Source organism: Hylobates moloch, unplaced genomic scaffold (genome assembly GCF_009828535.3).
Source record: "Hylobates moloch isolate HMO894 unplaced genomic scaffold, HMol_V3 SCAFFOLD_22, whole genome shotgun sequence".
In the NCBI taxonomy this organism is placed as follows: domain Eukaryota; kingdom Metazoa; phylum Chordata; class Mammalia; order Primates; family Hylobatidae; genus Hylobates; species Hylobates moloch.
This window is the reverse complement of record NW_026652297.1, coordinates 44,791,946-44,936,124: the sequence shown is the minus strand read 5'-3', so window position 1 is coordinate 44,936,124 and position 144,179 is coordinate 44,791,946.

The following is a 144,179-nucleotide window of genomic DNA, read 5'->3' as shown; positions in this document are numbered from 1 at the left end:
AGTCCCAGCACTTTGGGAGGCCGAGGCAGGCAGATCACCTGAGGTCAGGAGTTCGAGACTAGCCTGACCAACATGGAGAAAACCCATCTCTACTAAAAATACAAAATTAGCCAGCTGTGGTGGCTCATGCCTGTAATCCCAGGTACTCTGGAGGCTGAGACAGGAAAATTGCTTGAACCTAGGAGGTGGAGGTTGTGGTGAGCCGCGATTGCACCATTGCACTCCAGCCTGGGCAACAGGAGCAAAACTCTGTCCCTACCAAAAAAAATATTATTGCCTTTTAGATAAGAATATTGACAGCCAAACTTCTTTGCCAGAGACGTCTAGATGTTCACCAAACCTGGTTTTCTCTTCCTTCTGGGTCATATCCTGATGACATTTCCCAGCCTCCCTTGCCCTGTCCTGCGTGGTCCGTGTCTGGACTCAGAGACATGGAATGTGCTTGGAAGTGACACACACCACTCCCAAGCCCCACCCATAAATCCCTCTGGTGTGATATACTCCATGTTCTTCCCCACACTCTCCTGTTGGCAACCACAGTAAGAGAGCTGAGCTAGAAGATGATTCCTGAATGATTGGCGGGAAGCTGCCTGCTGGTCAGATACATACTTTTGGGTGTTGGATAAGTGAGAAATAACCTACAACTGGATTAAGCCATGAAGACTTTGGAATGCATGTATTGTATCAGTGGCTAACATTATCTGCATATGTTTAACTGAGTTGACAAGCCATTTTATGAAGTGGTCAAGTACATGGGCTTTGGTGTCAGACAGATCTGGATGTGAATCTCTGCTCTGTCAACTGTGGCCACATAAACTTGGGCATGTTGCTGAATCTCTCTGAGTCTAGGTTACCTCATCTATGAAACCAGGATGGATACGCCCACCTTGCACCTCCTTATGAGACAGTAGTGAGATCACATTTTTCAGTTGTTGGCACAAGCTGGCACACAGCAGGTGCTCGTGTTCCTCATTCCAGTACCAGTTTATTCAATTCAAGATGCAGGTGCAGTCCTGGCTCAAGCAGAATTTTTCCAAGATTAGGAACCCAGCGGTTGGGAACCAGCACATGAAATTACAGAGCTGAGTTATATAGATGTCCATCTACTCTAGGCTTTTCTAATGCAAATATTACAAACCAGAGGCTTGTAAGCTGAATTCAGCCCTTGGCTATGTCTTGTTTGGTGTATGTAAAGTGTTAAAGGTTTTTAAATTACTTAATATTTGAAATCACAGTGAAAATAAAATTTCTAGCTTTTCCCTTCCTTCCTTCCTTCCTTCCTTCCTTCCTTCCTTCCTTCCTTTCTTCCTTCCTTTCTTTCTCTTTTCTTTCTTTCTTTCTCTTTCTTTCTTTCTTTCTTTCTTTCTTTCTTTCTTTCTTTCTTTCTTTCTTTCTTTCTTTCTTTCTTTCTTTCAAGAGGGGGTCTTGCTCTGACACCAAGGCTGATCTTGAACTCCTGGGCTCAAGGGACCCACCTGCCTTGGCCTCCCAAAGTGCTGGGATTACAGGTGTGAGCCACTGCAGCCAGCCTCTAGCTTTGCTTAAGTAATTGAATCCTCTGACACAGTTGGCCCACATTCTCACCTTGGTAATAATGGAGTGGAGCTGAGTATCAACGGCCTGCTTTGGATGGGATCTGCAGTCTCTGGTTACTGCAATTTCCAGAGTACCCACATCTGCTATTATCCCCTATCTGGCTCCTGGAGGTATCTGAGTTTGCAAACCTGGATCTCTAGTCTGATGGCCAGGATAGGAAAGCCCCATATAATCTTACAAGGTGCCAGGTACTGTTCTAAGCATTTTGTCTATAATTTGATTTGATCTTTACAACAAACTTATGTAAATGGTACTCTTATCATTCCTATTTTTTTAGAAGAGGAAATAGATGTACGAGAAAATCAGGCAACTTGCCCAAGGTCATGCAATCAGAAGATGGGGTTCAAATCCACGAAGTCCAGCTCCAGCATGGTGCTCTAAAATGGCTGTGCCGCCCCACCTTTCATGTTAACCAGCCCATTTTTGGTGCTATACACATCGTGTGTGTGTGCAATACCCCCTTCTACCATGTTCTCTTGGCAGGTAGCTTGCAGGAGTTTATTGCTTAAGTGCAGGAAAACCTAGCTGGCAGTTCATTTTAGAAATTAATTCTTGAGGAAGTAGTGCAGGGGACCTCAGTGACTTAGTAGATGGAGGTTAATTACCCATGGCTTTCGTAAGGTAGAGAAAGTGCCAAATGAAATAGAGAGAAAGCCAGATTCAGACAAAAGGAAATCTCTGCCAAACGCCTCCTTTCTCCAGCTCCAGAGGAGAAAATAAACAGGATTGCAAGAAATATCCAGATTCCTGTATTTTACAATAATAAGGCGATTTCTGACCTAATTTATTTGTGGATCCCTCATTTCTTATTATATCACTAGCTAAGACCTCAACAATGAGAAAAAAAATATCAAATGTCCAAAGGCAGCCTTATTTGGGATAGTAAATATCCTAAAACCCTGTGAGGCAGATGATGTTAATAATATCACTATTTAGCTACTGGAAACCCTGAAGTATCAGAGGGTTAAATGACTCCTTTAGGCTCATAATCATCCAGATATCCTGGCTCTTACCCAATGTCCTAGCATCGTCACTCCCAGATTTTAATAATAATGCTTGCATTATGATGCTGCGGGGTTGTTTTCAAAGCTGAAAAACATTTTTATTTGATTTTTAATCTCACAACAACTTTATGGCATAGGTAAAGCCAACTTATCACATTTTTAAATGATAAAACCTGAGTCTAAGAGAGATAACTAAACTTGCCCCTGGTCACAAAGCAGAAAATAATAGAGAAATAAATCCAGATCCTCTGATTTCAACTGCAGTAAGTATTCTACTACATTAACTTGCTATGTACCATTTTCTTCCTAGAGTCAAGAATTCTGGAGCTGTTTCAGAGAGCTGCACACAAAGGTTTACCAGCAAATATCCTGGAGTTCAGTAAAAGAGCCTAGCTTCTAGATCGGTAGTCCTTTTCCTATTTTTAATTTTAGATTCGAGGGCCACATGTGCAGGTTTCTTACAAGGGTATATTGCACCCATGCTGAGCTTTGGGTTTCTGTTGATCCTGTCACCCAAACAGTGGGAATAATACCTGACATGGGCCAGGCACGGTGGCTCACTCTTATAACCCCAGCACTTTGGGAAGCCAAGGCGGGCAGATCACTTGAGGTCAGGAGTTCAAGACCAATCTGGCCAACCAGGTGAAACCCCATCTCTACTAAAAATACAAAAAATTAGCCGAGTGTGGTGGCATGCACCTGTAGTCCCAGCTACTCAGCAGGCTGAGGCAGGAGAATCACTGGAACTCCTGAGGTGGAGGTTGCAGTAAGCCAAGATTGCACCACCGCACTCCAGCCTGGGAGACAAAGTGAGACTCTGTCTCAAAAAACAAGAAACCAACCAACAAACAAAAAAACCTAATAGGTAGTTTTTCAACCCTTCTCCTTCTCCCACCTTCCTCTCCCTTGGAGTCCCCAGTGTCTATCATTTCCATTTTTATGTCCACGTGTACCCAATGTTTAGCTCCTACTTACAAGTGAGAAAATACAGTATTAGGTTTTCTGTTTCTGCATTAATTCACTTAGGATAATGGCCTCCAGCTGCATCCATGTTGCTGCAAAGGACATCATTTTGGGTTTTTTTATGCCTGCATAGTATTCCATGATGTATAAGTACCACTTTTTTTTAAATCCAATTTGCCATTGATGAGCACATAGATTGATTCTATGTCTTTGCTATTGTGAATAGCACTGCAATAAACATTCGTGTGCATGTGTCTTTGATAGAACAATTTATTTTCCTTTGGGTATACAGCCAGCAAGAGAATTGCTGGGTCAAATGGTAGTTCTATTTTTCGTTCTTTGAGAAATATCCAAAATGTGTCCACAGTGGCTAAACTAATTTACATTCCCACCAACAGTGTATAAACGTTTCCGTTTCTCTGCGACCTAGCCAAAATTTATTAATTTTTGATGTTTTAATGATGGCCATTTGACTGGTATGAGATGGTGTCTCACTGTGGTTTTGATTCACATTTCTCTGCTGATTAGTGAGGTTCAGTATTTTTTCATATGTTTGTTGGCCGCTTGTCTGCCTTCTTTTGAGAAATGTCTGTTCACATTCTTTTCTAGGTGGGTAGTCTGAAAAGGCACAAGATTGAGGAACCTGGAAATGAGAAGCAAGAAGAAGTGTTATCAAAAGCTAGAGAAGCCAATAAACAGAGTTTCAGACTTGAGCCATTGAAACAGAAAGAAGTCAGGAAAATTATATATACTGCCAGTATAAGGCAAGCAGAATTGGAGAAAGGTACTATCAGTTATGATTGTATCAGCTGCTTGTGGACAGGAACCCAATCACAGTGACTCATTCACATGTGGGTTTATTTTGCTTATGTAACTGTAATCTGGAAATTAACAGGCCATGGCTAGTACTGTGGCCATTCAATGCCTTAAGGCTCACAGACTCCTTCTTGGCTCTCTGCTCCATCCTTAGTTTGTTGCTTTCATTTGAGGCTGAAAATGTGGGTGCTGTGTCCACTGTCCAAGAAAAAAAGGGAATAAAGAGCTAAAGAAACAGAGAGGCAAACCATCTGGGATGGTCCCCTTTTTAAAGAACATTTCTAGAAATCTTCCTTTTGCAATGCTTGGTTGCATCTCACTGGCCTGAATTATGTTGTATGACCACTCCTGGTTAAAAGGGATTCAGATAAACTGAGGTTTCTTTGGTTTTGAGATCATTACATAGCAATTCTGAACAGAATTCAGCTCTATAACTGCATCAGTTAGCATCCTAATGGGAAAGAGACAGCACATCCAAATTAAAATATTAAGATGATAAATGGGCCACAGACAATGGTGTAGCTAGGTGTAGGGCGTCTCCGAAGATGCATACAGTTACCTGGGACCAGTAACAGGCTATCAGTTAGGCCAGAAGGGATGAAGAGAGAATGAGCTATCCCAACCAGGAAAGGCAGAAGTAGGCAGAGAATGCCACTTTGAAAGGAGTAGTGACCTTTGATCAAAGGACACAATCAACCCAAGGCAACCTAGAAAGCGAAAAGGTACTAATAGACTGCACTCACTTTCCACCCTCCCTCTTATATCTGCCAAAGCTCCCTATTGGCCAAACAGAAGCCCAGGGCAAATGAACCTTGTGATGTCATCCCTATGAGTCAGTACCTTGAGGATGACAGCAAACTCACAGGAAGTGGATTCAGAATCAAACAGACAAATCCTGTCCAGGACTCAAATTTTTTAACAGCCTTTCTTCCCCAATTTGTTCTTATCCACCTGTGTTCCCTCTGTTTGGAACATTACGATATTCCTACCCACTACCCTTCTCTCACCTAAGCCCGTCTCTTCCTTCAGCCTAAGAATCACATCCATGTAGAGGCCATATGTTCTCAAGGTACCCTCCTGGGAGGAACTGACCACTGTGTAATTTACCTAATTAATGGGCATTTTACATCAGGCTGTATGCACCTTCACAATCTTTTTTATTCCAGCAATGCCCAATGCAAATATAGCACAGAGATCTATTAGACATTCAATAAGTATTTGTTTGTATTTATCATTGCAAAATAGAAATTGCTCAATTGCCCACAGTTTGTGGTGCATGGAGTATATGCATTGACAGCTGAGTTGTCCTGTAGAATATTTCATTTCAGCCTGAAGGATTATCTCTGCTTAATCCTGAAAATTGATCTGTGAGAGACTCACGCAGCAGATCTGGTTTCTCTGCCCTGGGCAATGTTGGGGAGACTCGGACAAATTCAAGACTTCTTGCGCAGCCCCAGGCTCTTGTAATGAATTTGAGCTCTTCTACCTTTTGCATGGGTAATGCAGAAGGGCAGGGGGCAACACTTGCAATTATTTCTCGATGCACAGGCAGCAGAAATGGCTTTGATGAGTGTGTGTGCGTACATGCACGTGTGTGTGTGTGTCTATTTGTGCACACAGATGGACATGAGAAGGAGACGTTAGAGATTGTGGCTTGGCCAAATAATCCCACCCATCTCTTGCCCTGAGGATACATGTGAATGATTCGAGGAGGCCCTTTGTGGTTTTGTTTTGTTTGTTTTGTTTGTTTTGTTTTGTTTGAGATGGGGTCTCATTCTGTTGCCCAGGCTGGAGTGCAGTGGCATGATCTTGGCTCACTGAAACCTCCCCCTCCCGGCCTCAAGTGATCCTCCCACCTCAGCCTCCTGAGTAGGTGGGATCACAGACATGCACCACCATGTCTAGCTAATTTATTTGTATCTGGTAGAGATGGGGTTTTACCATGTTGCCCAGGCTAGTGTCAAACTCCTGAGCTCAAGCAATCTGCCTGCCTTGGCCTCCCGAAGTGCTGGGATTATAGGCATGAGCCAGCACACCTGACCATGGAGGCCCTTTGTTAACATGAGTTCATGGTAGCCAGAGCCCAAAGTCAGCCAACTTATCCCTCATTTTGTCCAAAGATGACTAGAATTTCTGTCTTGCTCTCTGAAAACAACAAAGGAATTTTCCAGTTGTATGTTAGGTGGGTTACAGTTGTAGCTGCTTTACTAACAAACTGCTCATCCTTCCCCCAAGTAGCTACAGGGACCCTGAAATGTACTCTTTGTACATTTCTTTTATGCTCTACAAAGATGTATAATTATACACTGTGATTAGACAACTTAATCATACAATATTGATTAAGCAGCTAGGCAGAACATGTTTATTTCCAATCTGTGCTGCATCTTCATCATGTAATATAGTCAACAACTGACAGGTGTTGAGTAAATAAAGATGTAACACATTGTCGTGATACTTGAAGGAAGCGTTAGTACTTCATACCCTCTTATTCTTCATGTTAACCCTTATGGTATTATAGTCATCTTACCATAGTCCCTCCCCCAGTTCATGTGCACCCTTCCTGTATCACTGTTGATACTCTCAGAAGTGATCCCCTTACTGGGTATGCAATTGCCTCGAAACATACTATTTGATGTAATTAATAAATTATAATTTATCTTACCCTACTTATTTTAGTATACTTAATTATGTTTGAGAATAGCTGGACAAATTTTAGGATGTAATCTAGTATTATTAAAAACAAATGTACGAAACTATTAGGAGATCATATTTATCCCTTGTTCCTGAATCACTGGGGAAGATGTGATTCGTGCCTGCTCCATGCTATGCATTTGAAAAATGAAGCATGTGCATGTATGTGAGTGCACACAATAACATGAAGATAGAGTCTCTCCAATAATTCAACTTATACAGGCCCATATTTATCTCAGCATCCTATGTGTAGATTTCTATAGCACCCTGAAAGTTGAATTCTTAAATATTCATGTGTGTAGTAAACTGATACTGAAGTTTCGATCATTCACAGCTTACCATCTTGCCATCCCCTCCATCTGCCCAGCCACCTCCCACTCATCCTTCCAGGCCCCATCCAAGCATAGGCTCCACCCATACTGATGCTTCGCTTACTCAATTTGTCTTTGTGCTTTATCTATTTCACCCCAGGAAATCCCAATTTAACAGAGTTCACCTATTTTCTACCTGCCTATGATGGACCATTTATTATTTCATCATAGAATTTTATCTTTTGCTTTTTATGTGCATACATATTTTATCTCCCAACTAATAATAAAGGCTAACATTTACTGAGTACTTTCCTGTATCAATTCATTTAATCTTCCTAATAAGCGCTAAAAGTGTGTATTATTATTATTATTTCCATTTCATCAGATAAAGTAGTGGACACAAAGAAAGTGTAAGAAACTTTTCCTAGGTCACCTACAATTAGGTAAATTCACCCACTTTTTTTCTGCAGTCATGAAATATTTACTCGTAGCAATGTTGTTTTACGTGAGAGGTTCTGTATAATCAGTTATTCCTGGGCAGGGGCAGTAGCTTGTAGTTTTGCAGCTATAGCTATACCTCTGAAACTTCCCACAGTGCCAGGCATATAGTACCTGCCAGAGGCATGCTTGTGGGTTAACTGAGCTATTACATATTATATATGATTTTGAATTTACCAAAGAAGATTAAATTTAAGGTTAAGCTAAGGTACAATCTTACAGAATCTCATGGCCACTGAGATATGCTCTTTCTCCATGCATATGGTTGGATGGCCACAGAGCCCAGCTCACTTAGTAGAAGAAAGCCACCTCCTAGTACTCTGCTCCTCCAGGAGAAATTTGATTTTGGATTAAGAGTTCACTTTCAAACCAAACTGTACACATCCTGCTGCTTTATTTCATAATTGCATATTGACATGAATGCAGTGACAGTTAGGGTTCCTCTGGCCAACTGCATGCTACGAGAATCTTCTTCCTAGAATCTAACCCAACTGATCAAAGGTTATTGCAGCTCTGGAGTTCCTTACAGTCAAAAGATTTGTTTCCATCAAGATTTTTAGTAGAGGAAAAGGCATTATCTTCTAGATAGGGTTATATAAAGCAGCTCTCCAGCATTAAGAAACATAGCTTTGCCAATATTTCTGCTCATTGCAAAGAAATAGGTAAGGCACCAGTTCCAGAATATATGGCAAAGGGAATGGAGTTGAGTCTTGGCTCTAACACAGTTTAAAATCCCCAAATCCAAACTGTCTAAATAGGTACACATTGAATTTTTTGTTAAACAATTTATAGAACTGGATGGAGTCTAGTTATCAAAACTTCCCATTTTACTGTTAATTAAATAAACGTTTTTATAGACCTGTGTGACTTGTCCAAAGCATAAGACTACCTGGGTAGGTAGTGTCAGACTGGGTAGTAAAATAGAGGCCTTATAATTTTTTTTTTTTTTCTTTTTGAGATGGAGTCTTGCTCTGTCACCCAGGCTAGAGTGCAGTGGTGCAGTCTCAGCTCACTGCAACCTCTGCCTCCCAGGTTCAAGTGATTCTTCTGCCTCAGCTTCCCGAGTAGCTGGGACTATAGGTGCATGCCACCGCACTCAGATAATTTTTGTATTTTTTTGGTAGAGACGGGATTTCACCATATTGGCCAGGCTGGTCTTGAACTCCCAACCTCGTGATCTGCCTGCCTTGGCCTCCCAAAGTGCTGGGATTACAGCCGTGAGAGACCTTATAATTCTTATTCCAGAATTATTTTCTTAGTACTCTGATATTCTCAACTACTTATAGAATATGCCATCTCACAGACACTTCTCAAAAGAAGACATACAAGTGGCCAACAAACATGAATAAATGTTCAACATCACTAATCATCAGAAAAATGCAAATTAAAACCACAATTAAATGCCATCTCATACCAGCCAGAATGATCATTGTTAAAAAGTCAAAAAATAGGCTGGGCACAGTGGCTCATGCCTGTAATCCCAGCACTTTGGGAGGCCGAGGCGGGCGGATCACTAGGTCAGGAGATCGAGACCATCCTGGCTAACACGGTGAAACCCCGTATCTACTAAAAATACAAAAAATTAGCCAGGCGTGGTGGTGGGCGCCTGTAGTCCCAGCTACTCGGGAGGCTGAGGCAGGAGAATGGCGCGAACCCAGGAGGCGGAGCTTGCAGTGAGCCGAGATCGCGCCACTGCACTCCAACCTGGCCGACAGAGTGAGACTCCGTCTCAAAAACAATAATAATAAAAATAAAAAATAAAATAAAATAAAATATATTTCAATTTGAAAAATTCTGATACAAACAGAACTTCTTTGGAGCACAGCCAGTGAGGCATCCCTCTAATATAAACTATTTCTATTATTGTATAGCCTGAGGATTGGTTAATTACAGATTTAGCATCCTGCTTAGAAGCTATGGAAAACAAAATGAAACAACAACAAAACAAACAGAGTACTATTGGAATGTGGGACTGGCTTTGAAATCACATGGTAAAATTTAAGCAAGTGCCCACTGCCTGCAAAGGTCTGCACAGGACACTTACTTGCTTCTGCCTTTGTCTTGCCATGTCCTGGAGAGGTAGCTCCTGGACCATCCTGTATATGTGGAAACCCCAGAAGCCTCACACCCTTACCCAACATGTGAGTGTCTATGAATGGGCAACATAGAAATTTTATGGTTTCCACTAAGTTTCTGGGGGCTGTTCAGGGAAGCAAGTCCCATTTTTCTCTCTGCCAGCTAATACAGTTGTCTCCTCTTTCCCACAGTTTTATTTACCCAAGGTCAACCACAGACTGAAAATATTAAATGGAAAATTCCAGAAATCAACAATTCATAAGTTTTAAATTGTGCATTGCTCTGAGTAGGTGATAAAATCTTTCCCAGTCCTGCTCTGTCCCACCCAAGATATGAATCATCTCTTTGTCCAGCAAATCCACACTGTAGATGTCATCAGCCCATGAGTCAACTAGCAATTGTCTCAGTTATCAGCTCAATGGTCATGATATGGCAGTGCTTATCATGAACTATGATGTGCTTGTATTCCTGTCACCCTTATTTTATTTAATAATGCTATGTCACAGTTTCTAAGCCATTTGTCTCACTTCATCTCACCACAAAGGCATTGTATCTTCTCACGTCAGCACAAGAAGGGTGAGCATAGTGCAATCAGATGTCCTGAGACAGACACTCATGTAACTTTATTACAGTGTATTGTTATAATGTTCTATTTTTTTATTGTTGTTACTCTTACTATGCCTAATTTATAAATACACTTTATCATAGGTGTATTAGTCAGGCTTCCTTCTCCAGAGGGACAGAATCCATAGAAAACATATATTTGAAAGGGAATTTATTAAAGAGAATTGGCTCACATGACCATAAAGGTAAGATCCCACCACCAGATAGGTTTAAATGATTTCTGCAAGCTGGGGAATGATAGAAGCCAACTGCAGAGGGTCAAACAGCTGCTAAACAGAGGAGCTAGGAGTCACACCCGAGAGTATATGAACCTAAAGCCACTTCTAGTATCTACGGAATCTGACAGCAGAATAGGTGTTTAACGATCTTGAGACACTGTTTATTATTTCAGGGTTCATGATGTGATGAGCATCATGATGTTATGAACATGAAAAGCCCCACAAACCTAGTGAGCCAGTCCAAGTGTGGAACCCGAGAAGCAGGGAAGCTGGCAGAGCAGCCCCCAGCCTGAAGCCGAATGCCTGACAGCCCCACGGAGGCCGCTGGTGCAATCCCCAGAGTCCAAAGGCTGAAGAACCTAAGTCTGATGTCCGAGGTCAGAAGGAGAAAAGACATCCCGCTAGGGAGAAAAGAAAAAGACAAGAGGAGGTGCCAGACTCCGAAAAAACCAGTTCTCACGAGAACTGAGTGAGAACTCACTCGCTCCCGGGAGAGTGGCACCAAGCCATTCATGAAGCATCCGCCGCGAGGATCCAAACACTTCCTATCTGGCTCCATCTCCAACAATGGGGATCAAATGTTGGCACGAGACTTGATCGGGCCTAACAAACCATATCCAAATCACAGCAATAGATATGTATCTGTGGTAAAAAACGTAGTATATATAGGGCTCGATGTCATTCGCAGTTTTCGGTATCTACTGGGGGCCTTGGAAGTATCCCTTGTGGGTAAGGGGAAGCTGCTGTACTTGGCTGGAGCCAGACCCAGCCTATGGCTGGAAGATCAGAGCTCCATCAGCATAATTTCTAAAAAGAACAAGCTGTTACATAAGTATTTTCCCATGACTTGCAAAAACAAAACAAGAGAATAGAGGTCAAAATGTATTGCATTTCAGCCATGTGCATATGTACAATGTTTCTTAAACAACTAAACAAAGTGATTTAGATAAAAAGATCCTAAGAAAAAAAATTAGTGCAAGATGCCTGTGATGAGAAAGAGGGAGGAAGGTGGTGAGGTCTGTACTGAAAAATGTTAACTGGCTGGGTCAGATGTAGCTATGATTTCATGTGGGTCCAAACTCCTTTAGACTTTGAGGAAAGTGATAGAAGTCTCAGTTTTGCCATATCAGAGTTCCCTAATACAGTTTGCCCTGCAATTAAGCTAACATATTCACTCTGATTTGATTTCTTTTTTTCTTTTTCTTTTTTTTTTTTTTTTTGAGACAGAGTCTTGCTCTGTCATCCAGTCTGGAGTGCAGTGGCACAATCTTGGCTCACTGCACCCTCCACCTCCCAGGTTCAAACAATTCTCCTGCCTCAGCCTCTCGAATACCTGGGATTACAGGCATCCGCCACCACATCCAGCTAATTTTTTTTTTTTGAGACGAAGTGTCGATCTGTCGCCCAGGCTGGAGTGCAGTGGCGTTATCTCGGCTCACTGCAAGCTCCGCCTCCCGGGTTCACACTATTCTCCTGCCTCAGCCTCCTGAGTAGCTGGGACTACAGGCGCCCGCCACAACACCTGGCTAATTTTGTGTATTTTTTAGTAGAGAGGGGGTTTCACCATGTTAGCCAGGATGGTCTCAATCTCCCGACCTCGTGATCCACCCGCCTCGGCATCCCAAAGTGCTGGGATTACAGCGTGAGCCATTGTGCCCGGCCTAATTTTTGTATTTTAGTAGAGACAGGGTTTTGCCATGCTGGCCAGGCTGGTCTCAAACTCCTGACCTCAGGTGATCCACCAACCTTGGCCTCCCAAAGTGCCAGGATTACAGGCGCGAGCCACCGTGTCCAGCTGACTCTGATTTGATTTCTATTACATTTCTAAATTTGTTTGGAACCATTGGAGAAGGATATGATTAGCATTGCAGAAACAACCCATGACACTAGAAGTTAAGAAGAGACAGGAATTCAAGAAGGAGGAAGGCAGCAACAGGATCAAAGGTGTTGAGAAATCAACAGTAGTAAGCCCTCAGTACATGTTCACACACCAGACAGGAATCAGGCCAAGGTCATTAGACACATTTCCTCACCTAATTATCAGGGCAGTCCTCTGATGAAGGATTTGTTATATTCATTTTACATAGGTGGGAAATGAGGTTTAAAGTTAAGCAACTGCAAAGGGTCAAGCAGCTGGTAAACAGAGGAGCTAGGCATCCCACCCGAGAGCATCTGAGCTCAAAGCCACTTCTGAGCTCTACGGAATCTGACAACAAAATAGGTGCTTAATGACCTTGAGAGCACCGTTTATTATTTCAGGGTTCATGATGTTATAAAGCAGACTGCAACTGGTTAACTAGATAATGGGAGGTAAGGAGAGAGATAGCAGAGAGAGTTCAATTTTTAATGCAGTCTGGCATTGAAGGTCAGAAGAGGTGGAGTAGGAAAAACCGAGATGCAGGGATTTTATTTTTTTCTATTCAGATAAAAGAGATTTTGAAATTATTTCAGTGCTGTTAGGAGAGAGAATAGGATGGGAGAGGTGACCATACCTGAGATCTGGGGGATAATTGAGGGAGGGAGTCCCTGAGGAGGTAGTCCCTGAGGAGGTAGCAGAGAAAGGAGAACTATGCAAGTTGAGTCAGTTCCTTTCTCTTAGTTTCTTCTTTCTTGGTGAAGCAGGAAGTGAGGTTAACATCCAGGAATAAATTGAAGAGAGGAGGAGATGGAGATGATTGTATTCTGAGAGGAGACTACGAATCATGGACTAGTGTCCAACCAGACAGGACTAAAGAGAAATGACCCAAGCACCAGCTTGTTCAAACAGCCCAGCCTGTCAGTCCTCACTCTATAGTGATCACGTTTGGGAAGGAAAATCTGTGCTCATCACTGCTTTAACTATCATTTTCCTGACATTTTTCTTGGTAGACAGGCTTTGTCATTGTTGTGTTATTGCTTGCAGTTACTTGTTTTTTGAGTTTTGATGTTGTTTTTTTCCTTTAAAAAAAAAAAGGAATTTTTTTTTTCAAGGAATGCTGTTGTTTTTTTTTTTTAACTTTTATTTTAGGTGCAAAGGTACATGTGCAGGTTTATTATTTAAGTTAACTCATGTCATGGGGGCTTGTTGTACTGATTATTTCTTCACCCAGATACTAAGCCTAGTACCCAACAGTTATTTTTTCTGATCTTCCTCTTCTCACCCACCACCCTCAAGTAGGCCCCAGTGTTTTTCCCCTCTATGTGTCCATGTGTTCTCATCGTTTAGCTCCCGCTTGTAAGTGAACATGTGGTATTTGGTTTTCCGTTCCTAGGTTAGTTTGCTAAGGATGATGGTATCCAGCTCCATCCATGTTCCTGCAAAGAACTTGATCTCCCTCTTTTGTATGGCTGTGTAGTAAGGAATGCTGATTTTAATAGACATGGATCTCATTCTGTCTTATATTATCCAGCTGTGTCAACAGAAGACATTTACTGAGGTCTACCCTATGGGCCATGATTTCAATATAACCCATTCTGATTTCCTGATATACCGTGACCTTGGACAATGTCATACCAAAGCTTCTAACGAATCCTGTACACTCTTTAGATTTTCCCACAGTGTGCTCTCTTCATTAAGCATCAGGTATTTTTTTCCCCAAGTAAATAATCAAATGTAAATGAGTTTTTATAGTGCATCCATGGTTGTGGTACATGATGTAGAACATTTAAAAAGGGCACAATTTTTAAACTTAAGGAGCTTCTATTTCAAATGCCACTGCAAAACAACATGCAATAAATGACTAGAGAACAATGTAAAAGAGAAAGTGCTGTTTCTCCGGGTGGATGGTGATTAGTGTGGGCTGGCATGGCCTTCATGGAAAGGTAGGATGGAAGTGGTGTCTTTAAGGATAGTAGAACTGGACCAGCCAAGAGCAAGGGACAAGGTGCTTTGAATTGGAAAGACAGAATGTAAAGGCATAGAGAGGAGCTTAACTAGATCACATAGGAAGTTCCGTAAGGAATCTCTTCAAGGGGGTGTTTGTATTAAGGAAATATGGTAAACGAGTTTGATAGCACACAAAATCATAGAGTAAAAGCCACCTTCAAACCCACCTATAACATCTCTTATTTTACAGTTTGGAAGACTAAGTCTGAGAGGAAAATGATTTCCTGAGTTTTTTCAGCAGGAAGAACTGGGTTAAACATTCAGGTTTTTGTTTGTTTGTTTATTTGTTTAATTGCAAGTGTTATGGGACCAGGGGTGATCAGGCACAGAGAAAAGACTTTGTGAGGACACAGTGAGAAGATTGCTGTCTGCAAACCAAGGAGAGAGGTCTCCGGAGAAACCTGACCTGCTGACACCTTGAGCTGGGATTTCCAGCCTCCAGAACTGTAAGAAAGTAAATGTTGATGGTTTAAAAAAAGGCGGGTGGATCACCTGAGGTCAGGAGTTTGAAACCAGCCTGGCCAACATGGTAAAACCTTGTCTCTACTAAAAACACACAGACACAAAATTAGCCATGCATTGTGGCGGGCACCTGCAATCCCAGCTACTCGGGAGGCTGAGGCAGGACAATCACTTGAACCCGGGATGCAGTGGTTGCAGTGAGCAGAGATGCCACCACTGCACTCCAGCCTGGGCACCAGAGCGAGACTTTGTCTCAAAAAAAATAAAAATAAAAAAAAAGAAAGGGGGGTTATTGACTGAATGTTTGTGTCCCCTTAAAATCCCAAAATTTATTTGTTGAAGCTTCAACGTCTAATGTATGGTATTTGGAGGTGGGGTTTGGGGAGGAAATTACAGTTAGATGACATCATAAGGGTGAAGCCCAAGTCAAATAGGATTTGTGCCCTTGTAAGAAGGGTCACCAGAGAGTTTGCTCCTCCTGCCACCCCCACCAGCCCCACATGCACAGAGAAGAAGTCACATGAGTGCACAGAGAGATGGTGGCTGCCTACAAGTCGAAAGAAGAGGCCCCAGAATGAAAGCTATTTGGCCAGTACCTTGATCTTGGACTTTCTTCCCAGCCTCAAGAATTGTAAGAGAGAAATTTCTGTTGTTTAAGACACCTAATCTGTGGTATTTTGTTATGGTAGCCTAAGCAGACTAAGAAAGCAAGAGTTGATTGCCAAACCAGAGGCTTTCCTATATTCATTGCTGTCTCTTACAGGGCTGTTTGTAGGGAGGCGTAAGAGCACAGAAATTAAGCCTATGGGCCCTGTGATAGCCCCAGCTGCAAAACTGGTTTTGATCATTACAGTCATGTGACTTTGGACATATTGATTTTTTAAAAAAATCTCTCAGAGTCTCTGTTTCCTCATTTGTGTAATGTGGTTACTAATGAAATCCATTTAGAATGCTTTGCATGTGTATATTAAATAATACATGCAAAGTGCTTATCATAACACAGAGAACATACTAAGTATCTGATATGTTATCTATTGTTTTATTCATTTTCATTCATTTTTTTCATGAGAGACTGATATATTTGTTAAGATTATTTGAGACATATAAAGATAGATTAGATAGAGGGCTTACTGCTTAATAGGAGAGATAAGATTTACAGACAAAAATTTATAATAAAAGATAAAGAGTAGTCAGGGTTGTCAGTCAGGCATAGATAAAGTACTGAGGTCATTAGGAAAAAAGATAAATTTCTTTTGTGTGTATAATTGGAAATGGCTTTGAGGAAATGATGGATTATTTCAAAAATAAACATGTCAGAAAAAAAGCAACCAAATACTTGCTATCCTTCAGTCACTCTGGGAGGCTGTATATTTATGAAGTGATTCTTCAGTTAATAGTCAAATTACATTTGAGAGTGGGGCTTTGGGGAGGAAATTACAGTTAGATGACGTCATGAGGGTGAAGCCCAAGTCAGCTAGGATTAGTGCCCTTGTAAGAAGAGTCAACTGGGAGTGGTGGCTTACACCTGTAATCCTAACACTTTGGGAGGCCAAGGTGGGTGGATCCCCTGAGGTTCAGGGCTCAAGACCAGCCTGGCCAACATGGTGAAAACCCATCTCTACTAAAAACACAAAAAATCAGCTGGGCATGGTAGCAGTTGCCTGTAATTCCAGCTACTCAGGAGACTGAAGCAGGAGAATTGCTTGACCCCAGAAAGTGGAGGTTTCAGTGAGCTGAGATCGCACCACTGCACTTCAGCCTGGGCAACAGGGCAAGACTCTGTCTCAAAAAAAAAAAAAAAGAAAAAAAAGAAAGAGTCACCAGAGAGCTTGCTCCTCCCTGCCTTTGGGAACTGCCCCCACAGTCATTGACGCAGTCACTCAGGAGATCACCTTCCCAATTGCATTTTAGAAGGGTGTGGCAGATTCATGATGCCAAAGGGAGGAGAGAAGGCAGGAGGTGAAGGAGACGGCACAGGCAGAGGTAAAGAGTGGTGACTGAAACCACACGCCATGCTGGGAGACTTCCAAACAAGTCTAGAGGGTTGGCACTTAGGGATGAAGAAATCATCTTCTGGCGAGTCTAGCAGTCCTTCCTGACCTACCTAGCAGATACACTAAGTTAGAACTGATGCCAGTGGATTATTTAGGATATTGCTCAAGGAAAAATTGGGAAGGAGCATACAGAAAGATTGAAAGGACCCAAGAATGAGAATGGGTAGGTCCGTGAGAGCCCAGAGAACTGGGTTTTCACGTGGGTGATGAGACATCATGCTGAACAGAAGTGCGACTAGACATTCTTGCATTTTATTCTTTTTTTCAAAGGAAATGTTTTGATCATTACAAAATTAAATATGATCTTTGTTGTAGTGTTTTTTAATTGAAACTTTATCAGATTAAGGAAGTTTCTTTCTTTCTAATCTGGATTTAGTGATTTTTTTTAATCATGAATGGCTATGACATTTAATTTTTTGGCTTCAATTGAGTTACACTGTTCTTCTTTTTTAATATATTAATGTAAGAATTTATATAGATAGATTTTCTAATATCAAATCAATTGACATCATGACCAACTTGGTCTTGATGCATTTCTTTAAACATTGCTGGATCAGCTTTCCTAGTGTTTTGTTTAGGACATTTGAACCTGTATTCTTGAGTGAAATTGGCCTCTCACTTTCTCTCCTTTGGACTATCCTTCTCTGGTTTACATTATGACAGTAATAGCATCATAAAATAAGTTTGGGAGGATTACGTCCTTTCCTCTGAAAGAATTTTATAGGATTGGAATATATTCTTTAAAGATGGCATTTGACCACACTGGTTAGATACTGTGATGTTTTCTTGGTGGAAATTTTTTAAATTCAGGGTTCAATATATGTAGTGATTATAGAATCATTATTCCTTCTTGAGTCAATTTTTATTAGATTTTTAATTTTTTTTTTTTGAGACAGGGTCTTGCTGTGTCATTTAGCCTTGTATGCAGTGACACAATCACAGCTCACTGCAGCCTTGACCTCCCAGATTCAAGCAATCCTCCCACCTCAGCCTCCCATGTAGCTGAGACTACAGGAATTACCACATGTGGCTAACTTTTTAAAATTATTTATAGACATGGGGTCTCCCTATATTGCCCAGGCTGGTCTTGAACTCCTGGGCTCAAGCAAGCCTCCCACCTCAGCTTTCCAAAGGGCTGGAATTACAGGTATGAACCATGATGCTGGGCCTAGATTTTTTTCCTATGGATGTTTGCATTTTATTTATGTTCAAAATCATTTACTTAAATTATTATTTACAGTATGCTTACTTCCCTTTTAAATTTCTGATGTTTCTTCTAAATTTTTATAATTTCATCCTCCTTTATATTTCAAACATTCTTAATTTGTGCTTTATTTACTTGTTTTCTTAATCAATTTATCCAGGGTTTTTTTGTGTGTGTACATGTGTTTGTTTTTCAAATTTTGAAGACCCAACTTTTGTCTTTGTTTACATACTCTATTGTATCTGTTTTCTATTTCATTTATTTCTGTCTTCATCTTTATTACTTATTTTCATCTGATTTTAGTTGAGTTTATTCTGGGTTTCTTATACCCAAAAGATGCAATCATATGTTGAGAGAAATGGCAATTAAACTTATTAAATTTTCAGCGGGATGAGTGACATGCTCCCCTTACAACCACCCACCAAAAAATGCTAAGAACTATTCCAGAGAAATACATTTAGGGTATGTTTTTAGGATTTAGACTGACTGGAATTCAAATCTATGAAGTTTGGGGTACATTAAATAGTTTTGTTTCTCCATTTGTAAAGTAAGTCAAAACAATTATACCTCATAGGGTCTTGCGGCATTTACATGAAATAATCCATGTGCCTTGCTTAACACATAGTTGCCCTCACAATAGGACCTAGTATACAGTGACGATTTTTACTGGCATATGGATAAGATAATAAGGAATTATGTGATGACAGCCAACTGAGAGTAATCGACAATAAATGCTACAGTGTTGAAAAGTGGAGCACAATTGTTGGCTGGAATAGCCAAAGAAGTCTTCTGGAAGAATCTAAAATAAACTTAATGTTGGTAAAAGGGAGAACCACTGGGACAGGCAGACAAATGGGCATAGCATAAGACATAAGAAAAAAGAACAAATCACCTTGAGATGGGATCATGCTTTCAAATACCGTCCTTTGCATTACTTACATTATAAGTACATTTCATAATTTACTAATACACTGACATTCTCAAGTTTTTAATCTATCTTGTCTTTGTCTCCCCTACAAATTCATTTTGTAAAATAAATGAAGACAGAGCCTTCATCTTTTATTTCTTCTGTGATCCTCCATAGCATTTAGTATTCTACTCTATATACAATGAGCACTTAATCAATGCCTATTGCATGAATAAGTCCTCGCTTCTGGGAGTGTGACCTCTGTCTTACTTTCAGCACTTACTCTTCTCATAGTGAGGGTGATTGTAGAATACCTAGTGACTATCAGGTGAAAAGGCTACAAGAAAATTGTGGGGGATAGTTTGGAATCAGTCCACAGAGGAAATAATCAAAGGTTCTGAAGTTGATGGGTAATCCCTAGGAAATGTTTTCGATAAGACACCTCTTCAAAGTAAAAGAGACAGCCCACTTTTCTCATAGATGGTGGAATAGTACGTCAATCAAGCTATTCTAGACACTAAAGGGGCTTCTGGCTAGGATTTGTGTTTTCTTTCCACACATGGAGCCAGCTGGATAAACCTTACTTAACTATGAGAAAGAACAATTTAGTAAGGAATTGGAAATGTCACAGTATTTAGGAAATTATCTATTACAAAAGCCCAAATTACATATCATGTTAGTCTAATCTCGTGCTACTGTAAGGATGTGCCTGAGACTGGATAATTTATAACGGAAAGAGGTTTAATTGACTTACATTTCTGCCGGGTTGGGGAGGCCCCAGGAAACTTAGAATCATGGCAGAAGGGGAAGCAAACACATACTTCTTCACATGGCGGCAGGAAGGAGAAGAATGAGTGCCCAGTGAAGGGGGAAGCCCCTATAAAACCATCTGATCTTGTGAGAACTAACTCACTATCATGAAAAGAGGATGGGGGAAACCACCCCCATGATTCAATTATCTCCACCTGGTTTCTTCCACAACATGTGGGGATTATGGAAACTACAATTCAAGATGAGATCTGGGTGGGGACACAACCAAGACATATCACATATATAACTTAAATTGGATCAGTATTTAATGGATACCTAGTTGCCAGCTACCTTGTTGGTTATTGAAGAGACAATGATGAGTAAGAACGGTTTATATCCTTAAAGATCTTACACCAAAGAGAGAAGGAAACACATAGGTATGCATACCAGGATATAAAGTCAGGCTATGCCAAACACAAACATAGATAAACAGAGTGCTATAAAATTAGTGGATAGCGGAAATTAAATTTGAGTTGGAGTCAAGGAAGCTACCCCAGAAGAGGTAATACTGGAGATAATTCTTGAAGTACCAGTGGAATTTAAACATATGTGAGGCTAGGGAATTTTAAATACCTGGAAAGTGACATGCATCTGGAATGGAACACAGGCTGGCAGAATTGCAATTTAGGGTGGATGGGGAGACTGGTGGAGTCAACTGTTAGCTATATAACTCTGAAAAAGATTCAAGAGGTCAAGTGTCAGGACGGCTGAGTGGTCTAAGGCACCAGACTCAAGCTTAAGATTTGGGAGGTCATGAGAAGAACAGAGGAGGTTAGATATAAGAATTACCGTAATGCCATATATGGCAAAAGCTGACAACCAGTTGAATGCCACAGGTGGAAGCAATGAAAGAATCAATGATGAATGAGCTTTTTAGCTGAGGAAAAGCAGCAAATAGTGATGTCTACACCTGCAATAAAAAATCAGACACAAGAACCAATTTAGACAGGGTCGACATATTGAAGATGAGATGTGAGTTAAATGTGGCTATAGAGGCTGCATTAGGAAATACGGGTTGTGAAAATATGCGATACTGGAAAGGAAAAAGCCTTATTAGACTAGCACAAAGAAAGTTAGGATGGGTGAAAATTAGGTTACATTTTACATGGAAGGAAAGGAAATTTGACACAAAAAGCCTTAACTACAAGCTATCCCCCAACTACTCCCAAATCTATGTCGCTAAACAGACCCTTTTATTAGAATCATAGGCTGTATATTTATGTAAATTATCATCATCATTACTTGGTTATAGGGTAAGAATTTCAAACAACATTTTCAAAACAGATTCATGATTGACATTAGATTATTGTGAGTGTATAAAAATGCAACTGATTTCTGGGTGCTGACTTCTTATCCTGCTACTTTACTGAATTTATTAGTTCTAGCAATTTTTAGTGGTGTCTTTAGGGTTTTCTACTTATCAGATCATGTCACCAGTGAACAGAAATAATTTTACTTCTTTCTTTCCAATTTGGATGACTTTATTTCCCTGCTTCATAGTCTGGCCAGAACTTTCAGTACTATGTTGAATGGAAGTGGTGTGATCTTGGCTCACTGAAACTTCCGCCTCCTGGCTTCAAGCAATTCTCCTGCCTCAGCCTCCCAAACAGCTGGGACTACAGGTGCACGCCACCATGCTCAGATAATTTTTGTACTTTTAGTAGAGATGGGGTTTCACCATGTTGGCCAGGAAGGTCTCAATCTCTTGACCTCGTGATCCACCTGCCTCGGCCTCCCAAAGTGCTGGGATTACAGGCGTGAGCCACCGTGCCCAGACAAATCTTTTTTTTTGTTTGTTTTTTCCATTGAGACTTAGCTTCTCAGGAATAGGTAACTAAACTGGTCAGATAATAGGAATTAACGAAGCTGTTGGGACATAAGGATGATGTTACGGTAAGGCGTTTGAGAATATCGATGAGTTGTTTAGGTTTGTCAGGAAGGTGAGAGAGGCTAGGAATGGACAAAGGGTTTGGAGGTTTGAAGGGGCACATGCAGGGTGTGAGTGAAAATGACACGTAGGTGGAAGATACTGGTCGTAAACCAAAGATAAAATTCTAAGCTCCCCAGCCAACTGAATGGACCCCTCTTTTTGCAAAAGATTCCCAAAAGAAGCCTGAAAAATTAGTTCAGACCATGACAGGAATCAGGGGGTGAAAATACAGCATTATAGCCTCTTCCTTTTGGAGTTTAGACACAACTTACCAGCATTAACATTAAAACAGATATCTTAAAATAAACAAAACAGACTCTGTAGCAATAAGACACTGAGTTTCAACCTGACTCTGGTTTAGGATCACATGACAGGTGGTAGGCCCTGAAGAAAATCAAAGTATTTTACCCCAAAACATATTTCTTTGACATATTCTGAAATAGCCTTGCAAATTATCTCTTGTGGGGGAAATTTGCATTCTGTAAGAATCTCCTTCCTTCACCAAGTCTTTTCCAGAGAGTCTGACACATTTAAGTTCTGATAAGAGACATTCACTGTCTCTTCTCTTTGAAACTTGCTACCTGGAGGTTTCATCTACATGACAAGAACCCTGGCTTCCACAACCCCCTTGTCTAAATGCAAGCATTTTTTATACTGAATTCAATTCTTCAAGCAGAGCTTAACTCAACCAATTGCCAATCAGGAAATCTTGTAATCCACCTATGACCTGGAAACCCCCTGCCCACCTCCATCCTTCCCCCACCTACTTTTAGATGTCTGACCTTTCTGGGCCAAACCAATATATACCTAAAATATATTAATTGATGTGTTTGTCTGTAACTTCTGTCTCCCTAAAATGTATAAAACCAAACTGTAACCCAACCACCTTGGGCACATGTGCTCAGAACCTCCTAAGAGTGTGTCACTGGCCTTGCCAAGTGATCCCTAACCTTGGCAAAATAAACCTCTAAATTGATTGAGACATGTCTCAGATACATTTTTGGTTATATGGCTAAATTTTTTAATTTATCTGGTTTATCTCAGAAGAGCTGAAAAGATCTTAGTGATGGCTTGGCCTGAGCTCCTCGTTCTGTCACTGAAAAAGTTATGGCCTGAAGAGGTGACCTGACTCTCCAGCATCCTGCAGTTAAAATGAGGTCCACCTGAATACAGCCCAAGTCCCCAGTCACAGATGAAAAGCAAGTCTTCCACTGGGCTCTTCTCTCACCCAACTTTCTTCCAGTGGAGTTCCAGCTACTGTCACTCCTGCTCCCCCAGTTTTTGTTTGTTTGTTTGTTTGTTTTAAACCAACCTCAAAATTCTCAGTGACAAGGAAAGTGTCTAAACTAGAGCCCTGCACTGTTTGCTCTGCAGTTCAGTAAGTTTTGGCTTCAGATCATTTGGAAGTTTGTTTCTGAGACAAGATACAATGTAACTGCCTCCAGGCTCTTAGCTTGCCAGCAGGATGACTGTCTCTAGCTGACAGGACCCACTGCCCCCTGCTGTTTGGATTGCTAACCAGGTTGTCTGACAGCAGGGTACCTTCCAGTTTGATCAGGGACAGTGGGCTCTAGATCAACATTCATCATTCATGAGGCTTTCCACTCAGACTGGGAAAAATCTCATGGCCACGTTGGCTGTTGATTCAGCTGGGACTAGAAGAGAGGCAGAGATGACTCACCTGGGCGAAGGCTGCACAGGAGTCCTCTGGATTCAGTGTGGTTTCTGGAAAGACGTCTGTGTGGTGAGCGGAGAGACCTGCATTCTAGTCCTCCTCCACTGTCTACTCAGTGCATGTGAATAAAGTCATGTCACCTCGCTAAGCCTTGGTTTAGTCATCTACAAAGTAAAGTGTCAGCAGAAATAGTTTTGTAGGGTTTACTCCTGTTCAAAAATATGTAATCGCATGGAAAAAGACTGACATTTTTTATATGAGGACCTATGTGATAAAACATGAGTGAAATGGAGTGTCCTAGGAAATTCCTGTTAACTGCTGGTTATTGATCATACTGATTATTACGCAAAGTGTGTTAAGAATGAACCCATGACAGCCAATGCCAGAATTCCAGCTCTTGCAGAGGATCCAAGCACTATGCCCAGGAATAGGTTGGGTCTCTTCATGTAAAGCAGAGAGAGGCAGGGAGGCCTGAGGCAGGACAGTCAGCAAGCAAGCTAGATAGACCTCAATTCTGGGGAAGAAGCATCTGCTGATTGCTCTGTTTTTTATTGGTGATGAATTGCTTTGGGTCCACAGATGTTAATTGTAGCCAGAAAAAGACCAGAAAGCTGCAATAGCATGATATATTAGGAAAAACACATGATTGGGAATGGAGCATAACTGGAGTCAAATCCCATTCTGGAACTAACTATTCATCCTTTCTGAATCTAAATTCTGTCATTATAACTCAGGGATAATTATATTTTTGCACGGGTTTTATGAGGATTAGAGACAACGTATGCAAAACACTTGGCACATGGTAAACATTTGCTAAATGTTATGCAATTTTATCAACGAGGTGTGGGAAAGGGACAAAAATTTAAGCCCAAAGAGCAGCACAGGTACAATGTGATTTTGCCAAACTCAGAACTTCTAAGGATACTTCTAGATCCATGTGTGGTTTTGTAATGAGGTCCTTGACACAGCCATATGAGAGGGATAATTTCTCAGGAGCCCCGGGTGGCAGCCATAGGAAGATGCACAGTTATATGTCTCTGAGCTTCCATTTGGGGACTACAGAAAATCCGGGCTCCAAAATTTCTACAGAAGAGCCCTAAGAATGGCAATTTAGTAAGAAATGGGATCTAAGAAATTGCCATTGTGTGCATATAAATTTATGAATTATTAGAAAATATTAATTGTCCATATGAAGAAATAGAAGACATAGATTGAATGAGGGTTGGGAGACAAGGCCCTCTCCTCACTATAAACCACAAACAAAATTCTAAGACCCCCCCCCAACCACCTGAAAGAGCTTCTTCCTAAGCCAGGGCTCTTTTAAAATTTAACCTGAAGACTGTTTCAGGTCATGATGGGAAGTGGGGTTGGATATGATGCCTCATTATACCTCTCCAGGATTAATGCGAACACAGACTTTAGGTCTAATAGAAATATTTTACAACCTATTCTCCCTGAAGCCCTACTACCTGAAGGCTTCCTCTGCAAATAAGAACTTGAGTCTCCACAATCCTTTATCTTACCCTAGAATTTCTTTCATTTTTGTTTTTGTTTTTTTGAGAAGGAGTTTCGCTCTTATCCCCAAGGCTGGAGTGCAATGGCATGATCTCTGCTCACTGCAACCTCCACCTCCTGGGTTCAAGCAATTCTCCTGCCTCAGACTCCCAAGAGGCTGGGATTACAGGTGCCCACCACCATGCCTGGCTAATTTTTATATTTTTAGTAGAGATGGGGTTTCACCATGCTGGCTAGGGTAGTTTCAAACTTTAATCATGGAAAAGAAAAGCTATAGGCCAAATTCTAATAAGGGTAAATGCATGCATATCTATAAAGCTCAATTTTTGGCTTCAATCTCCCTCTACCCCATACATATGCACACACACAACATACACACACAAACAATACACACACACCCTCATTAGAAACAGGACAAAAAACTAGAAGGCAACGGTCTCCACTCATATATCATTTATTTAATAAGCATAAATATAGAAGAAATAAACTTAACTTCAAGCAAAGATGGGCTGAGAATAGATAGACGCCTCCCTAAGTACAGTTAACTGCAGTGACAGAAAGAATTATGTTAAATGTAATACCTAGGTTAAATTAATTAAATATTTACTAAGTGTTTTTATGGAGATTCAGAGCTAAAAGTTAGTGTTCTTAATTTTTTTTTTTTTTTTTTTTTTTTTTTTGGAGACAGTGTCTCGCTCTGTCACCCAGGCTGGAGTGCAGTGGCGCGATCTGGGCTCACTGCAAGCTCCGCCTCCCGGGTTCACGCCATTCTCCTGCCTTAGCCTCCAGAGTAGCTAGCTGGGACTACAGGCGCCCGCCACCATGCCCGGCTGATTTTTTTTTTTTTTTTTTGTATTTTTAGTAGAGACGGGGTTTCACTGTGTTAGCCAGGATGGTCTTGAGCTCCTGATTTCGTGATCCGCCCGCCTCGGCCTCCCAAAGTGCTGGGATTACAGGAGTGAGCCACTACTCCCGGCCAGTGTTCTTAATCTCAATGAGCTCTAGTCCAATATGCAGCTTAACTGTATGCATTCATCGTAGTTGTATGCCAATAACCTACTGCGGAGAATGGAAGGAGCAAAGGATGTGGTTAGATTATTCTATATACTTAATGGGTAAGTGTCCTTGAGCGAGTAAGACGGAGCTTTAAGCCTTGGTATCTTTATCTATAACAGAAAGGTAATAATACCTACTCACTAGATTGCAGTGAGGATCAAATGAGTTAAGGTAAGTAAAAGAGCTCTATAAACTTTAAGAAGCCCATACAAATGCTAATTGTTGCTATTTTCTTTCCCCTTAAGGGTACGCTTGGTCTTTCCTGATGAAGTTTTAAGAGAAAGGCAGAGTTGACCCTGGGCTTTCAAAAAACTGTTCTTTCAGGTACAAACTACGAATTATGATTTTGAACTTCAAAAAAAAAGGGATAACTTTCAAAAATACCCAGTTTTGAAACACTCTGTCTATTCTTCATTCATTCATCTCCCATTGTCATTCCATGCCATTTCCCAAACTTTAGTCCCTTCTTAACTCTTCCTTGTGACAATTTTCTTTCTGCTTTCCTTTTCCTTCCTTCTCAAGGCAAAACCTCAGAGAGAAGAATTGGCTGCTAGGGATCCTCTGCAGAGACCTTGAAGAACATGGCAATTATGAAACTTCAACAAGAAAAGATTTAAGCTGATCTTTTAAAAAAAAATATGGTCAGGAATTTCGTAGAAATGACTTTAATATAATAACTGCTTCTTTGACTTATGTTTTGTCTGGTGGTGAAAAGAAAAATATTTATAAAAGCATGCCTGTGTCCTAAAATTGGGGACACAAACTTAAATGACTGAAGGCACTTGAGGAGTGGAGGCAAGGATGGTGAAACCAGGCCCTGTACCAAGCAGGAAAGCGTGAACCTGCTAAAGAGAGTGACTGCTTCTCATTTCCAGTCAATTCATCTGAAATGGAGTTGCGAATCCATTTCAGCCACAGCGATTGATCTGGATTTTTTGTAAAATTCCCTGATTTTTACATATTGCCAATTAATTAATTAATTAAGAAGAAATGTAAATGTTCAGTCATGCTGTGTACTCAGGAAATACCTTTATAAGACATCATGGGCCTAAATTCTGGGCCAAAGGAGCTAGAGAAAAAGGATAGGAATTCATCAGATCCAACATCACTACTGGATATTTAAATAGTCCAGGCTGGACTATTTAATGCATTTTATTTAGCATTTTCCCCAGGTAGACAGCATGCACATTAAAGTTCAAAAAGCGCTGTGCTAGATGACATCAGAGGAGGCATGAACAAAGGTCTCCAGAATGAGACAAGATTGGACCAGATCATAAGTTTTCAAACATTTTGGTCTAAAGACCACTCTACAATTTAAAAAATTCTTGAGGACCCAGAGCCATTTGTTTATGTGTTTTATCCGTCTGATGTTTAACAATATAAGACATCTGGATGATCATATCTGCTTCAGCATTCAATCTGTTGTGTTATGTTCTTTTGGTTGACATATATGAAGAAAATGAGGCTGTACACAAATATATAGCTTGCAAAGGTAGGGGCATTTTAATACCCTTTTCATATAATTGTGGATATTCTCTCTCATTGTTCCAGAAAAATTCTGCAAGTGGTAGATAAACTCATGGAATCTCAAATTTAATGAGTCAACATTTGGAAGACTTGTAAAACTCTGTAAACCGATATTTTCCAAATGACAAATGCATGCTTTTACAAAATGTGGAACATGAGTCAAAGACCCACTCAAAGTAGACTACTACATTTCAGTCTGTATAAACTAATGGATTTTCACATAACAGGAAAAAATATTCAGTGCATATATTTTTTCTTGAGACCACCGTAGTACTTTGGCATGCAGCAGAAGTGCTTTGGTGTGCTTCCTATTTCCTCACATGAAATATTAAAAAGAAATGTACTTAAGGGTCAACATTCATTGAATTAATAATTTTTATTGTTTCATCCAGAACATTCTTAAGTGGAATGCACACTGGTGAGAAATGCAATGACTACTGGCATGGTTTGGGACCACTACCTTGATTCATGCTAGGCAGTACTTTCACTCACTATTGTTTTTGCACTTTCAGGGCAAATTTTAGCACAGTGGAAAAAGCAAGTAAGCTCTGAATATTATTACAAATGTTTTTTAATTTCTCAAAGGTCCTTAAAAGGATTTCGGGTACTCTAAAAGTCTTTAGGCCATACTTTGAGAACCACAGGAATAGAACACTGGAAGACAGTGGCTCCATAAAAGGCTAGGTGAAAGGAAGAGGCCCACAGGACTAATGGAGTTAGGCCAGTGAAAATAGAAGACGAAGCAAAGTGTGTTGAACCAATCTGCGTGGACCTGAGCTTATGCAATTCAGAAACTGCTGCTTGAGCTACTCTGTTCTGCTCCTAAGAACAGAGGCATGGACAGAGAGAACATCATCCTTTTAGTTTGTTTATTAAACACGTCTTGGTGAAGTAGTTTCAACTTCAGCTAGACTACATTTTGCTAAGTGAACTTGAAAATCTTGGCAGTTGATTCAAACTAAAAAATCAAAGAGAAAACACATGAATAAATTACTTTTGCCATTATGTCTAACTAAAGAATTGGTACTCTCCCTTTAAAAAAAAAAATAGAGACGATCTTTTTTTTTTTTTTTTTTGAGACAGAGTCTTTCTCTGTTCCCCGGGCTGGAGTGCAGTGGCGCGATCTCAGCTCACTGCAAGCTCTGCCTCCCGGGTTCACACCATTCTCCTGCCTCAGCCTCCCGAGTAGCTGGGACTACAGGCGACTGCCACCACGCCCGGCTAATTTTTTGCACTTTTTAGTAGAGACGGGGTTTCACCATGTTAGCCAGGATGGTCTCGATCTCCTGACCTCGTGATCCACCCACCTCGGCCTCCCAAAGTGCTGGGATTACAGGCTTGAGCCACAGCACCCTGCCGATCATTTTTTTTTTAAAGAAATTGCCATTTTAGTTCTACAATTCATATAAATACTATTTTTTCTGCGTGAGTTATGTCCTCCCTCCTGAAGACCCAAGTGGTTAGGGACCCTATTACTTATTTGTATGTTACATACTTTAGAGAAAATGCTCATAGCTTGGAAAATCTAATGGATTAGATGCGAGATGATGAGTGACCTTGACTTCTAAATGTATGACATGTATTTTCATGTATGGAGAAGTTTTACACTGTCAATCATAGGAAACACAAGTGTAGGAGGCTAGAACACAAACCTCAGTGTCTTGGCTTTTGTATACCTAAATTTCACCCAAATACCAACAAAATGAAATTACCCTTAAAGAGGCTACCTCTGGGACAGGTGTTACCCATAGAAGTTGGTCAGAACCTGCAAGGTCTTTTATGTACAGACTGTAGGACCAGATACAGATATAACAACCCTGGGATCCGAGGACCCTTAGGAATCTCAGGCGGCCGCCAACGTTACAGGAACCTTATGTAGCATCTATGGATCTCTCCACCTTCTCCAAAACTCTGGCACTCAAGCTCACATGGTTCCCTGACTTACCTGCAGGATTAGTCCTAGGCTGTCCGTTTGATAACTAGTTGGGAGGGTGTTTTCCTCAGAGACGTACAGTGAAGCTCCTTTTCATCCAGACAATGCTTTTACAGTTCACGCCTGGGGCCTCTCTCATTTTCTCTGAAATAGACTTTAAGAGATGCTTGGCTGCGTAACATCATTAGTGAAAATAACTCACAGGAGGACTTTTGAGGTAACATAGCTGAAAGTGCCATGGAGTCCTTTTCTTTTCTTTCTTTCCTTTTTTTTTTTTTTTTTTGAGATGGAGTTTTGCTCTTGTTCCCCAGGCTGCAGTAGAATGGCGCCATCTTGGCTCACTGCAACCTCCGCCCCCACCCCCCAGAAGGTTTCAAGCAATTCTCCTGCCTCAGCCTCCCGAGTAGCTGGGATTATAGGTGCCTGCCACCATGCCTGGCTAATTTTTTGTATTTTTAGTAGAGATGAGGTTTCACCATGTTGGCCAGGCTGGTCTCAAACTCCAGACCTCAGGTGATCCGCCTGCCTCAGCCTCCCAAAGTGCTCAGATTACAGGCATGAGCCACCGTGCTAGTCCCTGAGTCCTTTTCTAAATCCTGCTTTATGTGCTTTTTATCTCCTAACCTGACTTAGATGTTTTATTCCAATATTCAGAAGGACTTGAAAAATAATCTTTTTCAGATTATAAAATGAACGCTTATTTACTTTAGAAATTGTGTAAAATTATAAAAAATAAAGGAAATTAAAATGATCTATTTCTGTGAAGAACAAAATATTCAAAACTTGAAAATGGGCCAGAAATACAGGTGGCATATCTTTCCAGCATTATATGAGGGTGACAGCTCACTCAAGGATTCTCTAGAACCAGTATAAATATCATGTGAAACACAGGAGGATTTGTGAAACTGCATAATGGGTTCAAGCAATTCTCCTGCCTCAACCTCCCAAGTAGCTGGGACTACAGGTATGTGCCACTGCACCCAGCTAATTTTTATATTTTTAGTAGAGATGGGGTTTCACCATGTTGACCAGGCTGGTCTTGAACTCATGTCTTTAAATGATCTGCCCGCCTTGGCCTCCCAAAGTGCTGGGATTACAGACATGAGCCACTCTGCCTGGTCCATAATTTAAAATTTTATAATAGCCATATTCAAAATGTAAAAGGATACAAGTAAAACTAATTTTTATAAAATAATTTACTTAACCCAATATATCCCAAATGTTATCAATTTAACATGTAAGAGAAAGAAGAAATTAATAGTTATTTTATATCTTTTTGTTGAACCAGCTCTTTCAAATCTGAAATGTATTAGTTTCCTTTTTAGTTGACACTTCATAATTCATAATGTGTCCACATTTATGAGACACATTGATATTTTATACACGTATACAATGTGTAATGATCAAAGTAATTAGCATAACTATCACCTCAAATATTTATCATTTCTTTGCATTGTAAACAGTCAACATCCTCTCTTTTACCTTTTTTAAAACATACAATAAATTATCATCATTATTATTATTTTTGAGATGGAGTCTTGCTCTGTTGCCCAGGCTGGAGTGCAGTGGTGTGATCTCAGCTCACTGCAACCTCCGCCTCCTGGGTTCAAGCGATTCTCCTATCTCAGCTTCCCAAGTAACTGGGACAACAAGCGCCCACCACCACACCCAGCTAATTTTGTATTCTCTTAGTAGAGACAGGGTTTCGCCATGTTGGCCAGGCTGGTCTTGAACGCCTGACCTCAGGTAGTTTGCCCACCTCGGCCCCCCAAAGTGCTGGAATTATAGATGTGAGCCACCACGCCCAGCCAAAGCATACAATAAATTATTATTAACCACACTCACTCAGCTCTAGTGTTGCAGGACACTAGAACTTATACCTCCCTTCTTGCAGTAATTTTGTATCCCTTAACCAACTGTTTCCTATCCTCCTCTCTCCTACTCTTCACAGCCCCTAATGACTACAGTTCTACTCTCTACTTCTATGAGCGCAATTGTTTTTAGCTCCCACATATGAGTGAGAACATGTTGTATTTCTCTTTCTATGCCAGACTTACTTCACTTAACATAGTGAAATTTCCTCCAGGCTCATCCATATTGCTCTGAATGACAGGGTTTCATTCTTTTTAATGGCTGAATAGTATTCCATAGTATATATCTATATCTGTATCTATATATGACATTTTCTTTATCTGTTCATCTGTTGATGGATATATAGGTTGATTCCATATCTTGGCTATTGTGAATAGTGCTACAATTAACCAATAAAAATATAATGTGAAACACGAGAAAAGCACATAATTTTAAATTTCCTAATTGGCATATTAAAAACATAAAAAGAAACAAGTAAAACAAATTTTTATAATATAATTTCTGTAACCCAGTATATCCCAAATATTATCAATTTAATATGTAAGAGAGAGAATAAATCATTAATGAGATATTTTATATTCTCTAATTGTACTAAGTCTTTAAAATCCGGTATGTATTTTATACTTACAGCACATCTCAGCTTAGGCTAGTGCTACTTCAAACGTTCAAAAGCTACATATGACTAGTGGCTACCATGATGAAAAACATAAATCTAAGGGAAAGAACTTTGTTCCACTCACTGTTCACTATCGGCCTCAGACTAGTGAAGTAACAAGTTAATTTGTTGCTTTTTTTTCCCCGGTAGAGATACAAATAAGATCTGTCCAGTAGGAAAGAGAAACACCAGTAATCATTTTGGGTTCTACATTATTAGCTAATTTTGTATGCAGCTGAGCAATAATATCCTAGAATTCCTTTATTCAATTACCTATAAAGAATACCTAGCTCCTCAAACATTCTTTGAACCAGTCTTAATATACTACTGGTGCCCTCATTGCTTAATAATTGGAACAAAATCTTGGACATGTGTTTATTTTGTATTTTCATGAGTCATGGCTTTTACCTTGTTGAAAATTCCACTTCAGCATTTCCACTACCTGCAACCACTATTCACATGTCACCGTCTTCTATTGCCTCTCTATAGCCCAACCCACATACCCACATACATAGCTCTATCATCTCAATTTCTACCTATGTAAATATTGAAAACACTGAATTAAGTAAATGCTCACATTTATTTTTGCTACTTTGAAATTGAAGAATTTTATATATATTTCCAAAGTTTTTGATATCCATTACCTAATTGTCTGAAATGTTTTATCATAAACTTTCTTATTACCAGATAATAAAAGTGCTCGATTCCTTACTCTAGAAAACTCAACATAAGAATTGATAATATTGCTCTCTTTTTAAGAAATCTAGATTTATTTTATCTTTTTGCAGTGACTAAAATGTCCATAATAATAGCAGCAGTAAAAGGAGCTTTTTTCATTTTATGTCTGACTTAGAATATGACTAGAATTCTCACTGCCAGGTTAGATGTTCGCCATTGTTTTATGATTGTTTCCTGTCATATTAAGGATATATTTACTGACTCCTAGTTTACTAATTAAAAAAAAACTGGAATAAAACTCTGTCAAATGTATACTTTTTCTTTTAATTTACTAATATCATACATTATGTTCATAAGTCTTCTAATAATTATCCATATATTCTTAGATTAAACCTCACCTGACAAAGGGCATTATTCCTTTAATATACTTATAAGTTTATTAGCTCTTATTTAGCATCACTTTTTTTAATTAATTTATTTATTTTTATTATACTTTAAGTTCTAGGATACATGTGCAGAACGTGCAGGTTTGTTACATAGGTATATACAAACTATGGTGATTTTCTACACCCATCAACCCGTCATCTTCATTAGCTATTTCTCCTAATGCTATCCCTCCCCTATCGCCTCACCCCACAACAGGCCCTGGTGTGTGATGCTCCCCTCCCTGTGTCCATGTGTTCTCGTTGTTCAACTCCCACTTATGAGTGAGAACATGTGGTGTTTGGTTTTCTGTTCCTGCATTAGTTTGCTGAGAATGATGGTTTCCAGCTTCAACCATGTCCCTGCAAAGGACATGAACTCATTCTTTTTTATGGCTGCATAGTATTCCATGGTGTATATGTGCCACATTTTCTTTATCCAGTCTAACATTGGTGGGTGTTTAGGTTGCTTCCAAGTCTTTGCTATTGTGAACAGTGCTGCAATAAATATACGAGTGCATGTCTTTATAGTAGCATGATTTATAATCCTTTGGGTATATACCTAGTAATGGGATTGCTGGGTCAAATGGTATTTCTGGTTCTAGATCCTTGAGGAATCGCCACACTGTCTTCCACAATGGTAGAACTAATTTACACTCCCACCGATGGTGTCAAAGCTTTCCTATTTCTCCACATCCTCTCCAGCATCTGTTGTTTCCTGACTTTTTAATGATTGCCATTCTAACTGGCATTAGATGGTCTCTCATTGTGGTTTTAATTTGCATTTCTCTAACGACCAGTGAGCCTTACTTTTTTTTTTTAACATATTTGATATCTATATTGATAAGTCACTCTGGTCAAAATGTTTTATTTTTAAAACAATCTAATCAAATTTTAATATCAAAGTATACTCACTTAGTAAAATGAAATTTAAAGGTTTTTCAGTTCTTTTGAATCCTTTGAAACATGTAAATAGTACAGGGATAATTGGTTCCTTAAATCTTTGAAATAATTCCTGTGATGCCCAGGGACATCTTTCCTAGAGGTTATTCCTTCATAAACTTGTAAAACTTTCTTCACATTTTTGTTTTATTTTTTCTTCTTCTATTTGAGTCATTTAAAAAACTTTAAATATAGTTAATCATTATCAAGATCCCTAATTTTTGTACTGAGATTATATATGTTTATAAATATGTTTACATTTATAAAACGATGCATAACTGTATATATGGATATTTGTGTGTATGTGTGTAAATGTATATTATAGTTCTTCTATATTTGTACTTTCTTATTTTTCTTAAGTAAATTAGCCAAATATTTTTCACTTTTATTTGTTAGAGCATCTACTTTTGATTGGAATTGATCAGTTTTTAAATTTGCTTTGATTTCATCTTTTTAATTTGTTTTCCTTCTGAGGGCAGTAGGAAGCCGCTCAAGAATCTTAAGCAGAGGAGTGGCCTGAGGCTGTCTGTGCTGTGAAACATGCTCTGCCCACTGAGGGGCCTTGGGGTGGAGAAGAGAACATCATGGCCAGGCTGGGCTCCTGGTCCTGTGGCAGCCTCCAGGACCCAGCTGTTGGGCAAGAGCATCTCATGGCTGGATGGGGCAAAGCGGAGAGGAGAACTTAGCTATAGTATCATGTTCCTAATTGAAGGTCCAGGTGTGGGGAGCAGAATCCAAAAATATTACAGGATTTTGCCTGGTTAAGGCCAAGCTCCATAATCTAGAAGGAAGGTTTTAATCTGAGAGGCCCAATATAGCACTTCTATCAATAAGTGAGGTAGACATGTGATTTGTTGCAACGGGAGCCTAGCCAAGCTCTGGGATGAAGAAGCATAACCCCCCTCCTACAATAGGACTATTGGGATATTGGCAAGAGGGCTGAAGGTCACTTAGTTGGTGCAAGTGCAAATCCCAAAAACAACATTCACATGCACTGCAGCATGGAGGGCATCACTTGGAATTGTGTGGTGCTGTGTGCACCACTAATCCAGGAATCTAAATGGGAATTGTGTTGTGCTGTATGCACCACTAATCCAGGAATCTAAATGGGAATTGTGTTGTGCTGTGTGCACCACTAATCCAGGAATCTAAATAGGACTTGTGTATTGCTGTGTGCACTACTAATCCAGGAATCTAAATAGGACTTGTGTAGTGCTGTGTGCACCACTAATCCAGGAATCTAAATAGGACCTCAGTGCTATTAAGTAGCTGAGCTCAGAAGAGGGACCTAAGGTAGAAACCTAGACACTGAACTGGGACACTTGGGGAGGGTCCGGGGGAAGCTGCAGCATGAAATGTACACATGTATTGAAACGTCACTCTAGACCCCATACACATTTACAATTATTACATGTCTGAACTTTTTACAAACACCCTAAAATAAATTAATTAGTTTCAAAAATGGGAAAAAGAATGTTAGGAAGTCCTAGGCTCATCTCTGGAACATGGTCCTACAAAATCGAGACCAATTCCAGCTCTCAGCTGCAATGATAATGAGGTTTCTAATTGTGATCTAAGCCTCAGGATTAGTGCAGAAAACAGACTGGTGGCAAACATGAGTGAAAAGGCCGTGAATGATTGCAATTGAGAGAGAGAATAAGAGACCCCATGCACATGTAGGTCATGCTCCTATACTTCTGACAGTCACATGACTTCTTTACCACCCTCCTTGTTCTTTAGTTCTCTCCTTTCTTTTTGAATATCCCCACTTCCATTCATTCTTTTTGTTTGTCCATGCCTTCACCCAGCTCTTATCCCCAAGCCCTGTGGTCGCTTCTAAGTGCTAATGAAGTTGTCAAGCCCTGCTTCCCCTCCAGGTGAAAAAACTCCAAGTGGATGTGCCTTCTCCCTCAAGAGCAGGGCTGCCCAGAGACTCATTTCAAGACATTTATCTGCCACTGAACAATGGTGTCTGCTGCTGAGAAGAAATTAAAGCAACTGCTAAGTAGAGCAGCACAGCACATAACAGCCTCGTGGAACAGGAGAGGGTGTTTGATGGCGATGGCTGTGAAGCCAGGTCTGACAAGGTCCTCACCCATATTGCCTGCAATCCTTCAGCAGCTGGCTGTGCAGCTGCTGCGGAGTCTGGCACTCCCCATGCTGACGGATGCTGAAGAGCACATTCCGGTGTTGGGGGGAATCCAATGAGGCAGGAAACAGCTTGACCAGAACAAGCTCTCTCTGCATATCAAAGTGGGGCTGCTGAAAGAAAAATCTGGGAAGGGACAGTATTGAGGGCAGGGGGGTAGTTTAACCAAATTTGCTTCAGTGAGCTCAAAAACAGGATATGAATAGGATGTGACAACCCTTCCCATTATAACAGAACCCGTGTCAGGTAAGATAACCCTCATGAATTGGCTGAAAACCCCACAGCAGGGCAACTGACCTCATGGTCATTTGGCAGTCACAGAAGCTAAAAACTAGCTCCAATTAAATTTTAAAAGAAGGAAAAAAGCATTGTGACTAACAAACATCATTCTTTCTCTGAGGCAAAGGCTTGTATTTTCCCCTTCAACAACCTTGCAAGAAAGAATGACTGAGCTCCTGCTGCAGAGGATAAACTGTGAAGCTTCTAACCTCTTCTGCAGTGCTCTCTCTCTCGCCAGCCCCCCAGTGAGGGTTGACAAGCCCTTGAGGTTCTTGGACACAGACACCAAACTGTGGCATAGGAGAAAGGGCAGGAACCTGAGTCTGAATGTCAATTTCCTCACATAGTGCTAGGTAACTTTTGGTCAAAGCACTTAATCATCCTGAGATAATTTTGTTTGTTTTTTTGTGAGGGTTAATTGAGAACATTTATATAAATGCACCTAGCACAGTGCCTGAACTTTTAAAATTAGTCAGCAAGTGTGAATTCCTTTCATCTTCCCTGTTAAAAATCTCTATATTTCCAGAAATAACACAGCCCTTGGAGTATGGGACGGATTCAATACATGAATATGTAGCTTAGTATATTAGACTCCATGAGCAGTATTCTCTAGCAAACTATGACAAGTTCTGAATGTATTGTAGTTATTTATTCCACCAGGAAAGCAAGAATGTATATTCACTCAAGAATATTTCTTAACTATCTACTCTGCATATGTACCATGTAGGCCTTGGGGACATAGCAGTGAAAAAGATAAATATGGTCATTATCTGTGTCATTCAGGATGCTTTTGGTCACGCAACAGAATAATCAGCTCAAAGTGACTTAAATAATAAAAAGGGATAATTGTCTTACAATTAGAAAAGTCCAAGATAAAATAGGCTTCAGGAGTGGTTTGATTCATCTACTCACTGGGATCATGAGGGACTCTTTCTATCTCTGTTCTGCCTTCCACAGCATCTGCTAATCATAAGACTGGTTGCTGTCAAGGTTACATGCTTTCTCTTCCATATGCAGAAGGCTTCACCTGCTGGCAGGTCTCAGCCAATCTCTCTTTGTGTCTCACCATCTGTAATTGAGTAACATGCATCCCTGAATATACTGAGGCCAGGAGACAGGATCATGCTGATTAGTTTAGTCCTGAGACACATATACTACTCTAGAGCAGGGGTATAATCAGCTGAGGACAAAGCTCATGAGCTGAAGGCAAGGAACAGAGCTATCCAGTAAACCCAGGGTGGATAGGAAGAGAAGAGGGGATGATATTGAGAAGTTATAACCATGGTACTGTAGCCTCGTTTGTGTTCTTACAGATCTTCTGATTATTAAGTTTGACATCTTTGCAAAGTAGACTTTTGTAAAAACAAAAAATAAAAGTTTGTGCTGCTTTCCTGGGGAACATGTGTATCAAGAACAAATAATATTCCTTCACATCTAACGATAAGGTCACTTAATAAACCGGATAGCTAATCTATTTAATAAGTGGTGCTAGGTGCTAGGGAAACATACAGAAAAGTGTGAAATGAGAGCCACTATCATTAAGAAGTCGGCTGGGTACAGTGACCCACACCTGCAATCCTAGCAATTTGGAATGTCAATGCAGGAAGATCACTTGAGCCCATGAGTTCCAGATCAGCCTGGGAAACACTGGGAGACCCCCTTTCTACAAATAATAAAAATTTAGCTGGGCATGGTGATGCACAAGTATAGTCCCATCTACTGGGGAGGCTGAGGTGGGAGGATCGTTTGAGCCCAGGAGGTCAAGTCTGGAGTGAGCCATGCACAATAGCACTACTGCACTCCACCCTGGGTGACAGAGTGAAACCCTGTCTGTCAAAAGAAGAAGAAGAAGCCAAATGTGCAATACATAAAATATTTTATTCACTTGTAAAATGACAAATAGTAAAATGGTGTTGTGTGGTAAGTGACCAGTGAATGGCACAGACATTGATTTTTGTAGACTTGTGAGTTGCAAACTTCCCTAAGAATCATCTGGGGTCAGCTACTTTAAAATGCAGATTTTTAGACCAATGATTTTGATTCAGTGCCTTGAGATGGCACCCAGGAATATAATTAGGAAAAAAATTTTAAAAAACCAAAATTACGTAGTTATTGCATTGCAAAAGAGGAGTTGGGCTGAGCTGCTGTGGACAGAAGCCTTCAGGATTCTGCAAGGAGAACATAGCACCTGGTTTCTTTATTGTCATTGCAGCATGGCCATCAGTATAACAGCACCTCATCCAGTGTAGATAGCTGAAATGGAATTGAATGAATGAATTGATCGTGGCTCTTTTTCAGGTTGGGATAGAGTGAGGAGATACCAGAAGTAGGGAGTTGAGGTCATTGTAATAGTCTTTGCATGAGATGATGTGGAATTAGCCTAGAAAGCATGAAAAGAAAGGAAGAAATTTCTATCCCAAAGCCCTTCAACAAATCCCTTGGTTATTCAGCAGATAATTTATACTCCATGGGAAAGTTGGCAGAATGTTTCAAATTATTTAAAAGAAAGTGTGAGTGGATGAGAAAAAGAAACTTGAGCTCTCTTATTTAATGTTTTCACATTTTCTCTATTTTGATATAAAATAAAAAGGAAAGAGAATTAACTTGGGAGCAGGACACAAGAGTTCCAGCCTCAGCTTGCTTCTCAGGAGCTGTGTGACCTTGGGGAAATTCCCTTTCTTCTTTGGAGCAATTTTCCTATTGGCAAAATGAAGGGGTGTGATCATCTCCAACATCCCAACACCCTCTGTTGCTAAGATGGAATATCACTGTATGCACCTTGATGAAAACTGCATTGTAAATTTCATTTACTTATTAGACTGTTAAAACAAGTACGGCTGAAAACAAAATGCATATTGTACTCAATGTAAGGGTAATGATGTGCGTTCTCATTATCTACTCAAGCAATGTGACCATAGTTAAATTTATGATGAGAATAGCACATATATTGGGCTGAGCAAGTTGTACTAAATTAAAACTTACAGCTGCCCTTTATATTAATTTAAAGGCATTCCTCTGCCACCAGCCATGGAACTTTTATCAGCATATGAATGAGGTCCATTAGCATAACAAAAGTTGTATCACATAATGTCAAAATCCTGTGCTAGACATCTAACCTTGTACACACTGCACTGTATCTAAGGATAAATTCACGTTTATTGTCCCTGGCACTAGCCCAGATTCCCTTCTATCTGTAACTGAGTCTGAAAGGGCAGAGGAAAAGGCTAGGAAAACTTTTATTTTCTTCTTTCTTGAGGACCACAGACACCCATGGCTGGCATGGGTGTGTTGTCCCCCACTGAAGTTCATCCTAATATTTTTAAATTTCTAGACCAACTCATTGGTCCCTTGAAGGATTGTCCTCTTTCCAAACATTTTTTTTTTTTTTTTTGAGATGGAGTCTCGCTCTGTCGCCCAGGCTGGAGTGCAGTGGCGCAATCTCAGCTCACTGCAAGCTCCGCCTCCCAGGTTCACGCCGTTCTCCTGCCTCAGCCTCTGTGAGTAGCTGGGACTACAGGCGCCCGCCACCACACCCGGCTAATTTTTTTGTATTTTTAGTAGAGACGGGGTTTCACCGTGGTCTCGATCTCCTAACCTCGTGATCCGCCTGCCTCGGCCTCCCAAAGTGCTGGGATTACAAGCGTGAGTCACCGCGCCCGGCTCCAAACAAAAATTAACAAAGAATTTTATTACAGGCAAATTGCCAAATGTATTTTAGACATGATTCAGTATCTAGAAACTTAACACATACCCAAATTTTCAGGAATGTTATTATGTAAATAATAAAAGCTAACTTTTTGAGTCCATACAAGCTGGCAGAACCTGCATTACTAACACTACTAAAATTCTTTCTATTTCTTCTAATTAACCTGAAAGTTAGATGTCATCTCCTGTCTATAGATAAAGTTCAAGGAAGTTGTCACTTGTTGAAGGTCAGATATAACTAAGTATTCATAGCTGTACCCATTTGACTCCAAAGTGTGGAGTCCTAATTAGGGAAAGAAAGTCAGACTGGCAGGGACACAGAAAAGCAAAAAGAAGAAGCAGATCAGCTATATGTTTGCCTTTCTTCACGGTCCAGGACACATAGCCCTCTTGCACAAATAACTCACAATCTTCCTGCACCCAACTATCACCAAACACCTGCATGTTAGCTCACTGCCACCTTGTCATTACCGGTACTGCGCAAAGCCCTCTTCAGCATGCATCATAAACACTCTTCTATACAATCTCCTCTTCTCTTCTGCTGACCCTACCCATTGCCTACTCGCAACATTTTCTCACTTTCTTTAACAAATCTCCCTTTTTCTACCTATAACTGTCTTGTTAAATTCTTTTACCCCTGCACCAAGGGCCTAGAGAGTTGTTGCTCTCCTGTGACAAAAAGCACGTAATTATTCTACTCTGACCTGCTACTATAAAATAAAGTCTACAGTACTGTCCAATAATATATCATTCACCTGAATCATTCCTTATTGTAACTGACATAAGTAGCTTTTACTGCTTCCAAGTCGAGTGTATACTTTCTTTGTTTTTGCTTCGAATGGCTATAATTAGTGACATACATTTTTGGACTATAATTAAAGGTGTGATAGCCTGGAAAATTTCAAGACAAAGAGTTCTAGTTTTTCCAGGGTTTTTTTTAAATAATTAAATACTTTTGGATTTTTAATGTTTTTATAATACTGACTAAAACATTTAAGATTTATTAATAAAACATTTACATTTATTAATGCAAAACCTTTAAGTTATTTCTAATATTTATGTAATAAAAATAGTTCTATATAAAACTCTACAGTAGACTTGGCATTGGGACTAGACTGTTTTTTTTTCTAAGTGACTTGGGGTAAAATAAGTAGTTTAATAACTCAGCTGTGGACCTATATACAGGAAAAAGAAATGTGAAATGTACAGACCTGCAATACCTTCTCAATAATCTCAAAATCCTTAGGTATAAAAAAACCTAAAACTGAGCCAAGAATATTCCTCTCTTTGCAGAAGACATTTCAATAGATTTAGGATAAGTGTAACCACCAGATCCTTTTGGGGTGGTAATGAGATATGGACATATTGTGCTTCTAAAATCTACATTCAATACAGATGGCCAGTGTAAACAATAAGATACTGCAGAAATGATGGTTTGTTACTTCTGAAATGATGTCATAAGAAACTGCTGCTCTGCACCCCTCTTTCTCGGATTACTTGTGGGAAGCCAGTTGCCTTGTCGTGAGACACATAAGCCACTTGAGGGAGGGGTCCAAATGGCCTGGAACTGAGGCCTCTTGCTAACTGCCATGTGAGTGAACTACCTCGGAAGTAGCTCCTTCAGCCTAGTCAAGCCATCGATGACGGCATCCCCAGCTAACATATGGACTGCAACTTCATGAGAGACCTGGAGCCAGAGTCACTAGTTGAGCTGCTACCAAATTTTTGACCCAAAGAAACTGCATGAGAAAATAAACTTGTATTATTGTTTAAGCTGCTAAGTTTTGGATAAATTAAAAAGCACATCAGCTTTTTCAAGTTGCTGTAAATTACCTGATTCTAAGATTCAAAAACAGAAATGTGGATGAATACATAAATTAGATTTTTAAAAATTTTTATTTTAAGTTCTGGGGTGCATGTGCAGAATGTGCAGGTTTGTTACACAGGTAAGCAGTGCCATAGTGGTTTGCTGCACCTATCAACCCATCACCTAGGTATTAAGCGCAGCATGCATTAGCTATTTTTCCTGATGCTCTGCCCCACTGACCTCTCCTGACAGGACCCAGTGTGTGTTGTTCCCCTCCCTGTGTCCATGTGTTCTCCTTGTTCAGCTCCACTTATAAGTGAGAACATGTGGTATTTGGTTTTCTTTTCCTGAAAAAAAAAAAACACTATTATCAGAGCAAACAGACGACCTATAGAATGGGAGAAAATTTTTGCACTCCACCCATCTGGCAATTGTCTAATATCCAGAGTCTAAAAGGAACTTTAGCAAATTTACAAGAAAAAACAACAACCCCATCAAAAAGTGGGCAAAGGACACAAACAGACACTTCTCAAAAGAAGACATACATGCGGCTAACAAATATGACAAAAAGCTCAATGTCACTGATCGTCAGAGAAATGCAAATCAAAACCACAACGAGATACCATCTCATGCCAGTCTGAATGGCTATTACTAAAAAGTCAAGAAACAACAGATGCTGGTGAGGTTGTGGAGAAATAGGAACATTTTTACACTGTTGGTGGAAATGTAAATTAGTTCAACCATTGTGGAAGACAGTGTGGTGATTCCTCAAAGATTTAGAACGAGAAGTACCATTTGACCCAGCAATCCCTCTACTGAGTATATACCCAAAGGAATATAAATCATTCTATTATAAAGATACAAATTAAGATTTTTAAAGAGTAGAATACTTAGAATATGCTGTTTAGGAGGAAACTTTAACATTTTGCATAATACAGAATAACAAAATAATAACAGAATGACTGGATTTTACTAAACAGTGCACAGACTGGTAATGTGTGGAACCCCCAGGAACAGAACGGGCTTCACTGCTCCAGTGCCTCCTATTGACATAGCAGGATAGCTTTGGATGCCTCCAGTTCTTGACTTCCCTTGACTTATTTTTGCTGCAGTTTACTCATTTTCTGCAAATTAGGGATAAAATTAGGGATAATTAAATTATTCAGTCCAAATCAGGAAACACGCCATAATTGAAGGGTAGAAAATTTGCTTTATAATTCAAGCAAGCCTTCAGTGTTCTGATGAAGCCAAACCACTATTAGTGCTTTCCATTGTTCTGAATAACTACGCAAAACACTCATTTTTAGAAAAGAAAGCAAAAAAGTAAAGGAGAATAAACTTTATTGAATAAACTTCAGTCACATGTAATTTACTGTTTTCCATGCTATTAGTAAGTTCTGTTTTAATATAACATTGATAGCTTTTTCTTGTTTACAAGAAGCAGGCAAAAAATGTGAAGGCAAAAATATACGCTTCATTTTTAAAAACTAAAGAAAACTCAAAGTTTGTTGTGTCACAATATGACATAAAATGACAACTAAATATACTGTTTAAAAGTGCCATACCAAATTTAGTTATTCCAAGAACAAATAAAATGAATCATAATGCTGCCTCAAATCCTTTCAGAATAAGAAAGAATATTTGCATTTGTATAATTTTGCATAATGTCATGGATTTTTCATTTTTTTGGTATTTTTCTTAGTTATTCAGCAACTATAAAAACAAGTATTTGTCTTTTATGACCTCTTCTTAAAAGTTACACATTCGATGATGAAGAAAGAACATAACTAAGTGCATTGAGAAGGCCGGAGACTTCCTTCCACAAGTGGATTTCTGATGAAGAGTATTGATATGGCTTGTCTGTGTCCCGACCTTAATCTCATCTTGAACTGTAGCTCCCATAATTCTCACATGTGTGGGAGGAATCTGATGGAGGATAATTGAATCATGAAGGTGATTTCCACCATATTGTTCTCATTGTAGTGAATAAGTCTCATGAGATCCGATGGTTTTCTAAGGGGAAATCCCTTTCACTTGGCTCTCACTTCTCTCTTGCCTACCTCCATGTAAGATACGCCTTTCACCTTCCACCATGATTGTGAGGCCTCCTCAGCCACGTGGAACTGTGAGTCCATTAAACTTCTTTTTCTTTATACATTTCCCATTCTCTGGTATGTTTTTATCAGCAGCATGAAAACAGACTAATACAAGTATATGTCTAGGATTGAGGATACTTGGCTGATCACCTGCCTGAGCAGAGAGAGAGGATACGAAGCTCTTTCCTGTTTTCCTTTAAAACCTTCTCCCTTATCAACCAGTCTCAATGCCTGATATGCTGCATTTGGTAACTCATTTCTTTTGACCAAGAAGAATTATCTTTAAAGTGGATTAAGGCTGGTGCAGTGGCTCACACCTGTAATCCCAGCACTTTGGGAGGCCAAAGTGGGAGGATCACTTGAGGCCAGGAGTTTCAGACCAGCTTGGACAACATAGCAAGACCCTGTCTCTACAAAAAAAAAAAAAAAAAAAAAAATTTTAAAAGACAGCTGGGGCTGGGCGCAGTGGCTCACGTCTGTAATCCCAGCACTTTGGGAGGCTGAGGCGGGCAGATCGTGAGGTCAGGAGATCGAGACCATCCTGGCCAACATGGTGAAACCCTGACTTTACTAAAAATACAAAAATTAGCTGGGTGTGGTGGCAAGCGCCTGTAATCCCAGCTACTCAGGAGGCTGAGGCAGGAGAATTACTTGAATCCAGGAGGCAGAGGTTGCAGTGAGCCTAGATCATGTCACTGCATTCCAGCCTGGCGACAGAGCAAGACTCCGTCTCAGAAATAAAAATTAAAAAAAAAAAAATAAAAAGATAGTTGGGAATGGTGGTGTGTGCCTGCAGTCCTAGTTACTCAGGAGGAAGAGGCAGAAAAATCACTTAAACTCAGGAGATTGAGGCTTTAATGAGCCAAGATTGCACCCTTACACTTTAGCCTGGGTGATAGAAGGAGACTCTGTCTCTAAAACAAAACAAAACAAAAACCAAAAAAAATTAACACCTTAGTATTGATACATTTATCTCAGTCTTACTCTGCTCAATTGCTAGTTGAAAAGATATCATATTTGATGAGGAGGTGGACGCTGGTGAGGACACATTGTGGGACTCTAAGGCAGTTAAGGAAGCTCATTAGGGCATTTTGGTTTGCTAGGATGGATGCCCAGAAGCTACGAATGGTACTAAAAGGGAAATTGGACAGAAAGTGCTAAAGTGATTTCTCATCTCTGAAGCTGTTGGTGAGAAAAGAGAAAATATTAAAAAGGTGTGAAGAAACTCTCTGAACCCTGGAAACAATAGACTCTCACTCCGGTCCAGAAATCCAGTTGGTGATTGCCTCAGCCTTTTTTATATCCATTACACTGAATTGAATTACTCCTCATTTACACAGGCAAGACAAGAATAATGATTAACCATATTAGCTCTTTTTAAGTTTGTTTTGCTGGGATTTTTGATAACGAATCCAGACTGGACTTGGAAAAGCCTCTTGAAGCTAGAAGATCAAACCAGGGACTTGTCATGAGCCTGTGTCTGCAACACCTATCGGTTTGGGTAAATTATTCTCTTCTTAAGATCCCCCAAATATCCTGAGTTTCCTGAGTGTTAAGAATAAATTATTTAATAATACTTGTTAAAGCACAATAAAAATGGTTTATTCAGGACTATCATGATAGGTATAGGGACCACTGCAACATGGTCTTGCAGCTGGGGAGACAGATTGGGATCCACTCCCAGTAACACATGGGCAAGTGGGAATTTGTATTCAAAAAGCAGTGTGGGGGTCAATGGATGGAAAATTACTAAGTGGAAACATCAGTGATGGGGGGTTCTGACTAAATGGACCTAATGAATTCCTGCTAAAGACAGGCCAGAGTGATCAGGCATCACCTAGTGGGTGGTAAGAATGAGGAACCAGATCAGATATTGAGGATCATCTGATATCAAAGGTGGGGGTTCTGGCTAAACTGACTTAGCAGGGCCATTTCGATAAAACTGGATTTTACAAGAAAGTGCACAGATGGGCCTAGGAAGAGTTTCAGAAACCTCATTAAAGTTTAGCCAGCAAATAATCTTCATTAGTCCACTTTCTTGTTCAACATAAGCAGATTTTCTCACTTGGTCGCCTTTGGTTCATGTAGGACCCGCTGACTCATCTGCTGGGATTTGGTATTAGAGAATGTCTACTGGGTAGTGTGAGCCATCAGGATTTAACAAAGAGAGATTAATTTCTATGAAAATAAAATAAAAACAAAGATTAATAGTTGAAAAAAAAACTATAAATTCAGTTTCTGAGTCCTGAGGGCAGCCAGTCAAGAAGATTTCTAGATGCTGGGCTTGAAGCATCGTCAGCTGGAGTGAGAACAGACAGTGGCAAATGACAGATTTTCCTGGTTTCCAGTTTAAATGTCACAAAGGTTGTCAAAAGCTGTTGTGGTGATCTCTCTGAAGTTTATATCGTCATCTAGCTTCAGCTTGCAGGGCTTCAAGGAAAGGGAAGTTTTAATTTTAGTGATTCCAGGCCAGAATAGTGGGAGAAAACCGGGAGCATTAATTTGAAGAGTTGGAGCCAGATATTGCAGGAAACTAGAAAAATTTAAGATCTAGTCTCGATTGCAGGTAGATAATAAAACCTCAAAGAAAACAAAGAGGGCTAGTATCTAACACTGGGTACACTATAGTTTTGTTCTGAAAGATATTTTTTCTCTCTACAGTCACTCCCATTTCTAACTCAGATAATAAAGTCAGACTCATTTGTTTTCAAAATAAGTTTATCTCATTAATCTTGGCCTCCTCATTTACATAGGTGAGACAAGAATAGTGATTGGCCATATTGGCTCTTGTAAAGTTCGTTTGGCTGGGATTTTTTATCAGAAATCTAAAATTGGGCTTATAAAAGCCTCTTGAGGCTAGAAGATCGAACCAAGGATTTGCCATGAGGCTGTGTCTGTAACATCTATAGATTTGAGTCAATTATTCTCTTCTTAAGATCCCCAAAATATCCCAAGTTTCCTGAGCCTGCCAGGAAGTGACATTCCTTACTCACCCATCAGTCTGGGAACTCTCAGGCCAGTTTTTCCAAGAAGAGATTTATTGGCTGTCAACCTTTGTTTCTTAAAAATGTTTGATCATATCTGAAAATATGATATCCTAGTCGCATATATATATATATATCTCATAATATAACCAGTGTTTCCAATTTACTATTATAAGAAAAACAGATTCCTATTGAATTTATGCAAATAACTGCATTGCCATAAAAATAAGAATGCTAATGAATAGTTTCTAAATTCTGAAGGTATCTGGTAAGGAGAAAAAGTAAATGCTTCAAATTCTTTCATGAAAGTATACTGTACCAAATTGCTATAAGCAAATAGATAGCTTAAAAGGAAAGGAAATTCCTTAAATCAGGAAAACAAAACATTTGAAGAAACAGCAATGTTTCAAATAAAAAGTCATTTAAATAATTATCTTCATCATTTCATTCAATCCCATAATTAATTCTTGTTCTGCTTGAAGTTTTATGAAGCCATCAGTTTCTTCATTAGAGATCTGGAAATTCTTACCCAATCCAATGGTTAGAGGTATCAGAAATCTGACAAGAATACTTGTCAGAGTGTTTTCCAATTATATTCTTGAAGAAGAAGCATTTTGGACTGCAGCTAATTGCAAATGCTTTTAGAGAAAAATTAAAGTAAAACAATAATCTTCTATGAAAGAAAAAGACTTAAAATGTCCACGGTTAAAATCTGATGAGTTCATTATAATAATGATGCAACTGACAAAAAAAAGTGGCTATTTCTATGGTATACATCTTAACATAATAACCCAAATTATCACTAATATATATCTAGGAATCAAATACAATTTTGGAACACTGATATCAATAATACACCCATAAATATAGCTTTAAAAAGGTTTAGCACCACTTATTTGACAATGCTTTTTATATAATTTAATATAATAAATATGTTTAATTGTTTAATATCTCTCTTTTACAAGCTTAGAGACACATCATTTGATCTTCTCAGGGGCCTAATTGAAAAACCTCAAAGTTAATTCAAGGTTAAAAATACTTAATTTAGAATTAGATTTTGGGAAGTATGTCAAAAATGTCAAAAAATTTAAAACAATTAAATATGATCTTGGTTACCTAATTAATCAAAACGACAATAACAGATTTTAAAGGCAAATACAGAAGGGTTCACAGCTGTGAACAAAAATTTAGTTCTTTTAATGTTAAGAGTTTTAATGTTGAGAAGACTCAGTTTTCTTAAGTAATCAAACAGTTAATAGAAGACAACATTATGCACAAGAAGCTATCTTGATAAAACACAAAATCTTTGTTTCCGAGGCCAATTCCTTAAAACAAACAAACAAAAAAACCTCACATTCTTAGACCAATATTCCAAAATAACCTTGTTATCTTAACAGAGAAGATCAAATTTTACTTTTGCATCAATGTACTACAAAAACAATTCCTAATAAAATATTATAAATGAGTCTATCTGATCTCAATCAGCTTTACCCACAGAAGATAAGATTTTCACTCTTTTACAACCTCTTTTTTTATTTTTCTTTTGCAACTTACATGCATCAAGCAATTTAACAATTCATAATCATCTAGCAGATACAATACAAACCTATTTGACCAACAAACCCAGGTAAAAATGTATGTCTGTATTATATTTAATACTGTCAATTCTAAAGACATTCCTATTTTATTTTACCAACCATTTTAAAATTAGCTTTTATTTACCAAACATTACTCCGTATCACATGAACGTTAAAAAAAAATTGGTCAGTTTCTACGTTTCTGAGAATTTTATGAATACTTAATTTGCTTAAGTACTCACTTATCCCTAAATCAATTTGAGTATTTTCATTTGGTAATATAATTGTAGGTAGAAAAATATCACATCTACATAAGATACAAACATACATATATACATATACAGATAGAGGCAATGAAATCTTATGGCTTTTTATTTTAAAAATTTTAGTCATTGAGGCAGTAAACCACAATGATGTAAACTCACTGGTTCATCTTCACTTACATTTTTATCCAAACTGTGTTTCTGATGAAAATCGCACAGGTTGAAGTTACCTACTCAATAAGGGCTAAAGCTTTTTTATCAATATTTGTGAAGAAGCCTTTTAATATTTTTAATTTTCCCGTTTCCTTCTCTTTTTAGTTTTAGATGTTTATGAGAGGGACCCTGAGTCCCTTGAAAGCCCACAATGGAGAAAAGGAGGGCCTTAAGTTCAACGATCTGAGGGGCTGGAGTGGGTAAAGACATGATCTGGTAGGGGTAGATGGAGAGATGGAGGAGGTAGGGGCTTGAAGGCAGACATGCCAAAGGATTCAAGAGAACTGGAAGGCAAAATCATAACAAGGAGTAGACAGAGTTGGCAGAGCATGTCATCAGTAGAGGTTCAAAAGAAAGGCTTTGCATGACAGAGGTGTACCCATGGGAGAAGCAGGATCCAATAGAGAGAATAGAGGGAAATAGAGTGGCCTCATAGCCAGCTAGGAAGAAAGACTTCCAGCCCAGGGAATCAGGAAATAATCCCAACTCAGAACAAGGAGCCAGAAAAATGACCTTCCAGCCAGGGGAAAGCTTTCACATGAAGCCTGGCTTCAGAGCACATACTCGTACCTTAAGGATCAAATACACATACTCATACCTTAAGGATCAAAATCTGTCCTGACCAACTTCAAGGGCATTTGTCTGGAGCAATGGTTCAGGCACATGATTCACTAGTGAATCTCAAATCAATCAGGAGTGAGGACAAAGGCTTCAAAGGTACACATTTAGGGTCCTGAGTAAGAAGCCTGGGGGTCCAATAATGAATTTGATCTTAACCAAGTCACAGCACAGTAACTCTTAAAGAAAAAAATTATTCAGTGATACCTGTTAAAGCCCGGTAGGGAAGAATTTATTCATAGGTGTTGCCATATGTGTAGGAGCCACTGCAAGGAAGTCTTGCAATAGAGGAGAAACATCGGCTCAACTCCCAATACAGCATAAGCAAGTGGGAATTGATAGCCAAGGAGCAGTGCAGGAAGTCAGTGCATGGAAAATTACTAAGAGGAAACATGAGGGATAAGGGGGATTCTGGCTAAATGAACATAACAGGATTCTTGCTGAAGACAGAAGGTGAAGGATGAAGAACCTGATCAGATATCGAGGATGATCAGATATTAAGGATAAGGGGTTCTAGCTAAACTGACTTCGCAGGGTCATTTTGCTAAAACTAGCTTTTACCAGGAAGTTCACAGATGGGGCTAGGGGAAGTTTCGGAAAGTTGACTAAAGTTTAGCCAGGGAAAAAATCTCTTTCAGCTAGAATGCAGATTTCTAACTAACGCTGACAGATTATACCTGCAAACGTTGCTTTCTTTATTTAGCTAAAGCCACTCAATAACTTGTACTCTGGAACGATAATGGATCGCAATTTTACTTGTGCTTATAAAATTATTCACAAAATTCTTCCCCTTTTCTCTGTTTTGTTTGTTTTTTGCCCCTGACCTCTATTGCTTTCACTTTAAGATAATACTTTTTCTAGACTGTGGTAGTCAGAGCTCGGTTCTGTTCACTGATTCAGCAGTGAGTGAGTCTGTTTGTCTTAGTAATGATGGAAGAAAAAGGCAAGAAAAGAGATAGATGGCTAGAAGAAACAAAGGTTATCTAAAAGGGCATATTTCTATATAAGTTACAAACATTAACAGTGTCCTTTCAGATAACCTTTTCTCTAAATTTCTAAATATGAATTTGGATTGAATTGTCCCAGAAAATTCTTATTTGTTTTTGAGAAATATTATTCAGCTCCTCATCCTCCCACCTCTGCCCAAATATTTGGACACAGGATGTGTTGGGACTAGAGCTGGCAACATGGTGGGAGGCTAAGAAAGGGAAATAGCATCAGGGGAGTTGGTGGAGGAGCACAATAGGCAGGTTCCAGGGTATTTAGCACTAAGCTCTTATTTACAGTTGACTTTTGAAGAATGGAAAGGTTAGGAGCACTGATCTCCCATGCAGTCAAAAATCCATGCATATCTTTTTTCAAAAACGTAACTACTAATAACCTATGATTGACTGGAAGCCTTAACAATACCATAGTCGATTAACAGTTTTTTAAAAAATGTTGTACGTATTACATACTGTATTCTTACATTAAAGTAGGCTAGAGAAAAAATGTTATTAAGAAAAACATAAGGAAAAGAAAACATATTCACTATTCATGAAGTGGAAGTGGATCATCATAAAGGTCTTCATCCTCATCATCTTGAGTAGGCCGAGGAGGAGGAGGAAGAGGAGAAGTTGGTCTTGCTGTCTCAGGGGTGGCAGAGATGAAAGAGAATCTGCATATAAGTGGACCCATGTAATTAAAACCTGTGTTGTTTCAAGGTCAGCTGTTTAGTCACCATGTGCTATTACTAGGTCTTTAGTACAGTTGTGTCAAAAGCTAAAGGAATTTAAGGGGGTGGGCCCAGATTTCCATGCTTAGCATGAGCCATCAGGAGATAAAGGCCTCCCTGGCACTGCTCTTCTACAGAGGCCAGGGTGCCCGGCAGTATTTTCAAAGGAGCATGGTGATCTCAAAAGCACAGACCAATATGAAAATAGCATTAGAATATCTATCCTTCTGTCCTCTCCAAATATTGAGAGGAAGGAAATCCTGAAAGGTGAAGGCTAAATACTTTGTAAGAAAAGACTATGCAGCTAGTAGGTTTCTGGATTGTACACATACCCTTTAGATCACAGTCTAAAAATGTCCCTCTGAGGTATATTTGCAAAATGTCTAGACAAAATGGAAATGGCTAAAAAAGCAAGATCAATCTTTGTCCAACCAATGGAGAAAGAAACTGCAGCTGATAAATGTAGACCTAAAGAACTGTAAGGAAAATCTCAATCAATTTATAAACCTGGAGGTTGCATCTTCTCTGCTGGTTAAGAAGTTAATTCATACGTGCCCCTTTCATTTCATTATTCATGCAATACAAATTAAATGACTTAGCTATTTCAATAGAGATTAATTACATTAGGCACAAAGCACATTTCCAGTTCAGGCCATGGTTTCTACTTCATTTAATTCATTATCCCATGTGAAATCCAGTGGCATCCTGAAGATAAAAGCTAATTTCAATCACATATGTCTTTTTCAGCACTTTTTTCTCTTTCAGGCTTTTCTAAGAAAGTTGCTTGCTAGGACAAAAGGAAAAAATATGTAGTTTGACCAAAGGGATTTAATCCTAAAGGATTTTCTCTTATTTTTCTTTTTGTTTGAGTGTCCTCTGATTGGGATGAAACATGGAGGCATCACCAGGCCTCATTGAGAAAGGTGCTATTTCTGATCTACAGGAAATACCTAGAGGAGGAAGAGAGTGATGGTCTGAAGGGCCTGAATTAGGGCTGCCATGGATGTGGATGGAGGCCCACTGCTTCCAGCCACTTATGAGAGCAAGATGCTGATGTTAACCAGGCCTTTTAACCCTGTGCAGAGTTGTTTACCTTGGCATACTCCTTGCAGGGTATTTTTCACCTGGCAAGAAGCAAAGTCTCATGCACGTGTCTGTAGGCATATTTTCCACAGACTACTTCCAAAAGGTACCTCTTAGAAGATTAACTGCCAAGAACACTGAAACTTCTTTCTCTGCAGCTGTGAGCAGAAGTTGATGTCACAGAGGAGTAGCCTCCCATATAGAACTGGAACATTTATATATATCCAAATTCCTTATGAAAATGAAGTTAAAATGCCAGATGCATGGAATGCTCTTACTGAAAAGCAACTTGGAAATTGTTCTCCTGAGCTCCAGGTTTAAGACACACAAAGGATTCAGTATGGGGCGGGGGTAATAGGAAAAGCCTGTTCTGTGGGATTAAGCCTTGAGACATTTGTCAGGGACAGAGGAATACAGAGAATGGCATTCTGCAAACCCAGAGGACAGCAGCAGCAGAAGAACCCAGAGGAAGCCAAGATCATGGATACTTTATCTGTATTCAGCTTTGTCAAAAATAAATAGGCCAGGCGCGGAGGCTCACGCTTGTAATCCCAGCACTTTGGGCGGCTGAGGCGAGCGGATCACCTAGGTCAGGAGTTCAAGACCAGCCTGGCCAACATGGTGAAACCCACCTCTACTAAAAAGACAAAAATTAGCTGGACATGGTGGCGCCTGCCTGTAATCCCAGCTACTCGGGAACCCAGGAGGTGGAGATTGCAGTGAGCCGAGATCATGCCATTGCACTCCAGCCTGGACGACAAGAGCGAGACTCCATCTCCATAAAATAAATAAATAAATAAACAAACAAATAAATTAGGATAATTTATTATTTTGTCTCAAAAATTTTTTTTTGAGCCTTGCCATTTAGTCCAAAAAAATCCTTCACATATTTTCATTTCCCCATTTCTGATCAGAAACAAACAGAATTGAACTGGGGAAACAAAATGAATATAAAAGTATACTTTCATTTGCCTGTAATCCCAGCACTTTGGGAGGCCGAGGCGGGCAGATCACGAGGTCAGGAGATCAAGATCATCCTGGCTAACATGGTGAAACTCTGTCTCTACTAAAGAAAAAAAAAAAAATACAAACAAATTAGCTGGGCGTAGTGGCGGGTGCCTGTGGTCCCAGCTACTCGGGAGGCTGAGGCAGGAGAATGGCGTGAACCCAGGAGGCGGAGCTTGCAGTGAGCAGAGATCGCGCCACTGAACTCCAGCCTGGGCAACAGAGCGCTCAAAAAAAAAAAAAAAAAAAAAAGTATACTTTTATTTGGAAATAAAAGTATTAAGTTGATATTACTTGGAGAATTATAATAAATTTTCCTAAAAGTCTGTCTTTGCTATAGGGGCAGGAGTCTTTTTTCTTAACTCATTACCTGCTTTTCTACCAGTTTCTAAATTTTATACTATATATTCCTAAGGAAGGCTGCAAGAACAACCCCACTCCCCTTACTGCTTTGTTTATAAATCCAAAGACTTTTGGACAATTGGATGCCTGGTCTCGGGGCTTTGAATCCTCTCTGTAACTTCTGCCAAAACATCACAAGAGAAAGGAAAAGATAATAAGAAACCGTCTAAAGACAATCAAACCACCATTATCCCCTACTCTTTCTACACACGATAAACATTAGCTGTAGCTCAATTAAACGCTACAGTTCACAGATGTTCACAATAATGATTGCCCTGCAATAGCATTCTTCTCATTAAGGTGTTTTGGAACCCTGCATATGCCACCAACTCCTTCCCACCAGGGAACTGGGGAAGCGAGAAAAGCACAGGTACCAGGCATGCCTGGAATATGAAGCAGAAGACAGCTGCCCGCTCTTTCCAGAAAAGGTGCTTCAGCAGGATTTATCATCATGCTTTTTGCCAACACATCACCCCCTGCCCCCTCCTTGAGTCATTAACAGTAAAAATACAGGAGAAGTCAACAAAGGCACAGACCAAAAATGTGTCCCTGGAGCCTGGAGCCATCTGGAAGAAACACAAGATTTCCCTGCGCCTGGGTGCTGCTGAACAGGAGCCAGCTTGGCTTTCACATGGAATGTGCTTTTCTGTCTTGTTTCTTCAGGTGCCCCAGACACTTCAAGCTGTGTTTCCTTTGGGGAAATTAGTTGCATAACAGGGATGTGGAAGGTACTGGAGAGGAATTTGAAGCAGTTCATTTGTATATAAAGTGCCAGTAGCTAGTACCCCATTCCTTGAAAAGTGAAGGGATGGCGAGCTTAGTGAGTAAGGTGCTTAAATCTCAAGAGACCGGCTGTGTTCCACTTTCTCACCAATCAGAACTGAGCCTGCAGTGTACCCAGCCTGGGTCCTCCTGTCTCCTGGAGCTAGAGTGCGGCATTTGTAGGCAAAGTCATAACGCCACCTACGCGACACACACTGAGATTCTTTACACTATGGATGTGGCTGTAGTTACCATCTCACAATAGGTTTTTCCTTTAACCTGACTTTCATACTAATAAATAGCTCTGCCTCAGGAGACTTTGGCAAAAATGATCATCAGCCTCATTGTGAAAACAGCTTTTCTTTTACAGAAGTAACATGGCCAGGCGCAGTGGCACACACCTGTAATTCCAACACAGTGGGAGGATCTCTTGAGGCCAAGAGTGCAAGGCCAGCCTGGGCAGCATAGTAAGACCCCTGTCTCTATAAAAAAATTTTTTTCAGGTCAAAAGAATTAAAAAAAAAAACAAAGAAGTAACAAGGCCACTTCAAGACTAGGGATCTCAGCTCTAAAAATCCAGGGACTTCCTGGCTAGGCCTGATCTGTGTTGATGTTGACAGGGGTTAATTTCTTGGAATAAAATGATGTAGAGGCACAGAAGTGGGTCTGGAGCAGGAAAATTGAATCAGATGTTCTCAATCCACCTAATACCTGGTTTCTGATTAGCTCAGTCACCACCCTGTCTTCTGTGACTGATGGGTAAGATTCTCCTAAAGGAATCTTTTAAAAAATAATCTGACAAGAAGGGCTCAAGCTTCCTAATATCTCATCAGAGATTTGTTATTGTTACTAAGTGTAATGGGATGAAAACCTTCCAGATTCTATAAGACCACATTTGAAAATCCAGTATTGCAACTACATCCAGGAAAGAGAAAATGCCAGTGCTGAATTAATTTGTTGAAATTAGGGATTGCCCTGTCTTCAGACTATCAACCCAGGTATTTTTTTAAATGTTTAAGAACAAAAGGAATTTTCATGGCAGAAAAAATCTAAATCTGATTGGAACAGCTTTGCTTAACTTTTATCTAGGTGGTATAGTAGTGTTATTGTTCTAATAATTATCCCATTGCCTTGCAAATAACTGAGAGTTGGGACAGATAAAATAGTTGTAAGCATTGCTTTTAACTCTGTGTAGCATTTCCCACCCAGATTGGCTTTAGGCAAGTTCTGCTGTTAGTGCTTCTCTCTCAAAACTTCGTCCCGCTTGTCATGACGCCAGCACCCTCATCCCCAGGAAAACACACCAACATACACACTCAAGGCAGAGTCCCTTCTGGTATGGTTGATCCTTAAATATGTCTTCTTTCTTATTTTCTTTTCCCTCTCTCTCTTCTACATTCCAAACCATGTCTCTGACCCTGTCCCATTCCCTCTAGGACTTGCACAGGCACACCCATGGGGCTAAAGACCGTGAGAACAATCGCTGTGTGCTTTCTGCATATTCATCACAGAAGTAGAACTTGCCGCGTGCATAGGCTGAAGGGAAAGAGTGCTGTGGGATTGCATCTCTGTAGGCCTCCAGTCTCAGGGACTTTTTCAGAAGGTCTGAGAGGTCAAAACTATTTCTGGGTAAAATAAGCACTGAAAGTCCAAGATGAGCAGTGGATTTTAATATAATGGAGTAAAGAAAAAAGTGCATTTAAATTCTTTCACACTGCACTGTCATTAACCACTGGTAACTTACTTTTAAGAAACTATCATTTGTCACATTTTGAGGGTAGTATCAAAGAGGAATATTCTAAATTATCTGAAAATATTGCTAATATACTCCTCCTTTTTCTGACTACATGTCACTGTGAGGCTGGATTTTCTTCAATCAAAACAACATAACACAACAGATCGAATGCAGAAGCATATATAAGCATCCAGCTGTCTTCTATTAACATAGACATTAAAGAGATTTGTACACATGTAAGACAATGCCACTTTCTCAACATTTTTGAAAAAGTTATTCTTTCATTAAGACATGTTATTTATTTATGTTAACATGAATTTACTACTATGTTAAATAAGTAAACATATTTAAATTTTTTTTCAGCTTTAGTTTCTAATATGGTAAATATTGATGGATATAACCCATATCAACAAAACCTTTTTGGGGTTCTCAGTAACTTTAAAGAGTGTGGAGAAGTCCTAAAACCAAAACATTTGAGACCCACAATTCGAGAATATCTCTAGTCATTGCATCTTGACACCCAAAGCATTGGGCCTAAGGGTCACCCTTTCTGCTGTCCCAAGAGTTATCTCTGGTCTTACCTATTATTTTTGAGCAGTGCCTTGAGAAGAATTTCAGTCTGTTTGTAGGCCCCACTGCAGCTAATTCTGTACCTGAGACCTTCAGTCTTGGCTCTACAATTTCCTAAAATTGCATGAAAAAAAAAATCTGTGATTGTGTAATTGCACATTTTCTAGAGAGAATTTCCCTAGTTCTGTTAAGCCTCAAAGGACTTAGTAACCTATTCAGGTCAGAGACCACAGCTCTAACCAGAGAGCCCGGAGCTGGCCCTGCCCCTGCTTCCATGCCACACACTAAACATACCCCAGGCATTCCTTAGGGGTAATATTGAACTCTTGGTCATCTAGTTTCTGTCAAAATTCATCTGACGTATGGTTACATGGGTTTTGAAGAAGAGAGAAGAAAAAGCATATGAAATTTTATAAATAACATGAAAAGAACAATATAAGGCCGTTTTCACAAAAATAAAGACAAATGGAATATGAAAAAAGAAGGAAAAATATAACTTTTAAAGTCTAGGGAATTATGCTTTTCTCATCCTCAAAATTTTTTTTAAAACCTCTTTATGTTGCTTTTACTATTAAAAGTGATGGCATGAATACCGGCATGACATTGTGATTCTTCTTCTGAGCCTTCTGGAAGCTTAAAATAACATTTAATGCTCATATATAGTAGCCATATTAGCCTACATACATCAATTTCTCTCTTTCCCATATATAGTTTTCATTTTTTAAATGATCATTGTAATTTGTACACTTCCATTACAAGTCACCTTGGATTCTTTTTGAAACAAACTTTTCAGACAAATCTGATTGAATTAATTCTTCTTAATGTATTGATTCATATGAAGGTGGCAGGAGGGACACTTAGAGCCGGTGACTACTTTGCATTGTCACAGCTTGCCTTTGACAAGGGCACCTCCTCAGTCAAGTGTCCCAGCTGGGAGAGAGACTTTGGGAGGGCAACAGAAATGAGGGTCCAGTATGAGCCTGTTTGTTTCTTGTCTTTCCTGTATGAATCCTGTTCCATTGTAACACTGGAATGATAATAATCCTCAACGTCCTTGAAACTCTTGGAAAGTAAAATGCCTTGAAAGAATGCTCTTGTGTCTTTCATTTGAAGACCATTTATTAAGGGTACTGTCAGAGCTGGACTAAGTCCGTCCAATTCAGTTAGGGTCAGAAATCCTTGACCTCTAATGGGTGCTCCAGCTTTTGACCTGGCATGTGCCATCTGGCAAAGACCACCACGAATTCTGAAGGAAGCCTTGGGATAGAGCTTTCAACAGGATCCAGTCCTGCAATGGCAGCTCAGCTCCAGTTAAACTAAAAGCCTGGGCAGTTCCAGTTGCTGTTTTCAACACAGTTCTTCCTCTTTGTTTTGGGAAATAAAACAATAGTTATAAATATTTACATTTGAAACCAAAACATTTTGACAACAATTGCAGCTGCTAAATGATTTATGAAACTTGTGAAATCAAATCAAGAAAGATAGAAGACAAACATGCTGCTGCTAAGAAGGAAGGTTTCCCTGGCTTTAATTTAGTAGATGACGCAGGTTTCCTAGAGTGTAATTATACAGTAATGCTTCTTAAGGGAGTTTGGTTTAAAAATATGATACATTTAATTGCCATTTGATCATTAGCATTTCACTGTCATTAACCTTCAGCTGACAAATTACCTACCTAGGAGAGATATATTTCAATTTAAACTGTTGGAGGGGGTGGCATACTCCATGTGTCTGGGTCAAAAGCCAGATCGATGGATAAAAACTCAAATCTGGGACTCAAAGAAGGAAACATCTCAGTATGGCTTAAGTTTTCCAAAATATGCAAGTAATTTTCAAATAAATAAATATATGTGCTAATCTACAATAAAACACCTCTCCTTTCTGTTATAATTAACATTTTGATCAAAGTGTGCAAATAGCTGGGTAGTGTCTACTGGCCTTGTAAACTGAGAGTTACAAATTTAAACTTTCCTAGAGATTTTGTTCTTCACTGAGAAGCAAGCACATCTTGTGTACTATGGAATCAGAAGACCTGGATGTGAATCCCTCCTCTGACTCTTAGTAACGGAGTGGCTAGGGAAAGTGACTTCCTTTCTCTGAGTCTGTTTCATTACCTGCAACACAGAAAATAGGGATACCTGCTGCATGGTAATGCTGTTAAGTATTTAAGAGGTAATTCAAGGAAAGAAGCCATCAGCCTAATAGAAGCTGGATAAATAGTAGCTCTAATTGCTATCAGGGCAAGAGAGCTTTGAAATAATTGACTTGAACTCATATTTATTTAGAGTCCTGTAGACCCAGGGACTTCCACAGAGCTAAGTGGGTAAGTTAATTGGTGAGATAAATTTTTTTCCACATAACCTTTCTTCCTGCCATCTCTGGGGCCACAGACATATGCATGAATCTTCACATCCAGGTGGAAGGAAATCTAGCTGTGGGGTAGGGATAGATTAAAAGAAAAACTGCTCAAAAAAAGAGAAGGGAAGGACAAAGAGGGAAGAGAAAGAAACCCATGCTTCTCTGTCTAGCTCAGCAAGTACCCAAGGTATTCAAGAAGAGGAACAGAACTGAGCCTGAGCAGTATCTCAAGAGCAGGGGCAAGGAAGGGCAGTGATGCTCAGAGAAGAATTGGGCTGGGAGCAAGTCTAGCAGCGGCCCCCCCGGTGATCCACAGGCCCTGTGTGCCCTGCATCACGAGGGAGGGGACTGCCAGGGTGGGCAGGAGCTGTGACAGAGCGGACATTGTGTCAGGAGGGCCCGCAGCATTGTGTGTGTGTGTGTGTATGCATGCATATGCACGCGCATCTGTGTGTACGTGTTGGGAGTGGAGGAAAGGGTCATGAAGGATAAGAGCCTGCTGGTTCAGAGCAGCACAGTGCAGGTAGAGCCCCAACACGACAATAATAGAGAAGCGACAATGAAGGTTAAAATAGAAAATAACCTAATCTCAGCATTTTGGAAGGCCAAGGCAGGCAGATCATCTAAGGTCAGGAGTTTCAGACCATCCTGGCCAACATGGTGATACCCCGTCTCTACTAAAAAATACAAAAATTAGCTGGGCATGGTGGCGCGAGCCTGTAGTCCCAGTTACTGGGGGTGCTGAGGCACGAGAATCACTTGAACCCTGGAGACAGGTTGCAGTGAGCAGAGATTGTGCCACAATCTGGGCCTGGGCAACAGAGTGAGACCCTGTCTCAAAATAATAGTAATAACTGAGAATAACCAGAGGAAGAAGGCCTGCTGCTGAAAAACCCCAGCCCACTTGGTTTCTGGGAGAATCAAGACTTTAGTAAAAACTCTGTTCCAGTTATCTGTGAAGAAAACAGCACGCCGTTGCAATGGAAAAAGTACATGCACAGGAATGATCAAATCCCTTGTTTCTTCCTCAGGTCAGTGGCCCGGACAGTGCTTTTGATGAACAGATGATGAGTGACAATGCAAGATGAACTGTGACAAGGATCCTGTGGGTTGTCAAATAAGTTAAGAGGAAGGAAAAATTCCTTTGGGCTGCTGAGGCCAAGATAAGCTTCATTTCAAGCTTAGTCCTGAAGATGAGTGGGATTAAGATAAAAAATAAAGAATGGAAATGAGCATGAACAAAAACGTGATGGTGAAAGCATACTTGCTATTTTCAAAAGCCAGGAGCAGTGCTATCAGAGGCAGGCAAACAGGCCTGGAAAAGAAGGTGCCAAGACAAGGATATCTTCAAAATACAGGCTTGAGCCCTTAATCTAAAGCCAGAAAAAAACATTGGCTTCAACTGTCCATCAAACTCTATTAAATATAAGAAAGTTTCCTAAATATATCATTTTCCCTGTTAGAATTCATTGTCTCTACTGATTTCAAAATCAGCAAATATTTATTGTAAAAAAGAAAGAAAAAATAGTTGTTAAAATCTATTTCTATAAAAACTACTGAGACTGGTTTCTCCCTAAATGCCTGGCAGTGAGCAAAGAAAGATACTGTTAACATTTAGTAGCCACTGCGGTCACCTTGGCATAATTGAGTGAACACAGACTTTAATGGCAGTTTAATTAGATTTACCACGGGGAAGATGTCACACAGGAGATGCGATGCTTCTGTATTTAGAAACCTATATGATGACATGAATAAATAAAAAATGAACAGAAAATGAAACAGTGCAAAGATCACAGCAGTGATTTCTCTTCCCTTTCTCCTTACAGTTTAAATACATATGGTGCTGTTCTCCTGCAGTGCAAAAGTCTAAGTGCCTTTATTGCTTATGGGAGTTGACGGTGCATATGGAGAGGAGGGTTACTTGCCATGTTTTATATTTTATGAGCTGGCAGCATATCTCCAAGAAAGATTTTCAATTGATTATACTTTTTGTTGAATGAGAAGAGAAAGCAGTTTTATCTCCACTATGAAAAAAATGTAGAAGTTCCCCCCAGAAGCTGGAGAAGTAGTAGATGGTCTCTATGACTGAGGGAACCAGTAATACATCCTGGACTCCACTCTCCCCTAGCACTTTAGAGGCTGAAAACTCAACAGACTCAGGCATGTTCATTTTTAATCTGTTGCCCTATAAAGAGGCGAAAACCTTCTTTTAGAGAGGCAGGCATAAAAGAGGAGCATGTGGAAGGAATAATTTGTGAGTCATTTCCCACATAAGAAACATGGTTAGACACCCTGTAATCATTTCTACACCTGTTGTGGGTGCCAAAAAGAATTGACTTAGAGCATCCAAATGCTTTCTGTAGGATGAAGTCATCCCAGGACCCAATCCAGCAGGTGCAAAATTCTGATCAGTAGGTTCTGGCGAGTTGTTGACAACACCTGGGCATTTTGGAAGAAAACCTATGGATTTGGAAATGATGACTTAAGTATTCCATTTGGGATTCTTCTAGGAAAATTAGGCAGAACTGAAAACTGTCCAAATCTAAGGTAGACGTTTTTGAGATCTCTTTAAAGAACTTTTTCAACCGCAGAGAGTTCTCATCCTATCTATGTGCTGATAAAATGAAATTTAGCAGCATTTCAATGAGCTCAGTGAGCCTAATGGCAGGCCTTAAGCGAGATGCCAAGGCTGCGCGTCCCTAAGTGAGGTCTGTGCACCATCTGCATGAAATTCTGGAGTGGGGAAGGTTGTTGATAATGCAATTTCATAAGCTTCATCTCAAGTTTGAACAAGAATCTCCTGAGAATGGGAAAACCTTGAGAATCTCCTTTTTAACAGCGTCTACCACCCCCAACTCTATCTTCCAGAGGATTCTCATGTATACACAGTCAGAGAAGCACTCCAGGAGAAATCTGGAAAGTTAAGTTTTAAAAAAGGGAAGGATAACAGTGTATTCTCTTCTCTGGATTTCACAGTAACCTTTTCCTGTAAGAATTGAAGACATCTACTTTAATGATTGCTTTTACTAACATTGTTCTCCAAATTGATCAGATGGGGCAGCACAAGTAGGGCTTGGATTGCTGATTTTTTGCCAACATTTTGAAGAACATACTATGCATTGGGCATTGCTCTAGATTCTTTCCATTTATTATCTCATTTAATCCTTATGGCAATTCTGTCTGGAAAGTAGGTGCTTTTATTATTCCCCGATGTAAAGGTAGAAAATTAGATGAGATTTCCTAAGTCAGATCCTGCTCAATGCAAATGATGTCAGGGAGAAGACAAATCAAAGAGCAAGTGAAAGGGGAATGCACCTTGGCCAAAGCAACACATCTGGCTAACTTCTCTCTGAGAAGAGAAATGAACAATATAAGCTTTTAAAAAGTCAGATAAAGGCCGAGTGTGGTGGCTCATGCCCATAATCCCAGCACTTTGGGAGGCCAAGGTGGGTGGATCACCTGAGGTCAGGAGTTCGAGACCAGCTTGACCAACATGGAGAAACCCCATCTCTATCAAAAATATAAAACTAGCTGGGTGTAGTGGTGCATGCCTGTAACCCCAGCTACTTGGGAGGCTGAGGCAGGAGAATCACTTGAACCTGGGAGGCGGAGGTTGTGGTGAACCGAGATTGCACTCCAGCCTGGGCCATTGCACTCCAGCCTGGGCAACAAGAGTGAAACTCCATCTCCAAAAAAAAAAAAAAAAGACAGATGAAAATGGGAATCAGAGTGCACTTCAAGTCCTAGAAACAGAGACAACTCCTTCCAGATCTAATAAAGATCTAACATCCCATGTCTGTTTTTCATTAATTTTTATGTATTTAGGAATGTGAGTTACTGTAAGGTGGTCAAGCTCCCTTTAGTTACTTGTTTCTATGTATAGAATAAAACACTGAAGCTTTCTCATTAAATACATGACACCACTCTCCATGGATTTATTAAAAAGACCCCCCAGAGAAAAGAGTTATAAAATCTGATCAAGTCAGCAGTTCCAGCTGTGAAACTGATATCCATTATTTTCTATTGACTGCTGTGCAGAACTTCAATTTCTGTAGCATAAACAGAATCCCCATTTCTTTTGCAAGGAGACTGCCATGGGGTACAGCTAAAAATAAGCTTCATCAGTAAAATCATTTCATAAATTCCCAGAGACTCTCAGGAAAGCTCCTGAGAGAATGGTTTCCTATGAAAGATTTTCTTCATCATAAATCACTTTTATATTTCAAGTCATTACATTTGTTCTACATGATTATTTTCTCTCTGTAACATATAACATAGGGTACAGCCTCCAGAAGATTGGGGGATGAATAGCTAAGAGCAAAAGGGCATGTTAGAAGATATCCAAGTCTCCATTTTTTCTTCTGTCTTTCAGAGTCCTAAAAGTTACAAGATACTATTCTCTGCCCAAAACAAAGTCATCCAAATATATCATGCTTCATAATTATTATTTTGTTCATGATTCCTAAACATAGTTTCACGTTTTATCTTAAGAGGAAAAGAATTAAACATTACCCTGATAAGATTTGTAAATTCCATAGCTGAGTTGCAGGAAAAAACAAACAAACAAAAGGTGTTTTATACGTACTAGAAAAATACTTAGTAAGGTGTATTAGTCTGTTCTCATGCTGCTAATAAAGACATACCTGAGACTGGGTAATTTATAAAAGAAAGAAGTTTAATTGACTCAGTTCCACATGGCTGGGGAGGCCTCACAACCATGGCTGAAGGTGAATGACAAAGTCACGTCTTACATGAGGGCCAGCAAGAGGGCATGTGTGAGGGAACTCCACATTATAAAACCATCAGATCTCATGAGACTTATTCACTATCACGAGAACAGCACAGGAAAGACCCACCCCCATGATTCAGTTACCTCCCATCAGGCTCTCCCACGACACATGGAAATTATGGGAGTTACAGTTCAAGATGAGATTTGGGTGGGGACACAGGCTAACCGTATCATAAGACTTACCTTTTCGCATATTGATCCATTTCCAAAGACAGCCTCCATGGTACAAACAAAAGGCTTGAAGCTCCACAGAGGTAATAAAAGATTTGTGACCGCCTCTTTATTACCAAGATTAGCTAACCTCAGCTATGACCTACAACTCCTGATATTTGCATTTCTGATGGTTTTCTTTGGAAGAATGGAAGACACTTGGGCTTTCCATTCAAATCCTTCGTGTTTTTGTTTTTCTTCTGCAGCTATTTGCCTACTGTAATTTTAGTTTCCTTGATGGGGTGTTAGTGAAAATACTTCTTTCAACTTTTTTTAGTGGTGGAGGGGAATACTGTGAAGTCAGCACAGAGTAGGATTTAAGTAAAGATATTTTTCAAGCCTTTTGACAGTTAACACTGATCCTGCTCATAATCGCTGTTTCTCCTAGAGCAGAAACTATTCCACGGTGATTTGTTTCCTTAGCTAAATATCCCCAACAGCATGGCCCTTTGGGAGTGAAGATGGTTGCTGCCAAGTAAAAGTAATGTGCTCCCAGGCAGGTTAATGTATTTTGTTCGTTTGTTTGTTATTTCCCTTAAAAGTGTTGGAGGTATTCAGAGGGAGCCCTTTGGACTCCAGTCATGGAATTCATAAAGACTTGCCCCCAAGGTAAAAGGGAAATGCCAACATTTGTCCATGTTTTTGACACTTTCTTGGTTTTTGTTCTCTTTCTTTTTCAGTCTTTTTAATGCTCAGTCAATGTCTCTTTTCTTACGGATCTGGGACTTTATCTACTCATCCCAATAGAGTCCTATAAATAATGTCCTCTGTCACTCAATACCTGCTGTAACCCCCATTCCACATCTCCTACTGACTCTCTTCACACTGTAACCTCTCCTGCCACATGACCTCAGCCAGACCCTCTTCTTCTATCCTTCCCCTCCCACATTCCCCACCCAATGTACCCCCACCCACACACACATAACACATATCTGTCCCACTGTACCACACCCAGTACCCAGTTTAATAAAGCTCTTACTGTACTACCTGGTTCACTACAGGCCCTGCATACATGTTATTAACTTCTTTCCTTCCTCTTTCCCTCTTTTCACTTCTCCAGGGGTCATTGGATACTAAAAGAGGATGTCTTGAGGAAGGTAATGGCTAATACAAAAGAGAGTTACCAAAAGATTACATTTCAGCCACAAGGGTACATGGATTTGGGTGGTGGGAGGGGCGTGGGTAGAGAGGGTCTTTTAAAGACATAGATTTGTGATGTTAAAAAATAGGACTTTTGGGCTGAGTGCGGTGTCTGAAGCCTGTAATCCCAGCACTTTGGGAGGCCGAAGAGGGTGGATCACCTGAGGTCAGGAGTTCAAGAACAGCCTGGCCAACATGGCAAAACCCCATCTCTACTAAAAATACAAAAATTAGTTGGGCGTGGTGGCACACCCCTGGAGTCTCGGCTACTCAGGAGGCTGAGGCAGGAGAATCGATTGAACCCACGAGGTGGAGGTTGTGGTGAGCTGAGATCACACCACTGCACTCTAGCCTGGGCAACAGAGCAAGACTCTATCTCAAAAAAAAAAAAAAAATGGGCTTATGCATTTCTTTTACTGGAGCATGAAAAATTATGAACTGCTTTTATTTTGCTTTATTATAACAGATAACTCAAGAATCTTAGGACTGACCCAGCATCACCTGGAAAGCCCATTTATGTCCCTAGTGGGGGGCCAGTCTCTCTTGTGAGCTGCTTCTTGCTGGAATGGGGCTAGCAGAAGGGTAATTTTACATAGGTCACGTGTTTTCCATTTATACTACACTTTGCACAGTGATCCCTAGGAAATAGTTTATATGTATTTCTATATAATTTTCCTCCCTGCTAGGCCTCCAGCTTTTCAGCAAAAGAGCTGCTCTTAAGGTCTGATAAGAGGTGTAAATGATCCTCTTGGCTCTAAGTAAAACAAAGCAGTGTGATTACCCACTTCACTTAACCGCCCTTACAGGATTTCCGAGGCTCTCATGAAGAAGGCAAAGAGAGGACAGAGGCAAGAGGATGTTTTTCTTTGCTCAGACACTAGCTATAGTCCAAAGAAAGCATGCAAGACGCAGCCACTGCAACCTGCTTACATAATTCTCTTCTCTTCTGTTAGGCTCCTAAAAGGGAGCAAAGATACTCAAGTTGGTTAAATTTTAAGTACGAATCTATAGGATTAGGAGAAAACAGCAAAAGCAATGCACCATTTACGGTTACCAGACTTTCCTTATTCCTCCTGATGTTGGCCCCTGGGTCCTGTTTTTGTCATAATTATCTGGATTAGCTAGGATTTCAATTGCCTGAACATAACAGTATATGCTAACTACAGTGGCTCAAACAAATTGGGATGCATTTTTCTCTCCTAACAAAAAGTCCTAAAGCAGGTGGTTGATCATTTTGGTTTACCTAACCGGTGACTCTATTAGGGACCAATGCTCAAACTCTCCTTTGATATCTTATTCTGTCTTTTGAAAATTGCCTTTTGTCATTGTGTTCTTCCCTTCATGAATAATAGATGTCTGTTTCCTCTTCAAAAACATCGCCTCCACATTCAAGGCAGTGAGGAAAGAAAGGGCCATATTCAGCCACCTTTGACATTTTTTAATTAGGAAAGCAAAAACCAATTCTAAGCATTTTCTGTTTTTGTTTCATTAGTCAAAACAGTGTTACATGCTCACCTCTCACTGCAGAGTGGGCTGGCAAGGCACCATGTGTTGGTTTTCACAGCCTTTATTACAGAAGTTGGCAAAAGAGTGACAGCCACTGTACTACACAGACTTATGATCTAATTTTGTGACCTTGATCCTCATTCCTGATTTCAGTTTCTCATTTCAGACAACTGAAATGCCCAGTGCCTCAGCATTCTTAGACCCGAAATGTACTCAGATTCCATCAAACTCCACAATAGCATATCTTCATGGGGGACCTGAGCCCTTCTAACATGCCATGCCATTTAGGTTAACACAAGTCGTTCTAAATTAAAAGCTTGTATTGGTGAAGGCATCAAAAATCAAGGTCATCTCCTCCCATAATAGTGGCATCACACATAAAGGATGGTGGATTCATTTCAGTGAGTGTTACTATTTCTTCCACCTACAAATATTTAATTATCCATGGACAGACTATGAGAAAAATAACAAATAAGTCATCATTTGTCCATAAAGTGATGAATCGAAGCTGCTGCCCAGTCCTGTCCACAAGTGAATTCTGCCTCCTGCAGTCAGTCAGCTCCTGGGTGTTTTTCTGATTATGTTTATCTCTGACTGTTCCTTAAGCATCACCACTATGGTTTAAGAGGAAGGGATTTCTGCTCCCATACACCTTTGGTTTTGGATGACCACCCAGGGAAAGAGCAAATTCCTTTAGGAAGCAAGCTCTTGACAATTATTTGCAGGTTAACTGTTCAATTTTGTGGCATTTTGCTCTTCTCTAATAAGCACACAATATGCTTTTATTAGCCAGCATTTTCAGTCTCAAGCTATTTAGGAGATATTTTATGGCAAAGCCATTATTACAACGAACTAGAACACAAGTGAAATTTATGCTTCTTTTTCAAGGTGGCTCAAAGGTGATTTCCCTTAAATGTATTATCCACTGCTTATCTAAAACTAATCATAACTCAAGGTCACAGGTGAAACAGGCTGTGTTTCCATAGCCCTAAATCTGCTAAGAGCCCAAACCAGTAAGCTTTACACTTTAATTGTAGAACTCTTATAAACTCGCTGTGGCTTTCATGTAATAAATCAGTCCCCAGATAGTTTGTGGAAGCCAGATAGTGATAACGTGCTAGTACAGGCTTTCTCAACCAGGGTCCTGAGGCATCACTGAATATTATGAACTAACTTCTCCCCTATTCTTTACAGTGGTACTATCTATGTACTGTCCTTGGGAGATCTGACTAAATAATCATAAATATTATGTCTTATTTTCTCTTGTTCAGATGAAAAGTCACAGTTGGAAAAGTCTATCTGGGAGTCAGTTTCAGGCCAGCCTACAACCCTGTGATTTGAGGCAAATTATTTAACTGGAAGCCTTGGGCTCCTATCTGAAAAATTGAATGGATTGCTTTAGATGAATTCTAAGATGGCTTCTATAGCTATGATAAAAAAAATTTGCTCTATATAAATTTATTCTGGAAAAGTTTAGGATCTTAGAGAAACAAATTCAATACTGTGTTTAGTCACATGTGCTTTTTGCTTCCCATCAAAAAAAAAAGTGGAGTTGAAATTTAAGAAAAATATTTTCTGTGTAACTACTCTTTATCTATCCTGCCTTCATCATAGCCTCTACCTTGCCCCACAGTTCTGCTTGGAAATTATAAATACTGAGAGTACTGAATCCTCCATGCAGTTAAATACTTTGTGCTCTGCAAGTTGTCAAAGGGATAAGCTCTTTGATGCTGGCTAGGTGGAGATAAAACTCAGCAGCTTCTCCCCTATCTCTGCTGCTTACCTGTTTCTCTCCTCAGGGCTGTCTCTCCCCCTAGTTGCCCAAATATGGAAAAAAATAGACCTCTCAGTCTCCCACGACACCTCCTAATGTGCAAATAGATGCCTGGAGACATGAGCAGTGTCAGAAGCTACAGAAACTGCCAAAACTCTTGAAATAAAGCTATTATATTAAACCTCACAACCAAAATAAAAAGGAAATAAACAGGAAAGGAAAGAGCATCTGATGTAGAAATCATATCTTGTGATCAATTCTCTGAGCATTGCCTCCCTGTTTCGTATATTTCTCTCATATTTTTCAGGGTAAACAGAAATTGGTTAATAAAATGTGAAAATAATGAGAAACATGATTATTAGCGACTTCTCTATTGATTTCTGTGCTATTCTGAATTAGTCCTTGCTCTTTGGTAAATACACGACAAGGAAGGAAGGAGGCTTGAGATGAATCAGTTGGATCTAGGAGCCAACATCACAACCTAATCTCTTGCATTGCTAGTGGGAAAAAGTGTCTGTAAGGCTGAGGGTGGTAGGGAGATCTCAAATGCCCACAGATTGTCACTCTCCATTTTATAGATAAACTCTTAGGGATGTTGTAGGAAGGTGGAAAATCTGTTTGGAGAAGGATTATAAAGCTAAATATGAGCTCTGTGGGAAAATGTCATGGTTGATTACTGATGTCTGCTATGGCTCTGGTTAAGATAGGAATGCCATGGGTATTTCCTGGTTTTGTAGACTTTCTCATTGGTTGCCCTGAAATAAATTTGACAGCCTACAAAGCAGAAGTAATCAAATCCTGATAATGTACAATCTTCCTTATATACAACTAATTCAGATTTACATCCTGAATCCTAACAATTATTCAATATATCACTAGAACGTTTGAGTATACTTTAAAAGTTCATATACCTTTAGTCACAGTGGTTGTGTCACTGAACCAAACTGGGTCCATTTGACTGCACAATGGAAAGCCAAACACTGAAGCACTGGGTTTTTGCAGTGAGGAAAGCTTACTGTGAGTCGACTCACAAGGAAACAGGAGGAAATGCTCAAATCTGTCTCCCAGAGCTGGGACTAGGTTGCGTTTTATAAGCATAGGCTAATGAGATGTGATCTCATTGAATCTTGCAATGAGGTGATGCTAGGAGTCATGATCTGACTGCATCCTGCCATGGGGTGACACCAGGGCTCAATCTTATTGAATCCTGGATCCTGCCATGTGTTCTCTGCTTCTTAATTCAGCCCCCACTTCTTGGTTCAAGTACTTAAGCTCTACTCATAGTTGCATATGTGGCTCACTGGGGCATGCTTAGCTTCTGTGGTCTTCCACCTAGGGGTCCATGGCAACTGAAAAACAACTCACAACTCTGTTACATAACAGTTGAAGCAGATTGGTCTGATGTGTTTACAGTTGGACAAATGACCTTTCACATTCCTTTTAGCCTAGAGATTCTATGATCCAATGAAACACTGGTTTCTCTATCAGTAACTCCTTTTTTCACCTTAACACATTTTTAACAAGACAGGATGTCTAAAGTGTGTCGATGCAAACACTACCTGCTCACTAAGATTAGCAGTTTGATTTCTCATCATGAAGGACAGACATGGAATACTAAAAGTGCTGAAAGGACAACAAAACAAACAAAAAAACCAACAGAAACTTCAATCAAGAATTCTTTATCCAGTAAAACTGTCCTTCCAAGAGGAAGGAGGAATTTAGTCTTTCCTAGATAAATAAAGCTCAGGGTGTTTGTAGCTGATGGACCTGCCTTATAAAAAATGCTACAAAGATCCTTCAGGCTGAAATGCAGGACACTGAGTAGTAACAAGAAATAAACAGTACCAGTGAAGGTATAATCACTACACAGTTGGCCATAATTTTAAAAATAATAAAGAAAAAAATTATCAGAATATAATTTTTCTTTGAACTATAGTTAACCTGTTTCTTCAATTTTGGCAAATTTTTGAATGGGGAATTCCATAATTTTAAGAGGAAAAAAGGTGTGCTAACATCTGAAATAATTCTTTGCTTCAAAGCTTTGATATCTTAGAGACAAAGGCTACAGGGAACCATGGTGTTAGTTGTAGGAAAGCTCCATTTTCATTACATTATTTACTGGTCATTTGTTTAGAATTTTAAAATAAGTGGATTCTGGATCTGTGTTTCTTTAAAATATAGCCCTGTTGCTGTGCCTTTGCATGCTTTTTGCTATTCCTTACACAAAAGTACAAAACGCAGTGACCCTCGGATCCTCCAGAGGACAGCAGGGAGTACAAGCCACGAATGAACCAAGAGTCCTGGACCAAAGCCATCAACTAAGATCTCTTTACTCAGATCTGGAAACAGGAGAGAGGAAGAGCCCAGGGAGAGGAGAGCTATTCTTATTCAGACTAAGCCCTTAAGCATAAACACAAAGACTAATTTGTTTGGAGATCATGATGTCTGTTATGTTAGATGAATAGAGAATATATGATAAAATGTTATCACATCAATCTGTCAATCTTCAAACCTTTTCTGCGAGTCAACAGCACACAAAGTAAGTGCTAAGCTCCATACTGCAGTAAATGCAAAGCAGCATCAGGCTAGGACACAACTTTCAAGAAACTTATACCTTGGTTGAGTAGAATCCATAACTTTCAGAACAAAGCAAACATGCAAATCCCAAGTAAATATTCTACAGTATAATACAAAAATTATGTTCGTTATATGTAAAATAAAAGTGAGTTTTGAACTGCCATTACATAATTATAACTGAGCTGACCTAACCAACTCCATCTTGCTTCTAACCTCCAAATTGTCCCTGTTCATTCCTGGGCATAGGCTGCACTAACTTTGAGAGGAACTTAGTCCATAGTTTAAAACAAAGATGATAACAGCCCTTTCCCAAAACAAACCTTCTTCTTGCCTGGGGACTAGACTGCTTTTGTAGGACTAATAAATTAGGCACAAGATTAGAAATTATGGTTTAGGAGTTATGCAGCTGGAGACTACAAGATTCTTACCCTCCCTAAACTGCCCCTAAGATCAGTGCAGACCCTGCACTCGATGCATCAGCTGGCACCACCCAGATCGATAAACTGGCTCATGATCTTGTGTACCCCACTAAGGAACTGACTCGGCACAAGAGGACAGCTTCAACTTACCATTATTTCATCTCCTGCTTAACCATTCAGCACTCCTGGCTCACTGGCTTCTCCACCTACCAAGTTGTTATTAAAAACTCTGATCCCAGAATGCTCAGGGAGACTGATTTGAGTAATAAATAAAACTCTGGTCTCCCACACAGCCAGCTCTGCGTGAATTACTGTTTTCTCTATTGCAATGTCCCTGTCTTGAGAAATCAGCTCTGTTGAGGAAGCAGGCAAGGTGAACCCACTGGGCAGTTACAGTTTCATTTCAGAGTCAATATTATCTAGATTTGGACTCAGAATCTCTTGAATTCTAATCAGGTTCCCACCATTTATTAGCTGTGTGACTTGAGTATTTTAATCTCTCTGTACCTCATTTTCCTTGTTTGAAATGAGGCTAGCAGTACCTTCTTCATCAAATTGTTATGAAGATAAATTATATTGTGTATGTGAATTAGTCAGGTTTTGTTGAAATAATGCTGCATAATGAGCATCTCTCAAACATTTCTCTTCTGCTCACATTCTGCAGGTGGGCTCTGGCTCAACGAGGCTGTGTTGGCTTTGGTTCATATCCATTCCATGTGTCCAATCCAATTCAGAATCCAATTATTCCAGATTTAAGCTGAAGTAGCACAATTATCTGGAATCTGTTCATCTAAGGGTGAGCAGGATGAAACTGTTCATCTCAGGATGACGGGACTACAAAAGGGCAAGAAGAAATAGGTCATGTCTTTCAAAAATGCCACTCAGAACTGGTACACATCACATCGGTCAAGCTGGTCACATGGCCAAGCCTAAAGTCAGTGGAATAGGGAAGCATACAGTGTCCCCTGGGATACCATGGCAAGCCTGGAGAGAGAATGAAGTCTTATGAACAAATATATACTCTGTTACAGTATGTAAAACATGTTACACAGTGAACATACTTGCCTTATGTATTTCCTATCATTGCTGTTACCAAGATTCTGTCCTCTGTCCTTTACTTTTTCCAATCTCTTTGCTCAGCTTTAATAACAATTGTATCACTATTGTAAAACAAGGGTGGACCATGATAGAGAGCCAAATATAAACACTCACTTGGGTATGTTTTTCCAATTTGGTGAAGGGTCCTCGGAAGTGAGGTTTTCCCTCCTGTATCACAGGCATCTTATACAGTGTCCTTCTCCAGCATTTCCTCTGTTAAGCTTTCTTTGATCATGAAGGTTGAAAAATCTCTTTTCTCTTGCTTTACATCAGCATCATTCAACAGAAATATAATGTCGGCCATCTGTGTGCTACAATGTTTTATATTTAAGAAGTCTTCAAAAATGTTCGACAAAATTATCCAAAATATTTTCGATGTGAAATCAATGTAAATAATTACTGTTATTTGTTAATGAGATAATTAACATTTTTTTCTATAATAAATCTTCAAAACCCAATGTCATAGTAATTTAAATTACCTATAATTCGGCCGGGCACAGTGGCTCACGCCTGTAATCCGAGCACTTTGGGAGGTCGAGGCAGGCAGAACACCTGAGGTTGGGAGTTCAAGACTAGCCTGGCCAACATGATGAAACCCCGTCTCTACTAAAAATACAAAAAATAAGCTGGGCAAAGTGGCGCACGCCTGTAGTCCCAGCAACTCGGGAGGCTCAGGCAGAAGAATGGCTTGAACCCAGGAAGCAGGTATTTCAGTGAGCTAAGATTGCACCACTGCACTCCAGCATGGGCGACAGAGAAAGACTTTGACTCAAAAAATAAAATTTAAAAATAAATAAATAAATTACCCATAATTCAAATGCTCAGTAGCCACATCTGGCTAGTGGCTACATATTGGAGAAAGGGAACTATATAGTGTAACCTTGCTCAGTCATTTCTTATTTTGTGTCTGACTTTCTTCTTTCTATTAGACTAAATGCATTTATTATACTTTTTTCTCTCCCACACTACCTCTGATGTTTGTTTGGATGTTTATTTTACTCCAGGTTTAACCAGAAATTTTTTTTAAAAGGGAAACAAACCAAAACAAATAAACAGACACTGTTTAGAGTAAGAGTTAAAAAACAAAATCACTGAGGTACAAATTAAATAATTTACAGACTAAACCTTAAATCTTACCTGTAGATGTACAATTCTACCTTGGATTTCTTCCGATCATCCTAGAAAGGACTTAGAGAATAGAGCATCTTAGAATGTAGCACATACTCAAATGATTTTTTAAAGTCATTAATTTGACCAACTTATGAAGCCAAAAGGTCTCTCTATCACAAGGTGCTAAGGTTTATTGAAGCAATTCAGCACAACTTATTTTTTATAGAGACTACTTAACTGAAATGACTGAAAGGATGTTATGTGCCTATAAATAAATCTATAAGAAGCAACAGTGCATGTAAGAGAGTAAGTTGTGGGAAGACCCAGTGCAGTTATCAAGTGAGATTGGATAGAAAATAAGTAGGACATGTCATGACCTATAGGATAGGATGTATTAGGTGTCAGTGACAAATGGTTGTCTACAGCCATCTAAGTTACTGATGGTAATGATCCTAAAGTCTTTCTTTCTATACTAAACTACCTATAAATGTTTTGTGAAGGGTTGGTTAACTATGCATGAGTGAGAAATCTGTTACAAATTTATCTCATGTGTGAGACACCATAATTTAATATGAGATAGTTGGGGATAATGTTAAGACATTTTCTGAAAAATACACACATTGTAAATCTGCTCACAGATGAAAAGAATATCCCAATCTTATGCCAGTCTCAGGATCTGTGTCAGCATAAAATGTGGACACAGAGCTTCCTATAGATGCATATGAAGTCCTTCCTAGTAGAGAGGCCTTGGTAGGGCACATCGGCTTTGTTCAGGCACCAGGAGCTTCAAAGCTGGTTTTTCCATTTACCAGCTGTGAATCCCTGAACAATCAAGTTAAGTGAAGTCTGAGGGTTTCTTTGGTGTTTAAATTTCTAAAATTGGTAAAATAATAGTAAGTCCCTCCTACACATGGTTAGCTTGGCATATAGTAAGCACTTGATCTATGTTAACTATTGTTGTTAATTATTTTAGGAACAAGGAAATGTCTTTGGCTACTTCTGAAAAGTCAGCAAAATCTCCTTATTCGTACTTAGAAAAAAGAACAAAATACATACTGCAGTGGAAGGCTGGACAATACACATGAGCACATCATATAGTTTTCTCCATCCCTTATTTTGCCTTGACTGCCAAAACATTTTCTTAAACTGACAGATCCATGAAGATATAAGGATCTAATAGGTACATTTCAATTATCTCTTTACAAATTTTGAAACTAAGCATTACATCTTACCTTCCATCTTTTTATTTAAAAATAGAAAGAAGCAGAATAAACAGATGACATTTACAGTCATTCTGCATTGGTGTTTATCTCAGTGCCTCATCTATGGTATTGACTTATGACTTTTTCTTATTTTTTATTTTTATTTTTTTAGGCTGAGTCTCACTTTGTCTCCAAGGCTGGAGTGCAGTGGCATGATCTTGGTTCACTGCAACCTCTGCTTCCTGGGTTCAAGCAATTGTTGTGCCTCAACTTCCTGAGTAGCTGGGACTACAGGCACGCACCACCACACCCAGCGGATTTTTTGTGTTTTTAGTAGAGATAAGGTTTCGCCATGTTGGCCAGGCTAGTCTTTCAGGTGATCCGCCTGCCACGGCCTCCCAAAGTACTGGGATTATAGGCATGAGCCACCGTGTCTGGCTGACTTTTCCATTTCAGCATTGTTTCTTAATTATGCAAGAATCATTATTTTGTTGGAATCTATAAGCTATGTGAAAGATACAGATAATTATATCACATACATACACATCTGAAATCAGAAAAGACCAAGAAAGTTTGTCCTATAAAGTAATTAACTGCTTTGTTCTTTATGAATTAAATTAACAATTTATTTTTCAACATATACAGTCTAGCTGATTTTTCTATTTGTAGCCTGATTTTTTCCTCAGACTGCTGTGTAGTAAAGGATAATTAGAGACATTTACACTTATCATCCCAGCAAGAACATTGCTTTTGCTACTAAGGAAATAGTCCAATCCAGTGTGATTTATATTTGCATAATATCCTGTTGCAATATTAAAAAACACTTTGCTGAAAAACAGAGGAAGGTATTGAAATTGGGGTTTATAGAAGGGAAAGTGAGGTTATGAATAACTACTGTCAAAAAAAAAAAAAAAAAACCCGTTAGCTTATTCTATCAGTTTGCTCCAATGAAATTAAGCCTATTTTTTTTCCTTAGAAATGATTAACACAAAATGGAGGTAACTCTGTCAAGTATGTGCTGTGTGGCATTATTCAGACACCCAGCTGGCTTCTTAAGTCAGTGTTCTACTTTTTATCTGGTTGGGTGTAATGCCAAGGAGAAACAGCATTTTAAAATTCAATTTTGCCTTCTCCACCTCCTGTGAATCAAGAGTCAACCAAAACAAGTCTTGAAAAGCTATTTTTTACAAAGCAAGGACACATTTCCACAGGAAAATAAATGCATAATCATTATTAATTCAAATTGTAAGTTTTAAATACCTCTGTGCCCAGCTTAAAAATCATGTTAATGAACTTCGTGATTTAATTATACTCATTTGACTAATTCCAACTGACATCAGCCTTACAACTTTAAAAGTATAATTTCAAGTCACAATATTTTGTTCTCATTTTAAGCATTCAGATTCACTTTGAGAAGCTATAAGGTGACTAACCACTCCAGTTTTCCCAGGACTGAGGGGCTACATTCCTGAGAGGCAAGAATGTTTTTCTTTTGAGACAGTGTCTCTCACTCTATCACCCAGGCTGGAATGCAGTGGCACAACTCAGCTCACTGCAACCTCTGCCTCCTGGGTTCAAGCGATTCTCATGCTTCAGCCTCCTAAGTAGCTGGGACTACAGGTGCCTGCCGCAACGCCTGACTAATTTTTGTATTTTTGGTAGAGACAGAATTGGCCAGGCTGGTCTCAAACTCCTGGCCTCAAGTGAGCCACCTTCGTCAGCCTCCTAAAGTCTGGGATTACAGGCATGAGCCACTGTACCCGAGAGGCAAGACTTTCAATGCTGAAACAATAGCAGACTGGGGTGACTGGTACATCATAACATGAAACTCAAAGAAGGATCTTAGGAGAGCTCAGTATTTAAAATAAAGTCTTCTGCAAAATGAGGAAAGCCTGAGTCATTAATTATGCATTTATGTAGTTATACTTTATTAAATACCTTCTATGAATCAGTTATTGGGCCGAGCATCAGAGTTTAAGACGAAGTTTTTGTCCCAGGTATGTGTCTAAGAAGACACAGAGGCCAGACGCAATGGCTCACGCCTGTAATCCCAGCACTTTGGGAGGCTGAGGCGGGCGGGTCACAAGGTCAGGAGATGGAGACTATCCTTGCTAACACGGTGAAACCCCGTCTCTACTAAAAATACAAAAAAATTAGCCGGGCATGGTGGCGGGCGCCTGTAATCCCAGCTGCTCGGGAGGCTGAGGCAGGAGAATGGCGTGAACCCGGGAGGCGGAGCTTGCAGTGAGCCAAGATCGCGCCACCGCACTCCAGCCTGAGTGACAGAGCGAGACTCCTCAAAAAAAAAAAAAAAAAAAAAAAAAGAGCAATAAGCAAATAGAGAATTCATAATTGAGAGATGCTCAAGGGGCTATTGGACACAAAGGTGTATACTGAAAATATAACTGATACATTTCCCATATCTGTTTCCTAAGTTTCAATTTTGACATTTATACCTGTTAAAATCAAGTTGTATATATCTTAAATACATACAACTAAATATAAGTAAATAGAAGTAAACTAAAATTTCAGCAACTTAAAAAAGTCGCTTTCATAAATAATAAACTCATTCACTAAGTCATGTATGAAAAATAAATAGTCCCTGAAGCAAATCAGTTTTATAGTCAGTATATAATTTATTTTATTTCATGAGCAACTTATTGATAAAAAGGCAATTCACAGAGAAGACATACCAATTCTATGTGGTTCTAACCTAACAAAAGAACTTAAAAATATATGGGGGGGGGGGGACCCTGTGGAATACAACTAAAGCCATGCTTTGAGGGAAACTTAAAGCTTTCCACGATTGTATCAGAAAGGAAGGAAGCTTTGAAATCAACAATTAAAGCACCTACCATAAGAAACTGGAAAGTGGGAAAGGAGAAAGGTTCAAATTAAGAACAAAGCAAGCAGAAGAAAGGAAATGATAAGGATAATGGCAGAAATCAATAAAATTGACAACAGAAAAACAATGCGAAGGAACCAATGAAACCAAATTTGGGTCTTTGAAAAGAGGAGTACAATCGATAAACATTTGGGTATACGATCAAAAACAAAAACTGGGGAAGTTTTCTAGTTGCTGGTACAGCATCAGAGAAGCTTGGAAGTTGTCACTTTATCCTAACAATAAGTAAAAAGCTGAACACACTGAAAAAACAACTTTTTTAGATCTACAAGAGAAGTGATATCACAAGGTAAACTGCTGTCCCCAAAATTAGAGAGAACAGACGGGTGAGTACAGAGAATTATGACTTGCTGGGTCAGAAGCTCACAAGCAGAATCCTCCATGGGAACCAGTACCAGGGTAGGAAAACCTGAACTGTAATTGATGAAATGCTAGAGGCTTTCTGTGAACAACTCTGAGAATTAAAAACTCCAGGGAGGCTCAGTGTCTTAGGCAGTTTTGCATTGCTATAAAGGAATACCTGAGACTGGGTAATTTATAAAGGCAAAAGGTTTCATTGGCTCACGGTTCTGCAGGCTGTACAAGAAGTGTGATGCTAGCCTCTGCTTCTAGTGAGAGTCTTTTTTTTATTTTTTTGAGACAGAGTCTCGCTGTCGCCCAGGCTGGAGTGCAGTGGCGCGATCTCGGCTCACTGCAGGCTCCACCCCCCGGGGTTCACGCCATTCTCCTGCCTCAGCCTCCCGAGTAGCTGGGACTACAGGCGCCCGCCAACACGCCCAGCTAATTTTTTGTATTTTTAGTAGAGACGGGGTTTCACTGTGTTAGTCAGGATGGTCTCGATCTCCTGACCTCGTGATCCGCCTGCCTCGGCCTCCCAAAGTGCTGGGATTACAGGCGTGAGCCACCGCGCCCGGCCTTCTAGTGAGAGCCTTAACGAAGCTTACAATCATGGCGGAAGGCAAACGGGGAACCAGCATGTCACATGGCAGGTAAGAGAGGGAGCAAAAGAGAGAAGGGGAAAGTCCCAGGGTTTTTTAAATAATCTGCTCTCACATGGACTCATTACTATGGGAAGTGCACCATGCCATTCATGAGGAATCTGCCCCCGTGACCCAGACACCTCCCAACAGGCCCCACCTCCAACACTGGAGATCACATTTTAACACAAGATTTTCAGGAGACAAACATTCGAACAATATCATTCAGCCATATGGGGGTTTCCACACTTTTGCGAGTTTTATAAATGGCATAGAAAAATTCCCTTATGCTTCTTCCTTCATGGAGAGGGGAAAATAAACCACTTTGAAATAGCCCAGAGAATTATAGTCTTCTTAGCAAAATCTGCCCTCAGGAGAAACTATTTTACCAGAACCTCACCCACTGGGATTTTATCAAAGCCTTACTGAGCTGGAGGAAGGAAAAGGCCAAGTCCAGACTCTTCCAGCTAAGACAATGAGGCGGGAGGGGGATGCAGAAGCATGTGTGGAGTTCACAGTCTAACTGAAGCTCATTAGAAGACTGAGACCCAATCATAGGACTATTGGATGCTTCCCCTCCTACACACCACACCACCACACTAATAAAGGCCTAGCTACAGAAGTTCCTTTTATTTGGTGCTCTCAAGAAATAGTTAAATAGCATACTAAAAGGCAAATAACACAGTTTGAAGAGGCAAAACAAGCATCAAAAACAGACTCTGATATCACAGAGATGCTGGAATGATCAGACAGAATTTAAAACAACGATGGCAAATATACTAGAGACTTTAATGGATAAAGAGTCTATAGGAAATGATGGACAATGCAAGCAGAGAGATGAAATTCTAAGAAAGAACTAAAAATAAATGCTAGAGATCAGAAACATTGTCACAGAAACGAAGAATGCATTTGATAGACTTACTTGTAGACTGGACGTGGCTGAGAATAAAATCCCTGAGTTTTAGGACATTTCCAGAGAAACCTCCAAAACTAAAAAGCAAAGAGAATAAAAGACTGGAAATAATAGGACAGAATATCCAAGAACAGTGGGGCGACTACAAAAGGTGTAAATCTATGTATGGGAGTATCAGAAGAAAAAAGAGAGAATGGATCAGAAGATATGTTTAGACAATCATGACGGAGATTTTCCCCAAATTAACTTGGATACCAAACCACATATTGAGGAAACTCAGAAAACAAAACTAGGGTAAATTCCCCCCTAAAATTACACAACAGAAATCTCTACACCTAGGCATATCATATTCAAACTACAGAAAATCAAAGATAAAGAACAAATTATGAAAGAAGCCAGAGAAAAGAAACATCTTACCTGTACTAGAGCAAAGATAGTAATTACATTTAGCTTCTCAAAATCCATGCAAACAAGAAGAGAGTGGAAGGAAATATTTAAAGTGTTGAAAGAAAAAAAAAATCCCACCAAGGTACAGTTCTGTACCCTATAAAATGATCCTTCAAAAGTGAAAGAGAAATAAAGACTTAAACAAACAAACAAACAACAACAAAAATCGAGGGACTTTATTGCCAGTAGATCTATCTTGCAGGATATGTGAAAAGAACTTTTTTGAGAGAGAAGGACAATGATACAGGTCAGAAATTCAGATCTACACAAGGAAAGGAAAAGCATTGAAGAAAAAAAAAGTGAAGGTAAAATATAAATTTTTTCTTATTCTTTATAGCTCTAACAGATAATAATTTGTTCAAAATCATAATGATGATAATGTATCAATTACATATGCTTACGTATGTACATATGTATGTATGTGTGTGTATATATAATATATATAATTCAATTTAATATATATATTGAAATGAATGCTAGCAATGACACAAGGGTCAGAAGGGAGGAATTAGGATTATCTTTATAAAGTATTCATACTACTTGTGAAATGGCAAAGTATTACTTAAAAGTTAACTTGGATTAGTTGTAATGTATATTGGAAACTAGGCAATCACTAAAAAAAAAGTGAAAAAAAGAAGCGTAAAAGAGTGAAAATGAAATCATATAAAATCATATAAAATACACAATGTAAAATCACAGAAGGCAGAAAAACAGTGGATGAGTGGGAAAAAATAAGCAAAAAAGGTCAACAAAATACAAAACAGTAATAAATGTGGTAGATATTAATCCACCTATATCAAGAACTTTGAGTGTCAATGGTCTAAATGCATGAATTCAAAGATAGAAATTATCAGAGCAGATCAAAATACAACTATATGTTGTCTACAAAAAACCCACTTTACACATAAAGACCTATAGATTAAAGGTAAGTATATGGAGAAAGATATATCATGCTAACACTGATTGAAAGAAAGTAGAAGTAGTTATGTTAATTTTAGATATAGCTGACTTCAAAGCGAGTAAAGTTGTAGGGATAAAGAGGGTCATTACATAATGATAAAGGGTCAATTCTCCAAGAAGACATAATGATCGTTAATGTGTGTGCGTGTCTAACAACACAGCATCAAAACACATGAAGCAAAAACTCACAGAAGTGGAAGGAGAAATAGATGAATGCGTTATTACGGTCAGAGACTTCAAGTCTCTTATCACAAATGGACAGACCCAGCAGGCAGAAAATCAGTAAGAACAGAGTTGAACTCAACACCATCATCAATCAACTGGATACAGTGGACATCTGTAGTAGTCTACTTCTTCCAGCAACAGCAGAATGCACATTATTCTCAGGCTCACATGAAACATTTGTCAGAACATACCACAGTTGGAGCATAAAACACAACAAATTTAAAAGAATGGAAATTATACAATATCTGCTCATACAACAATGAAATTAAATAAGAAATCAATAACAAACATATAGCTGTAAAATCCCCCAAAATTTTAAGATTAAGGAACACACCTATAAATAAAACATGGATCAAAGAAGAAATCTCAAAAGAAATTATAAACTATTTTTAATTAATTAATTAAAAGCACAATTTATCAAAATTTGTGAGATGCAGTAAAAGCAGGGCTTAGAGGGAAATGTCTAGTATTGAATGCATATACTAGAAAAGAAAAAAGATCTCAAATCAATTTTCTAAGCTTCTGCCTTAGGAAAACATGAAAAAAAGCCCCGCAAGTTAATTCTAAAATAAACAGAAGAAAATAAATAATAAAAATTACAGTGGAAGTCAGTGAAACTGAAAACAGTAGATCAATAGAGAAAAATTAACAAAACCAAAAGACGATTCTTTGAAAAGATCAATAAAATCAATAAGCTTCTAATTAGGCTAAGTAAAAAAGAGGTGACAATTACTAATATCACAATGAAAGGGGTTACATTAGTACAGATTCCAGGGACGTTAAAAGAATAATAAGGAATATTATGAACAACTCTGTGCCCACACATTTAATAATGTGGGTGACATGAACAAATTCCTTAAATACATAATCTATCAAAACTCATACAAGAAGTAGATAATCTGAATAGTCCTATATCCATTAAAGAAAGTGAATTAATATCTAATAACCTTTGAAAATAGAAGACACCAGGCCTAGAAGAGTTTGCTGGAGAATTCTATAAAACATTTAAAGAAGAAATAATGCCAACTCTCTGCAATGTCTTTCAGAAACAGAAGCAGAGGAAAGACTTCCTAACTTATTCTAGAAGGCCAGCAATACCCTATACCAAAACCAAAGATATTATAAGAAAAGAAGAGTACAGCCAATATCTCTCTAGAACCTAGATGCAAAAATCCTCAATAAAATATTAGTAAATCAAAACCAACAATGTATAAAAATAACTATATACCATAACTAGGTGGGACTTAGGACCTCAGGTATGAAAGGCTGGTTAAAATTTTGAAAACCAATTATAGAATCTATTATATTTACAGATTAAACAAGAAAAATTACATAATCATATCCACAGACACAGAAAAAGCATTTGACAAAATTAGGAATCCATTCATGATAAAAACTCTCAGCAAACTCAAAGTAGAGGAAAACTTTCAACTTATTAAAGAATATCAGTAATAAACCTGCAGCTCACATAATATTTAATGATGAGAAACTAGAAGCTTGCCCACTAAGATCATAAAAAAGCCAAAGATAAGGAAATTTAATATTGTCAAGATTTTAGTTGTTCTTAAATTTATATGTAGATTCACTGCAATTTCAATCAAAATATCAGTAGGTTATTTTGTGGATATCAGTAGAATCAGGACGAACTGATCCTAAAGTTTATATAGAAAAATAAAAGCCCCAGAACAACCAACACAATATTTACAGAGAAGAGCAAAGTTGGAAGAGTGACACTACCTGATATCAAGACTTATTATAAAGCTATAGTAATTAGGATAGTGTGGTATTGGTGAAAGAATAGACAGATTAATGAAAAATAATTGATATCTCAGAAATAAATTAACATAAATATAGTCAACTGATATTTAACCAAAGGACAACAGCAATACAATGTAGAAATAATGTCTTTTCAGTGAATGGTGCTAGAGTAACTGTACATCCACATGTTTAAAAAAAATGATTCTAGATGCTGACCTTAAACCCTTCACAAAAATTAACTCAAAATGAGTCACAGACCTAAATGTAAAATGCAAAACTACAAAACTCCCAGAAGACAACATAGAAGAAAATCTAGATGGCGTTGGGTTTTATAATGACTCTTTAGATATGACACAAAAGCCATGATCTATGAAAGAAAAAATTGATAAACTGGACTTTATTAAAATAAAAATTCCTGCTCTGCAAAAGATACTGGCAAGAGACTGAAAATACGAGCTGGCCAGGTGCAGTGGCCCATGACTGTAATGCCAGCACTTTGGGAGGCTGAGTCAGGCAGATTGCTTGAGCCCAGGAGTTTGAGACCAGCCTGGGCAACACAGTAAAACCCTATCTCTACAAAAATATAAAACAACAACAAAATTACTGGGTGTGGTGGCACACGCCTGTGGTCCCAGCTACTCAGAAGGCAGAGGTGAGAGGATCACTTCTGCCTGGAAGGTCGCAGCTGCAATGAGCCTTCATTGCACCACTGTACTCCATCCTGGTCAACAGAGACTGTCTCAAAAAAAAAAAAAAGTAAAGAAAAGGCAAAACAACTCAACTAAAAAATGGGCCAAGGAACTTAACAGACATCTCACCAAAGAAGATACACATATGAGCTGGGCATGGTGGCTCACACCTGTAATCCCAGCACTTTGGGAGGCCAAGACAGGTGGATCACCTGAAGTTAGGAGTTCAAGACCAGCTTGGCCAACATGGGGAACCCTGTCTCTACTAAAAAATATAAAAATTAGCCAGGTGTGGTGGCACACACCTGTAATCCCAGCTACTCAGGAAGTTGAGGCAGGAGAATCACTTGAAGCTGGGAGGCAGAGGTTGCAGTGAGCCAAGATCACGCCACTGCACTCCAGCCTAGGTGACAGAGTGAGACTCTGTCTCAAAAAAAAAGAGAAAGAAAAAAGAAAGATTCACATATGGCAATTAAGCATTTGAAAATATGCTCCACATAGTATGTCATCAGGGAAATGCAAATTAAAACAACAATAAAATACCACTGCATACCTATTAGAATGGCCAAAATTCAGAACACTGACAACACCAAATGCTAGTAAGGATGTGGAGGAACAGGAACTCTCATCATTGATGTTAGGAATACAAAATGGTATAGCCACTTTGAAAAATGGTTCTTACCAAACTAATTTTACTCTTACTACCACTCATGCTTTCTGGTATTTTAACCCCAATGAGTGGGATATTTATGTCTGCAAAAACCTTCCTGCAGACGCTTATAGTAGCTTTATTCAGAATTGCAAAACTTGGAAGTAACCAAGATATCCTTTAATAGGTGAGTGGTAAGTAAGCTGTGGTACATCCAGAAATGGAACACTTAGCACTAAAAAGAAATGAGCTATCAAGCCATGAAAAGGCTGGAGGAAACTTAAATGTTTATTCGTAAGTGAAAGAAGCCAGTCTGTAAAGGTGACATACTGTCTGATTTAACTGTATGGCATTTGGGAAAAGTCAGGACTATGAAGAGCATGAAAAGATCAGTGATTGCCAGGTGTTCAGAGCAAGGGATGAATAGGCAGAGCACAGAGGATTTTTTGAGCAGCAAAACAACTCTGTATGATACTATAATAGAGGATATATGTCGTTATATTTTTGTCCAAATAACCCAATATATAACACCAATAGGGAACCCCAATGCAAATTATGGTCTTTGAGTGATAATGATGTGTCAGTGCAGATTCATTAATTGTAGCAAATGTACCACTCTAATGGGAAATATTGATAATGGGGGTAAGTTATGCATGTGTGGCAGCAGGGTGTATATGGGATATCTCCGTATCTTCCTCAAAATTTTGCTCTGTACTTAAAACTGCTCTAAAAATAAAGTTAACTAAAAAAAAGAAGAAATTATCAATATCAGAAAAGAAAAAGAAAGTATCAATATCATAAATAAAGGACATTACTATAAATTCTACAGACATTAAAAGGGATATTATGGGAACATTATGAACAGCTATTTGTCAATAAATTTGACACATAGATGAAATGGAAAAACTCCTTGAATTCCTACCAAAGCTCAATAGAAAATAATTGGATGGCTGGAAAAGTCCTATATTTATTAAATAAATTGAATTCATAAACATCTTTCAACAAAGAAAAATTCAGGCCCAGATACTTAACAGGCAAACTTCATTTAAAGGTGAAATAAGACCAATTCTGCAAACATTCTTCCAGAAAAATATAAAAAGAGGAAGTACTTTCAAACTCATTTATGAGGCCAACATTACCCTGGTACCAAGATAAGACAAAAATTGTCAAGAAAAGAAGACCTCACACCTGCATTATGCAATATTGCAGCCAACAGCAATATGTGCCTATTCTGCACTTGAAATGTTGCTAGCCCAAGTTAAGATGTGCTGTAAGTATAAAACAAACACCACGTTTCAAAGCCTTAGTATGAAAGAAAGACAAAATGTTTCATCAATATTTTACGTTGATATAATATTATAACCATTGGTAATATTTATATTAAATAAATAACATTATTAAAATTAATTTTTCTATTTTTTGTTTTTATGTTATTACAACACAATTTAAAAATACGTTTGTGATTTTTACTATGTATCTACTTGACAATGCTATAAACCAATATCCCTCATAAACACTGATGCAAAAATTCTTTTTAAAAATTAGCAAATTAGGCTGGGTACAGTGGCTCACACCTGTAATCCTAGCACTTTGGGAGGCAGAGGTGGGTGGATCACTTGAGCCCAGGAGTTCAAGACCTGTCTGGAAAACACAATGAACCCCTATCTCTACAAAAAAAAAAAAAAAAAAAAATTAGTCAGGCATGGTGGTATGCACTGTAGTCCCAGCTACTTGGGAGGCTGGGATAGTTGCTTGAGCCTGGGAGGCAGAAGTTGCAGTGAGTCAAGATTGTGCCACTGCACTGAAGCCTGGGCAACAGGGTGAGACCCCGTCTCAAAAAACAAAAAACAAATTAAATTAAGAAATATGCTCAAAGAATAATAGAACCTGATACAATGGGGTTTATCATAGGAAAGCAAGATTGGGTCAATATGAAAATCAGTAAGTTTAATTCACCAAATTAACAGACTAATGGAGAAAAAAGCCATATGATCATCTCAGTTGAGGCACAAAAGGCATTTGACAAAATTTAACATTTATTCATGGTTTAAAAAGCAAAACAAAACATGAAAAAACCCTAACCAAAGTAGGAATTAAAGGGAACATTCTCAACCTTATAAAGGGTATGTATGAAAAAATCTATAAACACATTCCATACGTAATGGTAACAGACAGATTGCTTTCCCCTGAAATCAGAAATGAGGTAAGAATGTCATTCTCATCATTCCTTTCAACATATAATAGAAGACATATAATAAATTTTTTAAAACGCATATATAATTGAAAAAGATAAATGAAATAGTCTTTATTCACAGAAGACCTAATTGTCTCTGTAAAAAAATCACAAAGACAAGAAATCTACAATAAAGCTGCTGGAACTAATAAATGACTTTAGTGAAGTTGCAGAACACAAGGGCAATATACAGAAATCGATGACCTTTCTATATATTTGCAGTAAACAACTAGAAATTGAAAATTTTAAAGCATTATTTACAATAGCACCACAACAGGAGATAGGGATAAATCTAACAAAGTATGCACAAGATTTATTAAAACTATACAGCACTGATGAGAGAAATACAAAATGACTAAAGAAATAAAGAAGCATACTGTGCTCATATATTAGAACAGCGGTCCCAAACTTTTTTGGCACCAGGGACTGGTTTTATGGAAGACAATTTTTTCCACGGGATGGATGGGGAGGGATGGTTTTGGGATGGAACTGCTCTACCTCAGATCATCAGGTATTAGTTAGATTCTCATAAAGACCACACACCCTAGATCCCTCGCATGCACAGTTCACAGTAGGGTTAGTACTCCTGTGAGAATCTAATGCCATTGCTGATCTGAACTGGAGACAGTAACCCTCACTTGCCCACAGCTCAACTGCTGTGCAGCCCTGTTCTGTTAGGACCAGCACTGGTCTGTGTTCCGGGAGCTGGGAACCCCTGCATTAGAATGCTCAAATCCTTTCCTAGATGATCTACATTTTTAAAAAATTAGAAGACTTGATATTGTTATTATGTCAATTCTCCCTTAATTTACCTACAGATTCAATGAAATCCTAAAATTCCAGCAGGCTTTTGTTTTACAGAAATCAGTATGCTGATTCTGAAATTTACATGGAAATCTCATGGAACTAGAATAGCTAAAACACAAAAAAGCAAGTTACAGAACTCACGCTACCTGACTTACTTTAAAGCCACTGTTATTAAGACAATTTGTTACTTCCATAGTAATAGATACATAGATCAAAAGAAAAGAAGATAATCTAGAAATACACTCACACATAATATGGTCAATTGACAAGGATACCAAGTCAATTCATTGGAGAAAGATTTTTCTTTTTGAAAAATTGAATATCCATATCCACAATGGTAATCCTTGACCCTTATCCATCATTACATTAAAAAATTAACTCAAAATGGGTTGTAGGCCTGTATGTAAAAACTGAACTTATAAAATTTCTAGAAGAAAACAAAAATTATTTGGAACATTGAGTGAGGCAAATATTTCTTAGATAAAACAATAAAGCACAAACTGTGAAAGAAAAAATAGATAAATTGGGCTTCATCAAAATTAAAAATGTCTGCTCTTGGAAGGATAATGTTAAGAAAATAAAAAGGTTGCAGACTCTGGAAAAATATTTGCAAAACAGATGTCTGATAAAGGACTGGTATCCATAACATACATTCAGAAATTTTACAACTCAGCAACAAGAAAACAAATAACCCGATAAAAATGAGCAAAAGATTTATATAGGCACTTACCCAAAAATGATAAATGGATAAATAAGCACATGAAAAGACGCTGAACATCATTATTCAATAGAGAAATGCAAATTACAGGCACAATATGTTACAACTAAACTCCTGTTAGAATGGTTTCAATTAAAAGACACTGACAATAAAGTGCCTGCAAAGATACACCACATATGTGACTGTCATACATTGCTAATGGAAATGCAGAATTGATACTTTGGAAAACAGTTTGGAGATTTCTTATAGAGTTAAAGATTTACTTATCATATGACCCAGAAATCTCACTCCTAGGATTTACTCAAGAGAAATAGAAACATATGAAGTTATCCTGTGGTATTGATGGGGAATTGGTTTCTGGACCCCCTCGGATGCCAAAATCCACAGGTACTCAAGTACCTCATAGAAAATGGTCTAGTGTTTAAATATAACCTACACACATCCTTTTGTATACTTTAAACCATCTCTAGATTCCCCAGATGATTAGATGATAATACTGACATTGCCTGGTTGCCTAGATTAGATTATAATACCTAATACAATGTAAATGCTATGTACGTTGTCATTATACTTTGCTTTTTCATTTGCATTTTTAAATTGTTTTTTAATATATTTTCAATCTGTGGTTGTGTGAATCCATTAATTCAGAACTCATGGAGACGAAGGGCAACTGTATTCACAGAAAAACTATGCATATTTTTTTCTAGTAGCTTTATTGCCAAAATTGGAAATATTCCCAACTGTCATTAACTAGAGGATAATAAATTATAATACATCTACAGAATTAAATATTAGTAAAAAATACATAAAAAGTGAATTGTTGATAGGTTGGTGCAAAAGTAATTACTTGTAAGTAATTATAAGTAACGGCAAAAACTGCAACTACTTTTGCACCAACCTAATAGTAATTCAATATAGATAAATCTCAAATACACAATGCTATGCAAAAAAAATCTAGGATAAAACAGCTATATGCTATGATTCCGTTTATATGACATTCCAGAAGTGAAATCACCTTTGCAAAAATTCTAACAGTGAGAAGATTATGACAATGAAAGAGATGTGATCTAACCAACCCTCATCTTGCCTTTAACCCCCAAATTGCTCTTGGTCATTCCTGGATTTGTGCTAAGCTAACTTTGAGAGAAATTTAGCTTGTAGTTTAAATGAAAATAGCCTTTCCCCAAAACTAAACCACCTAGTAAAACTAATGAAAGGCCATCAGGTTAGGAGGATGAGAGGGGCCTGAATTCTCTTAAGATGTAGGCATAATTAAATGATTACCAGCCATTATTTCAGAGGTCACAAGATTTTGCAACTTCCCCAATTACTTCTGTAAATAACATCACTATTGTAGAACTGAAGATTGGCCTTTTGAGATGTCTTCTCAGGATTTTGCATTTCTGAAGACCAGATGGTTCCTCTGGACCAGCACCTTGCTGTGGCTCCCACCTAGAGGCAAACTCAGTGCAGGAAGACTGTTTTCCATACTCCTATGATTGCATCCCCAACCAGCATCCATTCCCCTATCCTCCTGCTGGCCAAATTATCCTTTAAAAACCCTAGCCTCTGAATTTTCAGGGAGATTGGAGTAATAACTCCGACTCCTGTGTGGCATGGCCAGCCTTGTGTCAATTAAACTCTTTATTTACTGCAGTGCTGTGATCTCAGTGAATTGATTTGGTCTGTGCACTGAGCAGGAAGAAGTCATTGGGTGATTACGGAAATATCAAAACAATAAGGGCTGAAAACATGTCAATGTTTGCCATGGGATATGACTAGAAGTAGGGGATTGGCCACAAATGTGCACAGTGGAAGTTTTGGGGTGATAGCAATTCTGTATCTTGATCATGGTCTTAGTATATGCATTTATCAAAATGTATAAAATTGTAGACAGAAAAAGGTGGGTTTTACTGTTCTAAGTTATAATTCAATAAACTAGACTTAAAAACAAGAAAAAGATATATGTAAAAGGAACATTTTTTTTTCTTGCTTGCAGTCTTCCAAGATGGCCTTGCATTACCTAACAGAATTTCCTTCACATTGGTAAAATTTAAATCACCCTCTTCAATTTGGAAAAAAATGCAGTCTTGGATGACACTGTAAAGAAAATTCTCTTACAGTCAATGAAGCTGCATATATTTCTATTCACAACTCCGTCATTAGTTATCTTTATTTGGTTTTTGTAAAGTAGGCACATGGCTATGCAACTGTGGATGCTTGATATAAATATTAGTTGAATCAATACATGAATAATTGCATTAATCAACAATGAGCAAATTAGTGAACTAAGATGAACATTCTGTAGTCATGTACTCAAGGTACACACTAGGGGTGTTTGTTCTTTTTTATTATTATTATTATTATACTTTAAGTTTTAGGGTACATGTGCACAATGTGCAAGTTTGTCACATATGTATCCATGTGCCATGTTGGTGTGCTGCACCCATTAACTTGTCATTTAGCATTAGGTATATCTCCTTTAAATGAACTCCATAATAAATCTCTGTGTAACTGAATAAGTGATTTAAATATGAAAATAAATACATTTGTTTTGAAAACAAGACTCTACTTGATGGGAATTTTTAAAAAACCTATAAAATATTCACATATTTTTCAAAACCCAATTCACTGAGATCTCATGACATCTTAGATTACTCTTTAGTGTAGTTACCCATGAATTTCTTTTTTAAAATACCAGTGCAGAGATGTCTAAAAATAATAGTTAACATTTATACTTACTATGAGCCTAGCATTCTTGTAAGCATTTCACATGTAGTAACTCATTTAATTTTAGCATCAGCTCTACTACACAGGTTACTGTTATTAACCATTTTACATCTGGAAAATCTGAGGCAGAGGAGGTTAAGAAACTTCTCTAAAGTCACATGACTACTTAGAGGTGGTCTGGAATTAAAACTCAAGAAACTAGACTCCTAATCAGCTAAATATGATGAATTGCTACCTAGCTGCTCATTTGACAGCAACAATCATCATACTCCTTCCCTATTTTCTTCATAGAGATTATTGGAGGGGTGTACATGGGCAAGGAGAGCCTAGCTCCAAATCCTAAGCAAATCCTTCAGTGATTTCCTCATTGCTTAAAAAAAAAAAAAAAAAGCCCTCTGTTTTTACCTCCATTTAGGACATTTAAGAGTAGCACTTGCATCCTGTGGGTACTCTTCAAAACTTCAGAAGAATCAAATAGTATCTTTCATCTAAAAATTTTGGACATTTCCCCCTTATTTCTCCACAATCCTAACACTTTTAAGCTAATGTCTTCCCACAACAGTGATAGTATTACTATAGATGGTGAGATAGAGCATCTTCCTTTATCTCCTTTGGAGAATCAGTATACCTCTGTCATCTTCCCCTGCAAGAACAAGCAAAAATAGGCCTTCCTTTTGGCACTGATTCTTAATCTTTCCTTCTATTAAGGATTCGTGTTATGATATTTATCTTCTGTCTTTTTAATCACTGCCTCTTACCGAAAGATAATTTCAATGTGACTTTGCTGACATTTACAGAAATGTTATCTTCATCACTTTTTTCTTTAGAGCCAAACATAGCCAAGAAGTATAAACTTCCATGGTCTCTCCTGCGCCCTGAGCCCTTGCAAGTGGGCATCTTTCTCTTCTTCCCTGTTGAAATTGATCTCCCTCAGGAAAAATCCAACAGTAATTGTTAGTTTCATACTCCTTGGCTTTTTCAGATAGTGCTTTCATTAAATGTCATGGCTTCAAATATTGAATTAATACTAACGATGTCTCCTGTATTATTTTACCTCTTATCTTTTACTCAAGCTAAATTCCACCTTCCATGCTGCTCAGAGGATATGTATTTTAAGATATCTGATCATCCATCTTAATAAGATATTTTATTTACAACAACTTATTCATATCCCCTTTTTCTAAATTTCTGTCAAAGGCAAAAAATTCAGCGTTAAATCCTTTCCTTTTTATTACATAATCCATGGTCATTTAATCTTGCTTATCTTTTCTTTACATTTTTCACATGGACAGCTTTCCATCTCCATTGGCTGCTGGACAATCTAGTCGTTCAAATCTTCACACTTGAATTATAATTTTGATATCTCTATTTCCACCATTCTAATTCATAGTTCACATTATAACCATTATAATTGTTTCACCACTTTATTTTCAACAGGTCCTTCCCAATATTAAGAGACTATTGCATGCCTGTTGTGCATTGTACACATCTCAACTATTCATTTGTGATGGAAATCATTTAGCTCCCTTTACCGTTCTGGAGTAGACATCAGCCAGGCACGGTGGTTTACTCCTGTAATCCCAGCACTTTAGCAAGCCAAGGCGGAAGGATCACTTGAAGCTGGGATTTTGAGACCAGCCTAGGCAAAATAGTGAGACCTCATCTCTACAAAAAAATTGTTAAAAAGAAATTAGCCGGATGTGGTGCCACACACCTGTAGTACTAGCTACTTGGGAGACTGAGGTGGGAAGATTGCTTGAGCTCAGGAGGTCAAGGCTGCACTCAGCTGTGATCCTGCCAATGCAGTCCAGCTTGGGCAACAGAGTGAGACTTTGTCTGTCTGTCTCTCTCTCTCTCTCTCTCTCTCACACACACACACACACACACACACACACACACACACACAAAGTAGATATCTTTTATTTTGGTCAGCCCAGCTGTCCTTTCCCAAACCCATGTGGGTTTTTCAACCCTAGTAACCATCCTCTTCACTCTACCCCTTGCTACAAATAGGAACAAGGACCCAGACCTGGTCAATCATCATATCCCACCCATTCTCCCAAAACTATGACCTCAGCTGAGTCAATCAGAATCCATTCCTGAGATGATTTATGGACCTGTGAAAGATAAAGCTTCTACAGGGTTCGTGAGCTATCAAAACAATCAATCATATGTATTTTAATGAAAAGTATACACTGGAAGGTATATTTAAAAAAGGGAGGGAAGAGACAGAACACAAATTCTATTGTTTGAGCATGTTGATCAAGGCATATATAATGCCAAATCCACTCTTGGACTTCTCAGTTATATGAGCCAGTACATTTAATTTTTGGTTCCACTTCTATTTTGGGTTTCAGACACTTGCAACTAAAAGAGTCTGTTTATTACACAATATGAGTGTACCCATTATTTGGTTTATCACTGCAAGCCCGTAGATAGGATCAAGAGTTAAAGATTAATCAAGCACCATATAGTAGTTCTGTAGTTAATTTAAAAGAAGTGTGTCCTCTGTTATGGTATTGTGTATATGTGAGTTTGGCAAGTGCTTCAAGAGCAATACAGAGGGCTAAGAAACTGCAGAGAGTAAAGTGATTCATTCTGACTAGGCAGACTGGGAAAGTTTCTGGGTATAACAGCATTTTAAGCTGGACTTTGAAAGATGAATAAGTTGTCAATACTATTGCTAAGCTTGATATCAAACACTGTATTATTTGCTCATTTATTTCTGAACTCATTTCCAATACTGTTTATTAACCTAAATTTATTTTTCATTAGGCTCTAGTCCATAAGTAACTTGTCCTCATCCTGCTTGCTTTGATATTAGATTATATCATTTTTAGTTACTTCATTTTTTTTCTTATTTGTTTGTTTGGTTTTTATTTTTAGAGACAGGTTCTCACTCTGTCACCCAGGCTGAAATGCAGTGGCTCGATCATAGCTCACTATAGCCTCAAACTCCTGGGCTCAAGCAATTCTCCTGCCTTAGCCTCGCCAGTAGCTGGGATTATGGGCATGCGCACCATGCCTGGCTAATTTTTTTTTTTTTTTTTTTTTTTTTTTTGTAGAGACAAGGTCTCCCTATGTTGCCCAGGCTGGTCTTAAACTCCTGGCCTCAAGCAATCCTCCCACTTCTGCCTCCCAAAGTGCTGGGATTACAGATGAGAGCCACAGTGCCCAGCCTCCATATGTGCATATTGCATATCCTAATTCGGCCATAATCTCTGGAAAGGAAATACTATCTTATCATCTCTTTAATATCTACCATAGCATCTAACACAGCACTGGGCACAAAGTACTTAGAAAACAATAAAAGAATGCAAATGCCAAGTTTTTGATAGTTTGATTAAATGTCTGTATGTGGTAGATTAATTTCATTCCTAAATGATGTTGAAGATTTTCTGTTACTCTCGAATGAAAAAACCTAGTAGCTTGTAAAATTCCTTTCCCTTCCATGAAACTATTTCAAGCATGCAGAGGAAAGTATATTAAGTGGTGTTTGACTGACAAGTCTAAATTGAGACTGGTTTTTTAACCTGCTTTAACCTCTGAGCTTTTAACTAGAATCTTGGAATTGAGTTCATTAAATATGTAGTTTATTAGGAAAATAAAATATTTGGAAAGAAGATGAAAACAGACCGAAATAAAAGCTGAAGGAGTGTTCAAAATGATTAGACTGAAGTTGCAAGTGAACTAAAGTAGCAGTAAAGACATCTGAGACATAGGAAATTATTTTGCTAGAGAATAGTAAGAAGACATCAAAGCCATTAAAATACAAGAATGTGAAGTCAAAGACTTACAAGGCTGAAATTACTAAGATTTTAGGATTACTTTGCTGTGGGACACATAACTGAAGGTCACATCTTTGAAATTAAATGTGTAGGAAATAGTTCTTTGCACATGAAGGGTAACATTAACCAATGTAAGGCTAATCAATGAGTAATGGTAATTTCACAAATAAGATTACTGTGTAAAAATATGAGAACATGGAACTACAGAAAAATTGTATCTTATCACAGGGAAGACAGAACTATCAGAGAAGAAAGGAAAATTCAACAGTCAAATATCTGATTATTTAGATTAAGGCAGGTCCAAGTTTTATGGGACCTGAAGCTTATACAATTTTGAGGACACTCTTTAAAAAAACGACATTATGGGGCCGGGCACAGTGGCTCACACCTGTAATCCCAGCACTTTGGGAGGCCAAGGCGAGTGGATCACGAGGTCAGGAGATCGAGACCATCCTGGTTAACACCATGAAACCCCATTTCTACTAAAAATACAAAAATTAGCCAGGCATGGTGGCGGGTGCCTGTAGTCCCAGCTACTCGGGAGGCTGAGGCAGGAGAATGGCATGAACCCGGGAGGCGGAGCTTGCAGTGAGCCGAGATTGCACCACTGCACTCCAGGCTGGGCGACAGAGTGAGACTCTGTCACAAACAAACAAACAAACAAACAAACAAAATTATGGATGCCAAATTTGGTATAACAGCATCTATTTAGAATGAGAAAAAAATCACAACAAATTACAAATCTATGTAATGTTAAAAAATTATATAATTCAGAAAAAATAACAACTAATAATGGCCTGACACACCTATATAATTAATGACTTTTCTGCATTTTTGCTACATATTATTTCATTGCCTGTCCATATGACAAAGATTTTTTTAAATAACATTCTCTATATAGAAAACAGAAAGATAATCAGTTTTTATGTTAGCATCATTGATAAAAAACTTTTCATTATTGATAGTTACAAAAAGTTTCTTTTTGCTTCAAAACTCAGTGTTGGTTGCATCTCATAAGTTATTCGACTTCCAAATTTGGAAGTCTTCTACCAAGATTTTTTCATATACAAGCTCTTACAAATGTAGTTGCTGTTTGTATTACTGCTAGTGGTTTAAGCCTTACAAATAAGAATTCTGATACGTTCTATTTGGCACAATTTTTATCAAAAAGAAAAAAGTATGATGCTTTTATAATTGTATGTTTCTTATGAATACATTCTTGATATGAGACAACTTCTTGTTTTTCTCTAGGTGCTGTGATAACAGAATCCACCACTTACAATTTTATGTAGGTAACAATTAGAAAAATTTCCCTCAGAATAGCTTGCAGTTCAAATATTTCACACTTGTTTCTCTTTCACTTATCTCCCTTGGTGAGCACTTTTATACAATGATGCCAACATTTGTATCATGATGTCAGCTATGGCTCCATATGGCTAACAATAACTTAATTATACCCAGAAGTGACTGGGAACCAAAAAAAATGTGTCCCACTAAACCCGAAGTAAATATATCCCCCACAGAGCTGTTCCTTGTCAGTTTCCCCAAACGCTATAGCCACTCCAACACAGCCCAGCAGACACAAGGGAAGGTGTGAAGTAGGTCAATCCTAATAGATTATAGTTACATTAGGTTTGCAAGTTTTACAAAAACATGTGACCAGCCAGGCGCGGTGGCTCATACCTGTAATCCCAGCACTTTGGGAAGCTGAGGCAGGCGGATCACGAGGTCAGGAGATTGAGACCATCCTGGCCAACATGGTGAAACCCTGTCTCTACTAAAATACAAAAAATTAGCTGGGCATGGTGGTGAGTGCCTGCAGTCCCAGCTACTTGGGAGGCTGAGGCAGGGAAATCGTCTGAACCCAGGAAGTGGAAGTTGCAGTGAGCCGAGATCATGCCACTGCATTCCAGCCTAGCAACAGAGCAAGACTCCATCTCAAAAAAACAAAAAAAAAGTGACCATGTAAACAAATTTCAAGGACATCTCCTAGGGCCGTGCAAGCAAAGGATCTCAAAACGTTAGAGTAACTATGCCTCTATTTAGAAAAACACTATTTAGAAAATGACCTTACACAGCTCTCTCTTTTTGTGACATGTATAAAATTTATAGAAAATCCCCATTTTAACAATTGTGAAATTTAACATATAAATAATAATGTGCATGCATTAGTTTGCTAGGGTTGCGATAACAAAATGTCACAGACTGGGTGGTTTAAAAAACAGAAATTTATTTTCTCACAGTTAGGGAGAAAGGAAGTTCAAGATCAAGGTGCCAGCTAAATCGATTTCTCCTAAGGCCTCTCTCTGTGGCTTATAGATGGCTACCTTCTCACACGGCCTTTTCTCTGTGCACATGTATCCCTGGTGACTTTCCTCTTTGTATTAGGACAACAGTCATATTGGATGAGGGATTCCCCTTTATGATGTCATTTAACCTTAATTACCTCTTTAAAGGCCCTATATCCAAATACATTGGGGGTTAGTTCTTGAACATATGAGTTTAAGGGGGACAAAATTCCATAATAGTACAGAAAATATACATGTACCGTAATACCGTAATAATCATAAAGCAAACATACTTATAGCCACCACCTACATCAAGACATGAAACATTGCTATCACCAAAAACACCTTAACAAACCATATCCCACAAGTCTTTTCCTAAACATAACATCCTTCCTTATCCTAAATGTAATCCACTCTTCTGGGAGCTTTTTTCTTTGTAGTTTTCAATCTATACATGCAGCTTTATACAGTGTTGTGTAGTTTGGTCTACTTTTGACATTTGCATCATGGAATTGTGCTCCTATGTATTATCTGGGGTCTTGGTTTTTTCACACAACTTCTTCTTTGTGAGATGTATTCTAATACACAAAGTTTACTCATTTCTCAGCAAGGACAAGATATTAAATATTTAGGCTTGAGGGCCATGTGTTCTCTGTCACAATCATTTCCGCTATTGTTGTGAAAACAGCATAGACAATGTATAAGTGAATGGATATGGTTATGTTCAAATAAATATTCACAAAAACAGTTAACAAGTGTGCAAGCTGTAGTTTCCTGACTGATATGGTTTGGATCTGTGTTCCCACCAAATCTCACGTTGGATTGTAATCCCTAATGTTGGAGGTGGTGTCTGGTGGGAAGTAAACGGATCATGGAGGCGGATTTCACATGAATGCCTTAGTACCATCCCCTTACTGTGATAGTGAGTGAGTTCTCATGAGATCTGGTTGTGTAAAAGTGTGTAGCACCTCCCCGTAGCTCTTTCTCTTGCTCCTGCACCCACCATGTGAAGTATCTGTTCCCGCTTCACCTTCTGCCATGATTGTAAGTTCCCTGAGGCCTTCGCAGAAGCTGACCAGATGCTGCCATGCTTCCTGTACAGCCTGTAGAGCCATGAGCCAATTAAACCTCTTTTCTTTATAAATTACCTCAGTCTCAGGTATTTCTTTACAGCAATGGAAGAACAGACTAATACACTGACTTCTGCTCTATAGGATCTTTCATGCCTAAAATTGGTTCTTTGTACTTCCTTTCTTTTCCCTGATTGGTCTCAAAAAAGTTCATTAAAAGCATTTGAATATAAAAGTAACTTTCAAATTGGTTGGGTCTCTGGACATAGAATTTTGAGATTAGCAGTACTTTTCTTTCAGCAAGTTGAAGATATTATTTTATTATCTCCTGATTTTTATTGTTGCTGCTAAGAAATCAATGATACATCTAACTGTTGCACTTTATATCTCTGTTTTCTTTTCTTTTTTCTATAATGAAGAAATTCTCTCAATCTTTGGCATTCTACACTTTTAGTAGAATGTCTTCAGATAGAAAATGTTTTAAAAATTATTTGCTAGAGATTCAGTGAGATTCTTGAATGGTTTTCATTATGTCTGGAAATTTCTTAGCCATCATCTTCATACATTGACTCTGCCCTTCTTTCTACTTTCCTTCAGGAACTCCAACTAAATACGTATTATATTTGCTCTTTTTCTCTTACTTATCTCCTAAGTTCTCTTCTATGTTTCCATCTTTTCATTTCTGTATGCTGCTTTCTATTCAATTTCCTATGACTTATTTTCCAGTTCATTTATTTTCTCTTCACTGTGTCTTATTTCCTTTTAAATCAATCTATTAAGTTATTGAATTTCAAAGATTGTAATCTAGTCTTTATTTTCAGAATTTCTATTTGGCACTTTTCTGGAATGCTAGATTGCTTTTTATAGTTTCCTCCTCTGGACAGATACTACAAGTTTGTCATTTTTTCTCTGTACATAGTATCATCTATTTTTATGATCTATGTTTCATAAACTGTACCTGATGATTCTCTTGTAAGAAATGTTGATAGATGTTCGTCGATTTGCTTTTGCTTTTGATGCTGCTTGCTCAGGGTTTTCCTCTTCCTTATGTGCTTTGTTATGTCATCTTTGAGAAACATGAGCGTTGTTCGAGGTCTAAGATAAAGTGGCATCTACACAGGATGCCTAAGATAACTATTTCTTCTCAAACATTTTACATTAAATTTATGATCTTAAAAGAGTTTTTTGGCTACTCAGGTGATACCAATTTGGCTCCAAATCCATAAAAGTTTCAGCTTTCTTTACAACTTTCTTTACAACTTCCAAGTGACAGTATCCCTTTCCAATCATTACTTAGAATGAAGACAACTTTCCTAGAAACCCCGTGGGATTTGAGAGTGGAAATGGGTTTCTTTTTAGCATATGTTTACTTTGAGACGATAGCTCTTTGGGGCCCCATCTCACTGTGTAAAGGTTATCTCATAACTACGGTATTTCTCGGTTTTGGATTCCTTCCCCATAAGCCATGAGACCATCTAGAGGAAAGTCAAGTGTTTTTAGGTGGACAAACGTTCTCACAACAAAAATGACCTTGTCCTCCCTTAATTCATCAGGTTCTTTCTCTTGATTTTATCCAGATGATTCCTTTCTACTTGACACATCTTCAATACTTTTAACACATCATACAATTTTTAATCTATCATTTTGTTGTTCTCAGTGGGAGAGTTTGTCCCCATAATCCAGACCACATCACTAGAAAGGAGAGTTTGAAAAATCTTTAATAAAGCTTTTGGTATTTTCCCCCTAACTTTGTATTTAATTTTAGTAGAAATGAGCCTTGACTTTTCCCCCCTGTACTCAATTAGTAATCTGTTGTGAATTGAGACTGCAAATGCTTAAATTGGAAACTTACCTATTAGAGGTTTGGTTTTACTTTCTTCTTTTTTTTTTTTTTTTTTTTTTTTTTTTGAGACGGAGTCTCATTCTGTTGCCCAGGCTGGAATGCAGTCACGCAATCTCAGCTTACTGCAACCTCTGTCTCCTGGGATCAAGCAATTATCTGCCTCAGTTTCCCGAGTAGCTGAAATTACAGGCGCCCACCATCACACCCGGCTAATTTTCATATTTTTAGTAGAGATGGGGTTTCACCATCTTGGCCAGGCTGGTCCTCAACTCCTGACCTCGTGATCCATCCGCCTTGTCCTCCCAAAGTGCTAGGATTACAGGCATGAGCCACCGTGCCCGGACCTTTTTTTTTTGAAATGGAGTCTTGCTCTGTCCCCCAGTCTGGAGTGCAGGGGTGCGATCTCGGCTCACTGCGAGCTCCACCTCCTGGGTTCACGCCATTCTCCTGCCTCAGCCTCTGGAGTAGCTGGGACTACAGGTGCCCGCCACCACGCCTGGCTAATTTTTTTTGTATTTTTAGTAGAGATGGGGTTTCACCATGTTAGCCAGGATAGTCTCGATCTCCTGACCTCATGATCCGCCCACCTTGGCCTGTGAAAGTGCTGGGATTACAGGCGTGAGCTACTGCGCCCGGCCAGGTTTTATTTTCAAAGCTCAGTACCAGAAGCTAAAACACAAGAGATTTTATATTATTGGTGCTTCTGTTTTTGACCTGCAGCACCGAAGTGGAGCTACGATAATAGTGATAGTAGTAAATGTTCTGAAAAGTGGGGGTAGCCTGCATTGCTGAACTTCCACAGTCACGCTTGTCTTCACCTTATAACTCTGCCTCTTGTATTGTGTAGAACACGAGTCCATTGGTAAAGCAGTTTTTCCCTGTGCTTCCCTGTTGAAGGACACGTGGTATAGTCTGATTCCAAATCCAAACAAGTAAGCTGACCCCATCATGCACTTTTAAATTCTGAACACGCTATTTATTTGGCACCAAGACATGAGAACCATAGAGCCCAGGCTTTTTCACCAGCTTCTAAGTACAAATGCAGTTGAAACTGCCTTTGCAAAAAATATAACTGAGAAAATTATGACAGTGAAAGAGATCGACCTAAGCCACTCCATCTTGTTTCTAACCTCCAAGCTGTCCTTGTTTGCTCCTGGGCATAGACCAAACTAACTTTGAGAGGAACTAAGTTTATAGTTTAACTTGGAGACAAAGACAATTGCAGCTCTTTCCCAAAACAAACCCCTTTCCTGCCTGAGGACTAGACTGCCCTTGCAGAACTAACAAATTAGCCATGAGACTAGAAATTATGGTTTAGGAGTCATGCAGCTAGAGGCTGCAAGATTCTGGACCTCACCAAATTACTCCTGGGGATAACATCACTATTGTAAAACCTAAGATCAGTGCTTCAGATATTTTGCAGACCCTGTACTCAATGGATCAACTGACACCACCCAGATAGATAAACTAGCTCATCTGGTCTTATGGTCCCCACCCAGGAACAGACTCAGTGCAAAAGAACAGCTTCGACACCCTATTATTTCATCTCTGACCCAATCAGCACTCCCAATTCACTAGTTCCCTACCCATCAAATTAGTCTTAAAAACCCTGATCCCTGAGTTTTTGGGGAGACTGATTTAAGTAATAATAAAACTCCGGTCTCCTACACAGCCAGCTGTGCAAATTAAACTCTTTCTCTATTGCAATAGTCCTCTCTTAATAAATCAGCTCTCTCTAGGCAGTAGGCAAGGAGAACCCTTTGGGCAGTTACACAGTAACATTAAATTTACTGTACAAATTACAATGACTCGAATCCCCTGCCTTTCAGTACAGAAACCCACTAAGGTCCAGAGCTCGCTGTGCACTGAGGAAAGGGCCCATATGTCTTTTCCTTCAGCTTTTCATAAAGCCACCATGACACTGTCCTGAAGCCAGTGGGCTGGCCTTTCCTAGATGACTGCCCCAGTGAAAGAGCAGGAAGGAAGAAACCAGTAAGGCAGGCAGTTAGGGTGGGTCCTCAGTCAACTTCTTTCAATAAAAGAACAGCCTGCAGGCACAGATAAGGGAACTTGCACAGGGGCCTTGTCTAAGACATGCCCACAACCACACTGATAAGAAAGGCTACATAGGTAACTTGCTCAGACATGCCCTCAATGGGAAATTTCATCCCCTGACACATGTGCAGGAAGAGGAACAAGGCATCATGGAGTAACTCAAGCTAAGGCCCACATGTGCATTAGGAAGATGGGGTGGAGCTACCTGAAATTTGTGCCTTATGCAAATGAGATGTGCAACCCTCATCAGTTTCTTATAAAAGCCTTGCATTCAAATGTAAAAACGGCAACCCTCTTCCTAGCCCCCTCTCTGTGGCAGAGAGCATTCTTCTTTCGATTATTAAGCTTTTGCTCCAACCTCACCCTTTGTGGCTGTGCTCCTTAATTCTCTTGGGTGTGAGACAAAGAACTCCGGGTAATACCTCACAATGAGAGACTGCTACATTGTGGTGCACTGGTGAGACTGTAACACTAGCAGGTACTGCCAGCCTATGTTGGTATCCACCACTCTGGCAGTCTCTCTGGCCTCAGTTGGCCAGGCACTGTTCTAGGCTCTCCTGCTCCATCCAAAGCATGCAAAAGACCTTTAGGATAATTTTGCACTGCATTAAGTAAACTGGGTTGCAAGTTCTGAAAAGAGTTTATGGAAATTTCACTAATATAAGAAGGAAAACATAACAAGGAATAAACTAAAAATGCTTCTTGGAGAAGCCACTCTCTGAGACCCCAGATTCAGACTCTCAGGGACTCTTACATTTCACCTCACTGTCTCTACATGCCAGAGGTCCCTTTATCCTGAAGGGAATCAGAATACTTCACCCCAAAATATGTCTCCCTGGTATAATGAGTATTTTCAATTAAAAACTCTTAGAGGTCAAGAAGCACAAGTGGAAGAGACTTTTTCTCTACATAAAAATAAGACTGACTTACCAAGAACAGTTTTTCTCCTTTCCTTCCAGTTATTGCATTATCCATCACAGAAAAGAAGACCAAGATGTGACCACACCTAAATAGATCCTTTTTCAAGATAATGATTGTCTCCAGGGATCATTTAAATTCCAAACAGTACTATTTATAAGTCAGTTTCTGTTTCCTGACCCAGTCATTCTCCCTAGTAATTATTCATTGCCCCTTAATAGGAATTCCTCTTCCTCCCCTCCCTCAACCTGTTTTGCCTGGATGCAAGCCCCCATTCTTTCCGTAACCTCGAGATGGTATGTAAGCTTTTGTACCTCACTGGGAAGTTGGGTCTCCATTCCGAAGGCTCCTGAGTATTTGTTAAAGTAGGTAGCTAGTCAGATATGAGCAGGGCAGGAGAGGGCCCCCTCCCCACAACCAGGAAGGTCAGGCAACCATCAGGTGATGGCCATGCAGCTGTTAACTGGCTCGCTAAAATAATAATTGGTCACAGCTGGTGCCAGGGAAAGGCAGTGCCCCTATAGATAGAAAATATCTGAAACTGGTGATCAACAGCTTCCCGGTAAGATCTCAGGAGTTGGGCGAGTGGGCTCAAGGATGTGCGCTAAGAGGCAAAATGGTGGAGTTTCACCGGTATATGACCTCCTAGGGACATTCAGCTGGTGAGTGAAGAACACCTCAGGTGAGCATGCGTACAAGGCCAGTAAACACACTGTTCACGCTCCCCTCCCAAGTGCCATTAGGCCACTGGGCATGCAGCCAGCCCACCCCAAGGGAAGAATCAGGCGAGAAGGAATGCAAGACCACGGAAATGTGCCAGTGTATAAAACCACAAGTCAAAATGTCAAACCGTGCACTTGTCTTTCAAGTCACCCGCTTGGCCTTCTTCCAAGTGTACCTTCCTTCCTTTTGTTTCTGCTCCAGAGCTCCTTAATAAACTGTCACTCCTGCTGTAATATTTGCCTTGGTCTCTCCTTCTGCCTTCTGCCCCTCCGTTGAATTGTTTTTTCTGCGGAGGCAAGAATTGAGGTCGCACACCCATAAACATTCACAGACACATACAGATTCACCGCCAGTAACATATACACATGAAGTAAATTTGGATGTGTTTTCTCCAATTAGTCAATCTGCCTCGTGTCAGTGATTTTAGCAAACCTTCACAACTCTAACTCTCTATAAAGTTCTCATAACATTTCTACATTCTTCAAAGTCAGTGCCTCCCTCCTGGTCATCATTTCTGTCCTGGGATCTATGCCTTCTCATAGTAATTCTCACATTATCAGGGATTTCCTATATATCCCAGAGGCACTGTTTCATCAGAAGAAGCCAGTCAACCATCCCGATGTTCTGAATTACTTCTAATAACATCAGGGCACGTTTCAGGTTGAATGTCATGAATCTAGATGAGTACCCGTTTTGTGGTGTGTCAAGCAGTGGGAGGTGAACATTTTCCTAACACGTCCTTCCTGCAGTTTGTGAGTCATTTCTGGATCTCCCACCAGAAACTGCTTGAACAAGAATACTCACACTTTCTCTGTCAAAGAACATCAGAGGGGGATAGTGGTTAAAATGGTAAAAAAAAAAAAAAAAAAAAAAAAAAACAGCAATTTAACCAGGGACAATTGTCATAGGGGAAAAGAGACCTCTGTTTAAAACTGGGCTCAATTCTTAATACAATGTGAAAAGTGGGAATTTATAGTCAAGGATTAGGGTGAGGGGGTCAGTGAATGGAAAATCAGGAATAAGAGATTCTTGCTAAACCGATTTGGCAGGATTCTTGCTGAAGGCAGGCGCAGGTTATCAGATATTGAGGATGAAGTTTCTGGCCAACTGACTTAGCAAGATTCTTGCTAAAACCAGGCTCTTAAGAGCAAGGCTCAGATAGGGCCTAGTCAAAAAAAAAAAAAAAAAAGTAGGGAGGGTGCGGCGCTTAAAGAAGCTTGTGTAGGGGTTGGTCAAGAAGGGAGTCTTTGTTACCATAAAGATGGGGAATAAATTGCACTTTAAATCTACACTGGAAATGAAAACATTTCTCTAATACATTTTTTAAATGGTAGCTTGCAATCCAGTGGTATTCTTGAAGTCAATATAATGAATAACCGCAGGCATTTTTTAGACATTAAACAAAATATAAATAAAAATTACCCAAGACCTGTGTGTGATAAGGGAAATTGTGAAACAGGTGTGTATTTGTGTACTTGGTCGCAATGTAAACTGTAAAATTCATCGCTCAGAGAGGATCTGTTGAAAAGTTTGAGAAATACTTCTTTAATAAAATTACTCATCTAAATATGCAACTTTTGCTGCAACAAAAGCAAACTCTATATTGTTATTCACAGCAATTTAGCTACTTTGAGCCAGTTTCTCCCACATCTTCATCTCTGCAGTCTTTTTACATTACACTTGCATAACTAAAAGTATCATCCAAATAATTTTCCTGAAAGGAACTCCCGAAGGAGAGTTAGTCTCCACTTCTAGAGCAAAGAGCATTGTTTCTCACTTTTAAACAGATTTCACCCCTTCCATCTTCTACCTGTCAACATTTCCAAAATTTCTCCTACAAATTTCGATGCGGTATAGTTAGAATGAACAAGATCTGGTATTTGATAGCACAACAAGGTGACTATAATCAACAGTAATTTATTGTATATTTTAAAAGAACTGAAAAAGTAAAATTGGAATGTCCCTAAAACAAAGAAATAATGAAAGACTTTAGGTGATGGATACCCCAGTTACCCTAATTTGATTATTATACATTGTATGCCTGTATCAAAACATCACATGTAACCCATAAATATATACACCTATTATGTACTCATAAGAATTTTTTAAAATGTTAAAAAAAAATTTCCGTGAAGGGACCCGAAATACACTATTTTGCCATATCTTTTTTCTCATATCTTTTTAGAGGTTCATATCTTAATCCCCAGTAATATAAACTCTCTGACGAGTATTTGATGTTTATTTGAATTGCCATTCAGAAGGTACTTAATAAACACAATTCACTAAGACTGTAACACGAGTAAGGGCCAAAAATTAACATGCAGTCTAGCATCATTGAGTAGCTAATGAAACCAATGTATGAGCCAGGTCACCTTAAAAGCGCAGTACCAAAGGTCCATGACTGTTGCACAAACCTGTCCTTGTCCGGGCAGTGTTTGGCGCCACCCGGTGGTTGTCATCTGTTCCACTTTAAATATTGCTGGAGCCAGTTCTGGGTCCTGTGGCCGGCTGGCTGGAGCTTCCAGGATCTTAGCAAGGATTGGCGGAATCTCCAGGTCAGCTGGTACATGTTTCATTGGCGGCTTCAATGATAAATGGAAAGGGAGAAAACTGGGAATGTGCAGAACTAACCTCTAGCTCCTGGCTTCCAAGCTGAGGTTTTCATCTTTTTCCTACCTAGCCCTATACTTGCATCCTCACCTTTTCTAACCGCACCCCAACCCCAGTTGTGTTGGAAAATAGCAGCCAGAGGAACCATGTTGTTTCCATTACATTTTAGCTCTTGCTCATAGTGGAGTTTTACAGTTGTAGAGGAGGAAAAAAAGCAGCTTTTCCCCTCTATACTCCTAGGTTCTCCAGCTGCAGCCCTTATAAATTCAACTGACAAAAGACAGATGAAAAAGACAAAAGCATACAAATGTATTCAATATAAGTTCTTAAAAAATGAAAACCTTTTTAAGGAAATGAAGACCTGAAGAAATGGTTAAACCAGAGTGGGTGGGTTTTTCTTTTTTTTTTTTCTTTTTTCTGAGACGGAGTTTTGCTCTTGTTGCCCAGGCTGGAGTGCAATGGCGTGATCTTGGCTCACTGCAACTTCTGCCTCCTGGGTTCAAGTGATTCTCCTGCCTCAGCCTCCTGAGTAGCTGGAACTATAGGCACCCACCACCATGCCTAGCTAATTTTTGTACTTTTAGTAGAGACAGGGTTTTGCCATGTTGGGCAGGCTGGTCTCAAACTCCTGACCTCAGGTCATCTGCCCACCTCAGTCTTCCAAAGTGCTGAGATTATAGGCGTGAGCCACAACGCCAGGCCAAACTTGAGTGTTTTTATACTAGATTGGGTGTAGGGTGGAAAGTCATAGAAAAGTGTGATACGACAAAGGAGTGTGAGCTAAAAGTGGTGAACTTGGGGAATTTAGCAAAGCCTGTTCATGCAGATTCTCTTCAGAAACCCCTCACCCAGGAGGGTCTTATGATCTGCTTCAGGGGATACAGGAAAGTCAGAGAGTCCTTCGTGCACCTGACCATTCTCAAATTCCTTCAGCTTAAAATATTCATCCTACCAGTGCCATATTTTGGGGAAGTGTGTTCTGAACCCCATCACAACCCACGGGGTCAAATTAAAAAAAAAAAATACGGGCTTAGTAAGGAGAGACTTAACCAAAAAAAGTATTGCAAGGGGAGTGGGGAAGAGACTTGAAACAGGGAGAGGAGAACTATCACAATAGGAATAATGCTATGACATGAAAACTACCAGGACTCAAGGGCTGGGGAAATGGGTTTTTCTTTTAGAAAGTGGACTAAACAAGGCTGCAAACAGCTGAATGACTATGTAGCATGATCGGCTAGTAGATCAGACAGTGCTTTACCTAAGGCCAGCCTATTTTCTAGTGTGTACCAGCTCAAGCTGAGGGTGAACCACAGCTGAGGGGCTTGGGAGAAGTTTAGGTAACCAGCATTTTGTACCTGTTGATTCATGATGGCAACCGGTTCAGCTAATCATTGATGAGACCAAGAGTTAGAAATTTGGAGAGTCTGTGTCCGGCCTTGTCATAAGTAAACAAGAGGGAAAATTATGAGTCTTAAGCCTCTTTGCAGTAAGTTGTTCTCAGAAACACCAATGGTGAAGGTGTTTTTTTTTTTTTTTAAGCTTCACAGTTTTCCAGGAGAGTGGGGTTCAGGTAAAGTTCAGCACTGTCACTGCTGAGTGATGATACCTGGGCAGAGGAAGAAGAAGGTCCCTCAGAGTGCCTCTTTGAGGATGGTGGTGAAGGCTGCATAGAAATGGGGTCAAGTGGAGGCCTCACATCCCTGATGCCACCTGGTCTACACTGCTACTCCCACTTTCTGACAACTGTAGCATTTCTGTATTGGTTTTCATCACCAGGAATCTTTCCAGGGAAGGTAAATTAAGTCCAGTGTGTTCCTCTATAAACAGACTGCAAAGAGAGCATTGTCTATCAATGACAACCTGATGAACCCATTAGTAGCGATAACCCGTTCCTCAGACAGAAATGATTTCAGTCTCAAGCAAGATAATTTTGTCTAAGCAACTTATTTAAGGTGATTTATTTAATCATTAGAACATTTTAAGATTGTTTTACAAATTGCCTCTTCTCATAAATCAGAGTTGCAGTAAAAAATTTATCTAAAATACATTATAAAAAATTATGTGAATTGCTTAGAAGAAATGTGAATTATGGGGTAAGAAAAATAAGAAAAGCATTGCTTGAAAAGATAATTATTTTTAAAAATGCAGGACTATCATTTGTAAATATTTTAAAAAATACTGTCAGATTCTGTGATTAAAATCTTTTGAGAGTAAATTCATTTTGGCATTTTTATACATATGCTACATGAATTACCATCAAACTATGAAATTCGCTTGTAAAAATTTAAAAAAACCTTTGCTTCTAGGATTACAGAAACGCTGACCTTCGATGTTCCTCTCTTCTTTTTTTCCTGCCTTCTTTTCTTATTTTTTCTCCTTCTTAGGTGGATATGCAAGCAAAACTTTAAATGTATTGTTTAAAATATTGCCGTAAAGAGAAAGGTGAATGTCTATTAGTAATGAGAGTTTAACTAACAACAGAAATAGGGTCAGTAAGAAATCAAAGAGGATAATCTAGAGAGCACATGCCTGCTTACGAGTCAGTCAATGGCCTATGCGAATTGAATGAGCAAATGAATAGAAAAAAGGTGGCATTGAGCTTATAGTGAAATGAGAATTTAAATCCTGAATTAATGAAAATGCTCTAAGGTGATAGGGGCATTCTTTTCTATCTCCTAGCTACTGTATAATAATTGGGGAATATGGAAATCCTTCTCCATAAAGAAAGAAACCTGTTATGATATAAACAAACTGAGTTATAATAAAAGTTTGCAGCAAAGGAGAATACCAAACAGATAATTCAAAAATGGTATTTTGTTAGGGGAAGTGAATGCATGGTTTCCATTGCCTATTGGTCCTAGGCTATAAAGTCCTTAGGGTGAGATTTCAGGAGTATGACTGATTTAAGGTCAGAGTGGAGGCAAGCAAGATAAAATTCTGAGCAAAGAAGAAAGCATTGGGCAAATGACAAGACACTGGTTTGTTATAACTGTCAAAGTACAGAAGGTGGTTTGGGTTCTCATGGATTATGATATACATCCCCTTAAAATTTAAGGATAAAATCCAGCATCCTTTTCAATAGGGACATCACGCTTTAACATTTTTCCCCCAATAAGTAAAAAGATAGAGTGACTTTTTCTATTTTTCTGATAGTCATCCAAGAGCTGGTCAGAAAGTCATCTAAGAGCTAACACGATGTATAAGCATGGCATGAATGCAGCTGGAACATACTTTTATTTTACTTGGTACTTTATGTAGCACACTTAAATGGGTGGATAGTAAAATCTGATGGTATGGGAAGATAAACTGCTCACTTTCTGGATCATCAGTAAAAAAGTCGAAATCAAATGCATAGAAGGGGAAAACACTGACATTAGTGTTGGTAACCAGTGAAGGATTCTACTGAGAGATCAGAATCTTTGGGAAATTCCTAGATAAAGTGCTGATGGAAAAAACAATTGAGGGAGTTCACTGAAGGTTTATTTCCAGCAATGTCTGTGAACAAAAATAAATGTCAGTTAGAAGCATATAAAAGAGCCCTTTTAAAAAGAAACAAAAACAAAAAAAACCCTTAAACGTTATTTGAACATCCTGGTTCCAAGGGTGAGGACGGGCTATCTGACCTTTAGGGAATGCATTTGTTAGATATTTATTTCTTAGTGCAGAACAGCAGCACGTGAAAATTGTGGTTCACGGAGAGGCTAAGGGAAACAGAAAAATAGCTTAATGTTGAATGTTTAACCCTATCAGTCTTGGTTTTAAGAAACAGAAACCAACTATGACTGATATAAGCAAGACATAAAATTACCAGGATATTAGGTAACTCATAAAATCACTAGGAATACTGATGAGATGTGTTACCGTTTAAAGGTATCCCCCAAAGAGCATGTGTTGGGAACTTAATCTCAAATGCAGTAGTGTCACCGATAGGGAGATGGGCCCTACTGGCAGGTGTTTAGGTCACGAGGGCTCCACCTTCATGAACTGATTAATGCTCATTAGAAAATGGCTTGGGGCTGTGAGTCTGCCATGGCAAGAAGGTACTTGCAAGATGCTGGCCCCTTGATACTGGACCTCTCAACCTCCAAAATGATTAGCCAATAAATTTCTGTTCATTATAAATTACCCAGTTTCAAGTGTTCTCTGATAACAGCACAAAACAGACTAAGACAAACTGGGATTGTGAAACAGGCAGAAAACAGTTTAGGCAACGATAGTGGGCACAATAGTTTATACCACGACTACCAGCAGCTATAGGCTCTGGAAACCACTGCCAGTTATGCTTCTTCCATGACCTACAGAAACAGTGAGTTACTGTTTTCTTAGTTACCAGGAAGTACTTCTCACATTGTGTCTTTGCATCGTTGGTTGATGATTCAAAGGTCCAGGCACATTCACCTCATTGTCTAAGCTTATGGGAGAAAAAAAGATTCTATTTTAACTTCTAAATTGTCCTTATGTTGTTACTGCTGGACCAGCTATTCTTTCGCAACAAAAGTTTCAGACGTACTTTTACTAAACAAGTGATTAATCAAACTTAAAATGTCATGAATGGGAAATCCATGACAAAATAAACAGTGGTTAGCATTAACTATAATTTGTAAAAACTAATGCTGCAATATGGAAGGCAAATATAAAATATACTTATTTACATATGATATATACTTATTTACATATAATAGTCAACAATAATAATAGCTAGTGCCACAGTGTATGGAGAAAAATTGGGAAGTTAGTAGCTTAAGAGAAAGAAGAAGTATGCTAATTTCTTTGCATAGGATATATTCTTTATATAATATTTATTTAATAAAATGTTATGTTAGTACTTTCAATACTACAGATAATAACCCCTCAAAAAGTGCCCATAGAACACATACAAAGAGTGATCATATATTAGGTTTGTATTAGTAAGAAACTGTTTCAAGTAACTTAGAATGTGCCCAGAGAGGCACAAAGAGGCTGTGTTTTGTTTTGTTTTTGTTTTCAAACATAGCAAGAAGTACAGACGAAAAATGTAATTGATGTACAGCTCATTTAAAAGCTCAAAATCACAATAGATTTATTCTATTAGTTTCTTGGCCTTTCTTTCAGGGTTTTAGTATGTTTAGTATTGCTCTCATTGGAACATCTGTGTTCAAGGCAAAAAAGGGGTGGAGAGTAATCAGTGGGTTTGTAAGGAAAGAAAAATCTTCCAGAAAACACAACAGATTGCCACTTTGAAAACAAATCTCCCACAACTGAAATGGACTACGGGAAGGATGGTAGATATGAAGTCAGCTAATCAATATTGTTTATTGACCATAAGATAAAAGAAAAGACCTCATTCAATTAAATGAAATTGTGTAAAACATATTATCACCAAAGTAGAAGTTAACATAAAATGTCAAAAGAATATTTTTCAGCTTTGCAAAATTAAAAATATTGTCCTATTTGTCTTTTCTCAAAGAGGAAGTCAACTTCAATCACAAACTTTTAAGAAAATCATTACAATGAAGAAACTATACATAAATTGTTATCACTATATTTAGCTGAACCTTCAAAATGTTAAATATGTCTCTAATAAATTAGACTAGTTGGAAAAATAACTATATAATCAATTCTAAACTTTAAGTTAATTTTTATATGCTAAGAAAATCAGGAAGATTAAACTCAGAGGTAATAAATTAGGAATCAGAAAACAGAAAAACAGTGGAGCTAACAGACACCCCAAATTATTTCTTTTAAAAATAAATATTTACCTATGTAACAAACCTGCACAACCTGCACGTGTACCCTGGAACTTAAAATAAAAGTTGAAGAAAAAAAGATAAAAATAAATACAATAGAAAAACTTTTGGTCTAATGATGATGTGATAATCTTTAAAAAAAGACAGAAAAAACAAAAACATAAAATTTTACACCAAAAAGCTATAAAATTTCTGGTTATAACGTCAAATTGAAAATATGTTGTACTCATTCCTTGAATCCCTACTAAAATTTCAGTAAGGCAATAAAAATATTATTAATCCACAAAGAGAAAGAGAAGAGGACTGGAGACAACAGGATACTAGTGATGTCAACCATTAATTGGAAAATAGGAAGTGCTTGTAAAAGAAATTTCTGATAAAATAATCAAAAGGCAAGAATGAAAAATAAAATTTAAAAGTTAAGAATCAGTGATAATTAATACAAAACACAAACCATTGGGTAAGTGGGCATTCCAGAAAATAAGCAGAGAAAATGGAGAAGAAAAAGTTATACAAGCAAGAATATTTCTTTTCTTTCTTTCTTTCTTTCTTTCTTTCTTTTTCTTTCTTTCTTCTTTCTTTCTTTCTTTCTTGTTTTTTTTTTTTGAGATGGAGTCACACTCTGTCGCCAGGCTGGAGTGCAGTGGCACAATCTCGGCTCACTGCAACCTCCTCCTGATGGGTTCAAGAAATTCTAATTCAGGAATATTTCTAAGAACTGAAGGATTAAAATCTAAAAGCTCAGTTAGTTTTTTTGCTCAATTTATTGATTGAAAAGAAGCCAACTCTAAGGCTCATCATTATAAAGAGATAAGACAGAAAACATTATAATTTTCAAAAGCAGTACCGGAGTCTACAGGATAATAGTATAGTGTCTTGATAATTTTGAAAGATATGGTTTTATTTTATAATTATATGCCATTCATCTAGAAATCAAACACCAGGGTGGAATACAAACAATTTCAGGCAACTATTTCATTATTTTTAAATTTTTAATTATCATAGATACATAATAGTTTTACATATTTAAGAGGTACTTGTGAAATTTTTATACAAGCATACAATATGTAATATTCACATCATGATAAATGGGGTATCCATCATCTCAAGCATTTGTCATTTCTTTGTGTTAAGAAGATCCCAATTCTACTCTTTTAGTTATTTTGAAATATATATTATTGTTAACTATTGTAGCCCTATTGTGCTACCAAACACTAGATCTTATTTCTTCTATCTAACTATATTTTTGTACCCATTAGACATCCCTCTGTATTCTCCCCTCCCCACCAGCTTTTCCAGCTTCCGATTACCATCTTTCTACTGTCTGTCTCCATGGGATCAATTTTTTTTTTTTTAGCTCCCACATATCAGTGAGAACACACAATATTTGTCTTTCTGTGCATGGCTTATTCACTTCACATAATGGCCTTCAGTTCCATCCAGGTTGTTGCATAGTACAGGATTTCTATATTTCAATGGCTGAATAATATTCCATTGTGTATATGTACTATAGCTTTTCATCTATTTACACGTTGATGAACACTTTATTCTATGTCATGGCTATTGTGAATAGTGCTGCAATAAACATGAAAGAGCAGGTATCACTTTGATATACTGGTTTCTTTTCCTTTGGATATATTCTCAGCAGTGGGATTGCTGGATCGAATGGTAGTTCAATTGTTAGTTTTTTGATAGATCTCCATACTGTCATCTATGATCGTTGTACTAATTTACATTCCCACCAATGTAACATGTAGGAGGGTTCTCCTTTCTCTTCCACATCCTTGCCTGTCTTTTGGATAAAACGCATTGCAACTTTGGTAATAATATTTCATTGTAGCCTAATTTGCATTTCTGTAATAATTAGTGATATTGAGTATATCAAATGGCCTGTTGGCCATTTGTATTCCTTCTTTTGGGAAAAGTCTATTTTGATCTTTTTCCCACTTTTGAATACAATTATTTGTTTTTTTCCCTATTGAGTTGCTTCAGCTCCTTATATATTCTGGTTATTAATCCCTTTTCACATGGGTAGTTTGCAAATATTTTCTCCCATTCTGTGGTTTTTCCTCTTCATTTTGTTGATTGTTTCCTTTACTGCATGGAAGCTTTTTGGCTTTATGTGATCCCATTTGTCTATTTTGCTTTGGTTGCCTCTGCTTTTGGGATTTGTCTCGGTAAATCTTCGCCCATACCAATGACCTGAAAATTTTACTTAGTGTTTTCTGTCAGTAGTTTAATAGTTTGACATCTTAGATTTCAGTCTGTAATCCATTTTATTTTGTTACGAAATTCAAGCTCGCTTTTTTTTAATTTTTAATTTTTAATCTTTCCATAGGTTATTGGGGTACAGGTTGTGTTTGGTTACATGAGTAAGTTCTTTAGTGATGATTTATGAGATTTTGGTGCACCCATCACCTGAGCAGTATACACTGAACCCTATTTGTAGTCTTTTATCCCTCGACCCCCTCCCATCCTTCCCCCCAAGTCCCCAAAGTCCATTGTATCATTCTTATGTCTTTGTGTCCTCTTAGCTTAGCTCCCACATATCATTGAGAACATACAATGTTTGGTTTTCCATTCCTGAGTTACTTCACTTAGAATAATAGTCTCCAATCTCAACCAGGTCACTGCAAATGCCATTAAATCATTCCTTTTTATGGCTGAGTAGTAGTCCACTGCACGTGTGTGTGTGTGTGTGTGTGTGTGTATATATTCCACACCCATATATATATTCCACACACACACATATATATGTTCCATACATATATTCCATATATATATATTCCATACATACATTCCATATATATATTCCATATATATTCCATATATTCCATATATATGGAATATATATATATACACACATATATATATATACACACACATATATATATATATATATATACACACACCACAGTTTCTTTATCCACTTGTTAATTGATAGGCATTTGGGTTGGTTCCATGATTTTGCAATTGCAAATTGTACTGCTATAAACATGCATGTGCAAGTATCTTTTTTGTATAATGACTTCTTTTCCTCTTGGTAGATACCCAGTAGTGGAATTGATGGATCAAATGGTAGTTCTACTTTCAGTTCTTTAAGGAAACTGTTTTTCATAGTAGCTGTACTAGTTAATATTCCCAACAACAGTGTAGAAGTGTTCCCTGATCACCACATTCACGCCAACATCAACCGTTTTTTAATTTTTTTTATTATGGCCATTCTTGCAGGAGTAAGGTGGTTTTGCATTTTGGTTTTCATTTGCATTTCCCTGATCATTAGTGATGTTGAGGATTTTTTCATGTGTTTGTTGGCCATTTGTATACCTTCTTTTGAGAATTATCTATTCATGTCCTTTGCCCACTTTTTAATGGGATTGTTTGGTTTTCTCTTGCTGAATTGTGAGTTTGTTTTAGATTCTGGATATTAGTCCTTTGACAAATGCATAGATTGTGAACATTTTCTCCCACTCTGTGTGGGTTGTCTGTTTACTCTGCTGTTTACTTTTGCTGTGCAAAAGCTCTTTAGTTTAATGAGGTCCCAGCTATTTATTTATCTTTGTCTTTATTGCATTTGCTTTGTGTTCTTGGTCATGAAATCCTTACCTAAGCCAATATCTAGAAGGGTTTTTCCAATGTTATCTTCTAGAATTTTTATAGTTTCAGGTCTTAGATTTAAGTCCTTAATCCATCTTGAGTTGATTTTTGTATAAGGTGAGAGATGAGGACCCAGTTTCATTCTCCTACATGTGACTTGCCAATTATCCCAGCACCATTTGTTGAAAAGGGTGACCTTTCCCCACTTTATGTTTTTGTTTACTTTGTCCAAGATTGGTTGGCTGTAAGTATCTGGGTTTATTTGTGGGTTTTCTATTCTGTTCCATTGATCTATGTGCCTATTTTTATACCAATACCATGCTGTTTTGGTAGCTATGGCCTTATAGTATAGTTTGAAATCAGTTAGTGTGATGCCTCCAGATTTGTTTTTTGTTGTTGTTGTTTTGTTTTTTTGCTTAGTCTTGCTTGGGCTATGCAGACTCTTTTTTGGTTCCATATGAATTTTAGTTTTTTTTCTAATTCTGTGAAGAATGATGGTGGTATTTTGATGGGGATTGCACTGAATTTGTAGGTGGCTTTTGGCAGTATGGTCATTTTGACAATATTGATTCTACCCATCCATGAGCGTGGGATGTGTTTCCATTTGTTTGTATTGTCTATGATTTCTTTCAGCAGTGTTTCAGTTTTCCTTGCAGAGGTCTTTTGCCTCCTTGGTTAGGTATATTCCTAAGTATTTTACTATTTTTGCACCTATTGTAAAAGGGGTCGAGTTCTTTATTTGATTCACCATTTGTTCGCTGTTGGTGTATAGGAGAGCTGTACATTTGTGTACATTAATCTTATATCTGGAAACTTTGCTGAATTATTTTATCGGTTCCAGGGGTTTTCTGGAGGAGTCTTTAGGGTTTTTGAGGTAAACAATCATATCGTCAGGAAATAGTGACAATTTGACTTCCTCTTTACTGAAACAAGACAAGGATGCCCACTCTCACAACTCCTCTTCAACATAGAACTCCTTTTCAACTGGAAGTCTAGCCAGAGCAATCAGACAAGAGAAAGAAATAAAAGGCATCTAAATCTGTAATCCATTTTCATTTAGTTTTTGTGTATGATGATAGTCTAATATCATTCTTCTTCATATGGATATCTAGTTTTCCCAGCACCGTTTATTGAAAAGACTTTTCTTTTCTCAGTGTATGTTCTTGGTGCCTTTGTCAAAAATAAGCTGACTGTAAATGCATGCATTTATTTCTATGTTCTGTATTTCGTTTAACTGGTATCTTTGTCTGTTTTTATGCCAGTATCACACTGTTTTGGTTACTAAAGCTTAGTAGTATAATTTGAAATAAGACAGTGTGATGCCTCTAGCTTTGTTCTTTTTGCTCAGGATAGTCTTTAGCTATCCTTAGTCTTTGTATCTTGAGTTTCTACGTAAATTTTAGGATTATTTTTCTATTTCAGTGGAGAATGTCATTGGCATTTTAATAGGGATTGCATTGAATATATAGATTGCTTTGTGTAATATGGACATTTTAACAATGTTGATTCTTTCTATCTGTGAATATAGAATATGTTCCACATGTTTTGATGTCCTCTTCAATATATTTTAGTAATGTTTTATAATTTTCATGGTAGATAACTTTCACTTCTTTGGTTGAGGTCATTTTTAGGTATTTTATTTGTAGCTGCTATAAATGGGATTACGTTTTAAATTTCTTTTTCAGATTGTTTGCTCTTGGCATATATACATCCTACTAATTTTTGTATGTTGATTTTATGTCCTGAAACTTTACTGAATTTGTTGATCACTTCCAAGAGTTTTTTTTATAGAGTCTTTACGTTTTTCTAAATATTTATTTATTTTTCTGGTTTAATTGCTCTGGTTAGGACTTCCAGTACTATCTTGAATAGAAGTGCTAAAAGTGAGCATCCCTGTTTCTAGATCTTAAACGAAAGGCTTTCAGTCTTAGGGCAGCTCTTAGTGCTGAAACAGCTGCAATGACAGTAAGCTTTGGTCACACCACTCAACCCTCTTTAAATTCTTGGAAAGTCCTCTTAAGAAGGATGAATACAAACAAGCCCAGACTATGAAGATTAGAATAAATACTAACTCTTCAATTCCTAGACACTGACAAATGTCCACAAACATCAAGTACATGCAGAAAAGCATGACCTCACCAAACAGACTGAATAACATACCAAGGACCAATTCTGGAATGATGAAGCTATATGACCATTCACACAGGAAATTCAAAATAGCGGTTTTGAGAAGGCTCAATGAACTTTAAGATAGCACTTAGAGGGAATTCAGAATTCTGTCAGAGAAATTTAACAAGCAGATTAAAATTTTTTTAAAAGTTCAAGCAGAAATTCAGGAGCAGAAAATTCAATTAACAAACTGAAAAATGCATTAGTCTTTCAACAGCTCAATTGTTCATGCCAAAAAATAATTGGTGAGCTCAACTACATAAAAATGCACAGTCAGAAGAGAAAAAATAATTTTAAAAAATGAAGCACAGCAACAAGATCTAGAAAATAGCTCCAAAATGGTAAATCTAAGAGCTTTTGGCAAGGAAGTAGATGTAAAGAGAGTGATCAGATTAGAAAATTTATTCAAAGAAATAATAACAGAGAACTTTCCAAAACTAGAAAAAGATATGTATACCAAGGTACAGGAAATTCAAAGAACACTAAGAAGATTCAACCTCAAGGCATGTAATAATCAAACTCTCAAAGATGAAGGAAAAATAAAGGACTCTAAAAGCAGCAAGAGAAAAGAAGTGAATAATACATAAAGAAGCTCTGATACATCTGGCATTAGATTCCCCCATGGAAATCTTACAGGTCAGGAGGGAGTGAGATGATATATTCAAAGTACTGAAGAAAAAAATGAAAACACATCTAACCCAGAATATTATATCCAGCAAATGTGAAGGAGAAATAAAAGGCATTCCCAGACAAACAAAAACTGAGAAGTTTTATCAACATCAGACTTGTCTTACAATAAATACTAAGGGGAATTCTTCAACCTTAAAAAAAGGGATGGTAATAAGGGACAAGAAATTATCTGAAAGCATAAAACTCACTGGTAAAAAAGTAAGTATACAGACAAATACAGAATACTCTAACACTGTAATTGCAGTGTGTAAACCACTCATCTCTACAGTAGGAAGACTGAAAGACAAACCTGTCCAAAACAATAAATAACACAATTTTTAAGAGATGGATAATGTAAAAAGATATAAATACAACGAAAAGTCCAAATTTAGAGGAGATGTTGATGAAGTATAAAGGTGTTAATTTTCTCTTTGCTTGTTTTTTTTTTTAACTACACTTTGTGATTAGTGTTAATTTGTCCTCAGTTTAAAGTAATTGGTTATGTTATTTGCAAGCCTCGTGGTAACTTCAAAATGGAAACCTATAGTAGATACACAAAAATGAAAAACAAGAGATTAAAACATACTATCAAAGAAAACCACTTTTATACAAAGAAAGTCAGGAAAAAAGGAAGAATGGACCAACAAAACGACCAGAAAACAAATAACAAAATAGTGGTAGTTAGTCCTTACTTATCAATAATAACAATAAATATAAATGGACTAAATTCTCCAATAAAAAAATATAGATTGGATGAACGGATTTTTAAAAAAACAAGACCGAACTACGTGCTGCCTAAAAAAACAGTCACTTCACCTCTAAAGACATACATAGACTGAAACTGAAAAAAAATTCCATGTAAATGAAAATCCATAAAGATCAAAAATACCATTCTTGTATTTATGTAAAATAGATTTCAAGACAAAAACTGTCAAGAGACAAAGAATACCATTATATAACATAATAATAAAGGTTTCAATTCATGAATATATTATAAATATATTTATACCCAATGCTTGAGTAACCAGACATATAAAAATATTACTAGAACTCATCCTATTTGAGAGAGAGAGAGACTCCCCCATACAATAATAGCCACGGACTTCAACATCCCACTTTTAGCATTGGACAGATCATCTGAACAGAAAATCAACAAAGAAACGTCAGACTTAGTCTGTATACTATAGACCAAATGGACCTAAAAGGCATTTACAGAACATTTCTTCCAACAGCTGTAGAAAACATGTTCTTATCTTTAGCACATGGAACATTCTCAAAGATAAACCATATATTAGGCCACAAAACATGTCTCAAAGTATTTAAAAAATTGAGATCATATCAAGTATCTTTTCTAATAATAGAAAATAAACTAGAAATCAATAATAAAAGGAACTTTGGAAACTATACAAACATGGAAATTAAGTAAAATGCTCCTGAATGACCACTGAGTCAGTGAACAAATTAAAAAGAAAGGTTTATAGTAATACATACCTACATCAAGAAAGTAGAAAAACTGAAAATAAACACCTAATGATGAATCTTAAAGAATTAGAAAAGGAAAAGAAAACCAAACCCAATATTAGTAGAAGAAAAGAAATAATAAAAATCAGAGAAGACATAAATGAGATTAAGACTAAAAAAACAATGCAACACAAAGTTGTTGTTTTTAAAAAAAAGATGAACAAAATCAATAAGCTTTTAACCAGACAAGGGACAGAAGATCCAAATAAATACAATCAGTGGTGGAAAGAAGATACTACAATTGATACCACAGAAATTCAAAAGATTATTAGAGACTATTACGACAAACTATATGCCAATAAATTAAGAAATTCAGAAAAAAAGGATAAATTCTTAGACATATACAACCTACTAAGATTGAACCGTGAAGAAATCCAAAAACTAAATAGACCAATAACAAGTAACAAGATAGAAATAGTAATAAAAATGATCCCATCAAAGGAAAGACCAGGACTTCATTTTCTAGCATTTAAGATCAGGAAGGAAGGGAGGGAGAGAGGGAATGAGGGAGGAAGGAATGAAGGATGGGATGGAGGGAGAGTGGGAGGAAGAAAGGGAGAGGAAGGAGAAGAAAGAGAGAAAAATAAATGAAGCTTCTATGTATTTTTTCCCCTCAGGAAGTTGCTACAAGATGTGCTTCACCAGAATGATTCAAATGTAAACCCCAGGAAACAGAGAATCCAACACCAGAAAGTGTAGTAAGAAAAGTCCCAGAATGTCCACTATGCTGCAAGCATAGAAAGCAATCAATCCAGATGGGGAACGGAGAAAGGAGGGATCTAGGATGGAACTGTCATTAGGAGTCAGGGAGTGGGGGAGAAAAAAAGAGGAAAATGAAAGAAGAAAGGAAGGAAGAGAGAAGAGGGAGGAGGGAGAGAAAGAAAGTAGGGTGGAGGGAGAGAAATAGAAGAAAAATTGAGCCAATCTGTTTCCATGTAGCTTAATTATCAGAACTAAGAACTGAGATACTCCCTGTCAAAATAACATTCTTCTTTTTATGCAGGAAAATAAGATAGGAAACTAATAAATAATGTCACTGTTAACTTTAGGAAATTTCCAAAAACCAATTTGTCTGTGCAAATAATTTTTCATTTTGGCAAACAGCTCTTCAATCAAAAAAAAATGCAAGCCCCTCACTTAACAAACAACAATATACTTACAAAGACTCACTTCAAGAGTATGTCTCCTTGTTCTAACCTATTTTTTCACTAACATTGCCCAATCCTAGCAAATTCCCAACTATACATTATTTGAGCCCAAATTCCAAAGTCTTATAAAAATTCTCCACTATGTTTTCTGAGATACTCTGTCAAGGTAGTGTTCTCCCTTACAGCAAGAAGTTTAATGAATATCTTTGCTTGATTCATAGATTCTTCTGATGTATATATACACCAGACCACCTGATGTATTTGATTACACAGAAATAGTATTGTGAGGGGACAAGGCAGGGTGTCTCACGGCTATAATCCCAGCACTTTGGGAGCCAAAGGTGGGCAGATCACTTGAGCTCAGGAGTTTGAGACCAGCCTGGGCAACAACCTAGTGAAACTCCGTCTCTACAAAAAATACAAAAATAAGCCGGGTGTGCTGGCGGGCACCTGTGGTCCCAGCTACTTGCGAGGCCAAGGCAGGAGAATCACATGAGCCCAGGAGGCAGAGGTTGCAGTAAGCCAAGATTGCGCCCACTGTACTCCAGCCTGGTTGATGGGAGTGAAACCTTGTCTCAAAAAAAAAAAAAAAAAAGAAGAAATGCTATTGTGAGAAATTTACAGATGTGTTGGAGAAAATTTTGTTATATGTATATATATTACATAATTTCATATAGAAATGTATACAAAATATTTATATGTATTACAAAATTTTCTTCAACACATCTCCATATATATGTATACATATATATGAAACACATATACATGAAACATATGAGAGAGTTATTTACTCCAAGAAAAATAATAAAAATACAAAAAATAAAGCATAATCATAATTCATTAGTTGGGTTAGTAGTAAATAACATAATATTTTCATTGCTATATGGTAAAAACTGAATTGGGATTTAGATGGAAATTGTGATAAAAATGTTAGGAGAGAAGTAAGAATATGGGAAAGAAATAGTATAAGAACCCTAAATTCTCCTCCGCTGTAAGAGGAAATTGAAAAAAGAAGGGAGTGTATAACACATATTGGAAGACAAATAGCAACAATTATAAAAGGTAAAAGAGCTAGGTGTGATGGTGTGCACCTATAGTCCCAGCTACTGCAGAGGCCAAGTCAAGAGGATTACTTAAGGCCAGGAGTTCAAGACCTGCCTAGGTAATATAGCAAGACCCCATCTCTATAATTAATTAATTAATTAATTAGGTAAGAGAGTTGAAAGCATTGGCAAATCAACTGGCCCCAAATCCTTAGAACAGTGATCTAGCCTCCTAGGTAACAGAGAAGACTGGAGATTATATTGAATGCTAGAGAGATCAGAGGTAGCAAGTGTAAAATAAAGTCTCTTTCTTTTCTTTCTTTCTTTTGTTTTTTCTTTCTTTCTCTTTCTTCCTTTGTTTCTCTTTCTTTCTTTCTTCTTTCTTTCTTTTTATCTCTCTCCTTATAGAGAAATGTTGAGACTATATTCCGCAAATGTTGGCAATAGTTATTTCTGAGTTTTTTTATTCTTTTTAACTTTTTTCACAGATAAAATATTTATAATAAATAAAATAAAAATACATGTATGTTTTTTATAAAAGTAATAGCTCTTTTTTAATTAAAAAAATAAAAATAGAATTGGAGTTTAACAATAACAACATGAAAGAAAACCACGCTACCTAAAATAAAGTAAGTCTTTGGCTAGAACTCAATCACCTGTTCATGGAAAACTGCAAGACAGGTTGGGGAATGAAGGCTTGCTATTTGTGCAGGAAGTGGAGTAAGTGGGTTGGGTGAACAGCTACTCAATCCCTGCTACAATTTCTTACAGTAAAAGAACAAATACAGAATCAGATGATTTAGCATGTAGCAGCTAGAACTCTGCCTCTCTCACTGCGGTGCTGCAGAAATCACAAACAGCTTTGATTGATATTTTAACACAACAGAGTTTATGCAGGTGTCGAATCATCCAAAGGAAAACTAAGAAAATCTACAGGATTTAGGTTTAGTTCTGCCTGAATATTAGAATTTTGGCAGACAGAGCTGATAGAACTCTCATAATCATTTCATAAAATTCTTCCAAGCCCCCATTATCATTTTTCTTTTTACTACTCAGTAATTACATCTATTGCCACAAGTTGAGATCAAACTTTAGAGCTTCTGCAGAATTTCCGATGCTGCCTTTATGAGACTCCTGAGTCTCTTGGAAGAAACAAATTAAAGATCTTCAGGTTGTATGATCACAGGCAAAGCTTCTAGCAATGAGATAGCTTGTAATTTCCAACTGGTACTAAATATGATCAATGAAACATTTCTACGAGATTGATTTTATACAGGATCTTGGGAAATTCAACCTCTCAACAGATCATCCTTTACTGGCTGCCAACAGAATATGATGGATTGTTTTCCTTGTCTGTGTGATTCATTGTAGTCCAGGACACAGAACATCAAAGAACTTCTACTGAGCATGGAAAGAAGAGGGTAGATGCGGAAGATGCAGTGTCTGAGAATTTTCAAGATTGTATTTCTCTCATAAGCATCAATCACAGTGCATCTTTTTTCATATTTTTTGGTACATACACAGGCACAGAGCTGTGATTGTAGGGTCATGAGTTATCTCTCCTGTTCACCACCCTCCTCTGTTTAGTATCACTTTTCTTTCTCAGGATCATTAATTTACTGAATGCTGTTGAATATTGACATATGTTCACAGCATCATAGTTAGTACCTTTCTCCTCTCCATATCCCAAGGGCACAAGGATCCTACTTTGACAACATTTTAACTGGTGAAGCATATAAATTTATTATAAGCCTAATTCTTTCTGCAGCTAAGCATTGCTGCTCCCTGAAAAACAATCTTTATTCAGTTGACCCAAGTAACAACATTATGATGTAGAAATCAGAACCGTCCCTATGACACACTGTTTGGTACATTTCTATGTTTAGCAAGACCCATTAAAATTATCTGGCAGTTTTTTCAGAGAAATGGTGTATTTCACTAGTTAAGAATACATACTTTGGTATCAGATTGCCTGAGTTTGCCTCTACCAGCTACTAGCTGTGTTTGCAGAGTAAGGATATTATAAAAATATAAGAAAAATCAAAGGGCTATTTCAAGGATTAAATGAGATAATGTATGTAAAGCTTCAACAATATCTCACCACATTTAAATGTTGATGGTGATGAAATCCTAATTCCAATTCAGCATCCTGTTTCATTTCAATATCAAACAAAGTATTTAAAGAGATATACTTAGCTTCAAGTGGACTGAAGTCTACAGAACATGTTTGAGTGTGAGGTATTAACAGTGTACTGGTTAAGAACATAATCTCTGCGGAAGCCCAAATCATGAGATTCAAATCCTTGTTTCACTATTTACTAAATATGAGACCTGAGCAAGTTACCTACTTATTCTGTGTCCCACTTTCTCTAACCGTAGAATGAAGAAAATAATGGTACCTTCTTCATAGGGTTCACCTAAGCGCTTTAAATTTTATTTATACAAATTAAAACCTCTTGTTTGAGGCTGAAACTTTCCTGAAAAGTTTGAGATAAATAACCCATTGCTTACAATCACTAAATATCCAGCTCAATTTCCTACATTAGAAATTCCCCCACATCGGCTGGACGCGGTGGCTCACGCTTGTAATCCCAGCACTTTGGGAGGCCGAGGCGGGTGGATCACGAAGTCAGAAGATTGAGACCACGGGGAAACCCCGTCTCTACTAAAAATACAAAACAATTAGCCGGGCGTGGTGGTGGGCGCCTGTAGTCCCAGCTACTCAGAGAGGCTGAGGCAGGAGAATGGCGTGAACCCGGGAGGCGGAGCTTGCAGTGAGCCGAGATTGCGCCACTGCACTCCAGCCTGGGCGACAGAGCGAGATTCCGTCTCAAAAAAAAAAAAAAAAAAATTCCCCCACATCAGGACCTATTCCAAGATTGATATGCTTCATTTTTTTTCCAGATAAGCTCATTTATTAACTACTATGTCCTGAGTATTATGATGGAGTGGTGGCAAGAATAATTAAGCATGGCTAATCCACTGACAAAGCTTCCAATGTAACCTGGAATAAGGCAGAGAAAGCTGGGGAAATCAAAATATAGTTTTTTCTCTGCATGATCTTGGGTATGTTATTTCACCTTGGTTGGATCATGTTATTTCACCTTTATTTGTTGCTCATGTTTATCTAATTTGGGGACCTAATCTTCAGGTTATGCTTCTTAAATCTTCAAAAATCTCCATCTCTACTGGCTCTACATGACTTCAGGCTTATACCATTATTTCATCTTCTTCTTTCCTTTCTTTATCCCTCCTTTCCTCCCTTCCTTCCCTTTTTCTTTCTTCCACTCTCTCTGTTTCTCCTATTCTGTCTTTGTGTCTTCACTTTCCATTTTATATAAAAATATCTCCAAAAGATTTTAATAAATTCTATCAGGCAATTCCAACCTTATGTAATTTAGGTTCATCAGAATTTTACTACAACTGAGAAAGAGCAGGTGGATTTCTAGAAGCAAGAAAGGAAACATGTAATTTCGAAGCTGAGGCTGAGTTCTTGAAGGCATGGTTTGAGAGGAAACTGATCAAAATTGGATTTTCCAGAGAATAGGAGGATGACTCAGAGTTCTTGGAGAAGAGTGAATTGGCCAGGCCTGGAAAAGAACTGAAGCATTATTGGATGTGTAATTCAGACAAATTCAGGACAGGTTCTTCCTTCCCACTGCAAATACAAAATCAATTCACTGAGACAGTGCTGTTGCCATAAAGTGTTTTATTAATGTGAGGCTGTTGAGTGGGAAGACTGGAGTTATCACTCAAATCAGCCTCCCCAAAGGCTTGGAGGTTAGGGTTTTTCAAGAATAGTTTGGTAGGCAGAGGATTAAAGAATGGATGCTGCTGATTGGTTAGGAATGCAATCATAGGGGTGTGGAAAATGGTCTATGTACACTGAATCCACCTTGAGGTGGGGCCACAGAACCAGTTGAATCATGAGTCATGAGTCCAGGTGGGAACAGTTGCCAGGATGCAAAAGTCTAAGAAACATCTCAAGAGACCAATCTTAAGTTCTACAATAGTGATGTTATCTATAGGAGCAATTGAGGAAGTCACAATTCTTGTGACCTCTGGCCACAGGACTCCCATGCAGTAAGGGATTACAGAAACTACACCTACATTTTAGCGGAGTTCAGACCCCATCACAATCCTTATCTTGTGGCCTTTTGTAGTTTTCAGTCCCTGACCAAGACAGGGGTTAGTTTTAGGGAAGGATTATTATCATTCTTGCTTACAAGTTAAACTATGAACTAAACTCCTCCCATGTCTAGGTTGGCCCATGACCAGGAATGAGCATTGACAGCCAGCCTGTGAGGCTAGAAGCAAGATGGAGTCAGCCATGCCAGACTTCTCTTGCTATCATAATCTTTGCAAAGGTGATCTCAGAAGGACTCAGAATTATGTTTTTTTCAGTTCAATTTTTTTGAATGCTAATGTTGGAAAAACAAAGGGTAGTGGTGGAAGGGAGGAAAGATCTTTATTGCCAGCTGTGTTATCAATATAATCTGGAATTTAATTTTAAGGATGTTTATAGAGCGTTTGTTACATGTGTAGAGGAGGAAAAAATAATTTTCCCTCTACTCTTTCTGAGTTCTTAGTGGGAACTCCCAGTAACAAAAGAAAGATTAATAAGAGAAAAGCATGCAGACATGTGCTACATGATACCTCATATATACATGGAAGATACCCAGAAAAATGAGTAAATCTCAAAAGTGGGCTTAGAATTCAGGCTTAAATACTATCTTCAGTTGAAACAAAAACAAAAGTGTGTGAGAGACCAATTATGGGAAGTAACCAAGAAAAGCTCAGTAGATAAGGGTAAAGTACATTATGCAGATTTAAGTTCCTTTTCCATTGATAAGATTCTCTTATGATTTAGAGTCACACTTCTCTTCTTTGTACAGAGAGGGAGACACCTTACAAATGAAGATTTCCTTTATAGATGGAAATTATTCTTACAAAAGGGAACTTCTACTCTGTTTTCAGAATTTCTCCTGTCTTTGCTGTTTCCCAAAATAATCAGCTTAAAATAATCCTTATGCCAAAGAAGATATTTTGGGGTGGCATATTCTAGTCTTCCACTGTGCAAGGCACTGTGCCATGTGTGGGAGATACAAAGGTAGAAAAGCTGGTGAATGTGTCCAAATATATACACTTTTCATTCTCTTTTCTCTTTGGCAGTTTGATGTAGTACACAGGTTCTCAACCTTTTCTGTCCTCCTCAATATTATTGAGGGATAAAACTTACCACTTTCAGTAAGAGTAATTCAAAGAAAACAATGATTTTCAATGGAGAATTTGGGGAAAGGGTATCTGGAAGCAAGCTATGCATACTTGGAGCTTGGTCAGGGGGTGCAGTTGGGGCATATGGGGTATGTGTAGTTTGGAAAAAGGTCCCTATGATTTTGATGTTATTCTGTGAAATAAGTAATTCAAATTAAAGCTGTTGGAACCTAAAATTATTTGAGCCTTAAAGAAAATGTGATTGTAGGACCTGAGTCATGTAACAGGCAGCTACAATCTTTGTTTCTCTAATGATAAATTAACTTTGTCCTTACCTAGATTGTTTTGTAAAATGTCATAAAAGACTAAGTGGCACCAGAAATAAGACCCTTTCCCTCTTAATTGTTGACTCTTATTATAGATTAACTTTCTTATTTCTTCTCTCACACCAACTCAGAACAGATAGCACAACAGACTATCATATTGCTCAAGAAATGTTACATATACCTTTTTCAGAAAGGAACGAGCTGTAACCAATTAAATGACTGTAACATGTAGACCAGTCTTGTATGGAAAATGTTGTAATTCTGCCAAACTCCTTTGTTTATACCTATGTAAGTAAAATCTTAACTTTTCTTCTTCACAGCACTGAACTCATCCTGTTGGAGTCTATTTCCCAGGTGGTCATCCTTAAACTTTGTGCTTGAATAAACTTTCTAGAACTGGATTCTTATCTTTCTGATTATTTCAGATTGATAGTATTTATGGGTCAGGGTCATGGGGTCAGCTCTCCTCTCTTACTTCCTTTATGAGGATCACTGTCTTTGAAAGAAACCAGCTCCCACAAACCCCAAACACCAAATCTCCACACTCCTGGTCTTTCTTCAGTGTTCCATATAACTCACTTTGGTCAAACAAGAAAATAGACAAGCACAAGCTTCATAAATCATGAATTCAAGGCTTGTGCTCTTTGATCAAAACCTTCCCTCCATCTAGCTTGCTTAGTAAGCTATTCCCTTTTGTCAACACCATCAGGAAATCTAGTTTATTGTTATTTTAAAATTGTCCTAAACCCTTACTCTTCTATCTTCTTCACTTCTATCCTTATCTAGTTTAGATTTCATAGTTCAACATTGTAAAAACACTCTTGCCAATATCATAAATTCTCTTGCCTTCCTGTGATTTTTGTCACACCCACCTGACATCAACCCCACTCAAGAAAAACCCAATCCTACTTTTCCTCTGCCAAAGATAGAAATCTTGCAGTCACGTAACACTTTCATCCCTTTTCCCCATACGCCAGCAATATCCAATCCAGTTAATTTTGAATGAATTTAGTCACTCTTAATTTTTTGGCTGTCATTTTTAACATCCCTTTTTATCATATCCCATATATTCAACTGATTAGCAGCTTCTACTGATTTTTTTTACTCATCCATACCTTTGGGAAAAAACATCTACGATTTGATTTCTCAAGGCCAATTTTACACAAATTATCTCTATCTTTCACATTTCAGCTAGATGATTTTTTCCCCTAAATTGTAGTTATAAGATACCATAGTTATGTAGTTATAATTATACCATTATTATATAGTTATGTAGTTATAGGATACCATAGTTATGTAGTTATAATTATACTACTCTTAAGTATAAATTGCTTAAGTGGAAGTTCATTTATAATAAAGATGAAAATACTTACCATGGCCTACAAGCTGCTCATGACTTGGTGTAAACCCTTTCCAACTCTATCTTACCTTTGCTCTCTGTACCTGAGCCATATGGTCTCCTTTCAGTATCTCAATTGTGACATTTTTCTTCCAGATCACTTCCTCTGTCCAGATTGCTCCTTTTTTTAATTTGATCACCTTCTACTCTTTCTTCAGATTTCATATCAAATATCATGTAAGGGTGACAGGAATTTTTCCCTCCCCCTCTAAAGGTTTGAATCTGCTGAAATAAACTGACAATAGAGTAACAGAAGAAAAGGCTAACAAACATATGTGCAAGTGTGCATGGGAGCCATGTAAAATATGAGACTCAAAGAAGGGCCAGATGGTTGAGGTTTACATACATTCTTTATAAGGAGAAGGCAGTGGCAGAGGTAGGCAATTTTGAGAGGTAGTAAATGACTTTCAGGGGCACTGAATGGGCCCAAAGAACAGACAGGAGTTTGTAAATGATTCTCTCTAGCAGATGAATGAACAAAAGAGCAGAAAATAGCTTGTGACAAAGTCGCCTAAGTGTGATACATTCTTCAGTCTTTCTTTCTGTAATGTGAGTTTAATAGCCCCTGGGTCATGGAATCTCAGGGAGTGGATCCAGTGCAATCCTGTTCCTTCTGGAGGAGCTTCAGTTGAGAAACTTCAGGGAGAGCTCCATCCTGCACTTGGGGAGAGAAACAGGAGAAGGTCAGAAAGTCCTTGGTTCTGAGCCTGCTTCTAAGGTCTTTTAATTTCCTTCGGCTCAAAGTGTGCAGCCTGCCAAAGCACCCCACTTTGGGGTACCATTTTCTGCACCCCTGTGGCCACTCTCTCAAGAAGCCTTCTTGTACCCAATCAAGATTGAATTCTCTTCATGCACTCTTACAGATTCAATTCTTTACTTTGAAACATAACATTTTATAATACTATACACATTATTTTAATTATATGGGGTTTTTTTCCTTCTTATTACAAGTCAACTACATGATTTAGAAGCCATATTGAATTTGTTTTCCATTATGTCTCCAGTAAAGACTACAGTGCCTGCAACAGAGTAGAGGTTCAATAACAAGGAGAATCTACTATTCAATATTACATTTGTGATGTTTTTGTTTCTGGTCTAGCACAAATTCTACCAGTATTATACCCTTGAGAGGATTAGTCACTGTGGAAAAATGAAAGGTTCAGTGGTGGGTAGGGAATTAATTTACTTCCCCTGTTTCAGAGATCTACTTCCCTCCCGCCACACATAAACCTACCCTTTGGGAAATTAACTGTACTGTCCAAGAAGGGGGTTGTAAACAGCCTTTTTGTTAGGAATCAAAAAGTTAAAGCTGTCAGGTGAGTATCTGCTCTGCTGACAAGACAATCAATAAATAAGCTTCTATTTTTGTTTCAGTCTGTGCCCCGTTGGAGTTGCTCAGTTGAAGGGAAGTATTAGAGCCTGTTTAGATTTTGAGGATTAGGACTATATGAATATATTCCTCGTAAGACTCCCCATGATCAGGAAAGGAAAAAGCTGAGAGTTCTATTATGAACAAAGCTGTTGCCAATCAAGACAAAGGGCACAGCATGACCAGGCAGATATGTGAACAAAGATATGAAACATTAAGAAAATCCAGCAAAGTAGGACTAAGGAAGTAAAGTTACATTCCTCCTAAAGGCTTTGTTCTCCTAGAAGCTGAGCAAGGGAGAGTTTGCTGCTAGGTGGTCCAGCAGGAAAGAAGAACTAGCACTCACAAGAATACTATGTGTCAGCAATGACTGTACCTGATTCTCAAAAGGGAGTTTGAAAGACATCATATTTGGAAATGTCTTCCAATGCTGGGTGGCTACTTCTCTTTATACCTTTGAAAAGTGCAGGCTTTGTCTCACTGTTACTGAGGCTTTAGTAATTCTCAGAAGGTTGGTGCCATTGTCATGCCTAATGAATCAGAAAAATATTTGACCAGAGAAACCAAATTCTCAGGCTTATTAAGTATGCCACAAAGTCCCTTTATGATGAGAGATTCACAGGGACATTCTCAGTCCCAAGTCCACAGAATTGCTAAGTTCTTTATATCTCATTTTTCAAACCAAAGATAGGCTATGTGGCAGATCAAAGATGTCACCACATTCTTTGACATTCTTCCTTTCTATAAGTAGTGTCTATTTCATCTTCCCTTTACCCTGGGCTGGCCTGTGACTGCTTTAACCAATAAAGTCAATAGAAATTATGCTATTCCAATTCTGAGGCTGATTTAAAATGAAGATCACTTTCTGCCTTGCCCTCTGGGGAAGCCCTGAGCCACGAAATAAGAGGTCTGACTATGCTGCAGAACAGATCATAAGGAGAAATCCTGAGACTTCAGGGAGAGGAAGACGGAGTGATCCAGGGCAGCCTATCATTCCATCCACCTGACACAGGCACCAAGCATGTGAATAATGCCATTGTGGCCCGGATCAGATGGATAGCAGACTGGCCACCAGCAAAACAGCACTGAGTTAGTTATCCCATGTGGTGTAGAAGTGTAGCTCATCTGAGCCCTGCCTGAATTTGTGACCCACAAAATTGTGACATTAATAAAATGGTTGTTATTTTATGTCACTATCTTTGGGGATAGTTTGTTACACAGCACTAGTTAAATGGAACCATCTGGGTGGAAGTTGAAGACTGGTGATCCAATCAATCACCAAAGTGTTCATGAAACTCATCTTTTACTATCCCTCGGCCTCTATTTTTATCACTGAGAGATAAAAAAAGGGTGAATGTATCAGATCTAGAGGTTATAGGTTTTAGACTCTTATCCCTGGAGAAGGCATCGACTTGTAGCCTTGTATGCAATTTTATGCCCTGAGATTCTAGTTCAGCAACTAGTTATAAATGTGTGGTATACCTTGTATATCTGCTGAAAATTTAAAACATAGCAATGATTAATTAAATGAAATGCCAAAGCAAATTCTATGAGAAGGGATCAATTTCTGTAATGGCAGTAAGAACAATGGCAAACTTGCTCTCCCTCTAAAACAACAAAAATACAGTCATTTTTTGGTCAACAACAAATTGCATATAGGAGAGTGGTCTTATAAGATTCTAATACCATGATTTTATTGTTTCTTTTTACATTTAGAGGTGTTTAGATACACAAATGCTTACCATTGTGTTACAATTGCCTGCAGTATTCAGTATAGTAACATGCTGTATGGGTTTGCAGCTTAGGAGCAATAGACTATACCATATAGCCTAGGTGTGTAGTAGGCTATACCATCTAGGTTAGTATAAGTGCACTCTGTGTTCTCACAGTGACAAAATTGCCTAACTACATATTTATCAGAATATATCCCTGTCAATAAGCAATGCATAACTGTACAGGCAAAAATGTTGAAGTCAACCAACTCAAAACTCGACAACTGACCAAAGCACATAGCAACCTGAAAACTATGTATCCAAGCAAAAGTATTAAATTTGGGTTACATGGAAGAAACTCTGAAGTTTTAACTTGGAGATATTCCCATGTCTCTTCCCGTTCCAGCTCAGTGGCATGGTAGACAAAAGCCAGCAATGATGAAGGCAAGAGAGAGCTGACCACTTTTAGATCTTTTGTAAAGGCACCACTTCCAGAACACAGTCAATATTTTGTCCGTATTTGCAGCTCCCTGGAAAATCTTTATTCTCTGAGCATAATGGTGATGTGATTTGACTCAGCTCAGCTCCTGCCCAGCAGCATCTCAGCTGCTTAAATGAAAGGCTGTGATTTCAGCTAAGGCAAACAACAGGCTGGCTGGGAATTTAAAAGAAAATCCAGAAAAACTAGACAACCATGGGAAACTCTGAAAAGCTTCCACATATTTCTGGGTGTTTAAAAAGTAGTGGGAAAGTCCAGAAAAAAAAATCTGGGAAAGGAGAAGGTACCAGTCACTCACCTCTGGCTGACTTTGAGGCCATGTACAAGCAGGAAGTGAGAGCGAAGCCTGTTTCATAAATTGCCTGCAGTTTGATGGCTTGCCTTCCCATACAGATTCCTTTTGCAAAGGGTGGAGGCAAAAAGGCAAGGCATTTTTTTTAAAAATCTGATCTATTATTGGCTGACCACATATTGATCTTGGTGTGACCCCTAGGAAGGCAGCCTTAAAAATAAAAACAAGAACTTAAGAAAAAAAAATTACTAGAGAACTCAAAAGCCATATACTGCTGAGAATACAAAATCTACAGAATTAGTCCAAGGAAGTCACTAAATGAATAAACAGAAATAAGAAAAACAATAGCAAAAACAACAAATCAGCTACAACAAACCTATGGGAACAGGAGAATCTGATACCAGCATTGCAACAATACATCTAAAATGTCCAGTTTTCAACAAAAAAAGACATGAGAAATAGAAAACCATGGTGCATTCATAGGAAAAAAGAGAGCCAACGGAAAATATCCATGAGGATGCCCAGATTGTCTTCCTAGAAAACGAAGATTTTAAATCAGCAATTATAAGTAAAATATGTTTAAAGAACTGAAGGAAAGTAGGACAATGATGCATGTCCAAACAGACAACATCAATATAGAGACAAAATTATTCTTTAAAAAACCTCTGGAATCCAGAGGTATAATAACTGCAATGAAATATTTATTAGAGGCACTGAACAACGGATCTGAGCTGGGAGGAGAAAGAATCAGTGAACTTGAAGACAGATCAATAGGTATTATCCAGTATGCAAAGATGAAAAAAGAATAGGAGAGAAAAAGAATGACAAAAAAATGAATAAATCCTCAGATATTTGTCAGAAACCATCACATGTTCCAACATATACATGAGAACCCCAGAAAAATAAAATTGAAATATAAAAGGACAGAAAAATATTACAGAAATAATGCCAAATGCTTTTCAAATTTAATGAAAAATATGAATCAACACTTTAAAGAGGCTCAACAGGCCGGGCGCAATGGCTCACGCCTGTAACCCCAACACTTTGGGAGGCTGTGGCAGGCAGATCACAAGGTCAGGAGTTTGAGACCAGCCTGACCAGCATGGTGAAACTCCATCTCTACTAAAAATACAAAAAAATTAGCCGGGCGTGGTGGCACATGCCTGTAATCCCAGCTACTCAGGAGGCTGAGTCAGGAGAATCGCTTGAACCCAGGAGGCGGAGATGGCAATGAGTTGAGATGGTGCCATTATACTCCAGCCTGGGCGGCAGAGCAAGACTCCATGTGAAGAAAAAAAAAAAGACACTCAAAAAGCTTTAAGCAGAGTAAACTCAGAAAGACCCATAGCTAGACATAACACAACCAAATTAATACAAAATCAAAGAAAAAGATAAAATCTTGAGATTAGCAAGAGAAAAAGGACTTATCACGGACATAGTATCCGCCATAAGATTAATGACTAACTTACTAGAAACCACGGAGAGTAGAAGACAGTGGAATGACATCTTCAAAGTACTGAAAGGAAAGCACCGTCAACCCAGATTTCTACATCTAGCTAAACTTTCTTCAAAATTGAGGGAGAAATTAAAATATTTTCAGAAAGATAAAAACTGAGAATTAATCACTAGCAGACTACAAGAAATAGTAAAGGGATTTCCTTCAGACTGAAAGAAAAGGACACTAGATGGTAACTTGAATCCACACAAAAATACACAGAGGACCAATAAAATTAACTACATGGGCATTATAAAAGACAATATAAACATATTTATTATGTTTATAACACTTTTCCTATCCCATGTTTTAAAAGGCAACTGTATAAGGCAATAATTAAAAACTGTGTTTATTCACAATAGCAAAGGATGTAGAACCAACCTAAAGGCCCAGCAGTGACAGATTGGATTAAGAAAATGTGGTACATATACTCTATGGAATATTACGCAACCATAAAAAAGAATGAGAACATGTCTTTTGCAAGAACATGGGCGGAGCTGAAGGCTATCATCCTGAGCAAACTAATGGAGGAACAGAAAACAAACTACTACATTTCTCACTTATAGGTGGGAGCTAAATAATAACTTACGAACACAAAGAAGAAAACAACAGACACTGGGATTTATTTGAGAGGAGAGGGTGGGAAGAGGCGGAGGAGTAGAAAATATAGTTATTGGGTACTGGGCTTAATACCTGGGGAATGAAACAATATGTACAACAAACCCCCATAATACATGTTTACCTGCTTAACAAACCTTCACATATACCCTCAAACCTAAAATAAAAGTTAAAAAAAATTAAAAACCTGTGTTTATATATTTATAATGTTTGAAGTATAATCTAAGGCCAGGCATGGTGGCTCATGCCTGTGGCTCATCCCAGCACTTTGGGAGGCTGCGGTGGGTGGATCTTCTGAGGTCAGGAGTTCAAGACCAGCCTGATCAATATGGTGAAACCCTACCTCTACTAAAAATACAAAAATTAGCTGGGTGTGGTGGCACTTGCTCATAGTCCCAGCTACTCAGGAGGCTGAGACAGGAGAATTGCTCGAACCTGGGAAACGGAGGCTGCAGTGAGCCAAGATCACGCCAGTGCACTCCAGCCTGGGTGACAGAGTGAAACTCCATCTCAAAGAAAATATATATATACATATTCTATATAATAATAATTGTGCAAAGGAGGAAGCAGAAAACTGAGAGGTATTGGAGCAAAGCTTTGCATCCTATTACAATTAAGTTAGTATTAATCCTTACTCAATTGTTTTAAGTTACACCATCACCTCTCCTCGGTCTCAAGATTGCTGACTAAAGAGCTTGAATTGCTAGTCTCCATAATTGTATGAGCCAATTTCTTATAGTAATTTTATATTTGCTATTGATTCTGTTTCTCTGGAGAACCCAAACTTATACATTGATCCACAAATGAAACTCAATCTAAGTTCTATGAAAATCCTACCTTTTCTTATAGAAATCAACAAGTTGATCATAAAATTCATATGAAAATGCAACATATCCAGAATAGCCAACCAATCTTGTAAAAGAAGATCAAAGGGAGGAGTCACACTTCCTCGTTTCAAAACCTACTATAAAACTACACTCATTGGGAAAGTGTGGCACAGGCACTAAAATAGACATATAGATCAGTGGAATAGAATTGAGAGTCTAGAAAATATTTATGATTAATTGATTTTAACAAAAATACCAAGACATGTCAATGAAAAAAGAATATCTTCTTCAACAAATATTCTCAGACAATTCTATATCCATAAGCCTTCAATAAAGTTGAATCTCCATCTCACTCCATACACACAAATTAACTGAAAATGAGTCATAGTCCTAAATGCAAGAGCCAAAACTATAAAACTCTGAGAAGAAAATATAGGAATAAATTTTGTGACCTTAGATTAGGGAATGGCTTAGTTAGTATGACAACAAAAGCACAAGTGATATAAGAAAAGTTAGATAAATTTTACTTCATAAAATCAAAAACTTTTTTGTGTCGGGCTGGGCGCAGTGGCTCACACCTGTAATCCCAGCACTTTGGGAGGCCGAGGTGGGTGAATCATGAGGTGAGGAGTTTAAGACCAGGCTGGCCAAGATGGTGAAACCCTGTCTCTACTAAAAATACAAAAAATATTAGCCAGGCATGATGGCGAGTGCCTGTAATCCCAGCTACTCAGGAGGCTGAAGCAGAGAATTGCTCGAACCCGGGAGGCAGAGGTTGCAGTGAGCCAGGATCACACCACTGCACTCCAGCCTGGGTAACAGAGGGAGACTCCATCTCAAAAAAAAAAAAAAAACAAAAAAACAACTTTCTTGTGTCAAAGTATACCACCATCAAGAAAGAAAAATAACTCACAGAATGGGAAAAAGTATTTGTAAATTATATATCTAATAAGGCAATTATATCCAGAATATATAAAAAAAATCTTTAAAACTCAGCAATAAAAAGAAAAGCCAGTTTAAAAACAGATAAAGAATTTGGATAGTTAGTTCCCCAAAGAATATACACAATACATATTTCATGTGTTCATTAAACACATGAAAGTACGCTCAATATCATTAGTCTTCAGAGAAATGCAAATTAACCAATAATGAGATACCATTTTGCACCCACTAGGATGGATAAAATTTAAAAGACTTACCAAGTATTGGCAAGAATGTGGCAAATCGTTGCTGGTGAGAACTTAAAATGGCGTAAAAATTTTAGAAAGTAGTTTGGAGTTTCTCAAGATGCTAAACAGATTTACCATGTGACCCAGATATTCTACTTCTTGTTATATACCCAAGATAAATGAAAATATATGTCCACATAAGACTTGTACACACATGTTCATAGCATACTTATTTACAGTAGTCAAAAGGTAGAAATAGCTTAGAAGCCCATCAGCTGATGAGTAGCTAGCAAAATATAGTGTATCCAAACAGTGAAATATTATTCAGAAATTTTAAAAAAAGAATTAGTGAAGTACTGATACATGCTAAAACATGGATGAACCTTGAAAACATTAGCTAAGTGATAAAAACCAGTCATTAAAGACCACATACTGTGTGATTCAATTTATGTTAAAGGTCCTGAATAGGAAAATTCATAGCAACTGAAAGTAGATTAGCTGTTGCTTAGAGCAGGTAGAAATGAACAGTGGGAGAGAGGGAGGAGCTGCTATTCACATGAAGCTTCTTTTTGCCTTGTTGAAAATCTTCTAAACTCAGATTGTGGTGATGGCTGCTCAACTCTGTGAATATGCTAAACACAGTGAACATTTTAAATAGACGCATTTTATGATGACAAATGTATCTCAATAAAGGTATCAATACTGTATGAGAAAGATGAACCAAACCTCTGAGTTATATTATCAGAATTATTTAACTGATTAGTAAATTACATCTGGCTTTTTCCCTGACAAAAATCATTTTTAACCAAGGAAATACATAAAGATCCAGTAGTATATTCAGGTGTTTATCAAGTTTGACATGTTTTTTTTTTTTTTTTTTTTTTTTGAGGCAGACTCTTGCTCGTTCGCCTAGGCTGGAGTGCAGTGGCTCGATCTTGGCTCACTGCAACATCTACCTCCTGGGTTCAAGTGATTCTCTTGCTTCAGCCTCCCCAGTAGCTGGGATTACGGGTGTCCACCACCATGCCTGGCTAATTTTTTTTTTGGATTTTTAGTAGAGACGAGGTTTCACTATATGTTGGCCAGGCTGGTCTTGAACTCCTGACCTCAAGTGATCCACCCACCTCGGCCTCCCAAAGTGCTGGGATTACAAGCGTGGGCCACCGCACCCGGCCAACATGTTTTTCATGCAACTGAAATTGACCAAAAAATACAAAGCCCTTAAATAAATATTTATCCAAAATGTATTTATTTCTTCTCACTTTGACCTCATGAACATTTTTCTTCCATGTTTTGCTCTTTTTCACTTCAATGTTAATAGCTCCATTTCTGATACCATCATCCAAAACTCATGTATGCACTGTGCTATCTCTCATCTATTACTTTCCTGATTACATTATCTGCTTCTCAGGCTTATCAGCTTCAGTAGGACCTTTCAGCAGTGGCAAACTCTGAGGACTAGAAAATCAAGCGTTAACCCTGTACCTTAGCCTAGACTGTAAAATTAGTTCACATAGATAGTTTTGGTTGTTCGTTTTTTGTTTGTTTGTTTGTTTTTTGAGAAGGAATCTGGCTCTGTCGTCCAGGCTGGAGTGCAGTGGCACGATCTTGGCTCACTGCAAGCTCCGCCTCCCAGGTTCACGCCATTCTCCTGCCTCAGCCTCCGGAGTAACTGGGACTACAGGCGCCCGCTAACACGCCCGGCTAATTTTTTGTATTTTTAGTAGAGATGAAGTTTCGCCATGTTAGCCAGGATGGTCTCGATCTCCTGACCTCGTGATCCGCCCGTCTCGGTCTCCCAAAGTGCTGGAATTACCAGCGTGAGCCACCGAGCCTGGCCGGTTGTTCGTTTTTTAATCCTCTCTAGTAGTTGCCATTTCATTGTTCTATTTCTATGGCTTTATTTACAAATGAAAGAAGTGAATCAAAATTAAAGGCAATGGTGACAGTGGTGCCTCAGAAGCTTTTTATTCTGTTCTCTTTCTTTGGCTATGCACTGAGTGAAAACTATGGATTTCCTAATAAGGGTAGGAATGTGGCTAGAGCCCAGATCACTTTCTAGATAAGGATTTCATTAAACTGGGGAGGTATTCTTTTTTATGACTTCTAAATAAATAAGTCACTAGATTTACAAAAATTAAAGAAATACTAATGGATCATCACAAAGAGGCACATGGCTGTGAGCTGGAATTGATCTTCCATGAATTGAGCATGCTCCTAAATGGTCAAGGATGGATGCAGCTCTTCCATTTTACGTTGGATTATGTCAGAAACAGTAAGCCCAGAATCTGATTTAATTTGAAATATAATAAAATTATATTTCTCTGCTGATTCACCAGGTAGTAGAAGTAGATGAAGAAGGGTTTTTTTCTTTGCTTTTTTTTTTTTAATTTCGTTTTCCACCAGTCCTCCCTAAATTAATTTGACAGAAATGGCTTTTACAACAAGACAGCATGTGATAGGAATTGCATCAAGGATAATGAAAGTGTCAGACAAATGGCAAAATGTAATTGGGGTAGCTTGTTTTCTTTTCTCTGAAATTGTAATACATTTGACAAACCAAGATGTTGTGTCTGCTATGAAAACCTAAGTAGGGCAATTGCCTGGTAGTACTAGCTAGTTGATACTAATTAATAACAACAGGAAGAATATTCCAAACAAAATGTCTTAGAGACGTAGAGGAGAATAAAATTGCATGACCAAAGCTAAAATTGATGTTTTCATTTCTCTCAGGGTAAAGAAGTGAGATTTGTGTTGAGGATATCTCAAAAATAATTGAGATTGGCATGGTAGTTCAGGCCTATAGTCCCAGCACTTTGGGAGGCCAAGGTGGGAGAATCATTTGAGCCAGGAGTTCAAGATCACCCTGGGCAACATAGTGAGACCCTATCTCTACAGAAAATAAAAAAATAAAATATTGAAAGCACAAAGCCTTCTGTTTAGTTCTGAAGCAATTGACTATGTGACCTTAAGTCAGTTTCATTTTAATAATTGTTGCATACATTCTTTTTAGGCATATATATATATATATATATAATGTGTGTGTGTATAGATATATACATGCACGTACACATATATATGTTTGGGTTTGGGGGCTTCTTTTTAAGTGTGTGTCAAGTCTTTTTTTAAATCCTTTTTACAAAAAACCATTAGATATGTCTTAAGAATCTCAATTCCTGGTTGAAAGAGCTAAAATGTTTGAGGGATTTTAGAGGATGCCCTTTATATCAAATGCTGATATAAAACACTTTCTAAAAATAGATCTAATTGAGGGGTTTAAAAGAAAAATTATACCATTTTATTTCTCTCTCATGTACAAGTGTCAGTGAGATTTGCCCAGACCAATGGAGAACTGTTGATTACAGTATTTCAGGGATCCATGTCTCAAGTCACCACTTTGCCATGTTCTTTATGGTAGTGTATTAGTTCGTTTTCATGCTGCTGATAAAGACATACCCGAGACTGGGTAATTTATAAAGAAAAAGAAGTTTAATGGATTCACAGTTCCACATGGCTGGGAGGCCTCACAATCATGGTGGAAGGCAAAAGTCACATCTTATATGGCAGCAGACAAGAGAGAATGAGAGCCAAGCAGAAGGGGAAACCCCTTATAAAACCACCAGATCTAGTGAAACTTATCCGCTACCATGAGAACAGTACGGGGCAAACCGCCCCCACGATGGAATTATCTCCCACTGGCTCCCTCCCTCAACATGTGGAAATTATGGAATCTACAATTCAAGATGAGATTTGGGTCGGGACACAGCCAAACCGTATCAGACAGTGTTGTTGTCTACACAGTGGAAGCTGGGTCAGTTTCACAGGAAGAGAATGTGTTCAACCAATGACTGAAAACCTGGGCTTAGAAATGTGCATAACACTCCTACTCATAGTCACATAGCCAAATCCCAAACTAAGGGAGTCTGGGAAATTTGCTCTGGCTTGGCAGCCATAATGCCCAAGAAATCAAGAGATGAGATTTTAGTGGCAACTAGCTTCCTTTGAGAAAGAAAGGAGGTTCAGAAAGCACAATAATTACTGTATTTCTCATCTGTAAGATATAATATTAAATTTAAGTTAATTTAAGTCTTTGAAAGGAAGGCTGGGCACAGTGGCTCATGCCTGTAATCCTAGCACTTTGGGAGGCCGAGGCGGAAGGATCACCTGAGGTCAGGAGTGTGAGACCAGCCTGGCCAACATGGTGAAACCCCATCTCTATTAAAAATACAAAAATTAGCTGGGCATGGTGGCATGTGCCTGTAATCCCAGCCACCCAGGAGGTTGAGGTAGGAGAATCGCTGGAACCCTGGAGGTGGAGGATGCAGTGAGCTGAGATCAGGCCACCATACATCAACCTGGGCCACAGAACAAGACTCCATCTCAAAAAAAAAAAAAAAGGAGGCTCTTTCATACAAGACAATCTCTAATGTGCATAAAAACACAAAAATGTAAAATAAAAGACTACAAGTTTGAAAGTACAATACACATTTTAAAATGTGATTCTTTACACATTTATTTATTTTAGATCCAAGAGGTACATGTGCCTGTTTGCTGCATGGGGATATTGCATAATGGTGGTAATTTTGCTTCTAATATACTTACCTTTCAACCATAAACTGTGGATCCAAGAGTTCTGAGCCACTTCTGTGGCTAATTTATTTTTCTTTTTAATTATGATCATCAACAGTCATCCTTAAATAACTAGAGTCTAAATTCTGTGGCATTCTATGCATATTAGGCATCATAAATATTCTTTCCTGGCACATTTAAATGTTTAACCTAAAACATTTTTAAATGTTTGGCTAAGGTAAGTGTGGCTCTACCTTCAATAGCCCCAGACTTATATTGTTGTTAAGATTGGAGGTCATCTTAAGGATCTTTTAAATCATCTCTACGTCCCTTTCCGTTCAAAGAGATTCCAGGTGTTGAAGTAGAGTTTAATGTTAGTTTGGCCCTTATTAGTATTAATAATAAATGACAAGTGATTACTGACCAGAAGGACACATCGGAATCACAAATGCAAAATCCAAAATATATACGCTTGTTCAAAGCCCAGAGACACTGGTTCAATAGCTTTCTGCAGTTCCCAATGGCTTCATTTCTTGTAAATTCATAAGCCTGATTGAGAATCATTATTATTGGAATTCTAAGAACAGAAAAGAGTAAAGAATTACTTTTCCCCAAATGTGAGCTGTTCTAAAGGTCTTCAAAGGCCTAAAGTGAATTGGACTGAGGCCATTTGAAGTGACAGTTGGAGAGAGGAAGAAAACAGAGACAGAAAGAGAGCACCTTTGCAGGCTAACCTTGGGTCTCCTTTTGAGGCTGTGCCCCTACCTGACTCAGAGAGTCTAGAACCAACCCCACTCTGCTTTGAAGTTTCTGTTTTGAATCAACTTTGGGAAATGTTTTCCCAAGAACCCTTTTTTACATGTTAGTCTATTACAGTTAGAATGAAACTATTTTTCTGAAGGAAATCCCTAAGCTTCCTGGGGAAGATTTGCTGGCTTTGAGCAGATGTGACACTTCACTTTTAGGTCAGCTCTGTAGAAAATCAGCAAGGTGAAACAGAGGATAGAATCCCACTTTCCTGGCATCCCATCTTTGAGTTCTTTAAGAAGGCAGCACAGGAAGAGAGATCTGTTCATCATTCAGAACTTATCAGTGTCACCCAAGGAACAAGTAACAGCATCGGGGGATATTTAGGTCATCAACTTTTATCCACAAAGTCCACTTGGCTATATTCAATTTTCCATGGGCTTTAAACTCAATTTAATAAATACATTATTATTTTAAACATTTTGTTAATCACTCATGATAGGAGAATATTTAAATTCTTAAAACCAACTAATTAAATCAATTTATTTTGTACACCCATCATGGATAGAGCAGATGCAGTGGTTAAAGGAATCAAGAAAAATGAAGTAAGAAAGCCAGACTCTTTCTCTCCCCTTACCTCCCTTTTACTCTTCTTTACTTTCCACCCCTCTCTTCCCTCTCCTTCCTTTTCGCTTCCTCTAAATTCCTTTGGAATCTACCTCCTAGGGACTTTTTCCACTGCATTGTGTTTCTACTTAATACCAGTGGGATGTTTTTCATCCAAACAGACCATTTAGCAAGCCTTGCCTATGGTGCTTGACTGCTTGAATAGGAGCAGTTTAATTTGCTTTCAAGAGGACCTACCCTACTGTGGGAGATAATTATCATATTTACTCATATAATTTCACCTTTTAGTTTAATATTAAAAGTGAATTTTTCATTGTGTCAATAGTGATGAACATTCTTTTGTCCACATAGAAAAAGCCTACTTATCTTTCAAGATCCAGTTAAATGCCTCTTACATTCTGATTCCATCCCTTGAATATTGTCATTCCCTGCCCTCAGTGGAAGTTGGTTTTTTGCCCTTGCTGTTCTTATATTTTGTGCATTCTTCTATTATATGACTACTTTTTTGTATGCCCATCTTCTACTGTAGACTGAGTGATATCCAATTTTATAATTTCAGCTACAAGGCTGGTTTAATTTTTTTTTTTTACTAACTGAGTGATTAAACAAATGAATAGGCATTTAAAGTCTTTTTTCTTGGCGAGAAAGCAGTCGAAGTAGCACAACTATAGCTGAACTTTTCGCTTTT